This window comes from Barbus barbus (genome assembly GCF_936440315.1).
Source record: "Barbus barbus genome assembly, chromosome: 1".
Classification (NCBI taxonomy): Eukaryota; Metazoa; Chordata; class Actinopteri; order Cypriniformes; family Cyprinidae; genus Barbus; species Barbus barbus.
Window position 1 is genome coordinate 14226961 of NC_136729.1, and position 144179 is coordinate 14371139.

A 144179-nucleotide genomic window follows, 5' to 3' on the forward strand; every position below is an offset into this window, starting at 1 on the left:
CAAATAAGTGATCAAATAAATTTTTTTCTTGAATTTTTAAGAAATACAACTACCATAACATGATTTGATCACAAATCTTAATTTAGATTAATTATTTTGTAATTCTATTTATTATTATTATTATTATTATTAAAAGCTTTAATTTATGTTTTTCTTGAGGAGTTTCTATCCATATTTTATACCCTGTTTGTGGAAAGTGTCTTCCAGTCAAGTGTTATACAAAAGTCTTTATGTTTTTTTGAAGGAAATGTGTTTTTCAGATTAATGAACATCTAGAGACCGGCAGTCGCAGACGGGACGTGATTGGGGTTGATTTTTGTTGTGCACGCAGTGGTACAGACAGTATGTCACAGTCTTTAAAAGATGCTGGCTGGGACAGAGGAAGGTATCTAGACAGGCACATGGTGGCACATACAGACCGGCCCTGTGTCCTGATGACGACGTCACAGGAAGCAACGTCTGGCCCGGCACACAGTGGTACAGTCGCCAGACAGCTGTGACTCATGAGTGAAAGAGACATAGAGATATAGGATAACAGGATGGTGGATGAAAACTATTTGTGACTATTTGTGAAGTCGCTGGGGTATATTTGTAGCAGTAGCCAAAAATGTATTGCATGGGTCAAAATGATTGATTTTTCTTTAATGCCAAAAATCATTAGGATATTAAGTAAAGGTCATGTTCCATGAAGATATTTTGTAAATGTCCGACGATTTTGTCCTATCCTAACATCAATGGAAAGCTTATTTATTCAGCTATCAGATTATGTATAAATCTCAGTTTAGAGAAATTGACCCTTATGACTGGTTTTGTGCTCCAGGCTCACATTTGTCATGTTAACTGTTGATTTATTGTGATCCTCAGTGGGGAAAGACAGGAAGTTCCAGCCGACTAGCCTTTTTAGTGAGTGTGATTAGTCCCTGCAGGGTATCAACCACCTGTTTCAGTCCAGGTTTAAGCCCCTTTAAGGCCTTTGTCTCCTCCTCTGTCCCAACATCCGTTCATTGAGCAGGATGAGGATGTAGCCTCATATCAGCGGGAGTGAATTTATGTAATCCGGCCCTATCGCTCGCTTTCTTCTTCTACTTCCCTTTTTCTAGCTTTATCTGTTCTCACTTTCAGTTCATGTTCTTTATTTGTGTAAAAAATAATCATACATTTGTATTGGTGAGGCTGCTTAGTTACGTGCATACACAGAAAATAATGTAAAAAAAATATATATATTTCAAAACTATTTACTTAAAGATAGAGTATACAGATATATATATATATATATTTAAAAAAAGTTAGAAATAAAGCTATGAATTATAATTTTGTAAATAAATTTGTAAAAAAAATACAAATGAATAAAGGACACTGCTGTTAAAAAGTATTGTATTTTAATAAAAATTAACATTTTTATTTAGCAGGGATGCATTGATTTGATCAAAAGTGACAGACAAAGACATTAATAATGTTAAAAAAATATTTTTATTTTAAATAAATGCTTTCTTTCTAACTTTATATTCATCAAACAATCCTGAAAATGAAATATATTACATTTCCACAAAAATACAAAGCAGCACAACTGTTTTCAACATTGATAATAATCAGAAATGTTTCTTGAACACCAAATCATCATATTATAATGATTTCTGAAGGATCATGTGACACTGAAGAGTGGAGTATTGATGCTGAAAATTCAGCTTTGCATCACAGAAATAAATTACATTTTAAAATATATTCACAATGAAAACAGTATAATTGAATAATATATAAATATTATAAATATAAATAAATAATATTTCACAGCTCTACAGTTTTACTGTATTTTTTATCAATAAATGCAGCCTTCGTGAACAGAAGAGACTTCTTAAAAAAACATGAAAAACTTGAGATTAAATATGAGACATTAATGCATGAAACAAACAAAACAAAGTAAACTTATGGTAAATATCTATGAACAGAATATTTTTAATTTCAATAAACCGTCTTTGATGTTCATAATATAGTTATATCGTTTTAGTATTTTCTTTGTACACATGCAAATGTAATTTTGTTAAATTATGCATACAATTACGAAAAAAAAGTGAAAATATTTCATTGTGAATGTTTATGGTTTATTAAATTCTAGCTCTGAAATTAGCCTTAGCAAGTAAAAAGAGTGACCCCCCCCCAAAAAAAACAAACAAAATTGTTAAAATGGTTGCCATGTGTGATAGTGATTTCACCCCCATTACTCACTTCTAATTGGTTAAACTGACAATGCAACACTCCCCACTTTTATTGCAGAGGAGCAGTAGTAATGCTGCACATGCTTTCTCTCTCTTTCTCTCTGTTGGGACTCTCTCAAACCTACATTAGATCTGACATGCAGGACCACTGATTCCGTAAAGGTCAGGACTCCTCGCAGCAGGTCTTGGCAGGTGAGGCAGTGTGGCATAATCACATTTAGTGCGGCATAATCACACATCTGCGTGCGAGAGTCCAGTGCTGCCCACTGAGTTCCTCTTCCTCTCCTCTGCCGCTCTGCGACACGTCAACACCCAACAAATCACTGACCGGCTCTCAGATGTGCAGCACTACCGCTGACTGGACTGACAGCTCTTTGTGCGCATTCTGTTTTTGTTTTGTATTATTGTTAAATTTAATAGCAATTTCTGAGTGCATTTTTTTACAGTGTGACTGGTGTTTTTCTGCATAAAACTCATTGCCAGAATGCTGAGGTGTTACTGTCAGGCTGGTTCCATGTGGTTGCTAAGGGGTTTGGGGTGGTTGCTAGGGTGTTCTAGGTGATTGGTAGGGGGTTGCTAGGATGTACTGGTGGTTGCTAGTGTGTTCCCGGTGATTGCTGGTGGTTGCTAGATGTCTCTTCCCAACTTGCAATCTGAGTAGACTACTCCATGCAATATCCCTGTATGGCTTTATTTATTATATTTCAAAGATATGATATAATGTTTTCCTGAATATCAGTGCATGAGTGCAATCACAAATGTGATATTAATTTTATGCAACAGTTCATATTAAGTGTTAATATTGAGTGAGTTGCATTTTAGACACAATATTGTCTTTAGGGAAGTCGTGGCCTAATGGTTAGAGAGTCGGACTCGTAATCCAAAGGTTGTGCATTCGAGTCTCGGGCCGGCAGGGATTGTAGGTGGGGGGAGTGAATGTCCAGCACTCTCTCCACCCTCAATACCACGACTGAGGTGCCCTTGAGCAAGGCACCGAACCCCCATAAGCATAAATGGCTGCCCACTGCTCCTTTAAATCAACTCATCAAACCTTCATCTGCACATAGGACACATGCACATTCACAGTTCTGTCTATGGTCATGTCTCTTTTCTGTATATTTTTATTTTTATTACTATTGTTATTCTTAATTATTGTATATTGTCTTCATTAGTGTTCTTTATCACCTTAATTATATGTTGTCTGCACTATGTTTGTACTTTCTGTACTGGAAGCTCATAACACCAAGACAAATTCCTTGTGTGTGCAAACATACTTGGCAATAAAGCTCTTTCTGATTCTGATTCTGATTCTCTCTCATTAATCACTCATAGTGTGATTAGTATCATACTAATTTATTCATGTCAGGCCTAAATCAACCAAAGTACCAGCATAGAACACATTTAGCTAAATGTATTTTAATTACCATTATTTAAAAAAATCCCTAAAAATGTTGAGTTATCAGTTTTTTGTCAATAAAAAAGATTCACATCCCTAAATCTGAGCTATTATAATTTCTCTTGTTAAGTGTAGTTGAAGAAACCAGTGTGTAAATTTGGTTCATTATGTTTTTTTTATTATTAATGAATTAATAATATAAATATTTACTGTGTAGTAAGATAATCTGTTAAATTCAAGTGAATGGCAATGTTAATGTAGTTTTATGAGTGTCTTTTAAATGAGCCGAAACAGTTTTATTAAAGCCTGACAAGAGACATGTTGTCTTGCTGAACAAGTTACTTAAGTGAATTTGGAGTGGATATGGACATGCCACACACACACACACACACACACACAGCCCCTTTTTCGTGTTTTTGCTGGCTGCCACTAGAGCCACCTGCATTTTTGTTACCACTGCCAAATTCTGATCATGTGACTAGTGTAATCTACCAATCAGTGCTCAATAAGAAGGGTTTCTTTCTTTCTCTTGAAAATTTCACAACACTTTTCCTTACTCGTCCTTCCTTTTTCCTCTAATAAAAGTAGTTAATTTTAAATACTTTTTATTTGAAACGGTAAGATTTTATTAGTCATAATGCAGTCAAAACATTTTTTTTTATTTACTGAATGATTTATTTATAGAAAATAAATCAAAAACAAAAAAAAAATGATTCAGATATTTTTCAATATAATTTTAAGATTAAATCATTTCAGTTTGCACAACACTTTTCCCTATTTATGCTTCCTTGTCCCTCTATTAAAAGCATTTACTTGTGTGTTTGTTTTTGACTGGCCATATTTATAATAATAAGCACTGTATCTCACCCTTCCACAACTTCCTGCAGCACTGAAGCACATCTTCCCCCTGCAGCTAGACAGCGACTCTCGGCTCTTAGTCCCTGCCAAAGTTCTTGCCTCTTTTTGTGGTTTGCACAAAGGGGGCCGTTGCCCTCTCGCAGGCTACGTTACAGTCTGTCACATGAGGTGGACACTCTAGTCCTGCCGCGCTTTATTTGCTGTGGCACTGCAGATTATTTCCACAGTCTCTGTCTGCGCTGCACATCCAATTCAATTAGGACCTATTAGTGTTTCCTCCACCTCACCGTACGGCCCCCTCTCGCTACATCCGTTCATATACCACGCCTGAAGAGCACATCGCTAAGCTGAAAATGTGTTACTTAAATACGCATTGAAATACACTCAGATGTTGAGTGATCTCTTCCACACACTTACAGAATCTTATTGCACTAGTTGTATTGCTGGCTTAGAATTTGGCCAGTTGCTTTTTCACCAGAAAGAACGATTACGTAGCTCAAATAAGTATGAAACAGAGATATATATATCATATGTTCAGATATTGGTTGTTGATTCTTGTGCGCATAGCAGCGATAGTCATGACACAGCAAAGTTTAAGGTGATTCGGCTCACTGATTGTTTTTTTTTTTTGGATCAGCAGGGTTATTATAGTTATAACTACAACTGAAACTAAAATGAAAAATATTCATAAATATTTTAAATAAAATGAAGATTAAACAAAATAAAATAAAATCCAAAACATGTAACTTAACAAAAAATGGTCTAGTTGCTAAAATTAATTTATTTTACCTTGATGTACTACAATAACTAAAACTGAAATAAAAATGAATAAAAACGGACAACACAACAGAATTACTAAGAGTTTAAAATTAAAAGAAAAAGAAAATATAAAAATATAAAAATTAAAACTGAATCAAAATATGAATAAAATTTATAATAGTATATCCCTAATAGTAAAATAACACTGCATGTCAGTGAGACATGTATTCATATTTTGAGTTAGTTTTTTTTGTTTTTGCCTATTATTTTTAGTCATGTTTTGTTTTTTAATTTGTCTGTATAAATTTTTTTAATTCATTTTTGGTTTTATTTAGAGACGCGGAGCGAGAAGAAACTGTCAATGTAAGACTGAAATGCCTGTGCAAAAGCAAAAACATAATGCGAGCATGCAGTGTTTTAAGATGATATCACTAGATTTTTACATTTAAATTCCATTAATTTTTTCCACCAAAGAAAAGTCAGTTCACTTAGTACAAGCACTCAAAATTGCACAAATTATGTTGAGCAAGTTATGCACCAAAGTTAATTTTATTTGTTGTATTCACACGTTTAAGTAACGATGAAAAAATTTTGGCTCCGGCCCATTCCATCCCCCAAACTCGGCCTAAGGATGCGCATCACTGCTCCCTGGCATGATTTTCGGACTCCATTGTGTGGCTTTCATTGTCCTCCCTCCCTCAAGCCCAAAAATTCTCGCAATCTTTCCTCTAGTTCACTGCACGCCCCCTCCGCCCAGCCTCTGCACACCTGGTCCTGGCAAATTAGTGCGAAAGAGTGGGGGCTGCATGGGTCTTTAAGCATTCCGACGGAGCAAAAAGTTAATGATGGGCGCTTCAGTGCAGCTGACAGTGGGGGAAAAAAAAGTTTGAGAAACAGCAAATCGCTGGCAAGCGACAACAAAAGAAGCATCATACATTCTTAAAAAAGGTTCTTTACGGGCTTCCACAGTTTCATGAAAACCTTTAACATCCTTAGAACCTTTCCATTCCACAAAAGGTTATTTTTTGCTTTTTGAATGTTCTTCGCACTAAGAGAAAAGGTGATTCTTTGAAGAACTGCTCACTGAAATGTTCTTTGGGAAACCAAAAATGGTTCTTCAGTGGCATCACTGCGAAATGTCTCTGAATGTTCTTTTTGCTTAGTTTGACACTGAACGTTTCTATGCATAGCTATTTGGTATTCAGTTATGCAGAATTATGCCTAAAACAAGTGGTAGAATTAATGCACGACAAGCTAAATCAAAAACTCTTTTTTAGTTTTAGTCATTCTAAGACTAAATAAGTGAAATTTGCACAACACTTTTCTCTACTTGTCCTGCTTCTTTCCCTCTAATAAAAGCAGTTCATATGCCCGCCTTCTCTAATCTGGCCTGACAGCTTCCTCTCGTAATTGGTGCTAACACCCAGATGGACGGGGCTCTAATTTGCCGTTCCCAATAAAGAGAGGTGGCTGAGGGGGTGGCGGAGAGGGGGGAAGCCTTGATTTGTTGGTTATAGATACAGAAGCCGTAAACACCCCAGGCCTCTGCTTTGAGCAAGTTTTTTTCACACGTTTGTTCAAAAGAAGCGCTCTTCCCAACCTCCCCTCTCCTACCGCTGTCTCTCTCTTGCTCACACACACATACAGTCTATTCCCTCGGTTTCATTCAGCCGCTCCTCTGTGCAGACCTATAGCCAGTAATGTAGTGGTGATGTGCAAGAGTGTGTGTGAGTCGTTGTGAGTGTGTGGATGGGTGGCCATGACCTGAACGTTTTTCAGGGCAACTGCTTGACCTCTCGTTATTAATGAGGCCACAGGCAATGAGCTCTGGGTCAATGTTCAGGTAGAGAGAAGATATGAGGTGTTTCTCTGACAGCAGACATATAATTAAGCTGCCGTCACACTCTCATCTATCTATCTATCTATCTATCTATCTATCTATCTATCTATCTATCTATCTATCTATCTATCTATCTATCTATCTATCTATCTATCTATCTATCTATCTAGAAGTAAAACTGAAGCTAAAATGAAAACTATTCAAAATATTTAAAATAAAATGAAGATTAACCAAAATAAAATAAAATCTTGCTGGGCAACTTTGGGCAATGTTGCTATCAACGGGCAACCAGGTGAGACACAGAGCCCACGACAGATATAAAGTATCCAGGTAGAAATTTGTTACCCATTCTCAATGAGAAAGTGCCCAAGCAACATTGCTCAAAAAAAAGTTGCCTGGCAAAATTGCTCAAAAAGTTGCCCCATGTATCTCCAGCCTAAAGGTCATTGAAGGTCATTGCGCACTAAGTCCAAAATTTTTGCACGTTAAAAAATAAATACACCTCACATTGTGTCAATCATGTTTACACACTGCCTCCGAAACGTTCGTCCGTCATAAAAACAATTACGATCAGGTTCGATTTTCTGCATTTTCACACCTGCAGCAAGCATTTTGAAAGGAAAGGATGGGGAATACGAAAAATTAAAAAACGCATACGAAAATTTCGGACTCAGTGTGCAAGGAACTTAAGACTGAAATTAATAACACTTTAACTAAAATTAAAAGAAAAAAGAAAATATAAAAATGAAAACTGATTTAAAATATGAATAAAATCTATAATAGTATATCTCTATAGGAAAATAACACTGCATGTCAGTGAGATAATACTGTATCTAATCTATATATCTATCTATCTATTTTCAAAAAGGCTTTCTCAAATCAACATTCAAAGTTTGTCTTGAATTAGTCAATACTTTTTTTGAATTACTTTTTTTTTATTCTCAATGGTGCACAACCCTGTTGAAACAAACTGCACGATCAAACTTACATTCATTAAGTTAACTTTCATGCACAGACGCCAGAAAATTTAACTGAAATAGATGTTATAAAAATGGATGGGTGGGAGAAAGACTTTCAAAGTGTTCTTTCAGTGGTCATCTCTAACAGAAAACTGTTTGATCTACTTGTAATGATTCATATCAGTTCATAGTACCATTGATCACAGGGAACTGTTTGAAAACAGAGTTATTATGGAGTAAAGCTAGGACTGCACGAAATCGCTGCCCAGCTTTTGAAGTAATGTTGTGTGAGGGCCGTGGTTCAGTAGTGCATCACACTGCACTGTGCAAAAGAAGCTGGAAATAATACAGGGATGCAAGGTTTAATTGATTTTGAACAAATGTTAAAGGACACAAAGCAAATTCATGGTCTCTGGAGGAGTCTTGATCGCACAGATGGAGAAAACACGTCCTTGGATTTCATAGTAGGACTTCATGTGAAAATTGGGGTCATTGGGTCTAAAAAATGGGTGGATTTAGGTGAGGAATTGACTTGTTCTCAAAGAAAAGGTGACAATCAACGTTTTATACAGCACACTGATGTTAGCGTTTGCAGAAAGCCAAGAACACAACCTTTTTTATTCTAAAAATTAACAAGTCATTGCAGTATTGTGGGCTAAATGTGAGAAAAGGCATAGGCTTATATAAAACAGCATAATAAATATGAAAGGTTAAAGATGAAAAGATATATTATCCGCAATAAATAGTATATGAATGTACCAAAAATGTATTTATTCCCACCTTATTAAGGGATTTTTTTACATATTTGTCCTAGGGAGTTTTAGACAAAATTCAGTAAACAGTTATGAAACAATCATATTGCATGTATATATTTCAGTGTCATTTGAACATTTGCTTCACACTGCTCAACAGAGCTTTTATTGTACCTAGTTAAAGACGCCAAAAATGTTTTCTTTGTCTCCACTGAGCCATCAATATGAGAAACTGCTTTAGTTTCTCTAGTATTACTGAACAAACAATGACGCTCCCGTTCTTTTCAGCAGGTGCACCTCGTTTTAATGCCGCCATTCTCTCTTCGGCTCTCAGGAAATATCTGTGTTGTTGAAAGAGCAGCTGTGTGTTCTCAAAACCAAACTTTGTTTCTCATTCTGGCTTTCTGTGAAAGGACTTCAGGTTTGGAGTGGTGCTCATCTCACCGTGGACCAAACCTTTCAACTCAATCCAGACCAAACAAATACACACATCTCCTGTGTCTTAATTAGCCATAAAAAGAGTTTAAAAGAAAAGGAGGAAACAAGAACACAATACTCTGCTCAATGGGCCTTATTCATGAAACACGAGCAGAATTAATTTGTGTAAATTGTTCATAAAGCCATTCTGAATGTTAGTTTGTACGAAAGAAATGTAAACCTGCTCCGTTCCACGTGTAAATGGTGCGTAAAACGTTCTGTGTTCTTTTTGGAAAACTGATGACACTGAATTTTGATGCACTGCCATAATAATTACAAGTTCATTTGCCCTTGCCCTCCTTTTTTTCATAACTGTAAAACTCGTCACTGTCCCTATTTACCCAGCCGTCCAATCAATGGAGGAGGAGCGGGACAAATACCAACCAACCATCTTACTTGCACAACGACTGCCTACAACAATGGAGAAGTCAATTATTGGTTACTGCTTTTTTATATTTAGTATAATTCTTAAAAATTAGATACTAGTAATATGTTGCCGCCGTGGATATTCCAAATATCCACTGCGTTTAAGAAGAGCGTCTGACATTTTTTCAGCTGCCTAAAACTATTTGGTGGACACATGTTATTAAACATTTATTGTTAGGCATATGGCCTATTAGTCTTTTTTGCATTTATGCAATATACTTGAGTCAAAAATTAGAAAGTAGAGTAGAATATTCCACTGAGTTCCTGGACACGCAATTTGCGTAGCTGTAATTCATAGGTGGGGATTATGCTAATTGTGAATGAGCGTGCACGAGCGCCCTATTTACAAATGATTGGAGTTCATTAACATACACATGTTTAACTATAAAATCGGAAATTTACGAAGCATTTGTGAATCCGGAGGACAGTTTTAGGGAAGGTCTCTTTTACATGCGATTTATTCAGAATTTACTTATATATTTATACAAGTATCAGTATCTTGATATATTTATCAAGAAAATATCAGTGATGTTTAAAGGGATCGTTCACCCAAAAATGAAATTTATCCTAAAATTTACTCACCCTCTAGCCATGATAGGTGTGTTTGACTCCGATGGGACATTGCCAGCCCAAGGAAGAGTACGCTAGTGTGATAGCGTCTAGTATCCACCTAGAAAGTCTTTGGGACTGGATGCCCCTTGGTGCGGTTAGTGAAGCTAACAAAGAGTTGTTCCGACCATCTGAATGGGGGGAACGCTCAATGTAAATCTTTAGAGCTCTGACGGGGCAGAGCAAAGATAAATCTCAGTCCTCTTCAGAGGGAGGGAGCGCAGAAAGCGCGATAACCTGCACTCTGAATGGAGTGGAGAACATCTAGTGTATGTAACCATGTCTTGGTTTCAAGATAGAGTCGTTAGGCCTGAATTCCAGGCAGGTAGGGCTAATGGAAAGCACCTGCAGGTCCCCTATCCGCTTTACCGATGTTAGCTGTTAGTCCTAGGGTGCTTTCAGACCTGTAGATCGTTTGCTTTGTTCTGAAACAGGGATTCATTTGTTACATTGTTGCATTTTCTTCTTGTTTCGGTTCGCTTTCACACGGCAACATTGCAAAGCCTACCAAAATGTGTTTATGCAAGTCACATGTGAGTAAAGCTGTCCTCTTATTGGTCAGAGTTCACTTGTTTACGTTCCTCTGCGTCATTCATCAAGATGGATTGACAAATTTGCTCCGTGGGCTTATTGCGGCTTTATAGCTGTCCTGCCCATTCCTCTCTAATATATATATATATCTATATATAATTATATTTTCACAATATATATATATACACTCACCTAAAGGATTATTAGGAACACCATACTAATACTGTGTTTGACCCCCTTTCGCCTTCAGAACTGCCTTAATTCTACGTGGCATTGATTCAACAAGGTGCTGAAAGCATTCTTTAGAAATGTTGGCCCATATTGATAGGATAGCATCTTGCAGTTGATGGAGATTTGTGGGATGCACATCCAGGGCACGAAGCTCCCGTTCCACCACATCCCAAAGATGCTCTATTGGGTTGAGATCTGGTGACTGTGGGGGCCATTTTAGTACAGTGAACTCATTGTCATGTTCAAGAAACCAATTTGAAATGATTCAAGCTTTGTGACATGGTGCATTATCCTGCTGGAAGTAACCATCAGAGGATGGGTACATGGTGGTCATAAAGGGATGGACATGGTCAGAAACAATGCTCAGGTAGGCCGTGGCATTTAAACAATGCCCAATTGGCACTAAGGGGCCTAAAGTGTGCCAAGAAAACATCCCCCACACCATTACACCACCACCACCAGCCTGCACAGTGGTAACAAGGCATGATGGATCCATGTTCTCATTCTGTTTACGCCAAATTCTGACTCTACCATCTGAATGTCTCAACAGAAATCGAGACTCATCAGACCAGGCAACATTTTTCCAGTCTTCAACCGTCCAATTTTGGTGAGCTCGTGCAAATTGTAGCCTCTTTTTCCTATTTGTAGTGGAGATGAGTGGTACCCGGTGGGGTCTTCTGCTGTTGTAGCCCATCCGCCTCAAGGTTGTGCGTGTTGTGGCTTCACAAATGCTTTGCTGCATACCTCGGTTGTAACGAGTGGTTATTTCAGTCAAAGTTGCTCTTCTATCAGCTTGAATCAGTCGGCCCATTCTCCTCTGACCTCTAGCATCAACAAGGCATTTTCGCCCACAGGACTGCCGCATACTGGATGTTTTCCCTTTTCACACCATTCTTTGTAAACCCTAGAAATGGTTGTGTGTGAAAATCCCAGTAACTGAGCAGATTGTGAAATACTCAGACCGACCCGTCTGGCACCAACAACCATGCCACGCTCAAAATTGCTTAAATCACCTTTCTTTCCCATTCTGACATTCAGTTTGGAGTTCAGGAGATTGTCTTGACCAGGACCACACCCCTAAATGCATTGAAGCAACTGCCATGTGATTGGTTGATTAGATAATTGCATTAATGAGAAATTGAACAGGTGTTCCTAATAATCCTTTAGGTGAGTGTATATAGTGAAAATATAATTATACATACATGCATATATATATATATATATATATATATATATATATATATACAGTGGGTACTGAAAGTATTCAGACCCCCTTACATTTTTCACTCTTTGTTATATTGCAGCCATTTGCTAAAATCATTTGTTCATTTTTTTTTTCCTCATTAATGTACACACAGCACCCCATATTGACAGAAAAACACAGAATTGTTGACATTTTTGGAGATTTATTAAAAAAGGAAAATTGAAATATCACATGGTCCTAAGTATTCAGACCCTTTGCTCAGTATTTATTAGAAGCACCCTTTGGATCTAATACAGCCATGAGTCTTTTTGGGAAAGATGCAACAAGTTTTTCACACCTGGATTTGGGGATCCTCTGCCATTCCTCCTTGCAGATCCTCTCCAGTTTTGTCAGGTTGGATGGTAAACGTTGGTGGACAGCCATTTTTAGGTCTCTCCGGAGATGCTCAATTGGGTCAGGGCTCTGGCTGGGCCATTCAAGTTGTTGTGAAGCCACTCCTTTGTTATTTTAGCTGTGTGCTTAGGGTCATTGTCTTGTTGGAAGGTAAACCTTCGGCCCAGTCTGAGGTCCTGAGCACTCTGGAGACGGTTTTCGTCCGGGATATCCCTGTACTTGGCCGCATTCATCTTTCCTTCGATTGCAACCAGTCGTCCTGTCCCTGCAGCTGAAAAACACCCCCACAGCATGATGCTGCCACCACCATGCTTCACTGTTGGGACTGTATTGGACAGGTGATGAGCAGTGCCTGGTTTTCTCCACACATACCGCTTAGAATTAAGGCCAAAAAGTTATATATTGGTCTCATCAGGCCAGAGAATCTTATTTCTCACCATCTTGTTGTTACGGTTTGCGTTGTAGTAAGTAAAGAGCCCGACGAGGAGTAAACGAAAAGAAGGTTTTTAATCAGCATCAACACAAATCACCATTTTACAACATTAATCCAAGACAAAAACAGAGGGAGAACTGAGGACTTATAAAGGGACAGAGAACAAAGGACTAAACGAGATAATTAATTAAACACAGGTGACGAGAATGACTGATTAACTAAACTGGGACAGGAAATACTAAAAAAGGGCAAAACCGAACTGAAAGTAGAACCAGACCGTGACACTTGTGGTCCTTCAGGTGTTTTTTTGTGTCTTGCACTGAGGAGAGGCTTCCGTCGGGCCACTCTGCCATAAAGCCCCGACTGGTGGAGGGCTGCAGTGATGGTTGACTTTCTACAACTTTCTCCCATCTCCCGACTGCATCTCTGGAGGTCAGCCACAGTGATCTTTGGGTTCTTCTTTACCTCTCTCACCAAGGCTCTTCTCCCCCGATAGCTCAGCTCTAAGAAGGGTTCTGGTCATCCCAAACGTCATCCATTTAAGGATTATGGATGCCACTGTGCTCTTAGAAACCTTAAGTACAGCAGAAATGTGTGCCTTGCCACAATTCTGTCTCTGAGCTCTTCAGGCAGTTCCTTTGACCTCATGATTCTCATTTGCTCTGACATGCACTGTGAGCTGTAAGGTCTTATATAGACAGGTGTGTGGCTTTCCTAATCAAGTCCAGTCAGTATAATCAAACACAGCTGGACTCAAATGAAGGTGTAGAACCATCTCAAGGATGATCCGAAGAAATGGACAGCACCTGAGTTAAATATATGAGTGTCACAGCCCTAAGGGTCTGAATACTTAGGACCATGTGATATTTCAGTTTTTCTTTTTTAATAAATCTTCAAAAATGTCAACAATTCTGTGTTTTTCTGTCAATATGGGGTGCTGTGCGTACATTAATGAGGAAAAAAATTAACTTAAATGATTTTAGCAAATGGCTGCAATATAACAAAGAGTGAAAAATTGAAGGGGGTCTGAATACCTTCCGTACCCACTGTATATAAAATGCAGTTAGAGCCAGAGGGAATCGAGGCTTCGTCAGGACAGCATTCTTGTAATGCGCGGAGAAGAGTAATTAATTACACAACATTTTAATATGAAGAGGTGCTCTTTTGTTTTCAACTGCAATAACAAATACTCTCACTAACAAAATCAAAGTTTCTCTCAAATTCTCACTTGCATTCACAAAATAATAATTTGTTACATTTATATAGTGCTTTTCTGGGTACTCAAAGCGCTTGACTGCTAGACACAAAAGACACTGCCTGCTGCTTTTTATATAACATATTTCCCGTTATGGAATTATGATACCGCTTGGTTCGTTGGTCCGTTGGGTCGGATTGCTTTCTCACCACAAATGAACCGCTCCAGGGTTCGTTTGAAAGCGTGCCGAGACCACCTCTTCAGGAGAGGTGAAACTTCGCTTGTTTGGTCCGCTTTTGGTGCGCACCCGAGTGCGATTGCTGCTTGAACCGCACCAAGAGGGAAAACGAACTCTAGTGCGATTCAACCGAACTAAATGAGGCAGGTGAGAAAGCACCCCTAGAAGCAGAGCATTCTTTAGCGACAGTTACCAGAAGGTTGGTAGATTGATCCCATGAAGGGACAGTGAGGGGGCGCCCTTGAAGAAGCGGACAACTGCACTGCTCCTGCCCACCGATTGGCCCGCTATAGGGGCATGAGAGGACGCTATAGCTGCTATATAAACTGAGTGTGGATGAGGAGCATCCCTTATCCAGCAGCTCTTGCAGGAAGGATAAGTGAAACCACTGATAAGTCAGAGGTAAATAGGTTACCGGTTTAGGCATCAAGCGGAAAAAAATAGATAACTTAAGGCCCGGGTATACTTCACTTTCCGCGGTCCATTCCGTCTTGCGCACATGAGCTCGACACATGCGCAGTATCACCCACTTAACTTGCGCTCCGTATACATTCACCTCGTGCATGCGCTGTTGTACACGCACTGTCCGAGCGGCCTCAAAAAATTGCCTGGGGTGCACGGCTGTTCGCGAACACTCCTGATGACAAAAATGACGCAATGCGGACACGGACGGCCGAAGTATACTTTGGCCTTTAAGGGCATAGACGTGTCTTGTAGACGGGGCTCTAGACTCTGAAATAGTGTTTAACACTCGCTCCGAGAGGCTTGCAGGCTCCCGTCAAGTGGCCAAAGGGCAGAGCCCACAGCCCTGTCCGAGAGTGCCATATTGTCCCGTTCGCTTGAGAGAGGAGATCCCGTCTCAGCCATCAAGAGAACTTTGTGTCTCTGTTCCCTTAATCGCCTGATTACCTGTGGAATCTGGACGCTCGGAGGAAATGCGTAAAGGAGGATGTTGGGCCAGTCGTGGGCCAACACGTCCCTAACTTTTGAATAATAATTTGGGCAGTGAGAGTTGTCTTCTGAGGCGAAGATGTCTACCTCGGCCTCGCCAAAGATCTCCTGACCGTCAGCAGATGGAGCATCCACTCCTCTGAGCGGACGTTGCTCCGTGATAACATGTCCGCTCCTCGATTCAATATGCCCTCAGTGAGCACAGGTTGCATTGAGCCCATTCCAGAAGGCAAGTGAAGTGAAGAGGCGCTTAGTCATCCTGAACGACCTCTTCATGAGGGTGCGATTCAGGAGTCTGAGATTGAGGATGGGCCGGAGGCCACCATCCTTGTTGGGGACGAGGATGTAGCGGCTGTAGAAGCCTGACTCGCTCTGAGCTGGAGGAACAGTTTCTACGGCTCCTTTTGCCAGCAGATTCATCACCTCTGAGCGCAGGATGTGAGCGTTCTTGCTTTGCACTAAGGTGGGGACCACGCCGCTGAAACACGGAGCTCTTTGAGCAAATTGGAGTGAATATCATTATCCTCATAACCCATTCTGACACTCCGAGGATGGCCTGCCAGGCCTCGGCTCGCGTGGCAAGGGGTTGGATTAGCTCTAGTGACTGACTGCATGGGAGCAGGGCACTCGTGAGAAATGGAAGAGGAAATTTGCTCTCTTTCTGAAAATGTTTGTTTTATTTGTCCCACTATAACAGCGGTTGGTTGCTCAGGTGCTCGAACGGGCCCAGAATTCACAACAAACACATTTCCCTCTGCCCCCAGGGTTGAACGGGGTGATAGGAGGCTTAAGAGAGGCCGCTTGGGAGGTGGTCCGGCTGTAGCGAGACTTGTTCCTTCTCGCAGATCAGGAAGATGCCTGAGGCGCTGGGTCCAATGCTATCTTGGGTCGGGGGCCCTGGTGCTTAGGAAAGGGCTAGCGTCTGGCCGAGCAGGAACGCCCTCGTGTCTGCTGAGTCTTTAAGGGTGGCAGGTGCTGGCTTTGAGGTCTGCTGAGTCGGCGTAGGCTTAGGACGATTAGGAGCAGCTGACGAGCTGGAGCGCTTTGGCAGGAAGTGTCACATGGCCTGGGATGACTTCTGTGCCTCCGTGAAGCACTCGGCGAACCCTTCGACCGCCGGACTGAAAAGGTCATTGGGTAAGAACAGGGCATCAAGGAAGGGGACCTTACCCTTATCTCCGTTAGCGTCAGCCATAAGTGGCGCTTGAGCACTACAAGGCTGGCCATCAACCTCCCAATCGCCTGAGCAGTGATCTTGGTGGTGCGCAGAGCCAGGTCAGCCTCAGCTCCCTGAGAGTCGCAGGGTCCAGGCCAGACTTGTCCGTGGAGGCGAGGATCTTGGCCTGAAAGACCTGGATGACCGTCATTGAATGGAGTACAGAAGCCGTCTGTCCAGCAGAAGAGTAGGTGTGTCCAGCGAGTGCTGAAGTGGTCCTACATGGCTTCGACGGGTGGGCGGCCTTTGCCTTCCAGCTAATAGACGTTGGCGGGCAGAGGTGCGCACTTACGCTAAAGCCCCGTTCACACCCCCAGCAACGCACAGCGACAGATCCATTCATTTTCAATGGAGAGCTGGCGACGGAATGTGGGCGTGCGACAAAAGTTAAGGATTGCTTAACTTTATGCAAATGAACAGCGTATTTCACGAGCGACAACCAATAGGAGTGAAGAATCTATCAGCGGCGCTCACACGTCACCATCTCGAGTGCACGCATCTTAGTTTTACCGGCGATATATTATATATAGTTTGTGATTGCATTTTCTAGAGATATGTCAAGATGTGCAGTCTACCAATAACATTAGCGTGACAGCAGTAGGAACGCCCACAAGTGTCTTCCCAGTACAGAGTCTAGCAACATACAGCGAATAAATCTCTGGTGGTGTGAACGGGGCTTAAGCCTACGTCCTACATAATCTGCTGGAATGCCACTTGATTTCTATCATTTTGCTTCAGAAGGCCTTTATTAATCCCCCAGAGCTATGTGGAGCACTGTTTATGATGGATGGATCCATTTTATTTTGCTTCTAAATCTCAGCCACTATTCCCTGTCATTATAAAGCTTGGATATTTTTAAATATAAAGTCAGATTGTATTCGTCTGAAAGAGGAAAGTCCTATGGCTTGATGGTAGGGGTGGGAGGTATGGAAAAAACTATAATTTCACGATTTTATCACGATTCTTTGTCATGTTGGTTTTACTATTACAGCCAAACTAATTTCCCTATTATAAAGACAAAGAATTTCAAGGTAAGAAAATTAAAAAAATGGCTTATATTTAGGCCAAAGTGGGCGAAGATAAAAATCTTATTTATTGAGTAAATCTTAGTCATTATTTTATCTTTGTTATTAAAAAATAAGAACAAAGATACACATTACAACTACACATAATATACAAATAAATAAAACAGTGTTTTATTTTCAGGTACAAAAATTAAATGAACAATTATAAAAAATAAAACACTATATAGACTGATATATAAAGCAACTGTATAAAGTTCTTCAGTCAAGAATAGTGAGTGATTTTTTTGTTATTTTATTAACGCAAAAGGAATAGTTCACCCAAAAATAAAAATCTGTCATCTGTCTATCAATTTTGTCATAGTGTTTTATTTTTATACCACCATTTACTCAAAATTAGTTTTAAACCTGAATGAGTTTCTTTTTTCTGCTGAACATAAATGCTATTTTGAGGAACGTGGAAAACCAAACAGTTGCTTGTCCACACAGTGACTTCAATAGTATTTTTTTTTTCCTGTTATCAAATTCAATGTGGACCAGCAACTGTTTGGTTACCCACTTTCTTCAAAATATCTTCTCTCGTGTTCAGCACAAGACAGAAATTAATACAGGTTTGGGACAACATGTGAGTGAGTAAATGATAAAAGAAATGAGATTTTAGGGTGAACTATCACTTTAATGACAGTGGGCAGCATGTTTAGTACTGTCTAGGGTTGCAAAGGGGTGGAAAATATCTGGTAAATTTCCGGAAACTTTCCAAAAATCCCAGGAAGATTCCAAGAAATTTACCGGACATTTTCCAACTTTTTGCCACACTAGTACTGTCCCTTAAAGATCTGTACGCATCTAATATTTTTCTCTCAACCGTTTACTTTCATTTTAGCCTAATGTGAAAACACACAGACTCAGTTGGTTATCAGTGCAAAAGATAACTTAGTTCAGTGATCAGACGCTGTTTGACAAGCTTTTAAGTGTACTGGCTCAGAAAAAGCACACATCAGACCAGCGCACAAATGAAACATTTAACCGGCAAAGCTTTAAAGCACATGCAAATAATGTACTTTTGTGATTGTGAATAAGTGCAGTGTCCTGTGAGAGTAACTCTACCGCTGAGTTAACACTGATGTGAATGTATGTGGCGTTGTACAGTATCTTGAGATGGAGGCGCCAGAACTGCAGCTGATAGAATGTGTGCTGTATCCCGATACTACGATATTCCTTCAAAAGCAGATCGTGGAGACATTTCTATCGTCCACAATCAAAAACCATCATATCGCACACCCCTACTTGAGGGTGAGTAAATCATGGGGTAAATTTCATTTTTGGGTGAATTATCCCTTTAAGTAAAACTCACTGCCACAGTGCTAGGGCAATGTTGGCATTTGAGGTGTTTGAATGGTTGCTAGGGTGATGGAATGCAGTTGTTAAGGTTTCAGAGTTATCTTTATCACATCACTATACAGTTGCTAAGGTGTTTTAAGCACTTACTTGTTCTAGTTTCTACACGTGGTATGTCTCATACTGCCCTTTTTATTATGCATCATGTGAACACCATAAGTCAGATTGCTTAGAAATCCAACTGCAATCCTTTTCTCAACCAAACACGATTTGAGATTTCTTTCACATAGCTCAAACGAAGCAGGACAAGTCACATCCTCAAGTTTAATACTTTGGGTTAGGGGTTTGTTGCAGGGATCGTCTGATCATTCTCTCCTTCATTGCATGCCTTCCTCCTCCTCTCGTTTTGTGGAATGCGCTAGCATTCTTTCATGGCAGGGTCGACCACTTGCGCGAAGTCTGTCAAAACAAGCAGCCTTCATCTTTCCTGAGCTGAAAAAATCGGCTCATGCTAGGAGGCTCTGCTGAGTCGGCTGGGCCCCGAGGTCCTCCTGTAATTAACCCTTATAGCGCTCCCTCCTCTCGCTAATCCAGAACCTTCACAGCTGATCCATGCCCCCCTCCCCATGACCTCCGACCCCACGCACCTCTCCATGTGTCACATGACTGTTGCAGGTGTGGAGAGGACCCCGGCCCTGTTGCCCCCCAATTAGCGACCCTAATTAGTGATGAAACCTCCTGCAGGGTCACTGAACAGGGTCTAGGGAGCGCAGACGGGCAGAGAGGGCGGGAGGGAGGGAGCAAGAGAGAAAAGAATCGCACAGGAAGAGGCAGGGTGGTGGCGGTAGAGCGATGCATGGTTAAAGGCGTGAAGGCCAAAACTGCTTTTACACTGAAAAGGAAAATATTGCAGTTGCTGATGGGCAGGGTTGCTTTAATGGGGCTCTTTTTTTGTCAAGGTGGCGTTTGAATTGTTGCCAAGCTGTACTATTGAGTGCAGATAAATACAACGTTTTTATGTTCTCTTTTATTTCCCTTTGAAATGTTCTGGGTTTAAAAGTCCTGCAGTATTATGCCATTTTCTTAAATAGGTAGTTCAGCCAAAGAAATTAGGATTCTGCCGTTATTGACTCACCTTCATGTCATTTCAAAGCTGTTTGCTATTGAAAAATGCTGTCATGAATGGACATAGCTTGCTGGTTTGAATATGTAAAATGGAAAATGAGATTTGAGTGCTGAAGCAACAGTTTTTTGAGGAATGATTTCAGCTTGAAATAGTTTGTGCTGCCACAAAGCAGTAAAAATATATATTTTTTAATTTGCTGCAAATTACATTAACAGTTATATTTTTTTTTTATACCTTATTACCTTACAATTTACTGCAAAAACTTTCAACTACACAATTTGTATACAATAAATAATTTATATATTGTAGTAAATGTAATGTCACATATGTATTATGTAATTTTTATTATTATGTAAATTATTATAACTAGTGTATATTTACACTACTGTCATTCAAAATTTGGGTCAGTATTGTTTTCAATGTTTTTAAAGATGTTTCGGTTACAATTTATTTTAAGGTGTCCTTGTTACAATGTAATTATAGATTTACGTACGGTGTAAAATTAATTAACCACATGTACTTACTATATGGTTTGTGTTACGGTTTGGCTTAGGGTTACTTAATTATGCAAAATTAATTGTTATTATAATAGTAAGTACATGTAACGTGTAACAAGGACACGTAACCTTAATAAAGTGTTACCAAAGATTCTCATTCATCAAAGCAGCATTAATTTGATCAAAGATACAGAAAAAAATAGTAATATTCTGAAATATCATTAGATTCCATTTAAAATATCGGCTTTCTATTTGTTTCCTATGTACTTTAATAAATGTAATTTATTCCTGTGATCAGAGCTAAATTTTCAGCATCATTACTCCAGTCTCCAGAGTCACATGACCCTTCAGAAATAATTATAATATGCTGATTTATTATCAATGTTGGAAACAGTTGTGGTTCTTATTTTTTTCAGAACTTGTGATACTTTTCCTGGATTCTTTGATGAATAAAACTTTAAAAAGAACAGCATTTATTTAAAATGGAAATCTTTTGGAACAACATATACTGCCATTTAAAAGACTGGGGTCAGTCTTTTTTTAAAGAAATTAATACTTTTATTCAGCAAGGATATGATAAATTGATTAAAAAAAAATAGATTTAAAATATTTTTTATTTTAAATAAAATAATGCTGTACATTTTAACTTTTTATTCATATTTTTATTCATGCATATTTGGCAAATAGACTTGAAAATAGGAGAAAATGCCCAAATCTGAATATTGTATATTAATTTCATGGGCTGGTTAATCACACTTCTGATATTTTTGGTTCGTTTTTATATTGAAGTTGCCATGTTTGATTTTAAAGACATTTTTTGTTTACTTGTGTTACTTCAGTTTTGTTACTGTGTCGGGTCACCACTTGATGTTTTATATTGATCCCAATATAAAAATCTAAATCCTGAAACCAAACCAGTTGAGAATGACCGTCTTAAGGAACGCTGTTCCTATCACTTGAATTCCTCACCCAATAAAATATTTTTTCTTTTTACATACACTCAAACCACCAGGCCACCCATCCAGTCCCGGTTCCCTCCATCCGTCCACTCCCATGAAGAAAAGACGCCAATCATTTTAATTGGCACCCTGGAGTTGATTGTCCAGGCCAGACTCTGAGAGGGAGAGCAGTGCAGGGAGGAGATCGAGGGGACTAAACATGTGGTTAAACATATTGTGTACGCTTGTCCACCATTTCCTGAAAAATAACCGTGCCGCCCCCTCATCTGGAGAAAAGAGCTGGAGGTTTTAAGAAAGAAGGGCTAGAAGAACTACTTAATACCTGATCAGCATAAACTGATACAATAAATATTCAGAACAGTATAAATACCAGCATAAAGCTTTTTTGAAAGCTGAAAAGCATTTTTTAATTTTATATTTTATTTAAAAATCTAATTTAATTTGTTTCCTGAATAACTAAATATATAGATAGATAGAGAGAGAGATAGAGAGATACAGTAGATAGATAAAGAGATAGATTTATTTAGCAACGACTGAGGGAGTCAGAAAATCACACACAAGTAGGCAAATTACATAGACATATATTTATATGCATATGAATAAAAACACATGTACATATTGTACAATATCTTGGATTTTTAGCCAAACCATGAGAAAGACTCTTTTGCCACAGAACACAAACTTTTTTAAATAAGTGCAAATAGTTAATGAGACAAAGAATTGTAAAGCATTTATATTTTTTTCATTCATTTTTTTCTGTAAGATCACATAATACAACATGAAAATACTGTGCAAAGACTCATATATTTACATACTATTTAAGTGTTTTCTTATTTGTGAGAAGCTGGTGCCATTATGGCTTACTTACACATAATCTTTGTGCCAGAACAAGAGCACTGACCCTTTAACAATGGAAGAAAATATGGAAGTGAGATAAAATAAAAAATGAAATCTTTCCACACAATCACAGTAAACTCAAACCATATTTTACAATCGCATCTGTGGCAATGTTATTTATACTGTCTTTGCTTGTTCAACATACTGTGAGAACGTTTCAGGCATATGGTTCATAATTAAAGGGGTAAATAAGATTTTACAATTTTGTAGTGATGTTAAAGTACTTAATGCTGTTTACAAAGCTTAATTTCTTGATCTACAACTCTTTTTCAGATTCACAGGTCTGTGAGATCCTCCATTAGTTTTTTCTGCTCAGTAATCATATTAACAAAATAATCAGCAAATCATTCTTTTAGGAAACAGTTTGAGAGATGTCACCGAAAACCAGAAGAAAATGTGTGACGTGGATGAGTGTGCTTTTGTCTCGTAAGCCTTGACTGCATGCGCTAATGTTATGAGCCAGTGTCTGTCTCAGCGCTTCAGGCTAAATGATGCTGCAGTGAATTATACATGAATCTTATAGAAAATAACTGTGTTCGACTACAACACCACCACTGCGATGAGAATTTTTATGCACAAGTTACAGTCCAATCAAATACTAGATGTATAAGAAGCTAAAAGCACGTTTTGTGTCTTTCTCAGAGAGCAACTCAACAGGCTAAAGTCACTTACAGCTTGACTTAAAGGAGTAGTTCATCCAAAAATTTACATTTCAGTCATCATTCACTCACCATCATACTGTTTCAAAGACATACTTGCTCTTTCCATGCAAGCACAATGAACAAGGAATGGAGCTTTCAAGCTTTAAATAGCAACTTACTGTTGCTGTTAGGTTGATACTTACCCAAAATTATCATATGACTTTCGGATGACTTGAAAATATAGTATACATCAGTCATTGGTCAATGTTTTTCTTTTGTGTTCCATAGAAGGTTCGGCATTCTGTGAAAGTCAGTACAGGTTTGGAACGACACAAGTGTGAGTGAATGACAACATTTTTATTTGGGGTTTAGCTATTTCTTCAACTGTCTAGCCTAGAATACTGTCAGAGGATAGAAATAGAGAAATAATGAAAGTACAGTGTTGTAGCTATGGAAGCTTGTTTTTATCACAGAATGAAAATATAAAAAAGATAACTGCGACCTCTCATTCAAACTTTTCAAATTCTCATCTCACACTTTTTTCTCACAATTGCCCATTTATATCTCACAATTTAGACACTTGTTCCATTACACCAATTCTGAGTTCACATCTCATAATTATCTCAAAATTGAGAGATATGAAAATGAGTCCGAAAAAAGTTTGAATTGCGAGTTTATAACTGAAAATTATAATATAAACTCACATTTCTGAAAAAAGTCAGAATTATGAGATATAAACTACAATTGAGAGAAAAAAAAGTCTAAAATGTGAAATAATTCACTTTTATGCAATCAAATTTTTTATATATTTTTTTATTCCGTGGCAGAAATAAGCTTCCATATGTAGCCGATTGACTTGGAGGCCACTGAAAACGCCTATTCACATTAAAGGGCGTTCAGACTGACAGTGATATTAAATGACAGGAAGTCATTAACTTTTTGTTTTTAGGGGTGAGAGCAGCTGTTGAGCAACAAAGTTAGAGTTGAACTTTAAGCAAAACAACAAACTTAAAAATTGTGAGCAAAGATACTCAGCAACTTCAAGCGTCTGAAATCTCTGTGAACGCTCCTTGACAGCTAAACAAACAAGTGCAAAAGTCTGTTTACTCTGGAGCAAAGCAAAATAGCACTTCACATGCTTTAATTCAAAATACAACTCAGTCACTTAATGCAAAACAAAACATCAGACAAAACAGATTTCAACTCAGCCAGACAGCAACGATTTCACTCGGCACGGATACATCTATGTTGTGACCCCAAATCGAATTTTGGTTGGTGGTTTTTTTGCCACTCACAGGAAAAAATTATTGACTTACAACACTCAAAACAAGTTTTCTGCCACATTTAATCTCAGTGTGAATAGGATTGCCTTGATTTTGACTTTAATAATCTTTTAAATATGAAAATATTGCAAGAGTCTTCATGTGCTAGCCTAGCTTTGGTGCATTTAATCAGTTCAGAAGTTGGGAAGTAGTTGAAATAAATGTGTTTGGCTGTCTTTCAACAAACAAAAAATGGGAATATTTGGGGAATTTTAAAAAACCGATGCATGCTGATATGCATGGTAGGTTTTGAGTGAAGAAGACTAAGAATATCCATTAACGTAAAGTGCATCTGATTCGAGGTATTGAAAAAAATGATTAACTGTGGGTTGTAATTCTGAAATCATAAAAATCACGTGCAAGAGCACCAAACTGGCCTAACGGTTCTGACAAGAGCTAATACTGACTAATACTGACAGGGGAGGACAAAGGTCATATATTGGGTAGGTGAAAAAAAAAGTTTATAAATTCCTTTAAAGGGCACTTATTATGCCCCTTTTTACAAGATGTTATATTGGCCTTGGATGTCCCCAGAATGTGTCTGTGAAGTTTCAGCCCAAAATACCCAACAGATAATTTATTATAACAGCTGGAAAATGTCATTTTTGGAGTGAGTCTCAAAAAAGCTGTTTTGGAATGTATCGCTTTAAATGCAAATGAGCTGCATATTCCCGTCGCGTATAGGTCTCTCTGCATTGCATATCTACAGCAATAAACAGCTGGTAGAAGCAACATAACTGAGAGCGAAAGAACTGGTGTTTAGCCGTACATATGGGAAGCCAAATGCTCTGAAAGTGGGAAGAAACAGCGTGATGTTTAGAGCTCTGCACGGGCCTCAAATTTAGGCCCTAGCCCGGCCCTGGTCCGAGACGCTCAGGCCCTAGCCTGGCCCAGGTCCGACAGCTTATCAGAATTACTGACCCGAGCCCGTCTTTTTTTCCCCCCTTCTCCTAAAACCGTTTGTACTACCGTTTCGGCTATTAAAATAGTTCAGTTTTGTGTGTAATGGCAAAATTATTATATTTCGTTTATTTTTGTTTTTTTAAGTTAATTTAGAAAAACATTTTTGTTTGTTAAATAGCCTATAAGTTTTAGTTTTGTTAAAGTAATGACCAAGCGGCCAGCTGCATGAGCTGATCATAGCCTATGTTTGATCAATTTAGCCTTCTAATATCATCACGACTTGCCTAAAATAAAATCTATAGATATACTAAAACAGTTCAAGTATATAACAATGTTTAAACGTTAAACCTGCGCTATAATAATAATGTGCGCTAGCCTATATCTGAGTTTGTGCGGAGAGTGGAAGCTAAAGCGCGCTCTGCAGGACATGGAGGCACCAGCAAACACTTGCATTTTTTCAGTGGAAACAAATTAAAATAGCCTACGCCGTCATTTTGTTTTTGATAAAGGTAAGAGTAATACATCATTCGGACCTGTAAAGGGTCTACTTGTATTTGTGTGCACTCACAATACCAACAACAGGTAGTTCTTTTATAAAACAAAGAAAACAAACATGATGCGCTTTCTGCCGTCTTGAACAGGAGCGCTTCACAAAAATGAACCGAAGCTGAGCGAATACATGCCTCACAGACATGAGAAATATATCTATAGAACGTTTTAAATTATCACTTAACGAAATAAAAAAAATTAAAACAAAAACTCTTTTATTATAATCTTAATCATAATCAATAAAGATGCATTTCTCTCTAAAGGCGCGTCTAATGAGGAGACGGCGAGTCAGGATCAGCAACTTCATCCTTGCAACACAGACTCAGAAAACATTAGTTTATTAGTAAATAATTCAAATATCTCCTTACTGTTTCCTGCAGACACATTCATGGTTATGTTTGCTGGGGTTTTGCAGCAAGCTTTAGTCTATTGCGTGCATTTGAACACAGAACTATTCAGTTGCGCTGAAGTCACTTGAACACCTGCTGCTGCAGGACACTAAACACCATCGAGCTGCTCTCAGTCACGGAATGGTCTCGTGTTGTTTCTACCAGCACTGCAATTTTTTTTCATCACTAATCGATAGATGTCTACAATATAAAAATAAGGAGAAACCCAAAACAGGGCCCGCGTCTTAACTATGACGTGGAAATTGGCCGGCCCTAGAGGCCTAAAAAAGTCGGGGCTCATCGGGCCCGGGCCGAAATGCAGGGCTCTAGCGATGTTACAGAGTTCGTGCTGTGCTGACCAGTCATCGGCACGGATCAATTGACCGAGCCGCGCATGGTTGCTCACAAGCGTGTTGATCAGTTAAAAATACTTAATGTACGCACACAAATACGGTTACAACGCTAAGCACTATAATGACATGACATTCACAAAGGAGTCTGGAGTGATAAACGTATTTAGGTAGATTTTGAGGAGCATTACCTTGAAAAATTAAAATAATCCACAGCGTCCTCAGCAGCTCAGATGTTGGGAGAAAGTAAAGACTCTTATTTTCAGTCTTACATCCAAACACAGGGCACTGGGATTGCTTGCGAGACATTGTTGACGTTACAGAGCTCAAGCAAGGAGAAAAAAAAACTAAAGCAATGCAGGGCTGTCAATCAACCCCCGTGGCCCAGCCCTATGCAATGTGATGTCACACTGCATGAGAATCAAAACGGCAGGCCTAGTGAGACTGACTTGGTTTAAAGGGGATTCAAAAATGAGGAGTGGGTAGATTGTTATCATTGGTGGGTGGTGGTGTTCATACAATGCCAACACACATTTATGTCCAAACACCATGTAAAAGTGGATTTTGCATAATAGGTGCCCTTTAAAGCAATCCTTATTTCAAAGTACTTTTTTGTAAGTGTGTATTTTGGTTTTGATTCAATCTCCAAACCTGTAGTACTGCAATGCAAGCATTAGTGCATGTAAACTGCAGTTGGTGTCTGAATGATGTGCACATACTGATGCTATGATCTTATCCTACAACCGATCCTATGCATACTCAATCAGTAATTAAGCATTGTTTAAGATCTCAAAGAATGAAACCAGGTGCTCAATAACTCAATAAATAATAATAAAGGTTGTTCATCTTGGAAGTCAAGAATTAGCCCTTTGCATCAATTTGGAAGCAACTCTCAGACATGAGGATGCATGTTAATTAGGGGCAGTGGACCGCTTTCACATTTCTGGGGTTCTCAGCTGTGGAAGTCACCGTAGTTGGGTGAATTTCTATAGTCGTGAATGGAAGCTACAAGAAATATTATTTTTGTGTTCTCATTTGCTCCAATAGTGAAAATATACCCTAGTGTTTCTATGACTTTTGAAAAGAGGAAAATTATAGAGAGATTGATTATGTTTGTCAGAAGAGAGAAAGATGTCAAATTTGCTGTCACACCCTCAGCCGTTGCATTAGAAACACTCACACAGCAGCTTTAACCAGTTTTATGAAATGTAAAGTTAATGAAAACCTTGATAGATTTGCGATGCTAATAACTGGAAACATGTCATCACAGTCTGTGAAAAGGGTCCTTATATTGTTGTTGAGCCTATGAGGGCATCGCTTTCCATTAAGAAATTGATTTGTTACCAAAGAAAGGGACATTCTCAAAGAGATGTGCATTGTGACAACACATGAGAAACACATGTGATGAGCACCTTTAGATGCTATTATTTAGCATTTTTCTAAAGAGCTGTGTAATTTTCGACATGCTCAGATTTAATATTGCATCACTGCTATATGAATCATTCTGTCCGTTGAACTCTCATTAGTACCAAGGTCCAGTGCAGAATAAATGCCACAAAAGTTGTCAGTGCCTTGTAACAGTTACTGTACGTGTTCACTCATTCTCTAAATCTCTCATTCTTATACTCTCACACAGACTCACATTTACATTGACACGAAGCTCCCCAAAGTCAATTAATTTAGAGCAACATAAAAACGCACCACAATATTGATCATTTTTTCGTAATTGTTCTCGTTTTTTTAAACACTACACTTGCGAAATGATTTAGCCTTTTACAATTACAGTTACATTTACAGCGTTTCCATCGTTCACAAAGAATAAGTTCCTCACCACACAAGTAATGCAAAAATGGAAGGAAACCTGTGGACTATGAAATTCACTGAACACAGCGATGCTTAATTACAGGCTTCGTCCCAAACGCTCACCTCCACTGGAACGATGGAATACGACTGACCTCGGTTTGGTTGTAGGCACTAGCGCAAGAGAGGCTGTCTTTCAATCTCTTTTTGTTAGTTTGCGAACCTTCCAGTTGTTCACGGCACAGGTGAGACCCCTGAGACAGGTAGAAGGGACCAGTCGGTTGGGAACGTTTTTAGGAAACCGTCTTCTTCCCATTTAACTCTCCGTCCTTCTTCTCTATCCTCATGTAGGGCTCAAACGCTGAGGATCCGCACCCGTATCCCGATGGCAGATCGTGATGGGTGCTGCCCAGGAGAGGCATGGTAAAGCATAGGGAGGGCGGTGGGACGCCGAGGCGCGGCGAGGTGCCGCCTAAAGAAGACAGCGACAGTCCGAACGTCCCACCCGCCGCTGCCCCGGGAGGCGTGGTGCTGCTACTCACCCCAGAGGAAGTGGATACGGACGGGCTGCCCAGGAGCGAGCCATTGCCCGTGTGCGAGTGAGCCAGCAGCGGGTTGGGTGGAGGTGCAGGCACAGACAGAAGACGCCCCTGTTCAAGCAGCCGCAGGATGTTGCATGTGGCGAGCGATTCGGAAGTGGATGATGACCGTTTGTCAGTGTCCTTGGTCTGGTCCTTCTTCTGTTTGGTGCGGCGGTTTTGAAACCACACTTTCACCTGCCAAACGAGAGCAAAAGTTGTAAGAGAAATTAATAGACAAATGCATCTCTTGGTTATAACTAGAAGAATAACAACGTGCAGTAAATGGTAAAATGATAATACATTTGAACAATATGATAACAAATACCAGTTTGCAACATTGAGTGCCAAAATGCACTGTTTTGTACAGGTAATATAACTGGAAACAAATGGCACCAGAAGCCTCATGCATTCATGGTAAAAAAAAATGGTCATGTCTGCTTTTAAGTTAAAAACTACTAAGGTGGATACAGTGACTTTGGGTCCAAAAATGTATTTGGTCACTTAGGACACAAAAATGAGTCAAAAATGACTCAAAGCAGCTTGGGAAATCTTTGGAATAGGAAAATAACTGTTAACATTGCAAAAGTAAGCAATTATGAAACATGTCTACAGCACGTATTGTATGAATGAAGTGTCACTGTATGTGTCAAGTTTAATTTTTAGGTTAGGTGTTTGGACAAACATGCCTTAGCAAGCACCACTGATTACCACAAAAATAGAGTTTGTCTGTTCAGCAACATTGACACATGGGAGGCTTCTCCTTATGGCTTCCTGATAAGGAAAGATCAATGAAGCATTATTCAAAAGTGCGCTGAACTCTGCATGTCCTTGTCCTGCATGTTTAATTGATACAGTGCTGCTTTATTGCAGAGGGTATTCTGGAGTCGACGACGGGTCGAGATCAAGCTCTACTTGTAAACATAGAGAAAATCAGGCCTATGAAAAATGCATTTCATCCTGACCGGGTTTTTGCCCGTCACATGCTGCTTTGTCCCACCCTGGGGACCATAAAGGAGGAGACGGCACCATTTTCGACTGAACATATGCACAGACGCATCAACACATAAGCTCTCAGAAATGCACATTCACACTCATTTTCTCACTCTTAATGTTTAGGGCTCTAGAACATGGGATGATTGAAGTTTCGATCCCATTGAGCAGAGCTCAATGTCTGCTCTATGAGACACTTTTGACGATTTTCTCCGTCCACAAGAAAAAAGGACTTTAGTTCCCTTCCAGGAACTTCGAGCTGCGTCGAAACGCATATGGGAACGCCTTCAGCGTGACCAGGCTCTGAATATGATGTGTAATCAGTCAAACAAGGGCGAGGCGTCACGGGCGGGGTGACGTCACGACCAGGAAGCATATAAGCACGTGCGGCGGAGCCGGCTTCAGCTTTTTGTCAATCAGCGAAGCGCTCTGTGTGTGTCAGTCTTATTTACTGTTGTTTGTCCTAGTTTTAAGTGGAAAGCATTCAGTATCATGCCAAAGCCAAGGGCAAGCTCAGGGGTGAAGCTTTCAGACCACGTTTTGAGTCGTGTGTGCATCCTTGCCCTCGCTATATCACGAGCGAGGACACACACGATTTTTGCGTGGTCTGCCTGGGTGCGGAGCACGCAGAATCGGTCTCCGCACCCGGAGGGCTCTCTTCGAGAAGGGAGCCTTCGCGAGCTCCCCACGCGGTGCCGGTCCCGCTGCTGCCGAGGCAGAGCGGCGGTGCACTCGTGGGGCTCGCAGGCTGATCTGGCTGGCGAGTGTGAGACGGGCATGTCCTTATCTCCTCCGGTATCCGCCAGATCTAGCGCCCCGTCTCTCGGTGTGGAAGCTGTCTCTTCCCCCGAGACGAGGGCTCAATGCTTCGCCTCTCTTCCTCTGAGGAGGTTGATGTTCACGAGGTTTCGCCGCCTCTGTCACCCCAATATGATATAACTATGAGCTTTGTAAGCTGCAGTGTTTGCACAAGCATAAAATGAATAAAGCCGGTCCCGCTTCTGCCTTTAAATCAGAGAGAAAAAAAGGCAGAGTGGCGGCTGCGCTCGCGGGGCTTGCAGAGAGAAAAAAAAGAGAAAAAGGCTGATCTGGCTGGCGAGAGTCAGACGGGCATGTCCCTATCTCCTCCCGCGCCTGATCTGGCGCCCCGTCTCTCAGTTCGGAAGCGGTCTCTTCTCTTCCCCCGAGACGAGGGCTTGACGCTGCGTCCTCCGAGGAGGTTGATGTGACGAGCGTTGACGAGGTTTCGCCGCCTCTCTCGCCCCAGAGAGCTACTTCTACACAGGAGCCTTCCGTTTTCCCCGATCTCCTCACCGAGGTGTCGAGATCGCGGGTGAAATCTTTTCGTCCCGGCCATTCGTTCCCGCGGGAACTGAAAGAGCACGGGTATGCGGCGATGCCGCGGGTTGAACAGACGCTTGCGAGCTATCTGTCTCCCTCTACGGCATCGCCTTTGAAGGCTCCTGCTCTGCTTACAACATCTTTGGTGGGCAGAGGGTATGCGCGCTCTCTAAACTCAAGTGGCTGCTGGGCGGGCGCAGCCTCCTCTGCATACCAGCTCCTCGCGCAAAAGGTCCTGACAGGCGAGCCCCAGGACCGCGGAGGGCGACCCCTACTGGGGTGGAGTGGCTTGCACCGCGGCACTCGGTGACCACTTCACCTCGGTGCCCTCCAGGGACTTGTCTGCTGACCCTGCCGCTGTTCCAGGGCACAGCCGGTCCCAGCGAGTATATTTCTCAGGTTTGTCCGCCCGGTAGCGCGGAGCCGAGAAACTCGCCTCAGCCGCCAGATTACGTGTCTCATTCCGGTGCGCCGCATCGAGACAGCGGTCTGGCCGCTTCTCTGAACCCAGAGGTCAGTCTCGAGAGACTGATTCCCTTAGAAGATCATTGAGCAGCGAGCTGCCGAATGTGTCTCTTTGGGTCCTGCCTTGCAGGGTCTGGTTCGTTCAGAGGTCCTGACGGGTGAGCCCCAGGACTACGGAGGACGACCCCTACTGGGGTAAAGCGGCTTACACCGCGACACACAGTGACCGTCTCCCCTCGGTGCCCTCCAGGGACTTGTCTGCTGACCCTGCCGCTGTTCCAGGGCACAGCCGGTCCCAGCGAGTATATTTCTCAGGAATGTGTCTCCTTGGGTCCTGCAGACCGTAGCGAGAGGCTATCGTATTCAGTTCGGCGGGCCACCCCCGCCGTTCTGCGGGGTTGTTATGACTGCGGTCCGCCCTGGGCAGGCTCTGGTTTTGGAACAGGAAGTTGGTACTCTGCTGAGGAAGGAAGCCATCGAGTTGGTTCCTCCTCACGAGACCCAGTCCGGTTTCTACAGCCGGTACTTCATTGTTCCGAAGAAGGATGGAGGGCTGAGGCCCATACTGGATCTTCGTCTACTGAACCGCTCAGTCAGAAAGCTGAAGTTCAGGATGCTTACTATCAAGCAGGTCGTGACTCAAATCAGGTCCGAGGACTGGTTTGTCACGATAGATCTCAAAGACGCATATTTCCATGTTTCCATCCTTCCTTCTCACAGGAAGTTCCTGAGGTTCGCCTTTGGGGGCAAAGCGTACCAATATCGGGTTCTTCCCTTCGGCGAGAAGGCCAGTCACTCACTGTCAAGCAGTTTCAGAGACTGCTGGGGCTCATGGCAGCTGCGTCCAGCGTGATACCTTCTGGCCTGCTGTACAGGAGACCCCTACAGTGGTGGCTCAAGACCAAGGGGGTCTCCCTGAGGGGAAACTCACTCCGCGCTGTCAAAGTGTCATGCCGTTGTGTCCGTGCCTTCGACATGTGGAGGAATCCTTGGTTCTTGTCCCAGGGCCCGGTGTTGGGAGCTCCTTGTCGCCGTGTCTCGCTAGCGACGGACGCTTCCCTCACCGGTTGGGGCGCGGTCATGAGTGGCCACCCTGCCCGCGGTCTGTGGAGAAGTTGCCACCTGACGTGGCATATCAATCGGCTAGAGATGTTAGCGGTGTTCCGTGCACTCAAGCACTTCCTCCCAGACCTGAGAGATCACGTGCTGGTGCGCACCGACAGCACGGCAGTGGTCTCTTACATCAACCACCAAGGAGGTCTGCGGTCGCGCCCCTTGTACAAGCTGGCACACCAGATCCTTGTGTGGTCCTAGGGCAAGCTCTTATCTCTGAGAGCTATGCACATACCTGGGCATCTCAATGTGGGAGCAGACATCCTGTCGAGGCAGGAGCTGAGGCCCGGGGAATGGAGGCTTCACCCCGAGGTGGTGAAGCAGATTTGGGGTATTTTCGGCCAGGCCCAGGTGGACCTCTTTGCGACTCAAGAGTCAGCATAATGTCTTCTCTGGTTCTCGCTGACCCCTCCAGCTCCTCTGGGACTGGACGCTATGGTACAAACGTGGCCGAGGCTCCGTCTGTACGCCTTCCCCCCGATCGCTCTGCTCCCTGGAGTTCTGGCGAGATTGCGCCGGGACGAGGTCAGTCTACTGTTAGTAGCACCGTTCTGGCCGGGCCGAGTATGGTTCTCGGACCTGATATCTCTCCTCGACGGCACTCCGTGGGAAGTGCCCGTCAGGAGGGAGCTCCTCTCACAGGCCGGGGGCACCGAGGTGCACCCTCGCCCGGAGTGATGGAAGCTGTTGGTGTGACCCCCGAGGGGGCACAGCTCATAGCTTCCGGTCTGTCAACCGAGGTTGTCGAGACCATCCTCCAATCCAGAGCTCCCTCTACGAGGAAACTGTACGCCTTGAAGTGGAGGCTCTTCACTTCTTGGTGCGGGGACCGCCAGCTCGACCCAGTCAACTGCCCCGTTGGTGCAGTACTGGAGTTCCTGCAGGCCCGTTTCTCCGCAGGGGTAACCCATTACACTGTTAAGGTCTACGTGGCAGCATACCACGCCCTTACCGGTGGCCAGTCAGTGGGTAGACACCCCCTGGTTACACGTTTCCTCCGCGGTGCGTTGAGGCTGAGGCCTCCGGTACGATCTCGTCCCTACGTGGGATCTGGCTGTGGTTCTGGAGGCTCTGTGCAATGCACCTTTCGAGCCCATTCAGGAGATAACTGAGAGACTCCTCACTATCAAGACCGTTTTCTTATTAGCTATCACCTCTCTGAGGAGGGTGAGTGACCTTCAGGCCCTGACTACGGCCTCTATTCACTTTGCGCCCGGTTCGGCGAAAGTATTCCTCTACCCCCACGTGGGGTATGTTCCGAAGGTCCCATCGGTCGTTCCACAGCCGGTCGTACTGCAGGCCTTCTGTCCTCCTCCCTTCGGGGAGCCAGACCAGGAGAAGCACAACCGTATGTGTCCAGTGCGAGCACTAGACGCATACATCCACAGGTCCTCCCTGTGGAGAAAATCGGACCAGCTGCCCGTGTGCTATGGTCCGCCTAAGAGGGGTCTTCCTGCTACGAAGCCCTCCTCTTTGTAGGTGGATTGTGGGTGCCATGGCTTTGGCATACGAGGCCTCTGAGCTCCCCCCGCCGGTGGGAGTCAGAGCACACTCAACCCGAGGTGTGGCGGCCTCCAAGGCCTTCTGGGCAGGTGTTCCATGCAGGACATCTGCAACGCAGCTGGGTGGTCCACGCCCCTGACTTTCGTTAGGTTCTATGACCTCGACATCCGAGCCACTCCCGGCTCCTCTGTCCTTTCGTCCTGACACCAGGCAGGGACTTGTCTGTCTGGCGGCGTTGGTATCTCGTTCCCATATGCGTTTCGACGCAGCTCGAAGTTCCTGGAAGGGAACGTCTCAGGTTACGTATGTAACCATGGTTCCCTGAAGGGAACGAGACGCTGCGTCGCGTTGCCACACTTCCGGCATCCCTGCCAGCGCTTGCTTCATGACTTGAAGCTGAAGCCGGCTCCGCCGCACGTGCTTATATGCTTCCTGGTCGTGACGTCACCCCGCCCGTGACGCCTCGCCCTTGTTTGACTGATTACACATCATATTCAGAGCCTGGTCACGCTGAAGGCGTTCCCATATGCATTTCGACGCAGCGTCTCGTTCCCTTCAGGGAACCATGGTTACATAGGTAACCTGAGATGTTTTGCTGCAAGTGTTTTAGACAAAACTAGTGTCATCTGTGCCATACTTGATGCTTGAGGCAATGTAAAACCTGTTTTACTTCTGTTATGTATTTTACAGTGAAATATGTGTGAGGAGATTCACCAAGAAAACCCTAAGATGTGACTTCACTTCACTATACATTAGGGCTTAAATGGATTTTAAAAAGGGGTTGAAGCACAACTAGCAACCATTAGTTGAAACTAAAGAGGCCTTGGTGACATTACATTTAGTAGTGTTAGAGCAATAGCAAGCAGCAGAATGATTTCTGACACTGAACTGAATGATATTGTGACACTGAAGACTGGAGTAATGATGTTTAAAATTCAGCTTTGTGTCACAGGAATAAATTACATTTCAAAATATATTCAAAAAGTTATTTTAGATTTCAATACTTCAAATTTGACAAAAGGACTAAAAATATAAAAAAAACCTCAGCTTTACTGAAAATAAATAAATTATATATATATATATATATATATATATATATATATATATATATATATATATATATATATATATATATATATGAAGAGTTCATTTGCAAAAGCAGATGAAAAATGAAAAATCATGGTTTTTCATTATGCATTCCAGTTAATCTCAATCAAACTGTAGTTGCAGTTGCAGTTTTGATTAAATTAAAAAATAACTAAAAAATACAGCTAACTAGCACAATAAAAACATGATAACATAATAAAAAATACATGATTTTTGAAAATTAAAAAAAAAAACCTGGAGTTATCTGTTTTTGCAAATACACTCTTTTATATATATATGTGTATATATATAGTTAAACTCTACTCATAAACATAAGAAGGTTGTTTCACTGTTTCAAGGATATTTAAAGTCCATCACACAGTTTCAGTCCCTCTCATGGGTACAAACTGATATCTATCCATGATAGATGGATGGAAAGGGATAGCTTGATGATAAGATGGTGGATAGATAGATAGATAGATAGATAGATAGATAGATAGATAGATAGATAGATAGATAGATAGATAGATAGATAGATAGATAGATAGATAGATAGATAGATAGATAGATAGATAGATAGATAGATAGATAGATAGATAGATATTTGTCAATTCTGAATTTTGCACAACCCTAAACACATTGAAAATCCAAAGAAATGAACTAATTCTAGGATATAAAAAGAGTGAGATGCTCGAGCACCTGACTGTCTGCTGATCTTTTTGACACCTTTATTGACCCCCTCCAGAAGTTACATGGCCCGCTAGCTGCCCTCTTGATCCCACACATGTGATAACGCTGTTCAGCGCAATAAGGCATTCTGGTTATTCGGTGACCCCTCTGTGACCTCTCTTCTTTAAAGAGCTTGTAGGTCAATAATCTCGTGCATCTTTCCTGAGGGATATTTGATTTAGCCGAGGCCTGAGTTGGTGTCTTTAGAAACTCTCTTGGTGCACATGCCACAACATATGGTTTGATATGAACACACTTGTGCTGTTATGTCCGGTCAGATGTTGTACACACATTCTGTAACATGCAGCTCACCTGTATTGCGGAAGGGAAAAGCAGGGGAAAAAAGACCAGTGTTGCATGCATGCATATGCAAATATAAAATTATTTCTTCCTATTCTTATTGCCTGATGATCATCCTACCCAATTACACCTGCTTACCCAATTTTCCTCACTCTTGTTCCTAGTTTTACCGAAGCACATGTTTGCACAGGTTCAGCCAGCGGTCAACCCTGTCTTACCGATGACTGGTAGATAGAGCTCTATAATCCTCCTTACAGCAAAAACATTTGGACTATTATTAGTTCCCTTCCCCCAGGGCTACTGGATGACGCAGCCCATGTGCATATTGATTGGGCAATTAGGCTTACAGTGTGTGGGCAGATACCAAGAAATGGTGTCCTCCCATTGGATTAAAAGGCATCCCTGCTGATCCACAGCGCCTCTAGTGGTCGACATTCAACAGCACAGTCTCATAGAGATCTCCACTTTGATGATGCATTTCCACCTTCAGTATTTTTTTATATATTTAAATGATTTTAAATTATTTAATGTACATTTATATATTAATATAACAATATTGCTATTTGTTTTTGTTATTAATTTATATAAAATGCATCTAAAACTATGCCTTGTTATATTAACATAATATTGTTATTCATTTATATTTTAAATATTTAATTTATATTTAAACACTATACACTGTTTAATTAATATAATAATATTGTTATTCATATATATCTTAATTTTAAAATTTCTTGCATATTTAAAACACTATACATTGTTATTTGGATATAATATTGTTATATTAATAAAAGGAAAAGAAAAAAATCAACTTCTTGATTTCTAATACAGATGCTGAAGGAGTGACTGTAAATATCTTTTTTTCCCGCAGTCATAATTCATCTCTGTTTTGTACCTCGTTTTAGTCAGTGTTCAGATCTGGGACCCTTAAAGCAGAGTTAAGTGTAGTAGTTTTCTGTTCTCTCTGATCCTATCAGATAATTGTATTACAATCTGGCTGAAGAATGACAAACTGCAGATTTAGATGCAAACACCACCCTTCAATCTCATCAACTTTTGACCAGTGCATGCTGGTTAAAGTTAGGGATGTGCGCTACGACTAATTTGACTGTCGTTTAAACGGAAGTTTTGTATCTGACTAGTCGACTAGTCTAAAAACTAGAAACACCCAAAAAATGGCAAAAGAAAAAAAATGCAGTGTGTCTATATAACAGGCTACACTTGAAATACTTAAATCTTTGAATCACACAGTCAAATCCCTCAATTAATTCTGCTAAAAATAGGTCATGATTATGCCATATGCTTGCCTCGCGTTATCATAATTTAATATTAGGCGGTCGATAAACAGAAAAAAAGAAAGAGCATACACTCAACATAAACCGGTGCATAGCTTATTTATTCAGATCGGCTGGAGCAATGCAGAAATGGAAAATCAATCAATAGACTGACAGAATTCTTCATTTTCATATAAAGTTAGCCAACATATTAAAACAACAGTAAAAAAAAAATAGGAACGTTTATCAAGGAATAGCATTAAAATGGCTTTTAAAAATGTACTTCATGTTGGCTATATTGTCTAAAAACAAAAGAATGCTAGTTTTACTTACTCGGAGCATGCGTATTTGTTCAGTGAATTTAACACCTTAACGTGGTCTGGCGAAAGACTGGACTAGACTATTCTGCACTTGAAAAAAAAAAGTTGCTCGGCAGGAACTGAAGTCACTGGCATGCAGAGAGATAACTAAAAAGCAAGCAGACAGTTTCTAAAAGAGCCTGGAAATCCCGCAGCACCACCGAAGTGGGTCTTCCTTTAGAAGAATAGATCGCGCGGATGGGATCACGGACCGCAGTGATGTATGAAAGATTGACATTTGCAGGCTTTGGCATGTGTGCCTGTATTGAATAAGATTACGCATCGATCCAGTAGAGTTATTGTAAGGCAATTTGACATTACATAGTTTACACAACTTTTCCATCTCCTTCTAATTAAAAAAAATCCCACACCTTGCTGGTCTTTCGCTTGGTTGAGCTCGCCGCAACTGACATGAAGAAAACGCATGAGAGGTCTGAGGTAAAAATGTAGTTTCTGCCCAGATACGCTTTTAAAAATATTTATATATTTAAATATTTTGATATGTATTCTTTTTCAAAAGTTTTATTTTAACTTATTTAAAATGTTTTAAATGTAACGTTAAAATAATGGTAATTTGAATTATAAAATCATCATGTTTTTGTTTTTGTTTTTTTTCTCTCGTGTAATCGACTATTGTTTTCAGTGTGGACTAGAGCTGTACCGTTTAGTCGACTAGACCCGCACATCCCTAGTTAAAGTCCTGACTCATACTTTCTGCTCCTAAAGTTGTTTTCTCACATACGGCTGTCAGCAAAGCAAACTATAAGCTGCAAAATGAAAATGAAATTGACCTAATAACATTGTCCATTCTAAATGCTCAGATTGTCTAAACTGGTGCCTTTCTTTCTTTTCCTCCTCTAGATCTCGTTTCTTCTTTTTGTGCCAGACGTTACATTACTTTACATGCTGTCTGGGTGTAGAAGAGAACAAATTAATGAACAATGAAAGCGTTTGCTAGGTCACCAGATCAGTGGCGGATGTACAGCAAGACATGATTATCTGTGAGTAAAAAGCAGCCAGAAGTTCTGTCTGTCTGTCTATATTTCACAGATATAAGGATGTTATAGGTTTTTCCTTCTAAAACCCTTGCTTCAATCACTTCCTATTTATTCATAGCTTACACAATCTTTCATCCATTAAATCCATGGCTTTCTCAAACATGAATCGAAAGCAATGAAAGAATGGTACAATGTGTTAAGCAAAGCCCAGAGATCTTGGGAATAAAGACCACACAGCGGAGCCACCAGTCGTTACATTTAAGTGCATAATATTCAGACAAATAAAAGCCACATTCAGTTCGTAAACGTTCATCTATACGTTCTTAGGTGTTTTAATGATATCAAACACAAATACATCAAATGCATTCTCTGAATTGGCTACACAGTTAAAGTAATTACTCATTGGTCGTTCTCCTGTGTAAATAGAAAATAAAAAGTTTTCACATTGTCACATATATATAAAAAATAGAAAAATGGTATTTTTATATCATAAGCTTTGTGTGTGGGTTTGAGTATGTCTGCTCATTGTGCTTTGCAACAACATGCTAAATAATTTCATATGTGGCACGTAAGTGTCTTTCTGTCCTTGACAGAGATAGTGTCACGAGTCCGGGCCCTGCGCTTCTCCCTGTCGCCACCAGAGGTCACCATCTCCCTTCCTCCCGGACTCACCTCACCTAGTCACATACACCTGCTTAACCACACACACCTGTACACTTCACACTCCCACCTGCTTAACCACACACACCTGTACACTTCACACTCCCAGCTGTTCTCCATTTTGCACAGACTATATAGTCTCCCCTCTCCCACCACTCTGCCTGGGTTCGTTAATTGTTATTTGTCATTGTAATGTTTCTAGTGTTTGCTCTGGGCTGGGATACACGCACCTCATTGCCGTTTTTGTATCCCAGTCCTTTTCTGTTTTGTTTTGTGCCGTGTTGGCCTTTTTGTTTTGATTAAAGAGCCTTACCTGCACTTGGACCCTGACCTCATCTTTCCACGGTGCTTTTCACAGCGTCCCGTGACAGAACGAACCCAGCAAAGATGGGTCCAGCAGGGAGGTTCCTCCACATCCGCCAGGGAGACCGGAGCATGGAGGATTATGCCAGGGACTTTATTAGAGGAGCTCGTCAGTCGGCGACGGAGAAGACCTGCCTCATGGTCTTCTTCTGGGGAGGCCTGGCTGAGCCCTTCAAGTCCCTGGTACCATACTGGGACCCCGGGGAGTCGCTGGAGGACTACATTAGCCTGGCTCTGTAGGTGAGCGGCTCAGCCTTCAGGTTGGAGTTAGCTGCGGAGCCCGTTCACAGTTCTCCCGAGGCGGCAATCCGGGGGACGGCGGCGGCCGCGCCCAGTGCCTCGCGCCCGCTTCCTGAGCGTCCTGTTCTGATGAGCAGCGTGCGGGAACCCTCGCTGATGTCAGTGCGAGCGGCGTTGGCCGCTCACGTTCCTCCCGAGACAGCTGTGCTCGCTCACGTTCCTCCCGAGGCGATGGTGTTCGCTCACGAAGCCCTCGAGAGAGCGGTGTTCGCTCACGAGGCTCCCGAGACAGCGGTGCCCGCCCACGTTCCTCCCGAGAGAGCGGTGTTCGCTCACGAAGCCCCCGAGAGAGCGGTGTTCGCTCACGAGGCTCTCGAGACAGCTGTGCTTGCTCACGTTCCTCCCGAGACAGCTGTGCTCGCTCACGAAGCTCCCGAGGCGATGGTGACCGCTCACATTCCTCCCGAGAGAGCGGTGTTCGCTCACGTTCCTCCCGAGACAGCTGTGCTCCCTCACGAAGCCCCGAGAGAGCGGTGTTCGCTCACGAGGCTCCCGAGACAGCTGTGCTCGCTCCCGTTCCTCCGGAGACAGCTGTGTTCCCTCACAAAGCCCCTGAGAGAGCGGTGTTCGCTCACGAAGCCCCCGAGAGAGCGGTGTTCGCTCACGAAGCCCCCGAGAGAGCGGTGTTCGCTCCCGAGGCCGTGGAGCTCACTTCATGCCTTCTCGAAGCGGCGGTGTCCGCTCACAGTTCCCTTGAGGCGGAGGGGTCCGCTGATGTTCCCCACCCTGATGTGCCCCCCGAAGCGGTGGAGCCCACCATTGCCCACTCCAGGGTGGCAGCTCCACAGACACCGCTGTGGTGGCCGCTGGTTCTGCCCTGGGTCTCCATCCCGCCGGCGCTGCCTCAAAGCCTAGGTTCCCTTCCACTACACGGGCCTGGCCCGCCATCCCTCCCCCTGTTCCACCTCCCTCTGGACTTTTGGGGGGTTCTGTGGAACGTCTGGAAGCCGTTCCTTGAAGGAGGGGTCATGTCACGAGTCCGGGCCCTGCGCTTCTCCCTGTCGCCACCAGAGGTCACCATCTCCCTTCCTCCCGGACTCACCTCACCTAGTCACATACACCTGCTTAACCACACACACCTGTACACTTCACACTCCCACCTGCTTACCCACACACACCTGTACACTTCACACTCCCAGCTGTTCTCCATTTGGCACAGACTATATAGTCTCCCCTCTCCCACCACTCTGCCTGGGTTCGTTAATTGTTATTTGTCATTGTAATGTTTCTAGTGTTTGCTCTGGGCTGGGATACACGCACCTCATTGCCGTTTTTGTATCCCAGTCCTTTTCTGTTTTGTTTTGTGCCGTGTTGGCCTTTTTGTTTTGATTAAAGAGCCTTACCTGCACTTGGACCCTGACCTCATCTTTCCACGGTGCTTTTCACAGCGTCCCGTGACAGATAGTTGTTTAGAAAGACAAAGAATCAAAAGATTGCAAGGCTTTTGCTTGTTTGACACAAAACCAGTAAAGAAGGTATGGCCAGTGTTGAAGTCAATATCATCAACCCACTTTAAATAAATTAACATATTTCTAAATGAAACAGGAAGTTGGATATTTTGGGACCAATCGACCCAAAACATTACTGTAAACCCGAATTTATTGGCATATTCTTAAAAATAAAGCTTCCATTAGGGGGTTTCACAGCAATGCATTAGAAGAACCATTTTCGTTTGAAAAACATTCTAGAAATCTGTAGAACCTTTTGTGGAATGGAAAGATTCCATGTATGTTAAAGGGTCTTCAAAGAACCATAGACACCAATAAACAACCTTTATTTTAAAGAGTGTAAAGACAAACACAAAAAAGTGAAACGGGATGTTTCTTCACCTAAAATATAACTGTAAACTCCAATTTCAAGGTAAAGAGAAACACAAAAGGCTCAAGAGTGAAAGATCAACTAACAAAATAAAAATGACAAAAATGGTGTTCTTGTAACTTTGTGTGTATGAGTTCCCGTCTGTGTGTAGTGCTTTGTGGCAACATGCTACTGGCTGTATTGATAAAAAGCACACACTGACTCGCTCAAGGCTTTCAGAACTGCCAATTTAATTCTATTAAGGCTTATCACCGCGAGGACCTGTGAATTCAGGAACATTCAGATTTAATGTTTGCCAGTTTTGCCACATCAACCTCACCCCAAAACCCAAATATTTATTCCATCAAACATATTTGCCGCCTGAAACTTGCTGCGAGAACCTTATAAATCATAATCTGACTGTTGCCTTTCATCAAAGGGTCCAGGTTGAAGTCAAACCCTGCGTTCTGCTTATGTACATTAAGGTCACACTCAGAAGAGACTCATTGTGCTCAAATAGAGAAACGCTGAGGTGAACTGTCACTCACTCGGCTAATAAAAAGCTCTCACTTCAATAAACACAAGGAAACAAAGTGCTGCACAAATCCTGTTTATTTCCTTATGCTTTAAGCAATCAGGTCAGGATACCACAGTTCAAGCTGTTCTTGTTCTTCAATTTATTTTTCCACGAGCCTCTATTTTGTGGTCTCTCATTCAGTGATGCCAAGCCATCAAAGCACAATTTAAATAAGGTTAACTGTTGAACTAAACCTAAAATCTATCTATCTATCTATCTATCTATCTATCTATCTATCTATCTATCTATCTATCTATCTATCTATCTATCTATCTATCTATCTATCTATCTATCTATCTATCTATCTGTCTGTCTGTCTGTCATCTGACTATCTATCTATCTATCTATCTATCTATCTATCTATCTATCTATCTATCTATCTATCTATCTATCTATCTATCTGTCTGTCTGTCTGTCTGTCTGTCTGTCTGTCTGTCTGTCTGTCTGTCTGTCTGTCTATCATCTGACTCTATCTATCTATCTATCTATCTATCTATCTATCTATCTGTCTGTCTGTCTGTCTGTCTGTCTGTCTGTCTATCATCTGACTCTATCTATCTATCTATCTATCTATCTATCTATCTATCTATCTATCTATCTATCTATCTATCTATCTATCTATCTATCTATCTATCTATCTATCTATCTGTCTGTCTGTCTGTCTATCATCTGACTCTATCTATCTATCTATCTATCTATCTATCTATCTATCTATCTATCTATCTATCTATCTATCTATCTATGTATCTATCTATCTATCTGTCTATCTATCTGTCTGTCTGTCTGTCTGTCTGTCTAATGAATTATTGTGAGAAAAATATGTCTTACTATGGCTACTTCTCATTAATGTTATATTTATTTCTTTGAAATAAATTGCTCAATCTCATGCCTTATCGTTAAATTCGATCACATTTGAAGATAAGTTAAAGCTCTATTCACTACTTTCACAAGACTGACCACCTTCTTAATTCTCATTAAATCTTCATGAGAGAACGAAATCAATTCTGCGTTGTATGATAGAGGTTGGACTTAATTATTCCTTTCTAATTAAAACCTGACTAGTCTTTCATCACTAGTATCAGCTATACAAAACAAGTCCAAAACTCGGGAGCGCGCGACAACATATTTATCAGCACAATAATAAATAATTAGTAGGCTACTGTTATTAGTAGGTATGTTGAGCTAAATGGATTTCGATAATAATATTGGAATAAATTATTGAATAGTGTAAAGTCTTTCAATAATATATTTTACCCGCGTAGAAACATAGAAAAACCTACAGATGCCATAAAAAATTGCGCATTAATTAAAATAATAATAATAATAATAATTTCTATAGACACGTGATTATCCAAAGGCTTAAACCACTGCGTGTGCATAACTGTAGACTCATTGGGTTAGGTTAGGTGAGGTTAGCTCAATCATGTGTTATTTTGCTTTCATGCATTATATTGCATCAATAGATAGATAGCCTATATATTTACATAAATATTGCAGTGGAATAAACTGAAATGGACATATTTTTCCAATCGCATTTTGCACATGTCGAAATGGAAGCTGCTGCACCAAGAACATTTGTATGAGCATAAATGAATATGAATAAGTATAAGCACTCGATCTGTGTTATATATGTAAATTTTAAAAGCCATTTCATTCAAGTGAAAATCTCTTTCTTTCTTTTTGTATTGAACATGATTTATTGTCTCCAAAGCCATAATTTTTCTTTTCACTTTGGTGACCAGCTGGTTCACAGTTTTATAGATACAACGGATATGATTGCAGAAAAAATATATAAGCTGTTTATATTTTTATTTAAGCTGTTTACTTTTTGAAGTTCAATTAAAACTTAATTAAAGCAGAATATACAGATTTTTTTTTTCTAATAATGAATTCTTATACTGCGTCTTTTTATTCATAAATTGGATTCTTCACATTTAAATGAAGATTGCGCCTTAAAACATTTGACACGATTTAAAGACCGTGAGTTCTTCAGACCAGCACACGTGATTTTCAGGAAATTTATTTTAGTTTTAATTTCAGTGCAGAAAAATATAGCTGAATATTAGTGCTCACAAGAAGTCTAAGGATTATACGATTATTTCTTTCTGTAGCCTACTTTTTCGAGAGCCAGTAAAATGCACTGTCCAAAGCTGACTGAAGTTCTTGATTAATTTCATTAATTGCATTCAGTTTTTATTTGACGTATATCGTATTCATTTTTATTATTAATATTATTATTATTATTCATCAAGATTAGGCTAATGCTTATCTAATTATTTATATTGCGTTTTTCACTATTTTAATTACCTAGTTAATTTTGAATGGTCCTGCAGTGTGGGGGAAAAATATGATTTAAATACAAATATTTCACGTAATGGAATCTTAATTAATATGAGCTTAAAAAACCCTGACAGGGCTGGACAGTGCGAGCATTTCACTCGCATTTGCGACTAAAAATAGATGTTTGCGAACTGGAAAATGTATTTAGGAGCATAAGTGCGAATACAAAACAAAATACAAAACAGCCTAACTTATACAGTAGCCTATAACAAACGTATTAATTTATTCTGTTTATTTATGGAAAAATTGCGATGCAGCCTCGTATGATTACTTTAGAACTTTAAAAAGGCAACGGTTTCATTTAAATGAGCACAGATGAGAAGAAAAGCGGAGCGAGTTAAAGTGAAGACGCGCTGAATGACGCACATTCGCCACTAGAGGGCGCTGCCGTTACCCCGGTAACCCAGTAAACAAATCAGCTGCGCTACTTTCCTAAAACTGTGTAAATAATGTTTCACACTCACAGTCATTTAGATATTTATATTCGCTTTAGTCTTCACAATAGCATCAAATAATTCTTACTTAAAGACTTAAATTAATGAGCTATTTATTTTCAAACATTTTTTCTAACCTAAAACATGGCCCATCCACTGATCTATAATAGAGAACAGTGGGCCTATCTATATATCAACGACTGATTCGTTATTATTGTTCAGTAACACAAGTTCCATTAGTTAACATGAAAAAAACAATGACTGCATTTATTAATAATGCTATCTTAATTTCAACTTTTAATAATACATTATAAAATCAAAAGTTGTCTTAATATAATTCAATGGAGCTAACATTAACTAACATAGTTGTATTTTTCATTAATCAACATTAACAAAGAATATTAACTACTGCAACAATTAGCTATTGCACATTTTTAGTTAATGTTAACCTGCTTTAACTAATGTTAACAAATGCGACCTTACTTACCTATTGTTCTTTCGTTCATTTGAACAATCTTTTGCACTCTAATCTTGAAACACTTGTTTACTTGATATTTTTATGTATTTTTTATAAAAGTCTTTTAGTAAATTGTCTTTAATAAAGTTATTTAACCTGTTAGGAGGACAACACTTTTTTTCACTTAGAAATTATATATTGTGATTTAAAAACAAAAACATATACCGTGACAAAAGCTTCGATGATTATTGTGAAAATTTTATACGACACAGTTTAATAGGATTATAACTAATTACATAATTAGCCTATTAAATAGTGTCTGAAGTAAAATTATTAAAAAACCTTGTGTACTTTCTGTATTCTGATAAATTAAATAATTGTGCTTGTAAATGTCTCTTTGTATCCCCTTATTAAGCTAAAACACCTAATTTGAAAAATTTGCATTGCGCCCCTAAATGTTTTTAATGCGCTCCTAAATTTTTTGACTTAGGAGCACATGTGCTCCTTGGGGAAAAAGTAAGCGTCAAGCCCTGCCTGAATGTTTAGTTTTAGATGCTCTAGCAAGTCTCACAGTCTTCAGACATAGGCTATTTCAAGTCAAATACCATTGTGTACTCGTCCAAAACTCAGAGAGCACTCCTATTTGTTGTAAGCGTAATTCTATGTGTGTATGGAAATATAGCATAATTTTTTACAATTTACACTTATAATTGCAGCTGACATCAGTACAGCGCCCCTAGCGTTGCAACCAAACTACATTTAAACTAATAAGATAATTTACATTGATGTTTTTTTTTTTTTAGGAAAACAGATTTAAGTGGACAGTATGCCGCTATGCAGAGCTACAAGAATCTGAAACAGGTGTATTATTAATTTATTAATTCGTTTTATTTATTCCTGAATTTCTAATTGGGTAACAGTGTTTTATTTGGATCAGATTAAAGCAAAATATAAGAGACGAGTAAGAGGCAAGGTTTGAAAACATGACTGCAAACATTAAATATGGCTCCATTAACCTTTTAAAATTGGTTTGTTTTAATAAACCCTTGCAGGTGCCAGAAATGTGATGAAACCATTGTTTGAATCAAACAACTGCGTATTTACATTGCATTGAATCATCTTTTTCAAATGCAACTTTATGGCGATCTAAGACCCGTGGACTGTGCAGATAATATGCTAAAATTGCTTTGAAATTACTACATCATTGTCTGCTATTTATAAAAAATACAGCATTAAACCAAAATTGAGTGTTTTGAAAATTGAGCTCTGAAGCAATCATGTCCACATAATACCGTGCCTCTGAACACGATTCGGTGTGATTTATGGGATATTCTCTGTGTCTATTTTGAAAACACGAGTCTGGTAAAGTTAGCCCCACCAATAGTAACGGATTTGTCCATTAATCGGATGAATTTTATAGTTGTTATTCGTTTTTTTTAATCACTTGGATGATACCTAAATCAAACTTCTAAGGAAACAAAATATTTTAAATTCCGACAACTTTAAAAAGACAATAAATCTGAAGATGCAGTGCATGAATAAGGACTGGACAACTGGGGCCCCCGTTTTTTTCTTCTCCTTCTTCAAGTCTGAATAAAGAAATGCTCCTCCCACTAACGCCCACTGTGCGAATACTAATTATGAGTATTGTGTTTATAACAATGGAGGCTGACATGCAGCATTTGCAGACAGGAGATTGGCAACTCTAGCGCTCCATTTGACGTCTACACGTTACATTTTTGCCAGTTTGCTATACCATCTGACCAACCATTGACTGCTTTGACAAAACAGTTATTTATTTATCCATCCGTCCGTCCATTCGTTCTTTAATTGTTTTATTTATTTACTTATTTCAGATCGATAAATTCACATTTTCCTATTCAAAGACATGGTAAACGAAAACATGTCGTTTTTATATTAGGTTTGTTGGGATATGAATAACTAACTATTATTTTTTTTAATTTATTTATTACAAATCTTTGTGTTAAAACGTTAAATTTGCATTTAATGGGCTATTTAGTTGGCTATTTATTGTATTTGTATTATCAGTGAGGATATTAGAAACGATTTATTTAGTTTTATAACCTAGTAAATATGTCTTGTTGTAAATACACTTAAAAATCATTGAACAATATAGGCAGTCACTAAATGAAATGTTTAGGTATTTTGCTGGACTAAAAAAAAATATGCATATCTGAGGTAGGCTAAATACTTATTTTTGACACTGCACTACAGTTAATCTGATCGATCTAATCTCCTTTACCGCGCTATACAACACAGTACAATAAAAATCAAACACTTGAAAAATCGAAGAAATAACTTCGACGTCATCAGAACATATCACATGAAGAGGAATTCTGGAGAATTTACAGACACAATCAAATTGCAAACAGAAATGTAATCAATATGATCTTAAAAATAGCCTAATAATAATAATAATAATAAGTACCAACCATGCAACAAAAATATTTTATAGTCAATTAAAATATATATTTAGCCTATTGCATTGAAAAGCAGCATCTCATTCATTATCATGTCTAACAAGCATGAATGCGTTTGGTACCTGAGTTTCTGACAGATTGAGCTGTCTGGCGAGCTCCGTGCGCTCGCGTCCGACCACATACTGGCATCGCTGGAACTCGAGCTCCAGCCGGTAGAGCTGCTCTGCCGTGAACGAGGTCCGCGCGCGCTTCGGCCGGTCGAGATCCAGGCCTTTTGGCAGAACAATCTCCCGAATAGTGCCCTTGGCGTCTGTTTAGCACACAAATGCATTACACGATTTACCATTTGTTTTGAAATAAGCTCATTCTATTACATTATTAGGAGTAGGAAAAAAACCTGATTGATTAGATTGAGATATGACAATAAGAGTGTGTACATGTACTTTAGATCATTTTGCATCAGTAAAAAAAACAAAAAAACAATGTGTACATATTGTCAGTTAAACAGACTATGAATTTAGCTCAATATAAAGATGCGTATTGTTTACGATTTCTAAAGACGTTTGATTATTGATAGTGCGAGCTAGGAATTATTAGTTTAGTGGCCTAATTGTTGAAAATTTGGCCACTGAGTAGTTTAATCGAGATTTGATTTTGTTTCACCATTACAGTATGCGAAATCTATATAGTACACAACACAAGTTTCAAAATAAGTTGCCAAAGAGGAGCTTTAAACTCCAGTATCCTGTCATTTTCCTTAACTGAGATCTGCTTAAGTTGTGTTTAGTAGAAAACTCTCCAGAGGGGAGCACGCTTTTGGTCGAATTACAACATTTGTGTTCCTGTTCATCCAGGTAGACCAAAGCAGCATAACAAGAATGTACATGTTGTAGTTTTCAGTCACTTGAAGATTATTTTTTGTCAACATGAAATATAATTATCAACACAGTAAAACATCATTTTATTGATATCACGAATGACATTATGTTAAACACCATTATACAATATCTGTAACCAAGATATGTATTGGCTAATACATTTTAATGCATTAATGAATTTAATGTATTAACATTAATCAAATGTAATAAATGGTTTGTTGTAAAAATGCAAATTTTTTATTGAGCATTATATTTTTGATCTAAACAATTAATTTTCCTGTCACTTTCAAAATAAATATACAAGCAGTTTTGAGTCTTTGTGCTCAGTGAACAGGTCAAAAGTATTGATTAATTTCAATGTATAGTTATTGAATTATGTACACAATTCTTCCCAGCATTGGCAGTTCTTATTCCACATTTTCCCAGAAACCAAACATAAATATATTATTGACAGATAATAAACAGAAATTAATATATTTAACTCATTTTAAACTAGCCTTTGAAACTGAATATTACAAATACACTGCAATTTTAATATAGTGACAAAAGACAAGATGGTGCCGCTGATGGCAGCTATTGTGCAGTGCTCTTCAGTGTTTGCACTGTTTTTGTTTGTTATTCCTGTTTTTTGTTTTTCAAATACGATCAGTTTTACCAGGGATGACCTGCTGAACATTCAGCAGAACACACCACAAAATCTTTTACCGTATTTTGATTTTTCGGACGTTTTGCTGGACATTGTAGTTGGCGGTGCCCTAGCTCTGGTCAAACACTACAGGAGGCGCAGAAGGGGCTAGCTTCCATCTGGCGAATCTCCGCTCTCTACCCAACAAAACGGACAAACTCCTTCTGCTCTCCCGGACAAATAAGGATTTTTCTAACTTGTGCAAAGTCCCCTCATGCTTCAAACGCTCCACCATCATCCCCGTCCTAAAGAAACCCAAAATTACTGGACTTAATGACTACAGACCTGTGGCCCTAACGTCTGTAGCCATGAAGTCATTTGAAAAACTGGTTTTGGCTTATCTGAAGGACATCACCGGACCCTTACTGGACCCCCTGCAGTTTGCCTACAGAGCAAACAGGTCTGTGGATGATGCAGTCAACATGGGACTGCACTTCATCCTGCAGCATCTGGACAGACCAGGGACTTATGTGAGGATCCTGTTTGTGGACTTCAGCTCCGCTTTTAACACCATCATCACGGACACCCTTCAAAATAAACTAACTCAACTCTCCATCCCCACCTCCGTCTGTCAGTGGATCAACAGCTTCCTGACAGACAGACAGCAGTTAGTAAAGCTTGGTAAATTCACATCCAGCACTCGAACCATCAGCACTGGAGCTCCTCAGGGCTGCGTACTCTCCCCACTGCTCTTCTCCCTCTACACCAACGACTGCACATCTAAAGACCTCTCTGTCAAGCTCCTGAAGTTTGCAGATGACACCACACTGATCGGCCTCATCCAGGACCGTGACGAGTCTGCTTACAGACAGGAGGTTAAGGAGCTGGCTGTCTGGTGCAGTCTCAACAACCTGGAGCTCAACACGCTCAAAACTGTGGAGATGATAGTGGACTTCAGGAGAAACCCCCCTGCCCCCCCAATCACCATCATGAACAGCACTGTGACTGCAGTGGAGTCATTCAGATTCCTGGGCACTACAGTTTCTCAGGACCTGAAGTGGGATATTCACATTGACTCCATTGTCAGGAAGGCCCAGCAGAGGTTGTACTTTCTTCGCCAGCTGAGGAAGTTCAACCTGCCACAGCAGCTGCTGAAACAGTTCTACTCTGCCATCATTGAATCCATCCTCTGCACTTCAATAACTGTCTGGTTCAGCTCAGCTACCAAATCTGACCTCAGAAGACTTCGGAGGGTAGTCCGGACTGTTGAGCGAATCATTGGTACAACCCTCCCCACTCTCCAAGAACTGTACTCATCCAGAGTGAGAAAAAGGGCAGGTAAAATCACTCTGGACCCCTCACACCCAGCACACCCCCTCTTTGAACTGTTATCGTCTGGTCGACGCTACAGAGCTCTGAGCACCAGAACGACCAGACACAGGAACAGTTTCTTCCCTCAGGCAATCCACCTCATGAACCCTCAACAATAAACGTGGAACACACAACTAATACATACATTCACCACACTCACTTATTTTATTTTTATTTTCTCATTTCTAATTTGCACATACTTGACCTGTACATACATAGTTGTCTATATTATATATTGTGTTTTTGCTGCTTCGTACATTGCCTTTTTGGATATTTATATATTATTATTTTATTATCTGTGTCCTGTGATGTTACTGTCTTTCTATTGCACTGTGGAGCTTCTGTCACTACAACAAATTCCTTGTATGATATTAGAAAACATTTATTAGTAGATAAAAGTAAAGAAATACTAAGCTTGTGTCTCAAACAAAATGTGCACTATTTGGGGGGGGGGTGCTTTGGGGAAATAAAGTCATATTGCAGTGAGTCATATCTGTCAGGTTGTGACTACAAGAATATACTATTGTAGCTTTGCTGATTTTTTTCAGAACTTCAAAAATGGTAACCGTTAAATCATATTAATGTAATATGTTATTAGAACGGGTTTAATTAGCTCTATGTGTTAAAATGATGTGGTAAAGTATTAATATTTAACAAGACGTTATGTACACCTATAGCTCCCCTGATGTCTGCCTGGCAACCAAGCTCAGTGTGTTATAATCACACTTGGTTGAACTGTAATATCACAATACGATAATGGTATTTGCTGATATGAAGAGGTAAAATGTTAATGGCTAACCCTTCTTTAATTGCTTTTTCCTCTTGGTTTCAAATCAACGCAAGCCTTTGGGTCTATGACACAGATCTGCTGACCTTTCAGTGACCCCGGTTCTCTCAAGGACTCAATCGTCAGCTTTAACAACAAATAGTGGCACAGGGGATTGTGGACTAACTGCACTAAAACCACTCAGATCGCCTACAGCTCGTCCAATCATACCCCAAATACTAGCTCGGCTATTCACTGCCACTATTGCAGGAGTGCTCGGACAGTTTGTGTGCATTGAATTTCATAAACCATTAAAGCGCATTTAAATGAAAAGCCTGGGTATTTTAGAGCATGTGAAATATTATAATTAAGCAAGCATTTTCCTGTTGTATATATTACAACAAAATAAAACTCTCAAAATAGTTATATTGAAAATATATAAATGCTTTGTATAGTATCATAAGCATTGCTATGCAAATACTAATTCGGCCAAAAGTTGTCATTTTAAAATGTAACATTCGTTACCAGTTAAATGGTGCAAACAATTCAGATGCTAGTCAAATATTTAGTGCATTGATATCTGTATTATTATAGAAATATTAATGTCGTTTTTATTTTCAATTTTTGGCTAAATTTTGGCTCGTGTTTTCCTCTTGTTTTGAAGAACTGAACTGGGAACGCGGAAAATATGCATATAAATGAACTGTAATTTAAATTTTGATATATCACGAGGTGAATGGCTTACACCTCCTGATCGTAAATACCCTGTAATATCACAAGAAATTATTTTTTAACCACGCATTCCCTAAATTATGACTTTAAAAAATGGTATTTGCAGGGACCTTATTTTTTACTTTTTGTTCTAACAGTTATTCCCTTTTCTCAATTTTATAATGTGTTTACAAAGACTTTACTTCTGTAAATAAAGAGCGTTCTGCTAAAGAAGTAATATGGATTGTGTTTTTTTTTGTTTGTTTTTTTAAAATAACCTACATTTAGAAGTGGGCTACGTTTTTAGATATTTTTTTCGATTCGATTATGCGTAATGTTTGCATGTTTATGTTGTTGTTTTAACTTTCTTAAACACTAACATTTAATGACACACACAAAATAAGCTCAACACTCATTTTTGATGGTTGTAATTTGTATGACATGAAATACAGAATCCCTTTCATAAATTGCAAATAATATTAAAAAGACACGTCTCGAAAACACTTATTTATATATTTATTCAGATATTGTTTATAAATTGCAACTATGCTATTTTAAAAATGTGTAAAGTGTCATATATTGATGATTTTTGTTAAATGTGTTTAATGAGCATCATTTTACGATTTTGGAGCATCTACAATTTTATGCATACATAGTGTTTGTCATAAAATATCGTGAAATACTCTCAGATATTTGTGGTGTGCATATTATAATCACGACCACTAGTTACAAGAACAAACTACACTAAACGAAGCAGAACATTTCGTGTAAAATGAAAGGGAGTCTGTTTGAGAAATTAGTAAATTATTTTTGTTTTTTATTGAATTTTTAAATCAAATAGTTAATGATTCATTATTACTAAGAGTTGATTTTTAGCTCCAGCACATATACGATATTCGCTCGCTCACCTCTGACCAGAATCCTTCGGCAATAGTCCGGATCGACTCCTAAAAGTTTATCGTGTCCATCCTCGCTAGATGAAGTCGGTGTGGATGCAGAAGTCCCCGGTGTGTCGGTAGAACTCTGCACAGGTGACCGGTTTCCCACTTCCGTCCGGCTTTGGGAGTCTCTGCCGCGGTCACGGCACAACGGATTGGATCCACAGTGGTTTCGGTCCTCGGCGAGTCCATCGCCCATACTCGTGGCTTGATCAAACATCTAATAATTTAACTGTTTTGTGCGTTCACTTAGGTATCTTGAGCTGTTTCTGAGCTTGAATAAATAGTCAGCGTACGTTTTTTCCCCCTGTCAGAAATAGGGAGATTATTCCCAGCAAAACATCAAACACCAGCCACAGACTCCAGCGACGGAACCGTGTTTGTGCCCAAATATTTTCAAATTGCATGTTCCGGCATCGGGCGTCCATGCAGGAGGAGATCTCTAAAGAAGGGAAGGCGGGTTGAGGTGGAGGGGGCCCTGTGGGCAAGTGGAAGGGCCCTCTTCAGCTATAGGATCGCGCTCAACCCAAAATGCCTTCAGCATATATGCGCTGGGTTTCAAGACCGAGGCACTGGGAGGCGCTTCACTGCTTAACCACGGAGAAGTAATTCCACACAACAAACATGGATCCGAGCAGCACAAACTTCCCCTTTTATGACTTAGGATAGTGGATTTACTCGTTGTCTGCACTGGGTGTGTTTTACAGAAGCTCTGGAGAAAGAGTCAGCGGATTTCTTCGGGAGGAGGGGGACCAATTCAGGAGTATCCTGAGTATTAAAATACAAATGTGTGTGCATAATGTGGGTGTGATTGGAATATCTTGAACACAATCTGAAGGCTGCGGCCGTCATATTAACATATAATTTCCAGAGTATAGTATGCATTTGTTACGTTGGCTGACAGAAGCGACGTCACTTCCGGACTGTAATCCATCAATCTATTGGTAAACAAACGAGTAAAAGCACGAGGTAGTTTAAACGCCTTTTGGCGTTCAGCGAAATAAACAATCCCCGTTGTCTTTAGACTTTGTATTTGTTTCGCTCGGTAAGTGTAATTAATTACAATTAAGATAGAGGTCACCTTTTCATATCCGTTTAGTTTATTAAATTGCGCTTTCGTAATAACGTCGAATGTGAACGGATGCGTGTGATTAAACAGTAAAACTATTAAAACACGAAACGATTATTTTATCGTTTTAAAAGTCTTTTTAACTAAATCTAAAAGTAGAAGAAACAATTAGTGTGTTTATTAATTAAGCGTAGATGAATAAACTATTCAATAATCGCTTTCGAACTAAACAAATTAAGAAAAAGTTTTGTAATAGCATAACGTTTGCCCATTTTCTCATTGCTTTGACACTGTTGTTTAATTATTTACGTTTTTAGACTCGGTATTGATAAATGCTCAGCCAGCTTCAGCACAACCTTTGAATTTGCATCACAAGGGTTATAATTGATAGATGGTTAAGGGGTTCGGGTTGTAAGATAGGCTATTGTACACATTCTGTAGGTTATTGTGTAAATATGAAGGAGAGGTTTATTTGTGTTTACCTCACGGTGCACGAACCACAGGTGTTCATCTCATCATTGAACCGCTGCCATAATACACAACACCAACATTACAATCTTTTATCTGAGCTCGCAATCCCATTACAGAGGCCGCAACGGCATAATTGCAGTTTTGCCACTTTCAGCAGTGTTTATCATTCAGTGCCGAAATGGCTCATTATTGAATTCAGCTGCTCAGCACAGATTAAACCGTGAACGGGATGAATGGAGCTGTCTGTCAGTCACTTCCTCAAACCAACAGTACAGTCAAGAGAGGTTTAATTGCCTCCAGTGCTCTCTCTGGCCCCACAGTCTCACACAAGGGCCCTTTCCTCCAGCACACAAATATAGCAAAACAGCAGATAAACCATAAACACAGATAAATACACAAACAGACCCTTCCACCTCGGTTTTTAGCCGACTAATCCCAAAACATCACGTCAATCAAAAAATAAATTCAGATTTAATTTGAACAAATGTTCAGTCACACAAATAGCCTATGTTTTTACTGTAGCCGATAACTGTAATGAAGACAGATTGCAGTTTTATTCATTTTTTCTTTCACACAAAAAATGTTATAGCCTAAGTGTTAAGTCTTAACAACAAAATTAACCAAATTGTTGAACTTAGTTCTTGAGTGTACAGCTAAAATTGATTAATTTGTTTATTAATGTATTTATTAACAGTCAATGCTTTAAGGTTTGTGTCTACAGAAATGGACTTTCAAAAATAAAATCACCAGTGTAAAAAGTCTCCCGCAGCTTCTAATAACATTTCTGAAAAGTTAGTTGAATATTTTAACACACAAGTTTTGTCAAGTAAAATCAAATGAGGCTTAATATGATTCAAGACATAAATATCGTTTAATGTTACTCAACCTGCATTTAATTTATTTTTTAGGGTGAAATCAAGACGTAACAGTAATTCTTATAAGAACTAGTTCTTCATTCTGATAAACTGCAAAGAAATATTCAATGTTAATATTATTCAATTACATTTTCCTTATTATTCTTATTAGCTGATTAGACAGAAGCAACCATGAACGATAGGATATTTAAAAATGTGATCTTCCAAGTGAACAATAATACAACTACAAAAACGTTTAAACCGGAACGACAAATCAAATAGAAATCTTTACATTAAAACACGCAACAATTTAAGACGTCGTGAAAACCAGGCTATGTGAACAGTCTCCGTATCAAAAACAGAAATGAACGTATTTTATCGAAATAATAGGCTTCGTAAAAAGTAAACTAATAGTAGGCCTAACTCAGTATTTCACAATCACATGTACAAACACACAGCCTATTCATTTACAACTCAAACAGTTATAATAAAATAATAAAAACAATAGGCCCGAAATGGTTTTTGCGATCTTATTTTCGCAAACACATTTAAGTAACCAAGAATAGCAAGTTAATTAATGTAATGGACAGTTATTTGCTGTTTTTTATCTCATTTTTTTCCCCGCACCATTTATTAATGGAAACTTGTGTAACAGTGTTTAAAAGTTTTTATTGTGGTTTGTATCAATAAAAGTGCTGTCACCATCTGTGAAGATCTGGCATTGTCATGAGGAAGCTGCCACATCTTCATAAAATTATAGGAGTGTTCATTTGGCTTTGAGCAGAGTTTTCTGCTTCAGTCCATCAGTGTCAGATGTCGCAGTGATACACAAAGGTAGTGACACTCAGGCATAGAGACAATACTCTGCCCGGAGGAGGAGATCCTGACAATGAATGACTGACACACTAAACACAAACCGTGACGTGCTAGAAAATATGGAGCGCACTTTATCATTAAAGTGGAATTGAGTTAGAACACGAGACAGAAGACAATACAATCTTTATGCAGATACACCACGTTCATTTTCCTTGAATATTAGGGTGTCAGATTTGCATAGCATGATAAAAAAAAAAAAGACCACAACCCCCTCTAAGGCAGTAACCTTAAATAAATTTTGTGTTGATTACAGAAAAATCAAACTACCCGCAAGATATGAAGAATGCATGATGCATTTACGTTTCATTTCATATAAATGCATGATGCTACATTTCAGAATGATTTGAAAGATCGAAATGAAGTTATAGTTTCTTTAGAACTATCGTAAGATTTTGAACTATCTTTTATAATCAAATGAAATCTCACCTGTCAGATCACAATCACAATATATATTTCTCTATATTTCACCTCTTCTCTTTAGAATTGAATCTTGTGCAGACACCTGTATTTTCTGTAGGAAAATGCACGAGTGGACCGTACTACATTATTATATTCACAATTTACTTGATTATCACGCATGATCAAATTCGTGGTTTTATTGTACATTCATCAATTACCAATACAGCAACCAGAAATCCATCCCTTTGTTCCTGAAACTGTAAATAGGTTCATTATTTTAGAGTACACTGACCACTAGTGGCTGTTCAATGCAATTTTTCACAATTGCCTTATGACACACAAATTATTATAAAAGCATTTTGAATCAACAAGTGAATTTTATTTGCTTGAAAGTAAAAAATTTACAGTAAGAGACAGAAACAAACCGTCAACAGAGAAAACCGTCAACATTATTTGCTCTGGGAGAAATCATCTTGAATTTCCATTTGAAAAGACATGAAATTTTAAAGCAATCCAGAAACCTCATAAAAGCCGTTATATAGAGTTAAGAACAGACATACAATACTATGCTGGAATAAGGCTGCCAACATCCAACATGTAATGGCTCGATTTACATGCTGGCATCAATCAAATAAACTAACAATGTACATGATTTCAGGCACTTTGGCTCAACAAAACAGACCAATGTTACACACAAAAGATGACTGAACAGCCCTTAAAGTGATGATCTCGTTAAAAAAATCTACCAGGGCAGACAAAATCTCCAACATTTGCTGGATCTAAAATGATTTTGAGTAAATTACTAATCAAATTCATTTCAGTAGATGAATCAAAACATTCAAACTTTAAAGCCAAGATGCCAACAAAGTTCATGGTGAAACATGTAAGACTGATTTTGTGGTCAGCAGTGCCTCATACTGGTACAAATAAGAGGCTGATTCACAGTGAGCACAAGCATCACTCATAGAATTAGTTTAAAGACCTTAGAATCACATCAGATTGGAGCAAGAAAGTTCAGAAACACAGACATAGGAGCATATTATATTTGTTTTTATCTAAAAGAAACATTCAACACTGGAATTCAGTTAGAGCAAACACACACTATTTGATTGTTGTTTTTTTATCCAAACCTGAAAAACGACGAATCACAGAGAGCTACAGTAAACGACAGATCATTCCTGCATTCCATTGCAACAGTACAAACAAGCTAGTGACCACAGTTTGTTTCCAGAGACATTGACAACAGAATTCCAGAATCTGGAATATTCTGTCGCTGCCGACACGAGATATGTGACACTGATTGGGAAGTCTGTGAGGTTCAGGCGCTTAGTCGAAGCCTTGCCAGTCGCTTTGCTCGGAGTCGTACTCGAGTTCTGCTCCTATGCAGCGCACGCCTTCCAGCAGCATGGGAGTCCCGTGATGACGGTCTGACAGAGGAGAAGAGTCATTTACAGGACTCTACAAGTTAAACTCTATATGGACTGGACAGCACAGCATCATCAGTACACAAAACACGCCGTTTTAAAAGAATGCTTTACCCAAAAATTAACATTTGCTAAAAATGCACTCTCCCTCAAACCATCCAAGATCAGTTTGTTTCTTAGCGGGAACAGATTTGGAGAAATGTAGCATACATCACTTGTTGACCAATGGATCCTCTGCAGTGAATGGATCCACACCACTCCAGTCCATTAGTCAACATCTTATGAATCGAAAAGCTGTGTTTGTGTAAGAAACAAATCCATCAAGGTGTTTTTAACTGTAAACCATCGCCTCTGGCCAAAATATGAGTCCATAATCCATAACGATGCTTTCCCCAGTAAAAAAAAAAAAAGTGTTCATCTCCGCCGAAATATTTGTTTAGAACAGTTTTCATATGTAAATGGTGCTTGATCTGTGAATATTTATCTCCTGATTCAGACAAGATAACTCACTGTAGAAAGCAATATTATACACAGAAGACTCATATTTATAAGCAATTGTTTAAAGTTAAAAAGATCTTAATGATGGATTTTGTTCTTACAAAAATGCAAATTTTCACTTCACAAGACATTAATTGATGTACTGGAGTGGTGAGGATTATTGTGATGTTTTTATCAGCTATTTGGACTCTCATTCTGACGGCGCCCATTCACTGCAGAGGATACATTGGTGATGTAGTGTAATGCTACACTTCTCCAAATCGGACATAGAACTCATCTACATCTTGGATGGCCTGACGGGGAGTACATTTTTAGCACATTTTCATGTTTGGGTGAACTATTCTTTTAACTTTTAAAATGCCATGATCGGTACAAGATAAGTTGAGAGCATCTAATGTTTATTACCACAAAATATTGTCTCTTTTCTTCCTTTTCTTTTAAAATTGCAAAAATCTGGGTTACAGTGAGATACTTATACAGTGGGACTGAAAAGAAACAAGGGACAAGTTGAAGTTATTTTTTGCAGGGAATGAACATTATGCCACGTGCTGCAGATGAGCTTACCTGAAATATTACTTTAATCAGTTTTTACATAAGAACACCAGTGGAGGGCAGCACATAATCTCCTTAATTCAGCATATTATTTAAGAGTGTGCCTTAAATATTGCCCCCAAAATGTCTCAAGAACTCGTAACTCTCAGAAACTGCCAGGATAATGATAAACATGCTGTCACTTACCCATGACACGAGCATGAACTTTAACCTTTACACTTGCATCCTCTTTGCTCTCACTAAGAATCTGCACCTCCTCGCACAACACTCCCTCCTGATGGGCCATATATTCACATGTCACCCTCAGACCTCCTGAAGACAGATACAGAGTCAACAACAAAATGTATTTTATACCATCATCTACAGATTCATCTACAGCCATTATGCAAAAAGAAGTCTTTATCTAACAGACTGAACGTTTGTTTAGGAATGGACTCACACTGGTGAGTTTATTGGGCTTGTTTTTGCGGCCGTTCACAAAGAACACTTTCTGTATTCTACTGCGCTGCTTTCCTTTCTATTTCAATGTAAATGTGGGGTGATATGATCAGAAACGGCAACGTAACTAATTATCATGCAATAAAGCAGGTGAGAAGCTGTTTTAAAGGGAGCAGATTAGAAGGATGGTATGTGAAGCGGAACAGAATGTTTGCGCTGAAAGGATGTTGTGATTAAGTAGCAGCATGCACATTAAATTAGGCGAAACTGTGAAGCTGAACTTGCGGTAGGTGAACTGGTTTCCACTCTTGATTGTTTGAGAGATGAAATGTAATGGGTGTTTCTTTTGTTACGGTTTTTTGACGACACAGAAGCGGGGCAGATGACTGTTACGTTCATAAGGGTCTGGCTGCAGACTTGCACTTGCATCTCTCAACATTTTACAACAGTAGCCAGGTGGTGAAGACAAGAAAAAAGAAACTAAATTGCAATGTCACTTGCAATCGCCGCTATCTGCGACGTCACTTGCGTTGCCAATGGAGACGAGACGCTGTGGTGCTTAAACGATTAAAACTAATTTAGTACAATAACGAACAGGGTCCTGCAAGTCATCTCTAGGAGAAAAAGAAAAGACTCGCAAATCCGTGGCTACAGAACAGCAGAATATGAACGCAATGCGCAAAGTTTCTCGTTAAGTGTTTTACTCCATAGAAAACCATAAACACTTAATATGGCTTAATATGGCGATTGCAAGTGACATTGTAATTTAGTTTCTTTTTTCTTGTCTTCACCACCTGGCTACTGTTGTAAAATGTAGAGAGACTCAAACAAAAAATGATCAATAAATGGAACAAAAAAAAAAAAAAAAAAAAGACTGCAAGTGACGTCACCCGCGGAAGTGCAAAGTGTCTGAGAGTGCAAGTGACGTGGAAACTGCACATTATGTTATTTTTATAATGGAGTTGAACGTTCCTGTAAACTGTGCAATTATTGAATAAAGTATCTTTAAAAAAAAAAAAAAGTGCAAGTGACGCCACCCGCGGAAGTGCAAGTGCAAGTCTGCAGCCAGACCCTTCTCGTTACGTTGGATAGCACGAGCAACTAGATAAGGTAGTTGTTTAGCGGGTTAATATATGCGTGTGTTTTTATTAGAGAGACTAATGTGTGTTTTTTTTTTTTTTTTTTTTTTTTTTTGTATTGTAGGACGGGGCTAGAATGTACATTTCCTGAAGAAAATGTGAGTGGGTGCTTGGCGTGGCAAAACTCGCCACTCGGTTGCTAGGGCGGTTGCTAGGGTACCCAGGATGGTTGCTAGGGCCGTTGCTAGGGTACCCAGGGTGGTTGCTAAGGTGTTGCTATGTGGTTGCTAGGGTGTTGCTATGCGGTTGATAGGGTACCCAGGATGGTTGCTAGGGCCGTTGCTAGGGTACCCAGGATGGTTGCTAGGGTACCTAGGATGGTTGCTAGGGCGGTTGCTAGGGTATCCTGGGTGGTTGCTAAGGTGTTGCTATGTGGTTGCTAGGGTACTTGGGTGGTTGCTAGGGTGTTGCTATGCGGTTGCTAGGGTACCCAGGATGGTTGCTATGGAGTTGCATGATGAAACTTCAAAGGCTTCTTGTCACTATGAATGATATAAACCAACTCCCATGCCTCTGTGACATTCAGAATGGAAGATATCCCTCTTTGGATTTTGGTTGCTAGGGTACTCTGTTTGGTTGCTATGGAGTTGCATGATGAAACTGCAAAGGCTTCTTGTCACTATGAATGATATAAACCAACTCCCGTGCCTCTGTGACATTCCGAATGGAAGATATCCCTATTTGGATTTTGGTTGCTAAGGTACTCTGTTTGGTTGCTATGGAGTTGCATGATGAAACTGCAAAGGCTTCTTGTCACTATGAATGATATAAACCAACTCCCATGCCTCTGTGACATTCAGAATGGAAGATATCCCTCTTTGGATTTTGGTTGCTAGGGTACTCTGTTTGGTTGCTATGGAGTTGCATGATGAAACTGCAAAGGCTTCTTGTCACTATGAATGATATAAACCAACCCCCATGCCTCTGTGACATTCAGAATGAAAGATATACCTCTTTGGATTTTGGTTGCTAAGGTCCTCTGTTTGGTTGCTATGTAGTTGCTTGGAGCTGCCAATGATGAAACTGCAAAGGCTTCTTGTCACTATGAATGATATAAACCAACTCCCATGCCTCTGTGACATTCAGAATGGAAGATATCCCTCTTTGGATTTTGGTTGCTAAGGTGCTCGACAATGGTTGCTAGGGAGGGGCTAGGAGCTGCCAATGATGAAACTGCAAAGGCTTCTTGTCACTATGAATGATATAAACCAACTCCCATGTCTCTGCGACATTCAGAATGGAAGATATCCCTCTTTGGATTTTGGTTGTTAAGGTGCTCGAAAATGGTTGCTAGGGAGGGGCTAGGAAGTGTTGAGGTGATTCATGATTGGCTGTTTGCTGCCCCGAGTCAAATGAGACCACCCTCATGTTTCAATGACAATTCAGTCCGGAGATATCCCTTTGATCTCTTTCAATGAATGTCTATGGAACTTGTTGCTACGGTGGTCTAAATGGTTGCTAGGGCGTGGCTTGATAGCTTCACAATGATCCTGAGAGATTGATTGGTCGTCTGAGTAAAATGAGCCCGCCCCCTTGTCTCTATGACACTGTGATCCAGAGCTATGTTCAATACAAAATCCCTATGCAATTTGCCATAGTAGGTTAAACGCATGCATTTCATGGGCCGTCCTGCTCCATAGTAAGTCAATGGGGCAACTTTGGGGGCCTCTTCTGCCCCAGGGGTAAAACTTTTACCCCATTGTGAGGTATGTTCTTACAGAGCCTCCCAGCCTCTTCAAATGTGGCAAATCACAAGTTTCTGCGAAATCCTCGCTCTGAGCTATGATTCGTCAAAGTTTGTCGCAATGTTAAGTCAATGCGATTTTTGGGCCGCTTTTTTGCCCCTGGGGCAAATACCGTACCCCCGATCGCTTATAAAAGTCATAGCACACCATTCCCGAATAATCCGCACGATTTGACGCCTCATTCATGGGGAAAGCTGCGGCTTGACTCTGAATGTAGAGAAGTGCCAGTTTAACATGGACAAATTGGTGTTTATGGGCATGCTGCTGTCAGTGAAAGGTATAGGACCGACGGCAGAGAGGGTGAGAGCAGTTGTGAAGGCAAGAGAGCCTGAAAACTTTCCGAGGTGAGAAGTTTCCTCGGTTTAGCTGGCTATAGTAGCCGTTTCATACCTCAGTTTGCGAGCATCTCAGAACCTCTGCGCAGACTGACAAAGAGAGACACCAAATTTCATTTCGGAACTGACCAGAAGAAGGCTTTCAAAACTCTCAAAGATAGGTTGGCCGAGGCAACAACACTGGCTTACTTCGACAAGGACGCACCAACAAAAGTCATTGCTGATGCTGGACCAAAAGGTGTTGGAGCAGTACTGGTTCAGGAACAACGTGAAGGAATGGTTCCTGTCTGCTATATGAGCAGGAGCTTGACAGAGTGCGAACAAAGGTATTCACAAACTGAGCGCGAAGCACTTACTCTGGTGTAGGCATGTGAACGATTGCACCCTTATGTTTATGGTCGGAAGTTTGATCTCGTCACAGACCACAAAGCATTGGAAGCAATTTATAGCCCTCGCTCAAAACCATGCGCACAAATCGAAAGGTGGGTCTTGAGATTACAGCCTTATGACTTCCGGGTGATTCACATACCTGGAACACACAACATTGCAGATCCTCTGTCACGGCTGCTGGGCCCATCAGCCAGAGGTGAGATGCACACACATAAAGCAGAGGAATATGTGCGGTTTATAGCAGTTTGTGCCACACCCAGCGCCCTCACCACCAAAGAAGTTGAGCAGATCTCAGCAAATGATGTGGAATTACAGAGACTGAGAACTGCTATTCAAACAGGTTGTTTTGGTGACTGTCCTGCATACAGACATATTGCAGGTGAGCTATGTGTCATTGGCCAAATAATACTCGGGAACAAGAATTGTTTTGCCACAGTCGCTGCGAGGAAGAGCATTACAGTTGGCACATGAGGGTCATCTTGGTGTGGTAGGAACAAAACAACACCTGAGAACAAAGGTTTGGTGGCCCGGAATGGACAGGGCTGCAGAAAGACTTGTGAGGACATGTCACGGTTGTCAGTTGGTAGCAAAACCAGATGTTGCTGAACCACTGTCGCCCACAGTGATGCCTGAAGGGCCATGGCAAAACTTAGCCACAGATTTACTTGGTCCTTTACCGGATGGACATTCGATTCTGGTTGTCGTCGACTATTACAGCAGGTACTATGAATATCAAGTTCAAGTTGAGCTTTATTGTCATTCCGCTACATGTGGGGACATGCAGTGGAACGAAATGTCGTGTCTCGCAGGACCACGGTGCTACATATATGTGCGGATTTGCATGAATATGCAATCCTCAAGTCAACAACGGCGGAAAAAGTGATCGACCGTTTGGAAGATATTTTCAGTCGGCACGGACTTCCTTTAACAATCAGGTCGGATTGTGGCCCACAATTCAAGTCCAGTCTATTTCAGGCTTTTTGTCAGGAGAACGGAATACACCATATCAAAACAACTCCAAAATGGGCGCAAGCAAATGGAGCAGTGGAAAGACAAAATGCATCACTGATGAAACGAGTACGGATTGCCCAAGCTGAGGGCCAGGATTGGAAAAAAGAGCTACGCAAATATGTGACTGTCTACAGGTCCATACAACATGCCACAACGGGCAAAAGCCCAGCAGAGCTTCTTTTTCAGAAGAAGATCAGAGGAAAGTTACCAGACATTACAACTCCACACAGTGACCTTGAAGCTCGAGACAAAGACGTAGAGCAGAAAGGAAAAGCCAAGATATACACAGACCACAGACGAGGCGCTAAGACATCAGACATAGAGGTTGGAGATCAAGTGCTTGTGAGACAGGATAAAACAGACAAATTCACAACAACATTTCATAGCACTCCTCACAAGGTTGTACGCAGAGAAGGTAACAGCGTTGTCGTTCAGTCACCCACTGGAGCAAAGTATGCACGGAATACGACATTTGTCAAGAAATTTCTGTCTGCGGAAACACCAACATTGGATGGTGAAATGATATGTGCTCTAGAGCCGAGTTGTGATAAAGAGCAAAAGGAAAGTTCAGAGGAATGCAAAGAGAACTGAGAAACATTTCAGAGAGAGGAGCAGATTCCTAAACCTTTCAAACCCCAGAGACTAATCGGATTGCCTGAAAGGTTTAGAGACTATGTTGTTGAGTGACTGATAAAGGCTAGATTATGTAAGAAGGAAAACAAGTAAAAATCAAATTAAGAGTTTTAGATTAAGATTATGTTGTGGTGTGGTGCACCTGTTCAGAAAGCAGTGCTGATGTTCTATTAAGATGTACAGTGTTACATGTACTTTGAATGTTCTGAACTGTCTTAAGTTGTAAGAAAATGTGAACGATAACTTTAGTTGGCGTAAGTTCATATTCAAGTAGAGGGGGGATGTTGTGTATTGATGTGACGTCATCAACGTTAAAGGATGGAAAAAGAAGTTAAATCTGGTGTCTGTGTGGTTCGATCCGAAATAACCAGAAAGCTTACAACACGGCCGTTCACAAAGAACGCTTTTCTCATTCTACTGCGGTGCTCTTCCATTGTTTTTCGACGTGAATATGCGCTCGATTAAACCTTTCGAGAATCTTGAGAATCCATTGCCATGCTTCTCGCGTTTTTAAACCACTGATCTATATATCTAGGCTATATAACCTATAATGTTCTCTATTATAGATCGGTGTTTTAAACGCACAAGCGCGTTCTCTGTACTTCGAGAACGGTACAAATTATGCACTTAACCTTTAAATTCACTAGATGTCTCACAGAACACATAAGCTACTTAGCTGCGCGTTAAATAAACCATAAATCCTCTGTTATTTTAATGCCTCTAATTAAATACCATAGCCTATGTATCTATTTGTAATATTTGCTTTACTTAATAGGCCGCTGCCACCACCTTTAATTCTTTAAGCCGGTGTGGTCTGGCACCAGAAGACAACACACCACCACAACTTCAATCACAAATGATTTTAATAAGTGAGGGGACTGCAGGACAGGGTAAACACAACCTAAGAAGCCTTAGGACAGTGTGCTACATAAGTTCACTCACTTCATTGGTGACATTCCAGAAGATGACAAACAATGACACTTCAAATTCATATAAAACCTCATGCATGTGCAAATTAATACCTGCTCCCCTAAACCTTCCCAGTCTTTCCCACCCTCACTGTCACCCTCTATTTTTACTAGAAACAGAACTTTATTAAATACATCATTTTAACTCTTAACTCTCCCCACGGCGACTTTACCCCTCCCGAGGGGGTGGGGGTTTCGAAGGAGCTTGGTGCAGACCGTAGAACACCGCGTGTTGCACCCAGATCCGTAAGGAGAAATACAAGCTGCGTGTCTTCGGTTCAAGGCTCAAAGATTTCTGCACATGACAGTCTCAACCACAGAATAGAAGGACAGCAATAATAGCTTGTTCAAAATGGGCACAGTCCATACGCTGGCATGCTCTGACCGTTCAGCAATTAGATGACTCACACAATAAGGAACGACGGCACTCCTAAAGTCCCCGTCCCAGCTATCTTTATCGCCGACGGCCCTAAACGACAGCGAAAGACACTCCCCTCCCAATAATATCTGAGTACCGCCGTCCTATTTCAACTTGTAAAAAAGCCAACAGCCAGCCCACATCCATTCTCATTTACACTCCTTTTTAATTCTTCTCACCCCAGACTCTGAATACACAGATCCTATCCCAGTGTTTCTCATTCCCCAATCAGCCTCATTAATTAATTGTCAGTACGGTGTTCAGTCTCATTAATTAGTTGTTAACACGACACTCCAAACACAACGCACATCACATATTTGTTTAATTGATCACGCCAATACTCTAAAATGAGCATCAGTTTTAGAGTAAAGAGTATTTTTCGTCTGCGGAGCCACAGCATTCAAAACGTTCAGTGATTTGCGTATTCAGTAGCACTATGCGCTGATTCGTGCACATTGAAGAAGCTTTTGTAAACCGGTAATACAGCACGCGTTCATTTTTGTCCACATTAAATAAACTCATAGACATAACTGGTGGAAACCGGTTGTGGGGGCCATTCACTGGAATATGCTGTAGGAGTTTTATTCTTAAGAGCACGTGAGGCTCGGCCATATTTGCGATCTGTATGTGCGAATGCCATTGTAAAAGTCTCTTATAAAGAAAGTTTTCAAAAAGGGGTTTTTCGCAACGACACCATAGAAGAACCATTTTCCGTTCCACAAAGAAACCTATCAGTCAAAACAATTTTTGTCTTAGTGTGAAGAACATTTAAATCATCTAAAGAATTTTATTACCATTATAAACCTTTTTGTGGAATGGAAAGTGGCCATGGATGTTCATGGAACCATCAATACCAATAATAAACCTTAATTTTTAAGACTGCATCACAGCTAGAATAAACATCAACTAATTTCTACAATAGTATGCTATAGCAGCTAATATAAGGTTTCAATATGCCTAAAGGATTTGAACAGTCAAGGCAAACTTAAAAATGGGAAAGGAAATATTGTAGGTCAAAGGTGTTTGGCTGACAAAAAACGTTTGGGAATCACTGCAATAAGTCACACAACAGAGGGCTGAACCTCCAGCGATGGGACGTACCGTCTGAGGACGGCGTTATGTTAGTGATACGGAGGTGTGGATTGGGGATGGGGGCTGGACACACGTCTTTCCCGAGCTCTGGCATCCCCGGGAGTGTGAACACGATCTCATATCGGTGCCGTGTTTTCAGGAAGCCCACCTGAGGAGATGGAGAGAAGCAGAGAGGTTATGGTTGGGTGTCAGCGGGTCTGATGATGATCTGAGATTTATGAGACAGTCAATCTGTCTATCCAGAGGCCCAAACTGAGCAAAAAATATGCAATGCGGTGCAAATGCTAATATAAGATGAAACCCTGATAGCTTGTAATTTAAATCAATGAGAATTTTAGGAGCATGAAAGACATGTTCTATAATCCATTATATGATGTAACTGGATGAAACTGCTTCACAGCCCTAAAAAAATCTGTCAGATATAATCTTACTAACCACAGAAAGGAAATCAGGGTGATATTTTGAAATAAAAACAATGGGAATTGGAAAAGTGACCAAAACAGTGACAGAACTCATGCCAGGAAACTGTCAAAACTGCATCTGGGTCTCAGTGAAGGATGCCCGAATCAAATAACATCTTATCTGACCAGAGGCCTCATCAAAAACGCAATCATCAAACAGAACAGACACAGTCCAGAGGTACAGGTGTTTATATACTGCTCGACGCCGCTGCAGCTGGTCTCCATAGCAACACGGGGCAGTAACAGGGGAGTTTGAGAGAGACATCTGCAAGATGTCAAGATGTCTACAAGAGTCAGAGAATATGACACCCGCTGCAGAGTGAACGCAAGCATGATTGTGTATCTTGTTTCTTAGATATTTGCGAGTAAGAGGATCGCAATTTAGTCTCTGTGTGATCAAATATGTTCAAAAAGTCACTGTTCTCACAACAACAAACAAGCAACTTGTGAGAGTTGAGCTTCAGTAAACTATTAAAAATGTTACGAATTGACATGATATCAAAATAGGCCCTGTTTACTTTCATAATACACATTCCTTTTTTAATGAAAAACATAAAAAACACTGCTACAAACAATAACATTTAAGCAAATCAGAAAATACAAAATTTTAAAAAAGAAAAATAACTAAATACATAGTACATAAATTGAACTTTAAATGACTTATAAGATTTATATTTGGAAGCTTAAAGCATAATGCTTAGATTATGCAATGCACACTAATTTTTTTTAATGAAGTATTATTTTTAAATAATTTTTCCCCCTATCGATCTATGCATGCATCTATCGGTTTTATGGTTTATGTTGTTGATTTAATTTCTTTTACTATTTTTTGTATGACTGTCATCTTTTATTGTATTATTGAAGCACCTTGGTCAGTTGTTTTAGGGTGCTATATGTGACCCTGGAACACAAAACCAGTCACAAGTAGCACAGTTATATTTGTAGCAATAGCCAAAAATACATTTTATGAGTCAAAATTATCCATTTTTCTTTTATGGCAAAAATCATTAGGATATTAAGTAAAGATTATGTTCCATGAAGATATTTTGTACATTTCCTACCGTAAATATATCAAAACTTCATTTTTGATCAGTAATATGCATTGCTGGCTTCATTTGGACAACTTTAAAGGCAATTTTCTCAATATTTTGATTGTTTTGCACCCTCAAATTCCAGAATTTTAAATAATTGAATCTCAGCCAAATATTGTCCTATCCTAACAAACCATACATCAATGGAAAACATATTTATTCAGCTTTCAGATGATGTATAAATCTCAATTCCAAAAAATGTACCCTTATGACTGGTTTTGTGGTCCAGGTTCACATATAATAAAAATGACCTTGACCTACCATTCTATCAATCATCCATCATTTTATCCATACATCAATCCATCCATTCATTCTTCATTTTAGTCATCATTCTATCCATCCATCTGTCCATCCATCCATCCAACATACTTTCCATCATCCATTGTTCATTCCATCGAACGTTCCATCCATCCTTTGTTGTATCATTCTGTATTTCATTCTATATCATTATTTATATATATATATATATATATATATATATATATCATCATTCTTCCATCCATCCATCATTCTATCCTTTCATTTTGTTCTATCCATCATATCCATCCTTCGTTCTATCATCCATCATTCTATCCATCCATCCAACTATCCACCAGTCATGTTCATCACATCCATCCACCGTTCGTTCCATCCATCGTTTGAACCATCCATCCAACATTCTTTCCATCAATCCATTGCTCGTTCCATTCATCCATTGTTCTACACAGTAAAAAATGGGGTGTTAATATTTCAGAGTAAAGTTATTTTAACCCAAATAGAGTATTTTCAACATTTGGGAGAGTAAAGTTGCTCTATCAGTGGAGTTAAAAGTGAGTGTAAAAATCTGCAGAAACGCATGACAATTTCAACTCTACAGCAGTGATGAATACCCGCCACTCTGTTGTGCTGAAGATTGGCACGTTTGTCGGTGGAGAAAGATCGCTCTGGAGTAACGTTAGGCCACTGATATTGCTAGGTAAGTAGTAATCCCTGTGTTGTCAACACACAAACGGTATTTTTTAACTTTACATAATTTTAGAGTTGTGCTGATATAAGTTGAGGTCATAATACAACTAACCAGCTAATCCGTATCGGTAACTGTGTTTCTTACTTGCAATATTTTCACGAATGAATTTGGTCAGAATGATTTATGCGTAAAATAACGTTAGCTCGGTCGATATAACAACAAAATATTTAATATCTATTTTTTTATCTTCCCATTCAACGTTAATCTGGGTTTTTTATACTGGTAATGTTAGCATGATTCTAATGTTGGTCTAGCTCTAGATCACTGATTGCATGACGTGTTTGTTTAACATGGCTTAACCATTTTAACGGGTTACTGTTTGAACTAAAATAGCTAATGAGCTAGCTAACTTTGGCACAGTTATTTGGTAGCTAGTGGGACGCGGTGCCTCTAAACTTTAACTAGCCTAAGTTAACGTTAACCCATTTGCTGCAGAAAATAGCCTAACGTTATATTCAACCAGCATAACTTTGTCTTCTTCAGCCACTCTTTGTAATTGCAGTGTAACATCTAAGTAATGCATAGTGCATTGCCACTACTGAGAGAAATGGATAGATAATTCTTAGTTGAACCAGCCCTAAATTATGATTTTGAATATATATATTTTTTTGTTAACAGGGGCAAAATGCTGTTGCGTGTTCAATTCGGGGAAGAGCAGAAATATGTCAAGCTGTCTGAGCTGACATTCGATGCTTTCTTGAAAGAAGGTGGGTCATTAGGTTAAAGCAATATCACCCAATGATACAGCACCTATTATGTTATGATATCTAGCTAGGTCAATAATCATTTCTGCTGTGCTTTATATTTTCAGTTACATAAAATCGGGTGCAGATACTTGTCTTTCATCATTTTGTGAATACATGAGGCAAACTTAAATATGACCTTTGATTCTTGTGAGGGAATGCATGTTTTTTTATTTTATTTTTTTTAAACAGCGTGTCTAAAATTCAACATACCAGAAAGCAGGCAGCCAGACATTAAGGTGTATGACCAGTCAGACACAGAAGTTGACACAGAGGTTTTTGAAGAAATAGTGAAGGAGTCACCTGGAACTTTCAGAATCATGCTGGGCAATGGAGGACTTGGTATTCATTCAGACAATTCACAAATTAGTTTGTTTAGTTCAAAGGCCGGAATGAGAACATTTATTGTTTTAAAAATAACTGTTTCTTGTAATATGTTTCTATGTTTTGTACAAATTTCATAATGAACAGGTGCCTCTCAATCATCATCATGCTCGGGTACATCTGATGACACCGTCATCCTGAATTTCACGATGTGTGACCCTGTTGAAGAAGTAGCTGCTGCCGAAGGAAGCCAGCCTAAAAGGCCATGTCACATAAACTATGAGGCAAAAGCGGTAAGTGGTGGAAATTGCTGTTAAGTCCAATCTGAATGTTGTTTCACCATGGGAAGTGTTCTTTAGATAGCTTTTTTTTTCAGCATTACATATGGTTTTACAATAACGGAAAGCACATTTTATTCCACCTATAGTTGATTGAAAAAATCCTAACATCAAAGCCTGGTGGTGAACGCATTATGCAAGAGTATGGAAAAACCAAATCTCTGACAGATGCCACCAGAAGACAGATGATTAACATACTTGCTGCTGAGATGACAGAAACACACGGGTAAGCATTAAGCATATAGATGGGCTGTAAAGAAACATTGTTATTGTTGTACAGTTATTAATTATGTAAATTGTGTTGTGCAATGTCAGTTGAGTGTGATGTTAAATTTGAATTCATATGCTAGGACATCCCCCCCCAAAAGTGTCAGAGTGATGTATGCACAGGGGATAGTAGCTTTGTTTCCCTATCTAGAAGACCCATACTCACAGCATGGATATGTAAGTAAATGGGTTATTGCAACATTATGCACATATTCACTCTTTGAAATGTTAATAGTACTCATTTATAATTTATTTATAATCACATGGGAACATTACTACGATCCGGAGAGTGGTTCGGGATACCTTGCATGGCGATTGAAGACCATACAAAGAAATACAGCAGAGGAGAGAGGTGCCTCAGTCAGCAAATCTCCTAAAGGTATGTTTACTGATCAGTGATGTGATTATAGTGGTGACCTGTGAATTGTACAGAAATCAGTTCTTAACATTGTATTTTTTCTTAAGTTGGTGGGCCAGGCCGTGGTCGTCAGCCCGTCAGCCCTTCCGCCATCTGATGAGGATGTGGAAGCAGCTATTTCTGTTTTGAGACACTCTGCTGATGAAAAGACTGTCCGCGAGAAGATGGAAATTACCTTCATATATCGGCAAGCAATGGTCAACGATGAAGCCAAATCATCAGATGTCTTCTTGGTCTTCCCACGATTTCTGATCAGATCAAAGCAGGATTTGGTTTTTTTTCATGTCGACAACCTGCATTACCCTAGGCCTTTTGACATACAAATGTCATATGGAGGGACTGACACAACTCTCCTTGTCGTGCCATATTCCTTTCTCTAGTAAGAGAAAAATGTTTGTAAAAAAACATTGTTATATAATATGTCTCTGTCAGATACAAGGCATTGTAAATTCAATGTTCAACTCAATTCAACATTGAAATGCTTTTTCACAATAAATTGTGAGTTCTGTGATCTAGTGTTATTGTGCTTGTTTTTATTTGGATAGTATTTATAGTTCTATATAATTCAGTAACAATGCATCTTATGATTTATATATATTTTAAAACACTGTAGAGAAATAAAGTAAACATTACACTTAAAGTGTCATTTTTTTAAGTAAAATTGTAGATAAATTAACTCTATACTGTGTAATCATATTACTCTTAACAGTGTGATTAAACTACAGTGTTAAATACTTTTACACAATTCATTGTTATTTTTTACTCAATATTGAGTAGAATTAACTCTAAAAACTTGACACTGACCAAAGAGTAAATTTTACACTGATTTCGAGTGGGACCAAATGTTATCTGAAACAGAGTCAAATTCAACTCTTTAGGAGTTAAATTAACACTTTACTGTGTATGTATCGTTCCATCCATCATTCTATTCATTGTTCCATCCATCCATCAATTGTTTGTTCATCACATCCATCCATCTTTCATTCATTCATTCCATCCATCGATCTGTCTTTTATTCATTCCATCCATCATAGGGATGTGCGGGTCTAGTCGACTAAACGGTACAGCTCCTACTAGTCGACACTGAAAACAATCGATTACACGAGAGAAAAAAAACATGATTTTATCATTCAAATTACAATCATTTTAACGTTACATTTAAAACATTTTAAATAAGTTAAAATAAAACTTTTGAAAAAGAATACATATCAAAATATTTAAATATATAAATATTTTTAAAAGCGTATCTGGTCAGAAACTACATTTTTACCTCAGACCTCTCATGCGTTTTCTTCATGTCAGTTGAGGCGAGCTAAAAATTACAACGCGAAAGACCAGCAAGGTGTGGGATTTTTTTTAATTAGAAGGAGATGGAAAAGTTGTGTAAACTGTGTAATGTCAAATTGCCTTACAATCAGTCCCGGCGCCATGGGCGGGCAATGGGGGGCCTGGCCCGCCCTGTGAGTCTCTAGTGCCCGCCCTAGACGAGCCTGCTGAGTAAAGAAAACGCTGTACTATTCAAACATTAGTTATTATTTATTTACCCTTGCATTGCGAAAACGCGGAGATCTGTTTCCTCCAGGCTGTGCGCGGGCAGCGCGGCGCGTCAATCTGAAAGGAGGCGGGGTGGAGTTACGAAGTTTTACTGACAAACTCTTTTGAATAATTGGCATTGGTTAAACATTTTAAAACCCTCTGATTTAAAATAATAATGACGAATTATAATACATATATAAAGTATGGATAATTTTTCATGGCACACCTGACTGGGCTAAGGCAGGGCCGACGCCAAGGGGGGGCATTCGCGGGCCGTGACCCCCCAAACGTGTTACTGTGCTCCCACTTTACATCCTCTCCCCACCTTGCTGAACTTGATCGATTTCAAAAGCGAAAGTGAAACCAATAAAACAGCGCACATAAGAAAGCGACTGCATGCTTTAGCGATCACAGATTGCACAAGATTTTTTTTTTTTCAAGTGCAGAATAGTCTAGTCCAGTCTTTCACCAGACCACGTTAAGGTGTTAAATTCACTGAACAAATGCGCATGCTCCGAGTAAGTAAAACTAGCATTCTTTTGTTTTTAGACAATATAGCCAACATGAAGTACATTTTTAAAAGCGATTTTAATGCTATTCCTTGATAAACGTTCCTATTTTTTTACTGTTGTTTTAATATGTTGGCTAACTTTATATGAAAATGAAGAATTCTGTCAGTCTATTGATTGATTTTCCATTTCTGCATTGCTCCAGCCGATCTGAATAAATAAGCTATGCACCGGTTTATGTTGAGTGTATGCTCTCTTTTTTTCTGTTTATCGACCGCCTAATATTAAATGATGATAACGCGAGGCAAGCATATGGCATAATCATGACCTATTTTTAGCAGAATTCATTGACGGATTTGACAGTGTGATTCAAAGATGAGTGAAGTGACATTCAGCCAAGTATGGTGACCCATACTCGGAATTCGTGCTCTGCATTTAACCCATCCAACGTGCACACACACAGCAGTGAACACACACACACCGTGAACACACACCCGGAGCAGTGGGCAGCCATTTATGCTGCAGCGCCCGGGGAGCAGTTGGGGATTCGGTGCCTTGCTCAAGGGCACCTCAGTCGTGGTATTGAGGGTGGAGAGAGCGCTGGACATTCACTCCCACCTACAATCCCTGCCGGCCGGAGACTCGAACCCACAACCTTTGGATTACAAGTCCGACTCTCTAACCATTAGGCCACGACTTCCCCAATAAGATTTAAGTATTTCAAATGTAGCCTGTTATATAGACACACACTACATTTTTTTTCTTTTGCCATTTTTTGGGGGTTTCTAGCTTTTAGACTAGTCGGATACAAAACTTCCGTTTAAAGGACAGTCAAATTAGTCGTAGCGCACATCCTTATTTTCTATCCATCCATTCATCCAGCCATCATTCTATCCATCCATCCATCCTTAATTCTATCCATTGTTCCATCCATCCATCTATTGTTTGTTCGTCACATCCATCGATCAGTCTTTTGTTCATTCCATCCATCAATTGTTTGCTCTATCCATCCATCCTTCATTCCACCCATCCATCCTTCCATCCATCCATCCAACTATTAATCAATCGTTTGTTCGTCACATCCATCCATCCACCTTTCATTCATTCCATCCATGCATCATTTGTTCCATCCACTCTTCCATCTGGTGTTCTTAAAAATTTAAGCCTGATCAATTGACCTATAGGTAAGCCCCTCCCCTCGAACTCAGACTAGCCAATGGCAGTTGAGTATCAGTAGCACGGGGAGCGGAACTCGGACATCTTTATGTTTCAGCGCCATAGTGAAACACTGGAAGATCCGAAGCTCGCATCGGTTTTATGGGGTTTATGCTTCAAAAATGGAAAAACAATGTGCCTGGGGTGCTTGTAACACTGATTCCAGGTATCCAAAGAGGATGGGCAATATAATTTATTTTGTTATATTTCCTGAATCCAAACAAAACAGCGCAAAATGTCCCCAAGTATTCAACCCCAATACAAATGAAGACAAAAACTTTGTTTTCTGGTTGTCATACACATTAAAGTTACTATTTTCATCTGCTCAAGCAGAACGTTAATGTCATCTTGTGCTTTAGCAAGGTATCTCTGGCTAAAACTAGCTAATGTTAAAGTTAGTGAGTCCATGCGAATATACAAACCTAAATGGCGGACTGTTCTCGCGTCTTGTGCAGTGTAGGTCGAAAACACAAACGAAGGTCTACATTTCAGTGTCTCTCCATATTAAACTGGTTAAATGTACATTAATTTAATCGTACCCTGCGATACATGAACAGTGTTGATCCGTACAGTCAACCGTAATATGAGACTTTTCCCGCTTATTTATTTTTAAATATTTTATAAATCCCTGCATGGAATATTTAATTCCCGTTTGGTGGCCTTCTGTGTCCAAAATTGAGCAAAAACATTGTGGGACAAGGTTTTCACACTGCAGCTGTCATTGTAAGACAGTGAGCAACTCCCGTTTGTTTGTCCGAGGGACCAACAATAACTAAGGGGGGTGGGCTTACCGATAGGTCAATTGGAAAAGTAACACTGCACCTCTCGAGCAAGCTGCATGTTTCGAGATATCATTTAGCGTGCCACATTACAAAAGGAGTTGCACTGCAGTTTAATACTTAAAATTAGGGGGAAATTGTTCAAATAGCTTGCCTTAGTGAGACCCAATAATAAAAAGCATGATGGCAATGCACTGCATCAAAAATTAGGGAACAATTAATCAGAGTTGGAAATGGTCTCGTTAAAGCTGTGGTCTGGCGGGCAGCACATATGCTCTGACATATTGACCTGTGCTGTTCATATGTAGGCGATGCAGTTCAAATCTGGCTTGTGTCATTTCCTGATCCCGTTTTTCCTCTTCAAATCCCAGATACAGCTGGAACGGCTCCTGGCATTAGTTCTGTCACTGTCTTTTCACATAATAACAAAGCTAGAAGTCGAGTAGAACATGCTGACCAAAGGAAAGAAGCTGAAGCCTTGATGTGATCTGAGAAATAAAATCAGTGTTCTTCCTGTAATATGGACTCATATTCATGATTGAAAACCTTCAAATGAAGCTAATGAATGACCCCAGCTATTTAATTAGCTCTTACCTTAACCAGGAAGTTCCTGTTTGATTCGGGTATCACCATGACGATGGAGTCATGCAGTTTCTCATCAAAATGCACATGAGAGTGAGCGACGGCCGCAGCAGGTTCCTCAGCGAAGCGAACGCCCCCCGTCTTAGACGCTGCTGCAGGAGGAACAAAAGCAAAGCGCTTACAGCTGCGCTAATTATACACCGACCGCAGGTTTACAGACAACCAGATTGTGAGTCGCTGAATGATAATGTTCTGCAAGAAGCTTTTTAAATTGAAATTATTCAGATCAATCTTGCCATCTGACGCCTGAAAACTCTGAAAGACCTCCAGTCCCATATATCTATTAATTTCTTCAGTAAAAGAAAGTTATAGCAAAATTGGGCTTACATTAGTCAGGTTGTGCATTGAATTTCCCAGCGTCAATTTAAAAGGTATACACTGCATTTAAGTCAATGAATATAAAACCAGAGCAGTTTAAAACACTTGGATCAGTAGGAATAAAATTGATGTGTACAATAACCCCAATGTCTTCAAGGTCTTACATGCTTTAAAAAAATTTTTTTTAATTTAAAGGAATAGTTCAACCAAAAATGAAAATTTGCTAAAAATGTATTGACCCTCAGTCCATCCAAGATGAGTTTGTTTCTTCATCAGAACAGATTTGGAGAAATGTAGCATTGCATCACTTGCTCACCAACGGATCCTCTGCAGTGAATGGGTGCCGTCAGAATGAGAGTCCATCAGTTAACATCATGTGAAGTGAAAAGATGAGGGTTTGTTAGAATTAAATCCATCATTAAGGTGTTTTTAATTTCAATCTGTTGTTTCCCGCTAAAATACTCTATCCATAATATTGCTTCCTCCAGTGAAAAATGGATCTCATCTGAATCAGTAGAGAAATCTGCACAGATCAAGCACCATTTTTAAGCCAAAACATACTGTGGCGGGCTGAAGAATCACACGACAGGTTGCAGTGAAAGTTAAAGCCCCGGAGGGTGTGTTTATTTATAAACAGAAGGAACCGTGAAGGTGCTAGAGGTGTCTGGTGTTCGTCCTCGGTGCTGCGTGAACCTGTTCGCCGGCCGGCTGAGTGCAAGGGGATTTGGTGTCCGGTGCTCGGGTGGCGGGCTGGTCGGTCAGTCGCTTTCTGGAGGGACAAGAGACACAACATTAGCGGCCTGTCGTCTGGAGATCTTTCTCCCCCGTGTATTCTCGGGTGCAGCTTTTGTAGTCCTCTCCTCATCCGCTTCAGCTGGGACCGATCAGCCCTTGGTGATTGCGTGCAGGTGGATCTCCTTCGTTGCCAGGGCGACGCTGATAGGTGCCCGGGACACGGCTCACACTCCCCCCCCCTAAGCGTCGTCCTGGTCCCCTGGGCGAGGGGGGAGGCGGGGGCTGGGGGAGGAACAACACCTGACAGACCTGCGAAAGCTGTCCACAGGCGGGAGAGTCCATCCGCATTGGCGTTGGCGGTTCCAGCTCGATGTCGCACGTCAAAGTGGAAGTCCTGGAGCGCTAGGAACCACCGTGTCACCCGGGCATTGGTATCTTTGGCCCGGGCCATCCATTGTAACGGGGCATGATCGGTGACGAGGGTGAATTTCCGTCCCAGTAGATAGTATTTCAGCTCCAGGACTGCCCACTTGACGGCCAGCGCCTCCTTCTCGACCGCCGCGTACCGTTGTTCCGTTGTGGACAGCTTTCGGCTGATGTAGACCACCGGGTGTTCCTCACCGTCTTGTACCTGGGATAGCACGGCTCCCAACCCGGTGTCGGATGCGTCCGTCTGTAATAAGAAGGGACAGTTAAAGTCGGGAGCGCGCAATACTGGCTCAGACGTGAGCGCCGCTTTTACCCTTTTGAACGCTTCTTCTTCCTGGGTTCCCCACCTCACCTTCTCTGGCTGTCCCTTCTTGGTGAGGTCTGTCAGGGCTGTCGCTAAGGAGGAGAAGTTAGGTATAAAGCATCTGTAGTAACCGGCCAACCCCAAAAAGGCCCGTACCTGTTTTTTGGAGGTGGGCCTCGGGGCCGAGAGAATGGCTGCCACTTTCCCCTCCTGCGGACGGATCAGGCCCCGGCCCACCCGAAAACCGAGGTATTTTGCTTCAGGTAGGGCAAGGTGGCATTTCTTGGGGTTGGCGGTGAGCCCCGCCCGCCGCAGTTCGAGAAGCACCCTCCGGAGCCGCTCCAGGTGGTCCTCCCAGGTCTCCGAGTGGATGACGACATCATCGATGTAGGCTGCTGCATAAGTCTGATGGGGTCTCAGCACGATGTCCATCATCCGTTGGAAGGTAGCCGGAGCCCCGTGCAGCCCGAAGGGGAGAACCCGGTACTGCCAGTGGCCACTGGGGGTGGAGAAGGCGGTCTTCGGTTTGGTGGATTCCGTTAACGGCACCTGCCAGTAGCCTTTGGTGAGGTCGAGCGTGGATATGAACCGGGCTCTCCCCAGCCGCTCCAGCAGCTCGTCGACACGGGGCATCGGGTATCCATCGAACTCGGAGACCTCGTTTAGGCGGCGAAAGTCGTTACAGAACCGGAGGGTGCCGTCCGGTTTTGGGACCATGACTATGGGACTGGACCAGGGACTGCGGGAGGGCTCGATGATTCCTAACTTCAGCATCTCCCGAACCTCCCCTTCAACTGCGTGTCGCCGGGCCTCCGGGATTCGGTAGGGCCTCTGTCGCACAATGGTCCCTGGAGGTGTGCGTACGTCATGCTGAAGTATGCGGGTCCGCCCGGGACGTGGGGAGAACACATCAGAGAATTGACCGACCAGATGTTGGAGCTCCGTCTTCTGGGCGGCCGACAGGTGGGGGCTGATGTCAACAACCACGGGAGAGGTGGTGGCTAGGGCAGCAACCTGAGTCCTCGTTCCCTCCCAGCGCTTCAGGAGATTGACGTGGTACAGTTGACTTTCCTTCCTACGTCCAGGCTGGCGTACTCTGTAAGTCACGGGCCCCACTTTCTCCGTGATGATATACGGGCCTTGCCACTTGGCGAGAAATTTACATGCTGCTGTTGGAACGAGGACTAAGACGTAATCACCTGGCTGGAATTCCCGTGGCTGGGCCGCCCGGTCGTACCGACGACGTTGTGCTTCTTGGGCTGCAGCCAGGTGTTCCCGGACGAGTGGCATGACGCGGTCGATCCTTTCCCTCATCTCTCTCACGTGCTCGATCGTGGTCCGATGGGTGGTCGGCTGCTGCTCCCAGGCCTCTTTGGCGACATCGAGCAGGCCACGGGGCTGCCGCCCGAACAGAAGTTCGAAAGGTGTAAATCCTGTGGAGGCCTGGGGGACTTCCCGGATGCCGAAGAGGACGTACGGCAGCATTTGGTCCCAATCCCGTCGGTCGTCCGCAGCCACGCGACGGAGCATTCGCTTCAACGTCTGATTGAATCTTTCGACCAACCCATCGGTCTGAGGGTGGTAGACGGTGGTACGAAGCTGCTTTACCTTGAGGAGGCGGCAGAGGTCAGCCATCGTCCGGGACATGAAGGGGGTGCCCTGGTCGGTCAATATCTCTCGGGGTATGCCGACCCGGCTGCACAGCAGGAAGAGTTCCTGGGCGATGGCCTTGGACGTGGCTTTGCGCAATGGAATGGCTTCGGGGTACCGGGTCGCATAATCCACGATGACTAATATGTGTTCGTGTCCCCGGGCGGATTTTGGCAGCGGCCCTACTAAATCCATTCCTATCCGCTCAAAGGGCACCTCGATGATGGGCAGCGGAATTAGCGGAGCTGGGGGAGGGGTTTGTGGTGACGTCCGTTGGCAGTCCGGGCAAGCCTGACAAAACCGCTTGATCTCCGCCTCCATCCCGGGCCAATGGAACCTGTCTCGGATCCGTTGTGTAGTGTTTTGCGCCCTTAGGTGGCCAGCCATAGGATGGGAATGGGCGAGCTCGATGATCGTCTGTGTTCTCGTACGTGGGACGACCAGCAGTTTTACCTCCTCCCCTCTCCGCTGTGCGACACAGTACAGCAGGCCATTCTGGACAACGAAGTGTGGGGATGGGTGTGGTGGTGGTTGGACCTCTTTTCCCTCAACCACCCTTACTTGCTTCCAGCAGTGCTTCAGCCGATCGTCCCCGAGCTGCTCCTTTACAAAATTTCCCCCACCCCTAACCTGCTGGAACACATCATAAAAAAGGTTAGAACTTTGGGGGGGGGGCTCACCATCTCTGGCGCTGTCCGATGCTAGGAGGGCAGGGCGCCGTCGGGGACCTCGGCTGAGCTTCTTCCTCTTCTGGCGGTTCCCGGCAGGGCTGGCAGGCTGGGTGACTTTGGCGAGCAGTTGTTCAAAGCCTGGCCAGTCTCTCCCCAGCAGTACGGGTACGGGCAAATCTTTGACCACGCCTACTTCCAGAGGCCATGTGCCTGTCCTCGCGGAGATGGTCACCTGTCGGGTAGGTACGCTCTGGGTGTCACCGTGGACACATGTGATGGATAGGCGGGCTTTGGTTCCCAACCTCGGGGGAAACATAGAAGACTGGACCAGGCTTACCGCGCTACCAGAGTCCAACAGAGCTGTATACGGATGGCCATTGATGAAAACCTCGGTCTGGGGTGCGTCTCGCGGCGGCTCCAGATGGACGGCACAGCCTGCCAGCCAGGCGCGACTGGGCGAAGGTGGTGGTTCGGTGGGCATCGGCTCATCTTGCGTGCCGGGAACCGCTGACCTGCTGGCTGTGCGCTGGGTGCCCTCTGGCGTGCGTCGCTCCTGGTACACCCTCCGGGGAAACGGCGGTGCTCGCTCCCCAGCCTCTCGTCGCAGCGTCGTCTCTGCTAGCTCAACGGCCTCGACGAGATCTCCCACGGTCTGCGGGTTCCGCATTCCGGCCGCCTGCCGAAGGGGCCGTGGCAGGGCATGCAAATACCGGTCCACGACGACGCGTTCGGCCACTTGGGCAGCGCTGGGGTTCCCGGCGAGCAACCAGTGATGGGCGAGGCGGTTGAGTTCGGCGGCTTGGGCGCGGGCTGGCAACCGACTGTTGTACTCCCATGATCGAAATAATTGGGCCGCGGCGATGGGAGACAGGCCTACGCGGGCCAGGATTTCCTTACGTAGCTCGTCGTATGATTCTTTTTGGCCCGCTGACATGGAAAAATAGGCCTGCTGGGGTTCCCCGGTCAGCAACGGTGCCAGTATCCGCGCCCAATCTTCGCGGGGCCAGTCCTCTCGAGTGGCTATGGACTCGAACATGCTCAAATAATGTTCCACGTCGTCGTGGACGGTCATTTTCGGCAGGAGCTGGGTGGCTTGAGTGCGGGGGTCCGGTAGCGGAACCCGCTGGGCAGCCGCGAAGCGGAGAGCGGCGACTTCGCGCTCCGTCTCTCCTTGCCGAGTGGCCATATGCTCGACAATTTGCTGCTGCCGAATGCTTATCTCCGTCAGGTGTTTTAGGAGTTCTTCCATGGCTGGGGAAGGAGTCACCGCCTGACGAAAAAACAGAGGGGGAAAAAAGCACAAAAAAAAACAAGTTGGTGATTTAGTATGGTCGTGGGCGTCTGTGATTCTTCAGCAATCTGCCCGCATTCTCCACCAGTGTGGCGGGCTGAAGAATCACACGACAGGTTGCAGTGAAAGTTAAAGCCCCGGAGGGTGTGTTTATTTATAAACAGAAGGAACCGTGAAGGTGCTAGAGGTGTCTGGTGTTCGTCCTCGGTGCTGCGTGAACCTGTTCGCCGGCCGGCTGAGTGCAAGGGGATTTGGTGTCCGGTGCTCGGGTGGCGGGCTGGTCGGTCAGTCGCTTTCTGGAGGGACAAGAGACACAACATTAGCGGCCTGTCGTCTGGAGATCTTTCTCCCCCGTGTATTCTCGGGTGCAGCTTTTGTAGTCCTCTCCTCATCCGCTTCAGCTGGGACCGATCAGCCCTTGGTGATTGCGTGCAGGTGGATCTCCTTCGTTGCCAGGGCGACGCTGATAGGTGCCCGGGACACGGCTCACAATACCAAAATATCTCTAAACAAATATGTGGGTGCATTTTGATGTGAAAGACAGCAGATGATTTTCTTTTTCACTGGAGGAAGCATAATTATGGATTATAGACTCATATTTTAGCCGAAACTGGTGGTTTGAAGTTAAAAATGTCTTGATGTATTTAGTTCTTACAAATTCACAAAACACTAATTGATGGACTGTTGTGGTGTGGATTACTGTGAGGTTTTTATCAGCTGTTTGGACTTCTGACGGCACCCATTCACTGCAGACCATCCATTGCTGAGCAAGTGATGTAATGAGAAATGTAAACATTTCTCCAAATCTGTTCTGATGACAAAACAAACTCATCTTGGGTGGCCTGAGGGTCAGTACATTTTCATTTTTAAATTCCTTTAAGCTTTGGATCAAAATGCATCTAAAAAAGAATAAAAAAACTATGCAGACAGCAGGATATGACCTTATGACTCAAGTATGCAGATACGAATGCTTGGCTAATGCAGAGCATGTTTTGGGCCTAACAAAACTGACATGGCTGTTTTTATTTTTATAGTTTAAGTTTGTCTCGGTCTTTCTCTCCCACAGGATTTATAAGGGACTGAAAAACTTGTATCAGGTTCACTTGATGTGGATTTAGGGAACGTTTATGTAAGATGTATTCAAAAACAGCTAAATAGAGCGCAACAAAATGGAACCGGAATATAGGAGCCTTTTAGAATTATTGATTAAAAGATTGTACAGCTTTTACTGTGCAAGCTGTCTTAACACCTACAACACATTCAAAGTGCTAATTAAAACACCGGCACTAAAAAATATAAAAACTAAAAGAAAAAAGAAAATCTCTTGCAATGTTCTTCCAGGCTCTTCTCTTTAACAGTCAGATTTAATAAAGCAAGTAATCAAGCCCTCAGGGGTACATTTCTCAGACACAGATCAAACCCCGTCTTGAACTAAAGTGCACAATCAATGCTAATTCTTCATTTAAAATCCATTTTTGGTGCAGGATCAGGGTACGTCTATGTTAGAGAAACCACATATTAAGAGAGAACAGCTCTCAGTTTTCACGCACACACACTATACCCTTCAAAATCAAGGGTATAGGGTGCAGGGTGATATGGCTGTGGTATATCAATTACCACAGCCATATCACCCTGCATCCCAAGACAGGTTGCCCACTGAAGCTAAGCAGGGTTGAGCCTGGTCAGTACCTGGATAGGAGACCTCCTGGGAAAACTAGGTTGCTTTTGGAAGAGGTGTTAGTGAGGCCAGCAGGGGGTGCTCACCCTGTGGTCTGTGTGGGTCCTAACACCCCAGTATAGTGACGGGGACACTATACTGTAAAAAGCACCGTCTTTCAGATGAGACGTTAAACCGAGGTCCTGATTCTCTGTGGTCACTAAAAATCCCATGGCACATCTCGTAAAGAGTAGGGGTGTAACCCCGGTGTCCTGGCCAAATTCCCTCCACTGGCCCTTATCAATCATGGCCTCCTAGTAATCCCCATCCACTTGATTGGCTCTATCACTCTCTCCTCTCCACTTGCAGCTGGTGTGTGGTGAGCGCACTGGCGCCGTTGTACTGTGGCTGCCGTCGCATCATCCAAGTGGATGCTGCACACTGGTGGTGGTTGAGGAGAGACCTCCCCACATGATTGTAAAGCGCTTTGGGTGTACGGCAATACACAATAAATGTGCTATATAAATGCATCGTTCATTCATTCATTCATTCATTCATTCATTCATTCATTCATTCATTCAAAAGTTTGGGGATGTTTTTGAAATAAGTATCTTCTGCTCCCCAAGGCTGCACTTATTTGATGCAAAATACAATAAAAACAGTAATATTGCAAAATATTATTACAATGTCAAATAACTGTTTTCTGTGTGAATTTACTATAAATTTAAATTTATTTCTGTGATCAAAAGCTGAATTTTCAGAATCATTACTCCAGTTTTCAGCGTCACATGATCCTTCAGAAATAATTCTAATATACTGATTTGCTGCTCAAGAAAAATTTCTCATTATTACCAATGCTGAAAAACAGTTGTGCTGCTTCATGTTTGTGAAAACCTTGATACTTTTTTAACAAATACAAAGTTCAAACAGTTCGAACAGGATTTATTTGAAATAGAAATCTTTTGTAACACGTCCTTGCGGTTACATTTAATCAATTTAATGCATTTTTGCCGAATCTTACAGACCCCAAACATTTGAACAGTACCGAAACGCTCACATCTGGACCAACTGAGCCCTGAGTCCACCGTAACAAACATCAGGTGTGGTGATGTCTAAAATCCTCTATGTCTGATCAAAGCCTCTGCAAAAAAGCCTCTTGCATTTTGGAGATAAGATGTCGCAATTAATTTCCCTTTTTGTGTGAACTTTTTCTTCTACTTTAAATCTAAATTAAATGCGCACAAAGATTTTACAATTTCTGAAGAAAATGTTCATGCTGATTGCTCACGCTTTGTTAATACAAGTGGAGGGCATTTGAGCTCCAGGTTTTTCACCCTTCAAAGTCAAAAACTCATTTCTATGATATTCTAATATCTGGATATCTCAAAACTAGCTTCAATAAACATTGCATTTATTCATTTAGCAGATGCTTTCATCTAAAGCGTCCTACAAATGAAGAGCATTGCATTATAAAAGCCAACTATTTTGTAAGTGTAAATCATAAACTAGATTAGCACATGCAATTTTAGGAATAGATTTTACAAATAATATGAGAATGATATGAGTCTGGATGGTCAGTGGTGACCCTGTTTGCCTGCAGCTCTAAGTCATGTGGCACAGAGATAAAATTACACATAACGTAACGTAAGATGGACGGGACGGCATTTGTAGCAGGAGTGTCTACATTATTGGCCTCATCACAGAGGTTATGGGACTCCAACTGTTCGGCCAATTTAGAGCACTATAAACACTCTCACGCGTGACAGATAGACCTGCCAACCAGAGTCTCATGATCCGGATGACCAACACAGAGACATCTGTACACTGTTAAAATACTCTCTGTCCTGGAGCGGAGATCTAGAATTAAGCTGGATACACATGTAGTCTACATTTTATGACCTATGAGTACAACATTGAACATTATTTATCACCACACCAGCAGGGCCTGAAGAGTTTATGTATTTTTGTTCATGACTTTTTGTTTTTTTATGACACTCGCCTGAGCCCCAAATGCATAAAACGCAAAAACAGCATATATAAACATACATATCAAAATATTATCAAATAAAAGCTATCTTGAAAAGAATAAAAGATTAATATAAGATTTTAATTTAAGATCTATTTTTTGAGAATCTGTGTTTCTCTAACATCAGAATGATCCATGAAGTTTTGGAGTAAATGGAGTCATTAATATTTTCAATAAGTGACTAGGATCTCCCCACCTCTTTGAGCTGAATCACATCTGAACTCAAAGCTGTTCTTTGTATCGTTGTTCTTTGAAACCAATCAGAAATGCTGCAGTCTGGCTGGGACCAGAGATGGACGGGCTCTCTATTAAACGAATGCCCGGCGGTGCTATAGATGAGGTTCATTTTAACTTCACACAGTCACCATGGCAACAACGAGAAATCTGGCCCCGGAGAACCGGCCTATGGAAAGGAGCATTTCCAAAAAGCTGTTCTCGGGTCATTTTCATGATTTAATATTCAACGACAAAGCCAGTGATGGGAAGATGCTTTGTGAATGTTGCACAGCTGTCTGAGCTGAAGAAACCGTAGATGTTCTGCAACAATACGTAGCATGACAACAGACCCTCTGCCTTAATCCAAAATGAAACTTTATCGCATTCATAAACAAAAACAAAATGGAGGCCATCTTTGTGCCTCCAGACAATAACTAGAGTCACGAGAGACAGATTGATTACCACAATAAATAGTGGAATGAAAGAAGACGGACTTTATCTTTTGGGAGTTTTTCCGACGGCTCTGGAAAGGCTTTTCAGACAGATGTGAAAACAGACACAAGCTTTTGCACATTTCCTGATAATAAGAAACAGCCCACTTGTTTTGCAACTGCTGAGTCACCACCGACTGAGCAAGAATTCATTATTGTTTAATCACTCGAAGTCTCATTCCTGAGAATGAAAAAGCAGCAGGTTGTCAAAACTCATGATAAGCAGATTAATGTTCAATGTCAGGGTGGTGGGATTATTATTATTTTTCAAACAACTCTTTATGTTTAGGGTTGGTACGATTTTCTTGTCTCTTCTGCTCACCGATGGTGCATTTATTTGTTTAAAAATACAGTAAAAACAGTAACATTGAACATATACAAAATCATTCTAACATGCTGATCTGATGCTCAGAAAAATATCTGATTATTATCAATGTTGAAAACAGTTGTGCTGCTTCATATTTTTGTGGAAACACTATAAATGTCTTTACTGTCACTTTTGATCAATTTAATGCATCCTTTCTGAATAAAAACAATCATTTCCATCAAAAAAATCTTACTGATTTTACTGAAAATCCTATTTCTTTTGGGGAAATAGATAAATAATATAATATACAATAAATAAATATATATATATATATATGAATGAATGATATTCTGCAAGGTCAGTAGAACAATAGTAGTAAGAGTGATGTTTGCCATATAACCACTAATTATTAATGATAATGTCTATTATTCTGCAATAGTACAGTATATATTGTATGTGACATAAAGGAAGCATGTTTCTTTACACAAAAAAGAAAAAGGAAACACTCACAGTTCATATTTTGACAATTATGCATCCAAAACCCCTGCAAAATTTTAAACTTTTGTTGTGACGAGTGGAAAAGAGAGAGACGTACCTTTCTTAGCAGTGGCCATTCTGGCAACAATCAGGACCAAACTCAAGAAAAACTTCAATTACGGCCTCATCGTAGATATCATCTGACCTCAAAACAACCCTGAGAAACAGAAAGAGAACCACAAAAAGGAATCAATAAACAGAAGCTGATAGTGTGAGAAATACAGAGAGTGCGGATATAGAAGGAAAACAAAAATTATGTAGAGAGGGAGAATATCATACTCTTTTAACACAGTTATGAGGGTTTTTGTTAAACCTGCTGCATGGTGCCATGAAACAGTGAACAGAGCCTGCTGTACTGGCCATAATGCAACAGGACAGACAGAGACACACCATAGAGCAGAGAATTATGAAGAAAAAAACACTCTGAAAGAGAGCTGGATTAAAGCATCGCTGAGTTCTTCATCCATTTCAAAGTAACTCCTTTCATCAAAGCTGAAGTCAAGATGAGACCTTCCCAGACCAATGCAAAACCCAGGTTAGACCACTTGAGGCACAAGCAAAATAAGCTTTAAAAGTGAATTATGAGTGCAACTTTCAAATTAAAGATATTTTGTCTTACCCAAATGGTCAAAAATGTAACCTTTTGCAATATGTCCCCTCAAAATAAATAAATAAATGAATCCTATCTTGTTCTCTTTCTCTCTATGCGTACAAATGCAATAACATTTGTGTTATTCCAGATAAAAAAAAATAAAACAAAACATTGTGTGCGCACAATGCAATTTTAGTACAATGAATAATATTTTTTGTGCACCAAATGCATTAACCCATTTTTTGTGCACCAAATAACTACTTTTGTTCATCAAATGCAATATCAATTTTTTGTGCATTAAATGCAATAGCTATTTTTCATACATCAAATGCAATAACTACTTGTTTATGCACCAAATAACTATGTTTGTGTACCAAAAGCAATAATTATTTTTGTGAATGAAAAGCAATAATTAATTTTTGTGCACCAAATGTTAAAATGTATTTTCTTTTGCTTCAGATGTTAAAACAAATTTTTAGAACAAGCCTTGAGGTTTTATACACAATACAGGGAGATTCCTGCTAATTTTCTGTAATGCTGAAGATAACATGCATGCAAGTGTTTGAGGTCATTATCAGCTTTAGTACACTGGAAATAGTGTCATAGACTATAACATAAAAGCAAAATATTCTCATTGCTATTCTGATTTCAACAGAACACTCAATCGTAGCCATTTGAGAACGATAGTCCCTGTTTATCCTTACAGTGAAAGATAAGGAAAGTGCAGAATATATGCTGTACAACAGTCAAAAGTGGTGCTTTCTAAAAGAGCATCAGTATTTCTTTTGCTCATGCTAGGGTTAAGCATCAAGTCATGTGTATTACTTTTCTTAGCAGTCAGACTTGCATACAGAAAGACAAAACCATCATGGAGACTTGTGGAAGGGCTCTTTTAATTTGGCACAGCAAGTAACCACCTAGCAACCACTCAGAATACCCTAGCAACACCCTGGCTCTATAGCAGTGGGTTCTGCACAACCAAACACAATCACATTTTCTTCTGAACGTATACAAATTCTGTTATTGCATTGGTGCACACCCATTTTTGTGCACCAAATGCAATAACTTTATCTTTCATGCACTAATTGCCTAACTAACCAATAACCAATTTGCCCACTAAATGATATTACTATTTTTGTGTGCCAAATGCACCAACAATGTTTTGTGCGCTAAATGCATTTTTGTGCGCTAAATGCATTTTTGTGCACTAAATGCAACTGGTGTGCACTACTAACTTTTTTTGCTGCACTAATTTTGTGCACAATGCTATAACTAATATTTTGTGCATTAAATGTGGTTGCAAATTCCAAGCTGCACAAATACATGCAGTCCATTTTCTTTAATATTATACACTACAGCAGGAGCAACTGAAACTTAAGATGTGAAGACTCAGGGTGGGTAGGACGGTTGTAAAAAAAAAATCCTGTTCATTTTACAGTTAAAAACCTTGCAGCTGTGGTTGGGTGTGCCCTGAAAAACCCACACTTTCATTCTCTTTCTCAGTTCTGTTTAATTGCGTCAGAGTGAGACGGGCAGAAATAATGCACAGTCTCTCATGTAATAAATAATCCCTTCATTTCTTCACTACATCATTACCAGAAATCTAATCTCGGTCAAACCACACAGATTCCCCTCCATCTCTACATCACACACTTTGGCTGAAGTGACAACCGAAGTGGCGCAACAGATACGAACCAGTTCCAGTCTGTATTAACATGGCACAGACGGAGATAAAACTGGGTCAATGTCTCAAATGGATTGATATAACAAGGACATATGTGTTAATGTCAAAAATCTTTAGAACCGAAATATATTCAACATGCATCTTAATCCTGAAAACCATGCAACCTGGAGAAAAAACACAGAGCCCCCAGAAAAATCTGCTGTGGCTGTTGTCTTGCATTCTTCACTAATTGTACACTGTGATTTTCCTGAGGCAAGTGACTTGGAGAGGCATGAGCCTTAACCTGGATTGACAGATATTTCCCATGCAAGTGTTCTCATTTTAAATGCATCCTGTAAAGCTCTTTTCAGCTCCTTTACAGTCAATGCCATTCAGTCTGTTGCATTACAAAAGAGCTAGATGAAGCCTTCAAATCCTGCCTGGTGTTGAGAAAGCAATACTGCAGACTGTTCTATAGGATTTTAGACTTGAGGGACTGTAGATCTATATTCCACAGACATTAAAACAAAGAAAATCCGACTTCTAACGCGTTTAAAACAGAGCCGGTGAAAAGAGAGACAGAATGACACAATGCATGGAGTCCTCTTCTAATAGTCGTGCACAAACTTATGTAACATCGATCATTTTCAAAAGCAATGGCTTGAAATACTCACCTATTCTCACTGATAATGAGCCTGTTGTAGATTTCAGTCTAGAATCGCGCGTCGATCCTCCCAAGATGCTACAGAAATGACCCAGACCCAAACCCAAACCTCCAGCTCTAGAACAAGCCAGACGCTGCTCTGCGGGAGACTGCTCCACTTCACATTCACTTAAGGACTACAACTTCCGCGTTAACCACGTGGTTTCTGTCGCTGCATGTTTACATTGCCTGCGAGGGACTTTTGAATCATCCCAGTAACTCGAGTCATTTGAGTCAGTTCACCAAAATGATTCGTTCAATGGTCTTTTCTGCAGGTTACACTTACACCAGTGAATCATGAATAAGTCGCATCCTATTTTATTTTGCATGAATATAAATCTAATACGAGTAAGCAGACGCGTTTTCCAGATAAATTACAGCAAATCCGTTTTGTTTGATTCTGAGAACGACATAAAAGGTATTAAAAATAGCAATAACAGCCTAAATAAAATGGTTATCAGTCATTTTTACACATTCACATTCACATCTCTCCTTGATCTCACATGATGACATCCTAAACAAACAACATGCCCTCTAGTTAGTCTAGTTAGTGTCCATCTGTTTAACCAATTAAATGCCCTCGAGCGCTATTGGCTTGTGGAAACTAAATTCCAACTAATTTCATAATTTTTTAACAAATTCACTCACTTCAATCTATATAGGCTAAATTCACTCATACTATGTATTTTCCACTGCATAGTGTATACTGTGGTTTATTGAGATGCCAGTGTTAGCCCTTTACACTAATATAATATTAAAATGCCTTTGTTTACATTTTCAAACATTTTGGGCTGGGGAAAGTCATAAATCAATATCTGTTCTCAGTCATAAAGTGTCCCAATATAAGTAAAAATACTGCGTCTGAATTAGATTGTCATGGCAGCTCAATACAATCAATTCAATTCAAGTTTATTTGTATAGTGCTTTTCACGATACAAATCGTAGCAAAGCAGCTTTACAGGAAATCAATACAATCAAATGAATACATGTGACTACAATACCCTTTAACAACCCAGTTCTGTCAGGTCTGAAGGACCCATAAACTGTAAAAAAAAAAACAGGAAGGAACTCATATATGTGAGTCAGTGTTGCTCTTGAGTGAAGTCAGTTTTATTTTATATAGTTTTTTATTACAGCGGTAACAGTTACTAGTTACATGTGACATAATTGCGTAATTTAATTACAAAATAAAAGTAACTGTAATTAGTTACAGTTACTAAGAAAAAATGGGTAATTAAATTACAGTTACTTATGAAAATGTTAAAGATTACAAAGGGGGTTACATCAAATTTTTTTCACACACACTCCCACATACAGATTTAATTGATTTCTGTAGTGACTGCTCTAATATATGAAACACCAATGTTTCAGAAGTTTATAACATGCTTATTCTATAACTGTGTATTTTGAAGAAAGTTTGTAACCAGGCTGTTTTGGGGCACCATTGACTTCCATAGTAGGAAAAAAAAAATACTATGGAAGTCAATGGTACCCCAGAACTGCTCTGTTTCCCACATTCTTCAGAATATCTTCCTTTGTGTTCAGCAGAACAAAGGCATTCATACAGGTTTGGAACTACTTGAGGGTGAGTAAATGATGACAGAGTTTTCATTTTTGGGTGAACTATCCCTTTAAGTGTCTCCAAACATTTGACTGTGTATGAATAAAACAACCACTAAACATAATGAGCTATAAGTGGATGAACTGGCTAAGCTGCATGTTTACCTTTTATTTGAGCTCTCTGATGGCTCTATATGATCATCTTTGGTATCTCCTTTGAAGGTGCTACAGAATTTAGTTGCACATAATCCCAATTGTAGTAGCGTTCATTACACATTCCCACAACTTGTGCATGCAACCTGTATTTATTTTTCCTTATTATATTGTAATTGCTGTGAGTTTGAAGATGTTTAAATATATCATTGTCATTTTCAGTACTATTCACTATTAACTAGTGCTTATAGCATATTGGCTGTTTATTAGTACTTATAAAGCACATATTAATGCCTTATTCTGCATGACCATATTTGACAACTACCTTATTAATAAGTTTATTGAGGGAAACTCTTAGTTAGGCTAATAGTTAATGTGTTCCCTAATCTAAAGTGTTATGACTTTTGTTCCTTCAATATAGGTGTTATCACTTTAAGTTTGTTTTATTTTGTAAGTAAAAGGTAAAATGTTGTCAGTGCCTATAGCAGACCTTTCCCTATTCCACCCCTCTCTCTCGCACTTCGCTTCCTGTCCTCTCTACACTGTTCTATCAAATTAAAGGCCCAAAATAAATCTGGAAATAAAAAGGTCAAATGTTAACATTTTTAGCTAATCTGATAATGCTTTTAGCTATACCACTACATACTCTCAGAGCTGTTGTACACATTTTGCCATGGTTAAATTCAGTACAAAAAATACTGCAAATTTTCAAGATTCAATCGGAGTAACTTACCAGAGCAGTGAAAAAGCTGGATATAATGTCCATGTCTTGTCAGTAGTTTGCACACTTGGCTTTCAATGCTCACTGCTTTACATCTGCTGATACACACTGCAGCTTACTTTTGCTTTCTTTCTCTGCACTTTCTCTTATAGCAGCCAGCCACCCACAGGCTTTCCCTTAAATACCCAAGTATTTTGCACTAAGAAAAACCCATTTAGTGAAGCAACACTAAATCCCTAAACAAACATATTGCACATATGTCCTAAAGAAAAGTCACTTACTTGTATTTGTTGTTAGTTGTATTCATGCACATTACACATAAATGTCTTAAAGGAGTAGTTTGTCCGATATGATTTTATAGGTTTCAAACCTACTGTCTGTATTCAGTCTATAGGTTTGGAAAGCAGCTTTTACTAATAACTTGTATGCTTCACCTCCAGATATGCAGCAGCCATTTCCATTTCAATACATCACAGCCTGTTGCTTTTGTACCATAATCTTGATCTTTTTTATTTTGTTATTTTAATCTTTAATGTTTGTTAAATATTAATTGACAGCTTTAGGTGTCACGCTGCACTGGGAGCAAGGAGACACGGAGATTTCCAATCGCAACGTTTATTCAAAATCAACACACGGGACGAGGAGCTTGGGGAAAGACGAACAATACAGGACATGGGAGACAGGGAGACACAGGGCTTAAGAACACAGGGAAATCAACGAGGAAGAACAGAAACAGGTGCGGAGTAATTAAACACAGGGCTAGGGACTAATGAACTAATGATTACAGGGAACGAGGACAGGAACAGGAAGGCCAAATATGGACACGAGAGGCGGGGAAACACGAGACACAGTCTGACATTAGGTGGTTGACTTGCATTTACTTTAAGTATATACAACATAAAGTATATATTTACCTTAAAAAAACAGTCATTCTCTTTGCCTTTCCTTTCCTTTGACATGCTTCCTGTAGCAAAGTGTTGATTCTTTCCAATGTGAATATGTCGGCCTCCATAATTTGTAGTTTCTAATAGTATTTTTGTCATAGATTATCATTATATACATTTGTTATTTTTCATTAAAATGAAGTTATCTGTAGTAGATTGTGTTTAACACAAAAATGAGTGATGATCAGGTCAACACAGAGAAGTATAGAAAATCTACATTGATTTAAAAAAAACTGCGCTGGTATCGGATTGGATCGGTATCGGCAGATACTCCGAATTTTCAGTATTGGATCGGATCGGTTCTGAAAAAATGGTATAGTTGCATCCCTAATCAGAACAGGGTGTTCAACACACCACCGTTTCCGTTTAATAAACGTTTTGCACCGTTTTGTCGGCTGAATGCAGCTCTGGTGTGCTTGCTCATCACCAATAATATCCTCAGCTCACGATTTGATTGGTGGAGATAAAGTCAATGCAGTACGACTAGCATTTATAGTGGAAATTATGTTCGAGTTAAAAATGACTGTAAGCTCTTTATGTGCTTAATTAGCTGTGAAATGGGAGTCGATTAAGTCGATGCATCTTCTCTGCTGCCGTAGCGGTTTTAAAACGAGATGTAAAAACATTTTGCACCTGCACAAATACGGTGTTTTTCATAATTTTAATACATACGAGGTTTATATCTTTGCAGTAATTTAAATTTGTAGAAATGCGCCTGTTCAAACCTGTTTTTTTTGTTGTTTTTTTACAGTCTTCATACCTACAAAGGAAGGACTGTAGGTGTTGTCACATCGGTTTTCAACAGTCTTTGCAGTAAACAGCAGTCGACTGACATGTGGATTAAAAAGAGCTCCCCTTTACTAGGATGTTTTTCACTGTCAGGACGGATAACTTTTCTTTTTAGAACCGCTTTAAACCGATATAAGCTCAGTTCTCTTTGTATGTCTGGGTCTCAGGTATTTTAAGCAGAAGGAAACGTGTAATTGCCAACAATAAGGTACTTTACTTACTTTACTTACTTTTGTCATTTAGCAGACGCTTTTGTCCAAAGCGACTTACAAATAAGAAAAAGTAACTAAAACTAAAAAGTTACAACTCTATAAATACTATATACCCACATATTTAAGAAATTAAATAAAATTGACACATGCATATAACAACATTTCAATACTAAACATATAAATGAAAAAAATTAATAAAAAGCGATACTACTATCCCTTGCCGGTGTCCCTGCCCGGTGGAGTCGCACGGTAGAGTCGATGGTCTTTACACTCTTTGGTCTTCACACTAAGGTAAATATGAATTTGGATGTTATATGAGATGTTAGAGTAACTTAACAACGTATGTGAGTCAAGCCCGGCTAGCTCAGTCGGTAGAGCATGAGACTCTTAATCTCAGGGTCGTGGGTTCGAGCCCCACGTTGGGCGCAAAGTTTTTCTCTTCTTAATGCTGGAGCTGCAACATAAACCATAAAAGTCTATGACGTCATGACGCAGCACAACTTCGTCTCTGTGGCGCAATCGGCTGTTAACCGAAAGGTTGGTGATTCGAGCCCACCCAGGGACGCATGTCTTTATGCTTTATACCACTGCCACCTAGTGGCCTAATAAATGGACTACAACAAAAATTCCAGATATCCTCGTCTGTCTCCCGGCCGTCTCCTCGTCCAATCATCGACCGTTCTCTCCATTGCGAGAATGGACGAGAGCCAATCGCGTTGCAGAACGAGAATGGACGCAGCCACTCAGCGTGCTTCATTCAGAGTCAGAAAAAAAAATCAGCCCAGCAGAATAACGGATAACTGAGCAAAGTAAGTAATAAATGTTTTTTTCCTCTCTGTTTTCTGTGTTCTGAACTGGTAATTCGTTACGTTTTTGTCCGTCATTCATCAGTGTTTTGCATTTATAAACTGCGACTTGATAACGATTTATAACGACTTGCCCATAATAAACACCATTTGCCTTTAGTCGTACTTATTAAACTCCTTTTAGTCGTTTTGAATGGGGAAAAAAGTGTTACATCTGTAGATGTAACTTAGTCATTCCTTATGAAATTCACCATGGTTTTACTATAGTGAAGTGTAGTAACGTTAACCATGTTGTGTTTTCGGCAGATCGATTACAACGGTGTAAACACAGTCTATCTACAAATAAAAGTCTGAATGAAAAAAACAACAACAACAAATTTATACTTGTAGATATAGTCGTTTACTTTGGTTTTACTATAGTGAAAGTGTAACAACGGTTTTTTTTTGTCATATCAGTTTTGAACTGTATAAACACAGTTTTGATATAAATAAAAATATGAATGAAAAAAACAACAACGTGATGCATGTAGATATAATCATTTACCATGATTTTACTATAGTGAAAGTGTAGTAACCATCTTTTAGTGAAAGTGTAGTAACCATGTTTTGTTTTCATGACTTACAATCTCACATATCAAACACCATTTGCCTGTGATTTTTCATATTAAACACCATTTAGTCTTTTTGGAGTTCACTTTGGATGAAAGACAATGTAAAGTTGTAGACATACTAATTTCTTATGAAAATATCATGTTTTGTGTTTGCAGATCGATTACTATTTGTATAAACACAGATACAAGTCCTACAAATAATAATTTCAATGAAAAAGCAATGTAAAAACAATGTAATAGTTGTTGATATAGACATCCCTTTCAAAAAATAACCATGGTTTTACTATACAGAAGTGTAGTTATTGTGTTGTTTTTTTTCCAGATTGATTATCATGTTTAACCACAGTTTTTACCTAAATTAAAAATGCATTTCATTTTTTGGGGGAAGATAACACTTTATTTTACATTGTCATTATTACACGCTATATGTAGTTACTATAGAAATAACAGTAAATTATGCATAATTGGATGCAACTAACCATAAACCAAAGCAAACACTAATCTTACCCCTACAGTAAGTGCATGTAGTAATTTAATATTCAAATACCTACATGTATAATTGAAGTGCAACAATAAAGTGTAACCTTGTTTTGTTTTATTTGTAGTAAAATAATATTTAATTGTTGTAATGGGTGCTATTATTTAGTTACCTTGAATATATATAATTGTATCATTAAAAATATCTGTGAAGTTGGCCAGTACTGGCAAAAATGAACATTATTTCCATATTATGTTCAGATGAGCACCAAGCCAAAGAGCCACAAGGCCAGGTTGAGGGCTTTTGCCAGCTCTGGGGTTTGGCCTTCTGGAGGAGGTAATAGACCAGCACCACGGCAGCGGAAGTGGTACGACCTCTACCAGAAGGTAAAGTTACCAGAATCTCATTATATAATATGTAGTATGCAGGTCACAATGATGCAGACCATTTCAGTAAACAGTAAAATTCTTATTTTTCAGATTGAGAAATGCCCCCTGCAGGCTCATGGGCAGACCACCCTCTTTGGTGGCTCCACAGCTTGCAGTTGTGGATTCCACACCACCAAGGTGATCTATTTAAAAATGACATAATATTGCATCACATATCACAATGCTGTTGTGCTGTTTCTGGCTGCCAGGTGAATTAGGCAAGACCATCCCTGTGCAGGACCAGGGGTGGATTGCCAACACCTTATTTCACTCTGGCAAGCTGCGACCAGATTTGAAGCTGTGGTATGAGCCTCCCGTCCCGGCCCTTATTTACCACCAGACACCAACACCTGACCGGTTCTTCACCCATCGGCTGATGGTGTGGATGCCCTACCACCTGTGGAAGGTGAAGGTTTTCTGTCCTTGTGGCAAGAACCTGACGGGTTATGGTGTCCACAAGAGGGCCAGGAAGGTCCTGGACATCGACAGGTACTACCTGATTGTAACAGAGACACTCAGGTGCACTGTGTGTTCTCTGAACTATCTGTCAACAAGCCAGACTGTCCGGGACCAGCTTGACCTGCCGCACCAGAAAATGTTCTGGCTGATCCTGACCCGCAAGTGAGTAAAGTAGTCTAAAGATGGTTATTGTGAAGACTTAAACCACTGAAATGTCCCCCCTAATGAACATGTAAATAATCACAGCAACAATGTGCTTTTCAGGTATGCCTGTGACATTCGTGTTATTAGGCTGCTTCGGGACCGGACACTGGGCAACAGTCCAGCTCGATTGGTGCGGCAGTTGAAAGAGAACCATGGGGAGGAATGGCTGAATCGGTTGGCACACTATCTTGGGGAGTGTGCTGACTTTGTCAATCGACCCAGCCTCAATACGGTGGTCTGCCAGGAGCCTCCAGAGCCAATCGACATCCCCACCAGTCGTTGGCTGCTGTCAGTATACGGCAGGGATATCCTCTCCAGAATTGGACATATAAAGGCCAGCATCACATCCATCTTTGGCAATATCTTAAAGATGGATTCCACAAAAAAGGTAAAAAATTATTTGACTCTGTTACTCTCTGTAATGTTCAAAAATACCATCAGATAGACATTAATATTATTGTCATTGCAAACGTTGCATGACAAATGTTTACAAATATTACATTTGTAAATTCCAGATCACAAAGAAGCTGGTTGGCCATGGACGGGGGACAGCACTCTGGGTAACCTCCATTGGAAATGAGGTTGGCCAGATAGTGACCAGTGTGCTGTCAGTGCAAGAGGGGCCGGGACTGGACAGGATGGTGGCCGGTGTAATGGAGCGGTACTGCAAGGCTGCCATTCCACCCCCAGTGCTGCTTTATGTTGACTGTGGCTGCTGCGTGAGTGAGGGAGCAACAAGCAAGCTGCAGACCAGGTTCGGGGAGTGGCCAGACCTTCACATAAGACTGGACATCTGGCACTTTATGAGGAGGATGGCCGTGGGCTGCACCACCGATGCCATCCCCTCTACCCCACTTTCATGGGATGCTTGTCTGCCTGCATCTTTGAGTGGGATGCTGGAGACCTCTGCCTGTTGCGGCAGGCAAAGAGGAAACAGCTGATGCAGGAGGGTGTGCCAGCTCTTACTGACATCCTGGTGGACAGGAGCATCAGTAAAAAGGAGCTGAGCCTTTACTGCCGCAGGAGGACACGAGGTGAGGAGGCCACCATACGCCTCATTGAAAGGCTGTTGCAGGAGCTGAGAGGGGCAAATGGGAGCGACCTTATGGGTGTGCCTCTGCTGGATGAGGTGCGAATGGAGCACATCTGGCGTGTGCAGAAACGCCACGTCAGGTGTATCCAGGACGTGCCGGGTGTGCCTCTCTACACTGAGGTAGGCACCACCACAAAGGCAGGGGTCACCCTGACCAGGTACCGCTGTGCCAGAGGCTCCACATCCCTGGAGTCTTTCCACTGCCACCTAAACAGGTTCATTCCAGGTTGGTGTCTCACATGTATGATGTTTTAAATAATTTCAATTTATGTTATTCAGATTGAAAGGCTTGTCATTTTTATTGGTATATATACACATATTTTTCTTCTTCTAGGAACCAGTGCAAATGCACTGAACTTTCAGCTGTACCTGCTGGAAGGTTTGAATAGGTGGAATCAAGATCGGGCAGCTGCATCAGTGACCAGCAAGCCAGCGTCCCTTCTCACCTACTCCGGGGATATGGCCCACTGCGTCAACACCAACAGCCTGAAGGTGTTTGGCCGGCCTTTTGTGCCAACTTTCAGGCCACCAGGCAGATACACTGGTATGTCATCTCCTTATCTGGTTACATAATACTTTTGGTTTGTGGGTTCTGAGTCTTTCCTTTTATCATTCTCATCACCAAACCCAACCATGGAAGTCTGATTAAAGTTGCATTCTATCTGTATGGAATGCTTGAATTAGAATTAGTCATGTGTGTACAGTATTTGTCACACGTTTGAACACATGACTGTTTTTAATGTTTTTGAAAGAAGTGTCTTATGCTCATTAAGGCTTATTTAATAAAAAATACAGAAAAAAACAGAAATATAATTTGTGCTGCTTAATCTATCTATCTATCTATCTATCTATCTATCTATCTATCTATCTATCTATCTATCTCTCTCTCATATATATATATATATATATATATATATATTTGATTTTTGTTTTTAAACTATGATACGTTTTTTCAGGATTCATTGATGAATAAAAAGTTAAGAACAGCATTTATCTAACATCCTTGCTGAATAACAGTATTAATTTCTTTAAAAAAAAAAAAAAAGAAAAGAAAGAAAAAACTGACTAACCTTTGAAAAGTAATGCAGGCCTATATTGTTATGGAAGATTTTCTATTTGATAGCTAATGCTGTTCTTTATTTAACTTTTTATTCATCAATAAATCCTGAAAAAAGTATCACATATTATATAAAAACAGAAATTAAGCAGCACAACTGTTTCCAACTTTGGTAGTAAATCAGCAAATTAGAATGATTTTTGAAGGATCATGTGACACTGAGGACTGGAGTAATGATGCTGAAAATTCAGCATTGATCACAGAATTAATTCCATTTTAATGTATATTAACATAGAAAAGTGATTTTAAACTATAATAACATTTCTCAATATTTCTGTTGTTTTCTGTATGTTTTTATCAAATAAATGCAGGATTGATGAGCGTAAGAATGTGTCCAAATTTTTGACTGGTCCTGTATATGTGTGTGTGTGTCCTTTTATTTATTTTTTCATAGGAGAGCTGCTTGGTGTTGACTACCTGCTGAGTCAGACTGGGCAGCCCCTGGTAGTGGACCCCGACTCAGAAGAGACAGAGAACATGCTGGAGGATGTGGATGAGGGCGAGGATGAAGAAGACGAGGGCTTCGGGGAAGACCAAACACATGATATTACTGTGTCAAGTCTTACCGATGACCCAAGCTTCTCTGCCTCATCCATCCAGCCTGCTGCCCCCTCCGCCCAGCCTGCTGCCTCCTCCACCCAGCCTGTTGCGTCCTCCATCCAGCCTGCTGCCACCTCCATCCAGCCTGCTCCCTCCTCCACCCAGCCTGTTGCCTCCTCCATCCAGCATGCTGCCTCCTCCATAGAGCCTGCTGCCTCCTCCATCCAACCTGCTGCCACCTCCATCCAGCCTGCTGCCTCCTCCATCCAGCCTGCTGCCTCCTCCACCTTGGCTGCTGCCTCCACCACCCAGCCTGTTGCCTCCTCCACATTGGCTGCTGCTTCCTCCAACCAGCCTGCTTCCTCATTCACCTTGGCTGCTAGCTCCTCCACGCCAGGTGCATCAGCATCTCCTGACGAGTCTGTGGTATGTAATTACCTTGTTGTATATCTGAAGTTGACGCTTGTCAATAAAAAGACATCTAGAAATATGTATATATGTTTTTTGTGTCACTTAACCGTCCTCATAATTTTGCTCATTTCTCTTTTTTTTTCAGGCTTTGGATAGTGCTGGTGTGCCAGGCATGGACAGAGTCGACAGCCTGGCAGAGTATCTGGTGGAGCTAAGGAATCAGCCCTCTCTGGCCCTCACCAACCAGCAGGTCAGGAACATTCAAGTTTCTCTACTTTCCCTCCTTGACCTGTCATATGTTAACACTTGCACATGTTTTGTTTTCTCATTTGCCATGTATTAAATGCTCTCTCTGCTTAGGTGAGCAATATAGTTGCTCTTTGGCAGAACCTGCTGGACTATGATAAGCAGAGGGTGGTGTTTGCTGCCAGACACCAGAGCAGACTGGACACAGGGAGGTTCAGATCCCCCAAGAAGAGGCAGGAGTTCACTCCAGGGGTGGAGAGTGTGAAGAGGCATGCACTTACCACCACTGTCCCACTTGCCCAGTGGCCAGATTGTTGTCGCCTGATAGAGACCATTTTTGTCAAGCTCTGTGCCATCCATAGGAGTCCTAAGAAGAAGGGGATTGGCACAGTGTCCAAATGGGACCTCATCTTGGAGGACTACAGGAAAATCAGGCGGCGCATTCAGGCCAATGCTGCTGTTATGCAGCAGACCACCCTGCAGCTGGTGGATGTGAGCCACACCACACTGGTTCAGTGGCACAACAGGACAGTGAAAAGGCAGGACAGTGCGGTACTGATGCAAGGCCTGCAACTGCCTAGCCGCTTGTCTGTGGCAGCTGACCCTCTACTCCCTGCCAATGTGCGCCCCCCCATCTAAACCCCCCCAACCAGGCCCAGCTCACCAGTACCACCTGCCCAGTAGCACCGTGGGCCAGGCACAGCTGAAAAGGAAGAGGAACATTGCTTCAGCCCCAGTGGTTTTGTCACCGCCAGCTGAGAAACCTCAAACCCAGCGGCAACTCCTCCCTGCTCCACCCCCAGGTGCTCAACTGGTGATGTTGACACCAACGGCCTCACAGGGACTAACAGGGCCTGTCCTAGTTGCTGCTCCACAGGCTCTCAGTGTCAGCCTCTCCTCTGCCCCTTCTGCCCCTCCTGCTCCTGTTGCTGCACCGGTTCGAAAACTGACTCGCAAAGTACAACACAACACGTGTAAAAAATGCGGGCAGTTCAGGACAGCAGAGATTGGGCATAGCCAATACAAGGGCATTATATACTGTCCCTCTGTAGAGACAGTACCAAAGGAGCAGTGGTTGGAGGATATAAAAAAAACGAGATAAAAAAAAAAACTGATATTTGATCTGAAGTTTTATTTATGTGCATAGTTTTTTTTTTTTAATTATTATTATTTTATTTTTATTTATTTTTTTGCACAAGAGAAATGGGATTTATGTTTATTTATGTTTAAAGAATGCACACGAGCCATGGACATTGGAAAGTTTTATTTATGTGTATAGTTTTGTTTTCTGTTCTTTTGCACTTGCAAAGAATGCACAAGAGTCATGAATATTTTAAATAAATAGTAAATAGTATTGTTCTGTGCTTTCTGTTCTTTTGCACTTGTAATGAATGCACAAGAGCCATGGACAACGGAAAGGAGTATTTATGTGTATTTTTCTTTTTCTGTTCTGTTGCATATGCAACATAATAACTAAAAGAATAAAAATGTGAATGAGTCAAGGAATTAATGAATAATTGGCCATGACTGATTGAAAAAATAAAAGTTTTGTCATGATTAAAATAACTCTCTTTTTTGTATGTTTTAATTTTCTACAGTATCATTCAAAGGTTATAGGCACTATAAAATTGAAATTGTTTAGAAATTTGAGGATTCTTTCAGAAATAAATGGACTATTTTTACTATAATTTTTATGAAATAATTGCAGCAGAAATATATTTAAACTAAAAGTGCAAGTGTGAATAAGATATCAACTATCAGTAATATAGAATTAATAAAATGTTCATTTGTCATTTCAGAAATAATTTAATTAATGTGGGCATCATTTATGTGATTTTTACTGATGAAAAACAGTGAATTACAGCATTAAGTAACAACGTTAATTTCTGGCAACAGTGGGATTCGAACCGGCAACCTTGTGATCAACCTTTTTCCCATATAAATGTATAGGAAAACATTTTTAAAAAGTTATTAAAATAATTTATTGTAAACATACACTTCCAAAAGCATGGCTTTGGAGCACAAAGGGATTAAAGTCCCTTTCTTCACTTCTCTCCTCGTTTTTTTCCCTTTTTTCTCTCTTTTTTCCCTTCTTTTCTCTCCCTTCTTCCCCCTCCCTTCCATTTCTTCCCCTCCCTTAAAAGACTATTGTTCCCCAGCGCGTTCGGCTGTTAACCGAAAGGTTGGTGGTTCGAGCCCACCCAGGGACGAAAGTTATTTTTTCAAAGAAATGATCAATATTCCTGAAAATTGCGACAAAGTCAGAAAAAAGCCTGGCGGTGGCCATTACCTGGTGTGTTACAATTTTATGATTTACATTAAACTATTGAGTCTATTCTCATTATTTTATTTTAAAATATTTGTTTAAAATGTTAAATAGTACCGTTATTTTTATAGCAATGTTGAAGTCAAATAATGCTCTATATCTGATAGAAGTAATTTCTTGCCGTTACATGACCGCCACCTAGTGGGAGATATTAAAATATTTCCTTAAAGGGAGAGTTCACCCAAAAATAGAACTTAATGTCTTTAATTTAAAACATTATTGGGCTGCCAGTTGCTAGTCGATGTTTTCAAATCCGTGCTCTTTGTCAGATGAGTTCACAGTAATTAGTAAATTCTGGAGGAAAGCCATTTGAAAAGGATAATTTTTTATTGTTTGCAGAATTTTCCTAGAAATAAGTGGGAGTGTTCTTATTTAACACCATGTGTGGCTGAGAGGATTTGCTTGTTACTACACATCAGTTGTTTTCTGCATATTAGTCTTCCTTTCCAGATTCCCCTATGACTAATTTCAGCGTCTCATTAAACACTCCACATGAGTTCTGTGTTGACACTGGACAAGCTACAACAGGCCAATTACACACACACACACACACACACACACACACACACACACACACACACACACACACACACACACACACACACACACGTTTCAGTCCTTGCTGGACTATCTTCAGTGCTAAAAGGAATCCTCCTAATAAGAATAGTGCTAATAAACTACTCCTAAATACAATGTAGAAACTTAATATTTTCCGTAAAGCTGCTTTGCAACAAATGACATCGTGAAAAGCACTATACAAATAAACATGAACTTAAAAAAAACAAACAAACGTGAACTGAATATAAATATAATTATAATAAATAATATACAATTATATTATTATATTAATATTATGAATATATTATTATATCAATATTAATATTAATAAATAAAATACAATTATAAAAAGGGAAAAATAAAATTATTGGGTACATATTTAATGTTTTGGACATTTTTATGTCCTGAATTATGCCACGTTTAATAACTATTACTATCCAACGGTGGTGTGTTTGGTACATGAAGCACAAGATGTCGCTGTCGTGCAATGCAGGGTTTGTGTTTTGAGTTGATATTACGCAGAGGTTGTAATTAGCGTGAAAACGTAGCGTCATATATATTCAGTCATTACCTGACTGAACACATTTTCCCTCATTAAATAGCCTGAATTTAATTATCTTTTTAAATTGTGACAGGTATGAAAAGTTCATAATTGTATAATAAAAAGGGACTTTTAAAATGAAACCATATGTATTCATTAAAGTATTACAGATAAATACAATGTTGTTTCGTCCACTCTAAAACATGTTTTGCCATAATGAATCGTTCAACAGTAATACCGGAAGTAGAAGCTCCAGTATTTTCCTCTCGCGCTCTGGGCGCTGTGTTTGTTCTCTAGAGCGCGTCGCGAGGATATGGAAGATGGCGAGCGCCGAGACAGCGGCAGAGCACGAGCGAATCCTTCGCGAACTTGAGAGCACAGACACTAACTGCATCGGGCCAACACTCCGGTAAGTCTTCATTAACCGTACTGGAGGCTACCGGGCTCGGGGTGCGATGTGACATTTTGGTTCCAAGGTTCCCGGAGAGGCTGTTCTCCTTGTTCCCTCAACTTCTCACCCAGAGACTTGCCAGGAAATCTTCCATTCAAGTTGTCTGGCTGGTAAAGTAGGTGCTCAGTAGCGGTTTAGAGAAAGTTTTAATTTAGTTAGTATTCCTCTCACATGTCCCCCTGCATGGCTCCCGGAGAGCTGGCGGATATTTGAGTATAACGCTCTTTATTTGAAAACAAACCAAAAGAGACGTGAACACTGTGTTGTGTTGTTGCTGTCCATTGTATTTAGGGAAGTAATCTAGGTTTTTAACCTCAAAACAGTTGGCATTTTGCTTTTTACTAACATGTATTTCTGCGTCAGAGCTTGATGAAACATTTGTTTTGATTGGACATGAGTAGTTAGGGGACAAATACGTTTAAATTTGCTTATGAAAACCTAAATCAGTTGTCACCAAATTAGCATAGTTAAGTTACTTCTTGTGGAGTTTCAAATTTTTAACCAGATTGAGTTACATTTGCAAACCACAGGTTAAATGAAATGTCAGAAAGTCTGTCAGAAATGGTTGACATTTTAAAAAGGATTTTATGAGAGGAAACCAACAAGCCAGTAGTATTTTCGGTTAGTTGGTTCAGCTTTAGTTTATCTTTCATGGCCTATATTTATTCTCATTCAGTTATTTTTTATTTATCATTCACTTCTCAGGATGTCAATGCATCATGACTCAACTAAAGCTGTTTACAGTGGAGATCTGCAGTGAATTTGATCTGTAATGATTAGATTCACAATATCTTGAACAAGTACACAGTACTTAGAGAGTATAATGTGTCATTCTTCAGCACAGTAAATATAAGTGTACCTTTTCCACAAACTTTCCACATAGCTGACCTGCATCTGTCAACTATGTTGTTTGGATGCTACTACCAATCACTAATTTAATCCAGCCTTTACGTGATTACGAGTTTGTTTTACATGTTGATCAGATAGTGGGACTGTGTGATGCTAATTTTGGTGCTAGCAGGGTGTGTGGGGGGGCATTGATAGCAGTTTCATAATCTCACACTTTCTGATGGGAGACTTTGCAGAATGACATTCTGAGCACAGCCTGGCTTCCTAGCCTTACTAATGTTTGCATGTTTAGTAATTGTTTGTGATTTGGTTATTTTACACCAGTCCCATAAGACTGTTTCACCTAAAAACACAAGGTGAGGTTTCCTTTATTATGTATGGAATGTGCATAACAAGACAGTGGAGCTAATGCTTGCTGACCAACTAAATAAAAATGGGGGGAAATTTAGCGTTTGTGTTTTTCTTTTTCTTTTTTGTGGTTAAAAAATACAACCCGAATTCCGGAAATGTTGAGACGATTTTTAAATAGGAATAAAATGAAAACTAAAAGAATTTCAAATCACATGAGCCAATATTTTATTCACAATAGAACATTGATAACATAACAAATGTTTAAACTGAGAAATGTTTTGAATTTTATACACAAAATGAGCTCATTTTAAATTTGATGCCTGCTACAGGTCTCAAAATAGTTGGGACAGGGGCATGTTTACCATGGTGTAGCATCTCCTCTTCTTTTCAAAAGAGTTTGAAGATGTCTGGGCATCGAGGTTGCCTGATTTAGGTTTCAAGCTGCTGAAGAGTTTGTGGTCGTCTTTGACGTATTTTTTGTTTAATGATGTGCCAAATGTTCCCTATAGGTGAAAGATCTTGACTGCAGGCAATTCAGCACCCCGACTCTTCTACTACAAACCATGCTGTTTTATTGTATTAGCTGCAGTATGTGGTTTTGCATTGTCCTGCTGAAATACACAAGGCCTTCTCTGAAATAAACGTCGTCTGGAGGGGAGCAGCATATGTTGGTCTAAAACCTTTATATACCTTTCAGCATTCATAGTGCCTTCCAAAACATGCAAGCTGCCCATACCGTATGCACATATGCACCCCCATACCATCAGAGATGCTGGCTTTTGAACTGAATGCTGATGACACACTGGAAGGTCACCCTACTTTTTAAACCGGAGGACACGGCATCCATGATTTCCAACAAGAATGTCAAATTTGGACTCGTCTGACCATAGAAGACGTTTCCACTTTAATTTTTTTCCTCTCCATTTTAAATGAGCCTTGGCCCAGGACACGACGGCGCTTCCATGTTCACATATGGCTTCTGCAGATGGCACGGCAGATTGTGTTTACCAACAGTGGTTTCTGGAAGTATTCCTGGGCCCATTTAGTAATGTCAATGACAGAATCATGCCGATGAGTGATGCAGTGTCGTCTGAGGATGCGAAGACCACGAGCATCCAACAAAGGTCTTCGGCCTTGTCCTTTACGTACACAGAGATTTCTCCAGTTTCTCTGAATCTTTTGATGATGTTATGCACTGTAGATTAGGAGTGTCCCCGACTTAGTATTTTCATAGTCGAATCGGAATTTTCGAATCTTGCCGATAGTCGACTGATAGTCGAATCATATGTTTGGGGGGGGGGGCTACATTACCAAGAGTCACCGACACTCATAATTACTGACGTTAACACACAGGGAAAATGTGTAACGGACACCTCGCAGATACAAAAATAATGTTTTATGTTTGGATTAAAAGATAGCATTAAACGTCAGCGAAACCCTAAGAATTCACTTTTTTTTTACAATAGTGTTCTCATTATAACGTTATGTATATGACAAAGTTATTAATGTTCTGCATTTCTGTTTTGAGCTGCGTGTGCTGAAGATGACCAGTAGAATGAAGCATTTGATAGCAGATTTTAATCAATGGGATTTTACTCATTATTTATCTCATATAGAATACGCTTCATTATTTATACAACATAATGTTATATTAAGACTTATAGGCTATCTGCACAAAATGCACATGCATGAACATGTCTGCGCGGCTCTGAATGAACACTTTTTGTGGACACATTCTTCACCACGCAACAATTTGTTTTAAGAAAATTAAGGGCCATTAATGTCAATTAAGCCTAAAATGTAATGTAAACCAATCTAATTTAATCCAAATCTAATTCTAATCCAAACTAATTTAAAAATAGATTTAAAAAAATACAACTTTTTTTAATCCAATATAAAAATGCAGTGTCGCAGTAACAAGAATCTAATAACCAACGTTGTGAATAATGGAAAGTAAATATGAACCTCAATATAATGTTTTACATCTATGTATATAGCAGTGAAATGTTTGAGGGTAAATTTGTATTTCTTTCCTAAAAATGTGACCTAGATATCTTTTACATTGATCCAGAAGCACATATAGTAAGACCTGTATCCTTTCAAACTATTTTTTTTTGTTTTGTTTGTTTTTGTTTACCAGAAGTAAATGTGTGCAGCATAAACAGCTCATATCTCTGAACTAATTACCATCACTGCACATTGGAAGGACCTCAAGTAATGCAGAGACTTCCCATGTAAAGCAAGGGTACATCACTTTTGTTTGCTAATTGGCTGTGTGGAGCTGATGGGCTGTGTGTTCTCTCTGTGTTTCCAAAGGACAGTGTAGGGCCTCTCGCATTCTGATTTGCTTTTAGATGCCTTGTAATGGATGGTACAACAAATTGCCAGACGAGGCTTAATAAACCATAAACAAGCTAATCGATAACTGAAACAGCCTTCCCCCTCTGGCTCCTGATCATCATTTCCTCTGTCATTTTTTTGGGGCTTTTTTTGTTGCCATTTTGAAATGCCTCTCATTTTAAGATCAGATGCATTTGATAGTGGTTTACGTTTAATCTGTTGATATAAACAGGTTTAACATCCCCATATCTCTATTTTAGTGCTTCTTTCTAAAGGTTGAACTTTTCTGCTTTTTGTAGCACAGCTGTCAGCGAATGTGACCTGTTTTTCACAAAAAACAGTGTGTTTTGTTAGTAGAAATGGCGTAAATTGGTAACAGCATTTGTACCATGGACTGTCTGTGTTATATTGTGTCCATGCGATTCACTGTAAAAAAACAAAAAAACAAATTGAGCCAACTTAAAATTTTCAGCAGATTTTTGAGTTCTCTCAACTTATTTTTGTAGGAGATTCTCAACTTTTTGTTGTATATAAACAAGTAGTTGATGTCTCATGCAACATGTTTTTTGTGCACAGGCTTGTAATCACATAGTATTTAAATGAAACTCCTAAGTGTATGAGAACTATGTTTGGCCTCATACGAAGACAGCTCTTACAAGACTTCTGGGGCTGTAGGTATGAAATGTGTGTATATATCAGAGAGAATGCTGAGAAAGCCTGGGCTGGTCTGCCTTAGTGAATCAGTTTCCCCAGACTTTGCTGACTCCACTCCTGCTCAGCCTAGATTATTTGATTATTTTGGTCATTTCATATAAATGGACTGGCTATGGCTAGTATTAGAAATTGCTTTTTGCACTCTAGTGTACAAGTAGTTTTTATCGCTCTATAGAAGTGATTGGCTTTCATAATGTGCACAATTTCATAATGTGCACACACGTCAGGACTTGTGATTACATTCCTATGGTTAAGCCCTGTAGCATAATGCGCGCACAGAAAAATCAGTCTGCCATTCCTTGGTCCACTCATCCTTCCCAAGATATCTGGTTGTTCTAAAATTGTCATGAAATATAAATTCACCTTATCTATTGTCTAAATGCACTTTTTTTTTTATCTAATTGTGAACAAATCATTCATGCATTTTTTTTTTTAATCATAATTTTTAATCAAAATGTCCTAAATTGATTTTCCGGTGTTGAAAAGTCAGACTTGTTGTTGGTGACATATGTCAAACCCACCCCTTATAATCGACTGTTAGCTCGAATTCAGACCTGTCTCCATCCAATTAACAACTGGTGGATAGAAGTCCCACCTTTTTAAAAATCATCGACTTCATTTTGCTCTTGTGGACTAACCAGCCAACCGGAAGTGGCGCATTTCACGGACGAGAATCCATAAAACACATTATTAGACTAGTTTCCAAGGCTGCATGAATAATTGTGAATTCACAAATGCTATGATTGAATTAAATAATTATATGCGATGCAGTTCTAACACACTATGCGCTTTAATTATTTACATGCGTGTAGGTTAAGTACGTGCATCTCACAGCGGCTCCGTTCACAGTAGTAACACAGAAACTTATCATTTAACGTGTGTCTCAAACTCCATCTCTGCATGTTGTTGTGAGTTTGGGTTTATTATAACGTTCATTTGGGAACGCGTCGTGCGCCATTTCATCAGATTTGTAAGGTAAATCATTTATAAATCTACGCAAACACAGGAGAATACATCGCGGTTTCAAAATGAAAGCTCAAACCCTCACTCTGAGTTTACGCGTTTTGATCCACATATTCATTTAATTACAGCGACTATAGCATTTCTGTCCTAAAGAAATGGCCAAATATTAAAGATTAAGTGTACGTTTGAATTAAATGGTGCTTGGTCAATATTAATCAAGGATTAGATCACACAGTAATGTGTAAAAACAATCATCAGGGCGTTGGTGCCTCCTGCAGGCTTTTGTTGTAATGCGTAATCTACATTAGCTCTATTGTTTATAATACATTGTGTATTTTAGCAGTTTTGTTCAATAAAACCATATGATTTCTTGCTTTTGATACTTTATTTGAACTAATTATTATTGCATCATTGCTATTATATATGTATTTTAAGTCATTTTAAAAGCTATTGTTCACGTACATCTATTTGTATTACCACTAAAAAATCTATTATAATTATAGGGCCCTATGAAATCCATTTTATTTCCAAATTCAGTTTTTTACATTTTCATTTTTCCATACACTGTTTTAATGGTTGAATTAAAATTTTATTAATCAAAAAGCCTGTCTAATTAAATGAGTTTTACAGTTTTATCTTTACCAAATTCTGTTTTCCATTATTTTCTGGATTCCATTTTAATGGTTCCATTTAAATTTTAATAATCAAAAGCATCTCCAATTAATTGATTTGTATATAAAAAAGTCTTTTTTTAATTTCCCTTTTTTTTTCAGAAATACTGCACGTTTACATTTTTCACCTAAATAAATTCTGGTAAAATGTCTGGTAAATACTCCTTTAAAAAGTGTTTTTTGATTATGATTTTATTATTATTAGACTAGAACACGTGGATATGTTGTCATTCTTACACTATAATACTGAACTTTGATTTCAGTGATTTGGACTCTGAGATGGACACTTGCTTCTTGCAGTCTGTTGCACTTTACGTTTGCTTTAAAAAAGGATTTCATTACTACAAAATAATTGTGATTTTTAATCAATGTTGGAAACAGTTGTACTGTTTTTTTTTTTTTAATACTGTATTTTTTTGGGACCTGTGATATTAAGAAATTAAAATAAAAAGTTAAAGAACAGTGTTTAGTCAAAATAGAGATTTTGTGTTACAATATAAACTATTGAAAAGTTTGGGGTCAGAAATAAAAAAAAAAGATATTTTAAAAAAAGTTTAAAGAAAGTTAAAAACTTTATTCAGCAAGGATGTGATAAATGAATAAAATTGATAGTAAAGACTTCTATTGTTAGAAAATATTTCTATTTTGAATAAATGCTGTTCTTTTAAACTTTTTATTAATCAAAGAAAAAAGAAACACTGGTTCCAAATAAATATTAAGCAGCACAACTGTTTCAACACTCATAATAAATCAGGATATTAGAAAGATTTCTGAAGGATCATGGGACACTGAAGACTGGAGTAATGATGCTGAAAATTCAGCTTTGATCACAGGAATAAATGCTGTTTTATAGTATAGGTATTAAAATATGAAACCAATATTAGAAATTGCAATAATATTTCACTATATCACATTGGCTCTCGTGTTGAGTGCACCGCAACTATTGAAGTATTCAGTTTCTACAGCCACTCATTTGGTGCACATCGTTCTCTTTCTATGAAACCGGTTCTATTTCTGTCGTGACATAAGCTCTACAGCGGTTTGCCCGAGCATTGCTATTCTTTCCCTTTTACTGGCGGCATTCAATCAAATGGCTTCCCAACTCCTTTTTGTGTACGCGAGGCACATTATTTCTTCTGCGCGGCCGCGGTGAAAGAAGAGCACGGTCGTGCGCACACTCAGCTTAGAGGGAACATTGCATGGGAGCCCTGTATTTAAGGTAGCCCGTCAGGCAGGGCAGTGATACATTTTGGTAGCCCGACTGGAAGACACAATAGCCCCAGGAAGTCGGGCTAGCGATTTTGTGAGCCCTGCATTTTAGTTCATATGTAGCTATCTTTTAGCATCTTGTTTTTTTAATCCATACTATATGTGCATCTCTTAATTTAAATAGAACAATTAAATGATAAAAATAATTATTACAACTACATTAACCAAAGAAAAAATACAATTCTTAGTAAAAAAATTTTAAAGGAATATTCACACAAATTTTATACCATGTATTAATTTTAACAGTAAACCTTTTGTTTGTTTGCCAAAAAATAAAAAGGTTTCATTTTCATTTGATTATCAGAAAAAATAAAACGCAAGAATTTCTGGAAGTAAAAAAAAAAAAAATTTTAGGGCCCTATTGTTCAAAATGTTGAAATTGAGAGTTTTGGACTTATTTTTTCACTGAAATAAATGTTTTTGTTATTACACAGAGTAAAATACCGAAAAACGTAAACGGTACCCAACCCTAGTTCTACATATACGTCTCAGCAGTCACAAACTCTCTCTAATTTTTCTTGTTTCTGTTTAAAAGATTTAAAGTTCTGTGTATCTTCAATGCCCTTGATTTCCTGGACTTTGTGTAGGCAGTTGTTTTCTTGACCCCCGTAGGGTGATTAACCACTTCAAAAAGGAAGAGAGGACTGAAGTTTTGGAAACACGGTTCTTCGTTCCAATTATGTCAAGAGGAATGTTGTAAATATTTTGGACTCTCTCCTGCATCCACCTGAGGAATTTCGAACAAACACTTCACAGCACTTTAGCAATAATCATGTTGAAACATTTCTCAAGGGCTGCTTATTTAAAGAACAGAGGCAGAGAACTTAATGTTTCATAGGATTTCCATGGCTTTCATTAAAAGAAAATATTGTAAAAATATTCAGTAAAATATTTGGTTATATATAAAACAATGTGATGATTTTCATATTTTATTCATTGGTAGGCTTTTTTCAAGTCAATGTCTGCATGATATTCTCGTCCCTAGATGTGTCTTGGGATTTAGAACTAACCACTAACCCTATTTAAGTAGTAGTAATAGTGATGAGGCAACTAAAGTTATACATTTTAACCAAACTGGAAGCACAAAAGCACGCACACAAGATGTTCACAGTTGGAAGTTGCCATTCATTCCACAAGCCACCAATCGGTTGCATCGCCTCTTCTCCATTTCGTTCCATTTTCTTGCTGAACAGTGGGGAATCTTCAGACTGGCAACCTATGACCTTTACAACAGAGTTGCAATCTTACAAAGTTAACCTGCAAACAATACCCTCGATGATGAAGGAAATCACTTACGGATCTCCACCTTCAGGGCGCCAAGACTGGAACAGAGGTCTGCAGCTAGTTGCAAGAAACCCCTAGTTATAAAAACCCTTTATGACAATGCGCTTTCTTTAGTTTCTGTTATATAACTTTTTTTTTTCTTGTATTCTTTTTTTACTATCCCACTTTTCTTAACTTTTATACATTTCTTGCAATTGTGCCCTGAGCTGTAAGCAACATTTCTTCATTGTAATTCAACATTAAATGTTTTGATTTATTCTGTTCAGGTTTAATGACAGCAGCAACAATCAGGTACAGCTAAGCAGAGCAGATATTTTGGCTAAGGTTTCCTATGTGTAATGTGTTTGTAGCCACAAACCTCAGCAGAGAAGCAGAGACCAATTTACCACAAAGGTACAGTCAGGTCCACACCCAGCTGAGTCATTGCAAAAACACACACACGAGATTATTTACAGGCCCTGCTGTAAAACTCTGAGATGATTTCTAGTAATCACATGTTAGCACTAGGGATGCAACGATACCATTTTTTCAAGTATTGGCCAATTCCGATCCGATCCGATACCAGTGCAGTTTTTTTATTTTTTTAAATCAATGTAGAATTTCTATACTTCTGTGTCACTCTTTTGTGTGTTAAACACAATCTAATAGACAACTTCATTATAATGAAAAATAACATGAAAAAATATATAGGGGCTGTTTACACCTGGTCATTTCATGTGTTTTCATGGGTCATTTCGTTGACATGAACTTCGTTACATTTAAATATAGCGCAGGAATTGAAGATCGGATTTATGTCCGTTTTGCGACTTCGTGGTCATGTGTAAATTGAAACGTTTTAACAAATCACATAGATATCCGATCAGCGAAAACGCATGAAATGACCAGGTGTAAACAGGCCTATTCATAATCTATGACAAAAAATATTATTATAAATTAGGTTAGTGGATAATTTAGGTAGGTCGCTGATCGACTTTGTGGTCGTTTCATCTGACCTGCGGCCGTATGTCTTGGACACTCGGGTAAAGAGAGGGGCGGAGCTGTCAACTGATCACCACCTGGTGGTGAGTTGGATCCGATGGCGGGGGAGGAAGCTGGACAGACTCGGCAGACCCAAGCGTACTGTGAGGGTCTGCTGGGAACGTTTGGCCGAGTCTCCTGTCAGAGAGATCTTCAACTCCCACCTCCGGCGGAGCTTCGACCGGATCCCGAGGGAGGCTGGAGATATTGAGTCCGAGTGGACCATGTTCTCCACCTCCATTGTCGAAGCGGCCGCTCGGAGCTGTGGCCGTAAGGTCTCCGGTGCCTGTCGAGGCGGCAATCCCCGAACCAGGTGGTGGACACCGGAAGTAAGGGATGCCGTCAAGCTGAAGAAGGAGTCCTATCGGGCCTGGCTGGCTTGTGGGACTCCTGAGGCAGCTGACGGGTACCGACAGGCCAAGCGAACTGCAGCCCGGGTGGTTGTGGAGGCAAAAACTCGGGCCTGGGAGGAGTTCGGTGAGGCCATGGAGAAGGACTATTGGCTGGCCTCGAAGAGATTCTGGCAAACCGTCCGGCGCCTCAGGAGAGGGAATCAGTGCCCTACCAACGCTGTTTACAGTAGAGGTGGGGAGCTGCTGACCTCGACTGGGGATATCGTTGGGCGGTGGAAGGAATACTTCGAGGATCTCCTCAATCCCGCCGTCACGTCTTCCATTGAGGAAGCAGAGGCTGGGGGCTCAGAGGTGGACTCGTCCATCACCCAAGCTGAAGTCACCGAGGTAGTCAAGAAACTCCTCGGTGGCAGGGCACCGGGGGTGGATGAGATCCGCCCTGAGTACCTCAAGTCTCTGGATGTTGTGGGGCTGTCTTGGCTGACACGCCTCTGCAGCATCGCGTGGCAGTCGGGGACAGTGCCTCTGGGGTGGCAGACCGGGGTGGTGGTCCCTCTTTTTAAGAAGGGGGACCGGAGGGTGTGTTCCAACTACAGGGGGATCACACTTCTCAGCCTCCCTGGGAACGTCTATGCCAGGGTACTGGAGAGGAGAATACGGCCGATAGTAGAACCTCGGATTCAGGAGGAACAGTGTGGTTTTCGTCCGGGCCGTGGAACACTGGACCAGCTCTATACCCTCTACAGGGTGCTGGAGGGTTCATGGGAGTTTGCCCAACCAGTCCACATGTGTTTTGTGGATTTGGAGAAGGCATTCGACTGTGTCCCTCGCGGCGGCCTGTGGAGGGTGCTCCGGGAGTATGGGGTCCGGGGTCCTTTACTAAGGGCTGTCCGGTCCCTGTATGACTGAAGCAGGAGCTTGGTTCGCATTGCCGGCAGTAAGTCAGACTTGTTCCCGGTGCATGTTGGACTCGGCAGGGCTGCCCTTTGTCGCCAGTTCTGTTCATAAGTTTTATGGACAGAATTTCTAGGCGCAGCCAGGGGCCGGAGGGTGTCAGGTTTGGTGACCACACAATTTCGTCTCTGCTTTTTGCAGATGACGTTGTCGTGTTGGCTTCATCAAGCCAGGACCTTCAGCAGGCATTGGGACGGTTTGCAGCCGAGTGTGAAGTGGCTGGGATGAGAATCAGCACCTCCAAATCCGAGGCCATGGTCCTCAGTCGGAAAAGGGGGGTTTGCCCACTTCAGGTTGGTGGAGAGTTCCTGCCTCAAGTGGAGGAGTTTAAGTATCTTGGGGTTTTGTTCACGAGTGAGGGAAGGATGGAACGGGAGATTGACAGACGGATCGGTGCATCTTCTGCAGTAATGCGGTCGATGTACCGGTCTGTCGTGGTGAAGAAAGAGCTGAGCCGCAAATCGAAGCTCTCGATTTACCGGTCAATCTACGTTCCTACTCTCACCTATGGTCATGAGTTTGGGTCATGACCGAAAGGACAAGATCCCGGATACAGGCGGCTGAAATGAGCTTTCACCGCAGGGTGGCTGGGCGATCCCTTAGAGATAGGGTGAGAAGCTCGGTCACTCGGGAGGAGCTCAGAGTAGAGCCGCTGCTCCTTCACATTGAGAGGGGTCAGCTGAGGTGGCTCGGGCATCTGTTCCGGATGCCTCCTGGACGCCTTCCTGGGAAGGTGTTCCGGGCGCGTCCCACTGGGAGGAGACCCCGGGGAAGACCTAGGACACGCTGGAGAGACTATGTCTCCCGGCTGGCCTGGGAACGCCTCGGTGTCCCCCCGGAAGAGCTGGAGGAAGTGTCTAGGGAGAGGGAAGTCTGGGCATCTCTGCTTAGACTGCTGCCCCCGCGACCCGGCCCCGGATAAGCGGAAGAAGATGGATGGATGGATGGATGGATGGATGGATGGATAATTTAGCAGCAAAATTTATTCTAGAAAAATCATGAGTGCACAATTTTATAAAATCTAAACATTTAGTGATAACATTATTTAGTGGGGAACAAATAAAAGTGAATACGCGAAGGACTATATCTGGTAAAATGTTGCACATTGCTCTTTATATTGTTGTAAAATACATGAATGAAAACAAGTAAATATATTTATTTATAAATATAAACTACAAAATTAAAAGACATTTCTTTTAAATGTATAGCACAATGAAGGCAGTGACATATGATAGAGCAGTCCCATCTATCATATATATCATATATGTTGCCGCCGCCATTACTGTGCTATACAGATTAGATTATTAATAGCCTTGATAGGACAGAACAAGAAACGCTATAAATAATCTTTCATTGTGCAAAACAATTGAACAACACAACAGTGTTAGTGTGCTAGAAATGATCATGCTAGAATTGTGTTAGTAGGTGCTTTGTTGATTAACTTTATACAAAAATAAATCCCAAAGTTTAATTAAGTGAAAGGTAAGGTTATTTGAGTACTTGAGATGAGACGGTGATTGAGAGTCATGAACTGCAGTGACTGTACTCCTCCCTCTGTTAGACAGTGATCAGATTTCAGTGTTTAGCCAGTGTACTGCGTACGACTATTTCCTCTTTTAGAGCGTCTAACGTTACCTCATTACCTCCAGATGGAGTTCTGCCCTCGCCATCAGAGAAGGATCTAGTCCAGGGTCAATAAATCAGAACCTGAGGGCCAAACTTTGTTCAGGACAGTGTTCGCTTTCACTGCCTGTTATGTATGAGAATGCAGAGACCTCATGAAAAATAATTAATCTCTAAAGCAATTATAAAAAGCAATTGTTGTGCTGCAGTATGTCCATGTTTAAAGTGATTTTCACAAACTATACATTCATTTCCTATATTCCTATAGTTTTGTTATTGATTATGAATTCTATTAATTAGTTGTTGCAGCCATAGTTAGGGAATGAGGGGACAGCCCTCTATAGGGCCTTAATTTTCTGCCAAATTGATTTGACTGACATTCAGATAATTCAAGCAATTCAGCATTTGCTCCTATTTCTTTTTCTTTTTTTTTTTTTTTTTTTTTGATATCTGCATTTTTGGCCCAGAGATCTTTACTAAGATCATATTACAATATGGCCTAGTGTTGTTGAATCTGTCATATAATAAACTCGTAGACATTTTTGATTGTCATTTCTTCTGTGGTTAGTGTAGTCACTGTCCCAAAATGTCAGTGGTCAGTACCAGTACTAGTAAAATTCCACTGCTCTTTGTACCAGATGTGGTACCATAGCAAAAACTACTGTAACAGTTGTATTTCAGTGTTTTTTTTGGCTCTCATACAGATAGCTCTCAGTTGCAGCCATCTGTATTAGCTTTAATCTATATTTAATTCATACAGTGAAGACTGGGCAGTGTTTTTTTTTTTTTTGTAAATTTTTTTTTTTTTTTTATCTGTTGAACTACCTGGTACAGTAAGTTTGATAGGATAAAAGTACAGATCAGTAGGTATGCTATTACATAGACAAAAGTGCACTGCTATTGTTGGTGTGAGGTGCTGACGTGTGTTTGTTGGGATTCCAAGTTAAGATCCTCTGCTCTATTTCCGATCCATTCTGTCTCCCAGCTGCCATTGAGCTATCTCTAGATTTCAGTCAGCCAACAGGATATGACATAATAGCGCACACAAGCATAGTGTGGCGGGAGGAGCCAACGACAGACACAGTGGGCGTGGCGTCAAGCCTCGGAGAGGTTTTTATTAAACAAAATATTAAAATAAAGTGTCCAAAGGGGGAAAAGTGTCCAAAATAAACAGGGATCTGGTGTCCTCGTTGTGCTGCGGGCTTGTGAAGGAGGGCAGTGTTCAGGAGGGAAGGGTCCAGGTAAGGGGCGGAGTCCGGCGGCCGCACGCGCTCCCGTCTGGAGGTCCCGGGGCGCGGGTGATGGCGGCTTCTGTGGCGGCTTCGTCCAACTCCTTAATCCCCGGGTGCTCGACGGGATTTCACGGCCCGGCGTCCTGGCCCGACGGCCGTATCACGGGTGCGGTACCGACCGGACTGCGGGTCCGGCGGCTCGCGTCTCTGGCGGCGGCGGGTAGTTCCCTCTACGCTCCCTTTCCTGGACCCACGAGGACACCAGCGTGCATGCACGGGGAAGAGACCGGTCTCCCGAGGAGAGGCGCGCTCGGTGTTTAAACAGCGGCGGTGATGAGGCTCACACGCCGCCAGCCCTGGCTGTTTCAGCGCCCCTCCTCTCTCACACACCCACTCCCGTTGGGAGCCTGGTGAAGGGCGGCGAATAAGGGACAGGGTGGTGATGATGGACAGGGGGGAGGCAGCCGACTCGTCACAATAGGTTTTCCTGAAGTTAGTCGTGGGTGACGACAGTTTGCAGAGGAAATGCTGTGAATAGGAATGCTGTGTAACAGGTCAACACACACACACACGCACGTTTGTTTTTGTGAAAAGTGGGGACATCCCATAGGCGTAATGGTTTTTATAATGTACAAACTGTATGTGCTATTGCCCTACACCTAAACTTAGCCCTCACAGGAACATTTTTTACTTTCTCAAAAAAAAAAAAAAAAAATCACTCTGTATGATTTATAAGCATTTTGAAAAGTGGGGACATGGGGCAATGTCCTAATAAGTCACCTTCTCCTTGTAGTACCTACAGTCATGGCCAAAAATATTGGAACCCTTGCAATTCTGTCAGACAATTGTTCCAATTGCAAATGTTTTGGTATTCACATGCTTATTGTTTTTGCGTATTGCTTTTCAAGCATGTGATGCTCCTGTAATTTGTATTTAGACAGGTGTGGGCAATATAGTAATCACACTTGCAACTAGTTAAAAAGGAGAAAGGTTGACTCAACCTTTGTTGTGTGTCACAGTGAGCATGGAGAAAAGAAAGAAATGTAAAGAGTTGTCTGTGGATTTGAGAGAAAAAATTGTGGAAAAACATGGACAATCTCAAGTCCATCTCCAGAGATCTTAATGTCCCTGTGTCCACTGTGCACAATATCATCAAGAGGTTTACAGCCCATGGCACTGTAGCTAACCTCCCTGGACGAGGACGGAAGAGCAAAATTAATGAAAAATTACAACGAAGGATTGTTCGAATGGTGGATAAAGAACCCCGATTAACTTCCAAACAAATTCAAGCTGATCTGCAGACACAGGGTACAACAGTGTTAGCTCGCACTATCCGTCGCCATCTGAATGAAAAGGGATTCTATGGTAGGAGACCCAGGAGGACACCACTGCTGAAACAAAGGCATAAAAAAAACTGAAGTTTGCCAAAACTTATGTGATAAAAACCACAACGTACTGTGGACAGATGAGACAAAAGTAGAGCTTTTTGGTAAAGGACATCATGGCACTGTTTACAGAAAAAGAAATGAGGCCTTCAAAGAAAAGAAAACAGTCCCTACAGTCAAACACAGTGGAGGTTCAAAGATGTTTTGGGGTTGTTTTGCTGCTTCTGGCACTGGATGTCTTGACTGCATGAACGGTATCATGAAATCTGATGATTACCAAAGAGTTTTGGGGCGCAACGTAGTGGCCATTGTCAGAAAGCTGCGTCTCCACCAGAGGTCATGGGTCTTCCAGTAGGACAATGACCCGAAACGCACTTCAAAAAGCACTCCGAAATGGTTACAAACAAAGCACTGGAGAGTTCTGAAATGGCCAGCAATGACTCCAGATCTGAATTCCATAGAACACCTGTGGAAAGATCTCAAAACAGCAGTTGGGAGAAGGTATCCTTAAAATCTGAATGACCTGGAGCAGTTTGCAAAAGAAGAGTGGTCCAAAAATTCCAGTAGAGAGGTGTAAGAAACTCATTCATGGTTACAGAAAGCGATTTATTTCAGTTATTTTTTTCCAAAGGAGGTGCTACCAAATATTAAGTTAAGGGTGCCAATAATTTTGTCCAGTGCATTTTTTTGGGTTCTGTGTGGAATTGTATCAGATTTGACTTTTCTTCTGTTTTTTTGTCTTCCAATGCAAGTACCAAAACATTTGCAACTGCAACAATTTTCTAAGAGAAGGGTTGCATTTTCTGACAGAATTGCAAGGGTGCCGATATTTTTGGCCATGATTGTATGTCATACCCATGTCATACAAATTTATGTCCTCATTTGTCACAAAAACACACACGCACAGAGCAATGTTGTCATTCCTAGACCAAATGAATTGATGAAAGGCTTTTTGTGCAAACGGATCCAATATAATCTAACAGTAATATTGAAATGTTAAATTTTATATAACTGTTTTTCTATTTTAAAATATTTTAAGCTGTAGTTTATGCATGTAATGGGAAAGCTGAACTTACAGCTATGTTTTTGTAGGAATGGAGACAGATGGCCTTTAGTTGTTCATTTTATGACACCCTTGGTGTTCATATCAGCAGAAAAGCAGAGTAATTGCAAAGCAACGGCTCATTGATTTGCTACAACACATACCTTGACATTATGGCTTTTCAGTTAAGTGACAGGCATGATTTTGTGTTCTCATATGCAAATAAAAAATGACATTTTTGAAATGTTAAGAGAGTGTGTGTGACATGTTTAAGTGGAAACGGCTTCTTTTTCTACTTCGTCGTCTTCTCTCTCTCTTTCCCTCTCTCTCATATATCCATTATTTCTCTACCAGGGAGTGTTGGGAAATTGTCAGGCTCCAGTTTTTCTCAAGGAGGGTATCGCATTTCAGTTTTGGGAACGTCACCCTGTTTCCCAATAGTACTTGTAACAATGGGAGCCAGAAGTGATGGCCAATCCAGTAAGGTTGATTCATGGTTTACATGCTGTGAAACGGGTAAAATCACTACATTCATGCAGTCAGGGAGATATTAATGCAAAGAAATGTTGTTTTGACTTTTTAAATTTGATTATCTGTAAGGAAGAGTCTGGGTAGTGATGCCTGATGCCTATTATTTTTTATATATATGTATATGTGTGTGTGTGTGTGTGTGTGTGTGTGTGTGTATGCATGTCTGTTTTTTTGTTTTGTTTGTTTTTTTCTTCAAATAACTGGACTGGTGTTCTTGAGCTAGATGCGGTACAGTCTCACACAGCTGGACCACTCTAGCTGGGCTATTTAAATTTTTTTCAGCTTTTTGTTCTGTTGTGTTTGATATACCGAATTAAAGGGCTAAAATCTACCATACTCATAAATGGATCATTATCAATATCAACAGATATATAATCACCTTTCGGCTGAGTTGATATTGGCAGAAGTCTTCTGTCCTTTCCCCTCAGTGTCCGTCCTGGCTCAGTCAAGTTCGGGCCTCTTGGATTTTATTCAGGTTCTGATAGATAGTTATTATTTATTAATCACTCAGAGACTTGTTTAAAAAGGGTTAACGAATCACCAATACAATAGTTTCATTTTATTAAAAACAACTCATAAGCAAATAACAAAAATAAAAGCGAGTAAAATCTTCACCACGAATGTCGGCCTGGTACATTCATTGTTTCAGCATTTTATAGCCTTGCATATCATTTGCATTAATCACATAACAAAACCTCCCATCACTTTCCCCTCTTCTCCCCCTGCCTGTGTTTTGCCTCCTCTGCTCGTGCAGGCAGGAAACATAACCTTCGCTTCAGAAGCCGCACAAGGCAGGGTCGGAAGTTCAACAGAAAAAAAGTTATAACATCTTCAAACAGCAAGCATGCATATCGCTATTTTAAACTAAGGAAAGTGGCAACACCTCAGAAAACATATGTGAATCTTGTACTTGTCTAAACCACTATATCACACCTGTGGCAGGTGCGAGTAACACCTTAATGTCAAGCAAGTTGCAAAATGCATCTCCTAGTTTCGACCACTCTCTTACAAAACAAGCAAACTAATCACATAACAATTGTAAACACAAAGCAATCAATACTCGTGCTCTTAAATATACAGCACATAGTTCCTTGGTACAGCATCTAGCATTTATATGTCTATGATAGGAGTTTGAAGTTCTGTTGTCTCCAATTCATTTGTTACCATTTGCAATTCAGCTGAAAAATCATACCACTTAAGTATTTCCCTCATTAACTTCATTATTCTTTTATTCACCAATTCTTGTTTCCTCATTAACTTCAGGATGGCTCTCATTTTTAAGAAGATCTTTTGGTCCTCCAGTTCCCTTTTTGGTCCGCCTCTTTCGTTCCTTCTTCCTCTGTTTCTTGACCACCTTATCCTGGAGACGTTGAAGTCCCTGTGCTAAAAGATCATTAAAATCGATTTCTATTTTATCTGGCCGCTTTTTACTGCTCCCGGCTGGGGATTGATCAGGAGATCGCATATCGGTTATGGCAGGAAATGCTTCAGTTCCCATCCCTTTACTTGTTTTTGTAACTCTTGCTAAGGGAGTTGTGCAACACAGATTATTGAAGTTGACCCTTACTTAAAAAATGTTTAGTGGTTATATTTTCTTTTCTTTTTATTAGTTAATTTTTATTTTAAAAATATTTTTTAATTAACATTATTCATTAAGTCTTTTTTTTGGCTTTCATAGAACAGTGTCTGAGGAGACAGGAAGCAGTAGAAGGAAAGAATCGGAAAAAGGACTTTGAGCCAAGATTATTACAATTGATTTATCAATGCATATTATAATTTTTCTAATTCAAAAATGTGCCCTCATAAATATCTCCTCATTGATGATGTACATCATTGTGAGGGCTGGCCAATCCAACATTTCTCAATTGGAAAAAAAAATTAAGTCATGCCAGATTTATCTTGAGAACGTAGTTTGTTTTATAACGACTTTTTTTTTGGTTTTTTTTGTTTCCTGTACAGTGCTCACATTTCCTTCCAGCATCTTCCTATAGATAAAAATGCTAAATTCAGGTTGGGAAGTGCTTTCACCTTGCAGCCCTGGATTTGTGGTGTGTTTACTGTGTGTGAGTGTTTGTGGAGGAAGCCATCAGTGACGTCAAGACTGTGCTAATGGACAACATTTCCTGAGCCACAGGAAGGCTGTGCTCAGGTGAAGCCGCATGGTGTGTTTGTGTCCTGAATTTCTTTATTTTACTGAAAAGGACATAGCATGCTTCCCTGACAGTCATTATGACATTGTCTGTTAGGTTCATTGTCATTTGATAATATCCTCTATAATGATATAATATCAGGAGAGTGAGATATGCAAGTCAATCAAAGAGGGATGGACTTCCCCTGCTAAGTGCCAATTCACCTTGAACCTACTTCCCTTACTATTGTTTGCTTATTTTTTTGACCATTGTCACTAGTGGCTTGCTCACTGGAGGTATTAAGACAATGCTCCCGGCATTGTCTGTATTGAGAAGAACATCTTAGAACCAAACCGAATTGAATCAGATCTAAACTAATTGTGTTCTATTGTCACTTGTACTGGAAACTTGTTGTTATGGACCTCTGTCAGGTGTGTGAAATTAAATAAGGAATCTACAAGAAAACATGCTGTGTGGTATATTTTTTTGTGTTGGCAGAGCTAAAGATATATGCAGGGTAAAACTGCATATATATTTTTCAAAATAACCCTTGCTATTTGCTGTGTTTGGGCTGATTTCAAATGAAAAAGAAAAATATGTGCACTTACAAATTGTTGGATTCATCTGAAGTTCCAAGCTTCTTGAGGAGTGTTTATTTCGCATCTTCTACTGCCATCTAGTGGTAAACACCTAGTGTCATCGACACTCATTAATAAAGCTGTTGATTATATTACATCATTTCAAAACAGTTAAACAGCAACAAGGCACTTCATATGTTATATGATATATGATAATCTTCATATGATACTCTTTTCAGGTGTCCATTTATGTGTGTAAATAAATAATCAGTACTAGTATAATATGTTGTATGTGGCATTGATCTAATGTAGACTACATGTATTTTTATATGTATAGTAATTTTGACACTTTTATTTTTTCCTTTTTTTTTCTGCAAGGTCTGTTTATGATGGACAGGAACATGGACTCTTCATGGATAAACTGGAAGGGCGGATCCGCAACCACGACCGCGAAATTGAGAAGATGTGCAACCATCACTTCCAGGGCTTTGTGGACTCCATTACTGAGCTGCTCAAAGTGCGCGGAGAAGCCCAGAAACTCAAGGTGCAGAAACAGGAAATGAGGGTTTGAGGAAATCCTATGAAACCAGACAGAAGAAAAAGAGAACCTTTAAAGACCTGAACTAAAATAGATTTCAACCTCTGTAATATGTGTAATATGTCAGGAAAAATCCAGACATATATAGTTTCTGTTTCTGTTTTGATCACGCCCGGATAATTGGTTGCTTTGTCTTCCTCAGTGTCAGGTGACCGAGACCAATCAGAAGCTCCAAAATGACGGCAAGGAGGTCTGTGTGCTGCTTGCTTAGTTTAGTCTTTGATTCAGATCTTGTTGCATTAAAAGCAAATATATTAATAACATTAAGCATTGTTAAAACCAGTGGTTACCTCTTCTGTAGCTCCTGACATCAATGGATGAGCTGAGGCAGTGCCGTCTGCAGCAGAGGAATATCGCCACCACCATTGACAAACTCACACACTGCTTACCAGGTACAAACATCAGGCCCATTACCGCAGGAAGTAGGGGTGCTGAGGGTGCTGTAGTGTAGCCCACAAACAAATGGGGGTGCGGTGTTAATAAATGAATGAACAATTTGTAACAATAAATAAATAAAATTCATTTTGTATATTCAATAAAATTCATTGAAAAAAGTAGCCTACAATGACAAGAGGCAACGGTTAGACATGAGGTAAGCTGATTCAAACTGACTGTGAAAGTAGTTTCAACTTATTAAACTGACTTAAATCATTTGTTGCCATGGTTTTTTAATTATATTATTACCTGTAACATGTCTGTACAGTACCCAAATTAAGGATTAATGACCATTTCTACAGACACAGCAGAGAAAGAGCGAGAGCATTTACCTCAGCAGCAACAAATATCGCATTCTCACATCTGTAGCGCTTATTTTGATCTTTAACGTTAGATTATTCCTATTCTTGGAAAAAAAAATGCTTAAGGCTGATTCCATATTACTCTTAATGGGAAAAAAACCCCCCCACAGCATCAGCAATGCTACAACGACAAAGTCGCTTATATTAAGTATGAAACTTTTATGAACAGAACGAATTAGACTGATGTACCCACGTTGTAACACAAATAAATTAAATGTTTTTTCCCCTTACTTTAAATGAATGGATATTGATCATTATTATTAATGAAAAAAACATACGCTATACAATAAAATAGTACAATGACATATTCACCTATATTAAACTTTTATTAACAAAATAAATAAGGATATGTTTTACTCTCGTTTAATATAAATAAATATCGATTTCCCCTTAGGCTACCTTAAAAGATCGTAGGCTAGTTTGTGGTTTATTATCTTATTAATTAAAACATCAGCTGTTGTACAATGGCAAATTCGCATATATTAAACATTTAATTTTTATTAACAAAATGAATAAGATGGATATAGCCTTGCATTGTCACCCAAATAAATAAAGTCTTTTCCCTTATTTAAAACAAATTCTTAGTTTGTGGTTCATTATTTTTTTTTAAGCAACAATAAAGACACTCACTTAGGCTATATTAAACGAAAAAATGAAAGTTTTAACAAAAGTAGCGCTTTTGGATCCGCCATCATGCTCTTGTCACGTGACCCAAAACATCCTATCCCCCTCAAACTTTTGAACTGCAGTGTATATTTTTTTTTTTGTAAATACTTGAAAGCGCACATGCTGTTCTTTTGACTATTTTTCCATAATTCCACTTTTTCTTGCAGTGTTGGAGATGTACAGCAAACTGCAGGAGCAGATGAGGGCCAAAAGGTATGACATCTGCGCACATGCCTTTTTTGTGTAAGCTGTAGATGAGAACTAGGTGGCACTAGAGATAAACTTATCAAGCTTGAACTTAAATACACATGTGCAGTTCAGTGCCCAAAATATTTTAACACCTTTACTTAAAAAAAGCTAATTTGAGAACAGGACATTCCCAGCTGGGAAAGAGAGAGCGAGGTGTTGATGATTTAAACAGAGCACTGGACTACTGGAGTATCTCATCCAGTCTGATGTGACTGTAGCAGTGACCAGACAGACACAGAGAGAGGGAGTTTTTCAGATGTCTGAGATTTCCAAAGCAGCATTTGGCAGCTGTCAGCAGTCAGAAAGACAGAGGACACATTTGGATTTTCTTAGCTTTAGCAGCTGCATACATTGAATTGTCCCAGCATAATCAGGCATCCTTCTTATTTATGTTTTTATAGTCTAGAATTGTAGACATCTGATAGAAAGGTGGAGGGAGTGAAAGGGAGAACCAGGTGGAGATGATACAGGATTTTAACCTGCATCCTCATGAGCACTCAGCTCTTATATACAAGCATGTTGGGACCATCTGTGAAAAAAAGTGAAATGTGAATTTTTTTTTTACACAATATAAAACGACTGTTAAAGTTAACTGTAAAAAAAATATAGTTGTCATATGTGTCAAAATTGTAAAAACCCCTTAAAAAGCTAGTCCACCTAAATTGTGTTTGAAAGTGCCACTCAAAAAAGTTTTTGAAGCATTGGTTTTGGTGTCTTTTTGTGTCCTCCGTGTGACCTGAGCATCGGCATGGGCCTGCAACTTTTCCATCCATTTTGGTTTTTATTTATCTCTGCTCTCTATGTTTCTCCATCTCTCTCGTGTGCTTGGTTTTGCCATTAGCCTGGAGGTAGCAGCAGGGTCGGCCAAGAGAGACTCTCCCCGGCGTCGGGTCTGCTGTGTAATGTTGCGTGACTGTGATGCTTTATTGAGTGTGTGTGCGCACGTGTGTGCGATGAGCATAGCTCATCTCTGAGATCATCTTGATTGGGTTAAATTGTTATCATGCTGAGATCTAAGTCTTTAACCAAAGGTTAAAAACATGTACTGCATGTGCAAGGCTCAACAGTAAAGATGGCCTGGGGAGAGTTTTGAGAGTTTTACATGACTGTCATTTGTCCTTCAGTGCAATCTTCAGTCAGTCATGTACAATATGTGTGTTTTTCTGCTTAGCAAACTTAAAGGATTGGTTTATTGCAATGTAATGAACTTTTTTTCTTGTGGATTTTGATGATTTAAATGTCACCAAGGTAAAATTCTCTATAAATGGCTAATAGAGAAATTGTAGAAATTCTATTTAAAATCATAAATGGAAGGTAGAACAAATACAATTTTCAAATATTTAATATATAGTTAAATATATAAAAATTAGTGCTGTCAAATGATTAATCGTGATTAATCGCATTCAAAATAAGTTTTTGTTTACGTAATATATGCGTGTACTGTGTATATTTATTGTGTATATATAAATACACACACATACTGTATATTTATATTATTATATTTTATGATATATAAATATATTTAACATATAAACATAACATATTTTTCTTAAATATATACATGTTTGTATTTATATATACATAATAAATATACACAGTACACACTCATATATTATGTAAACAAACTTTTATTTTGGATGCGATTAATCGTTTGACAGCACTAATAAAAATATTAAAAAGTCAAAATAATATGTGCATTTTTTAAAGTATAAACGATCTGAAAAAAAGTATAAACAAATTAATATAACATTAAAGTAATACAAAATATTAAATATATATATATACATATGAAAATGCATCAGTAAATATGATGTTTGTACTAATTGTTGATTTCTTCATATAAAATATTTTTTCACATAAAAAAAAAAGTTGCTTTGTCGCTGTTGAAAAACCTTATTGTTGAGCCCTGCATGTGAGGCCATTAATAGTGGGAAAGTTTTTGAAGTAACAGATATGTGCAATCATTTCTGACCCTGCCGTATTTTCCCCCCAGATACTACCCAGCACTACGAACCCTGGAACTGTTGGAGGAGAATTGTTTGCCTCAAGCTGGATCATATCGTTTCTGTGGCATCATGTCAGAGAATATCTCACGCCTGCGGACGCACATCAGAGACGTCTCCATGTCTGACCTCAAAGACTTCCTGGAGAGCATCCGCAAGCATTCGGATAAGATTGGAGAGACTGCCATGAAACAGGTGAGCGCTCATGTCTGAGTAATGCCTGGAGGTGTATCAGAACTATTCTTTGACAGCTGCCTCATGTGCTTGCATCTGACCTGACAGTCACAGCTGGGTTTCAACTGACGTATCTGAGGGAAGGACAGAGTCCTTGTTCTTCGGTAGTTTAACATGCTTTTTTCCCATTTTTCCTTTCATCTTATCTCTGACCATCTAGTCTGGAGTAAAAAGAGCCACCAATCTGTTCCAAATCAAATATCGTTTCAGGTCGCTTTTGTTTATGCCAGAGGAATCATGGAACACTGTGTATGGACACTACTTCAAGGACAGTGCACGGAGACACAGAGAAGACCCAGGGAACACATATGAGAGAAATTTGAGTGGATTTTTTGTTGGAATGCAGAAAAGTCCTCTGCTTTCTTTTAAAGTTATTAGACCAAGATGGGGTGAGGAGTGCATTAGAATATGAAACGCCAAATAGACATTAAGATCTCCCAAGCACTATAAAAATCTGGCCTCGCTTTTTTCTACTCTCTTTAATATATCTTTCTTTACTTTCTTCATTTTCCTTCTTCACTGAGGAATAAAACTAGCCATGAAAGATGTTATTGTGTGAAAGCTCCGTTGGTGGTGGTTTCTGAGGCAGGCATTACTGTTGCAAAAGTTATTTCACATGAATGATACTTCAAATCTTGTGGCTCACTGAGAGGAGGTGAACTAATAATTTTCTAAGCAATCAGACTTTATATTTTTGTTTTGAAGGTGGTTAAAATGGGCAAAAACACTTTTTTTTTTTTACATTGTTACATGTCTTGGTACCAAAATATCATAGAGAAGTTGGCCTCAGAACAATTCCAACAGGGGCCTCGCAATAACTTAAAATGATTTAAAATAAGAATCAAGTTATACAAATCAAGTTATTTTTTATTTCAATTCACTTATTTAATTTTTCTTTTTCTATGAAGATCCATGAGTCTCACTGTCTGGAAAAACCTGATTTCTAGACCTCAAAGTCAATCATTTTTTTTTTTACTTCATGGGCATTTTTATACATTTTATAAATATAAATTTTTCTAATTAGGTCAAGTTCTATTTTATTGGGTAGAAATTTTAAGTAAAATATATTTACAAATTCTAAATCACAAACAAAAAGTTATGGAGATATTGAAGTCAAAGAGATTGAGTACCGCTACCACTTGGTTAAAACCACTCAGAGACACCTTGGCATCATCAATGCTAATTTTACACAAACAGTCGCCACTCTCACATTTTCTTCAGAAAGATCTCCGCTCTTCTAATCACTAGCAGTTACTCTCAATATGGATCGGTTGCTGATCCTAATTATGAAACCGTGGGGAGTAAAAGTAGCCAAAAAGATGTCACAGAGGAGTTCAAATATTCCTCACTGAAAAAGACCAAAGCCAGGCATGTGTGTGTGCGCATGTGATGCTGTGCTATAACACGTGTTCACTTTATTTGTGTGAACCTTTTGTTAGTTACATCAAGAACACAAAAGCATTGATACTTCTAACTGACATTTTTCAGTAGTTGAAGTTGGTTCAGCTTTTTTTCAGAATAGTGTAGCTTTTCCAGGTGTAATGCAACACTACATGGCTGGTTTTTATTTCACGTTTTATTGTGCATGCAGCTTTACAGCCAAGTGACCTGAGGAGCTCTACTAAACGGTCTTCTGTCTTATATGAAGCGTTGGAAATTCAACCCATTCTCCTGTTTGTTCAGACGGTTTGTTTAAATGAAATGATTCAAGAAATGATTCCCACATTTAAGTCCCTGTGCAGAAGTGTGGCATAATGTTCTTTTGAATAAAATATTTAGTTAAATTCTGCTGATGTTTCCATCTAAATCCTATATGTTAGGATGCACTGTATTTAGTGTTTTTTTATTTTTTTAAGATTTTTTTTGCCTTTTATTTTGCTTGGACAGTACGTTTTTGAAAGAAGGGAAGTGGGAGAAAGAAGGGGAACGGGACTGGTAAAGGTCCAGAAGCTGGGACTCAAACTTGGGACACCCGAAGCGCAGCGGCACTGTACAGTTTGTCGGCACAGTGCCCATGAGGCTGTCGGCGCCAACAGTCTTTTTAATACTCATTATTTGTGTGACAAGTGTATATACTGCTTTTCTGAATTATATAATCATGTAGTTTTAAATTTAACAACAGATATTATCTTAGCAGCTTTTTATGTTGTAATGTAGTTGGCTGCTTTTTGTTTCTGGGTCTAGTTTTTTAACTTTTTGTCAATAGAAGCTTTACTGTACTTTAATCACTTCAAATTATGAGTAGCATGTAGCTTGGAAAGCTAGAGTTTCAAAGTAGCTTCCCCAACACTGGTTTCTGGAAAGTTAATTTTGTCTCTGATGATGTTGAAGAAGAGGGCAAGTTGTAGAATAAAACAGTAAGTGTATTCATCCAGGTAGGCAGGACTGAGGTACAGTAGATGCGCGTTCTACCAGCAGGCTTTAATGCATTCACGTTCTGACATGAGCAAATGCATGTGGATATTGTAATCAGAGATACCCGTTTGTTCTGTTGCTGGTGTGCTTCCAGTCGCCCCGGCCCAGCCTTTCGTTCCACTTTGTCCCTTTTTCCTCTCTCCTCATCAGCCTGTGCCCTGGTCCATAGTTTGAGGAAACTGTTGGCTCCTGAAGCTCTGGTACTTGGTGAGTTTCCACCGGTCCAATCTGGATGGTGGGGACTGTTTGGTTTGAACTCTCTGATGGTCTACTCTCTGAGTCTGATCATCTGCTTTGTTTTTCAAAGGGAATTCACGTCTGCTAGTTTGTGTTAGTGCCATGTGGTATCATTCTTTGGAGTTTTTTAAATTCACACGATAAGAGGTTTTATATTTGCATATGAAAGTTTATCTTTAAATTTAAAGCTGACACTTTTTTCCATTTAGTTTTTGTAAGGATTATTGCAGTAGCTGAATATATGTCAGTTCAGCATGCCTTATTACAGACCTAAAACAGGAATATAATTGAATTTGTAACCTTTATGAAGACCGTATTCATCAAAATTAATGTTAGTTTCCCACATCACTCTCTTCTTCACTAATTTGCTCCTACATTAAATCTCCTGTATAGTGAATACAAGAGAATACAGTAAAATAACTGTTTTCTATATTAAGATGTTTTAAAGATCTGTTTATTCATGTGGTGCATTCCTTCCAGCAAAGCGGAATTTCAGCATGCATTACCCAGGTCTTCAGTGTCACATGATTCTTCAGAAATCATTTTGATATGCTGATTCGGTGTTCAACACACGTGTCTTACTGTGGAAAAAGAAATACTTTGTAACAGTGTAAAAGTATTTACTGTTACTTCTCATCAAGTTGAGGTTTGAATAGTAAAAATGTAAAATTTGCTACTTGTATTTGTTGCAATTTTTCAGCCTGCCCACCACATGTGCCTCTAGGAGATTGGTGTTTGAGACCTCTTGGTGTATTGGGTCATCTGTGTTCAGTATTGGGATTTATTGAAGCGATTAAGGGAGTAGAAAAGAAAGGAATCACGTAACACGGTGAAGGGTAGATTGCACAAGATTGAATCAAATTGGGAACAATCGGTCAATATATCCCACTTTTTTTTCCATAAATTTCTACTGACCGTAACAATACCCCACAGAGAGCCATGCAGATGCGCAAATACGTTCTTGTGCCATTTTAAACCATTTGCATAAGCTGTAAGGATTAATCCCCGAGTGTAGTATTGGTTGGATGCAAGGTGGACGAGATTGCCAAACAGATAATGAAACACACTGGTCCATGTGATTTTGGTTATGTATTTTCTTGGGTGCCTGTCCTACCCTTCCAATGGCCTCTGGCGTAGAGCAGCTAATTGTACTGAACGGTGTTCAAACTCTTGAACCACATGCTTTGCAGCATGTACAACCACACAGGCAAATGCACGCACATACTTGTCAACATCACCACTTGGTGTCTTAAACATGTGCGGCTGTTCGGGTTCAAAACGTGCTTAACTGCTCTTCCTCCCACCCTAGCGTCTTTCACCATTTCCCATCACGGACTTCCATTTGACCCAAATTCTGCTGACGCTGATGCGATCCATGCTTGACCCGGTCTTGGCCGCAAACTTCAGCTACTGCTCGAGTCTCTGAGATAAGCCTTGATCCAGGGTACGGCTGGAGCTGATCTTCAGCGACTCCCTTTTGGGAACATACTGTTTGAATGAATCGTTCTCCATTGGACCCTGACTTCATATCCCCAGGTTTATCTACAAATAAAAGAGAGAAGGGAAGTGTGTTTTGGTGGAAACTGCAACGGGACCTCAAGTATCTGCTTTAGCTGAGAACTTCCAGGTTCAGTCTACATGTCGATTGGCACCTATTAGGTAACTTAATTTAGCGCTGGTTATAAATTTCTGATCATACCCAAAAATTAAATTAGGTGGTTGTTTCCACCGGTTAGTAAAAAGTTGGTAAGAATTTTTGATGTTTTTGAAAAAAGTCTCTTATGCCCACCAAGGCTGCATTTATTAGATGAAAAATACAGTAAAAACAGTAAAAAATAATATAACAATTTTACATAATACTTTTCTAATTTAATATAGAAATTAAGCTGAATTACAACAGCCATTACTCCAGTCATCAGTGTCACATAATCTGTCAGAAATCATTCTAATTTAATATTTTTGTGGAAAACATGATTTCAGGTTTCTTTGAAGAATTGAAAGTTCCAAAGAAGAGTATTTATTTAAATTTATTTTAGGTATAGTCTGTTTTGAGCAATAGGTAACCTGCCCAAAACACTATAACAACTGCATAGCAAATTAGCAATGTGCTAAAACATCTCAGACCTAACAAACACATACCAGCACCCTGGCATTGTGTTTAACATCACTTACTTTTTTCTTCAGAAAATTTCAAAAATGTTCCTATTTATTTCTTAGCTTGTAAACCAGCAGAACACCCTTTATTTGGTCTCAATTTACCTTTTTTCCACCAGCCAAGGCTCTCCATCTTGTAGTTCCACTTACATCCAGTAAGTGGCAGCAGAGGTCATTCCAGACTCTGCCTGTCTCTGCTGCTCTGTAATATCTCCCGCAGAAGTGGAATGTTGGTGTAGAGTTAAACCAAAATTCTAACTCCAGTAACCTTTGAACAAAGTGGCCATCCAGCCGGCACTTGCCAAAGCCTCACATTCCTCCTATTAAAGTTTGTTTTCTTGCATGTCTTTGAGTCCTGTAAGATTTGTCTTGTTGGCACGCGTTCACGTGCATGTGTGTTTTGGCTGTAACCCGGCACGTGCTGATTAGGGCAAAGCGATGGAGTTGTACCTCAAAAGTAAACCAAGTGAACGATAAATCAAGCTCTAATGTCACCTTGCACAAGCTTTCTGTTAACTTGCAGAATCAATCTGTAACACTCTCTTAGGCTTGACGCTGGCTCCTGGTTCTGACTTGCGACTTCTCCTCGCAAACAGATGTGACTGCTCTGCTTACATGTTGGCGCTCATTGTGGCCTTTTTGCAGCTTCAGTAGTGGTTTCTGCTGTTAAATACAGGAGGGTGCCGTCGCTCTTTCTCCTTTTTTGTGGGTTTCTGCTCCAGTGGTTTTGTGGTGGAGTGACGTTGGAGACGTTCTGACTGTAGAAGCTAGAGAAGAATGGATCGGTTTCTGTTTGCTGACTGATGAAGAACAGAGCGCCTTTTACTCCCATCATTTATGTTTCTCTTCTGTTCAGGGGTTTCACTTTTTACTTTTTTGACTCTGTATTTGCCCACTTCTTAGTCATTTTTGCCCATCCATCACTGCATGTTATGGTCACATTGTTAGTGTAGTGTGGAGAAATACTTGTGAAGTTTCCACGTTCTTAAGGCTGATGTCACAAGACAGATGGCATCGCTACTACCACCAAATACCTTTGGGCAATAAATCGGTTATTTCAGGGCAAGACCCTCAACCTCAAGTGGATCCACTTCCCTTTCCACAGCAGAGATGGCTTCTCTTGAGCTTTGGATGGCTCTCCTTCCCTCCTCCCTGCTCCACTCTTCCATCCTCAACTCCAGAGGAGCGAGTAAGCGCGCGAGCGAACCACTAATAACAGAAGGCTATTTGTCTAGGGGCTCTGTGATCCAGACTTGCAGACTGGTTCCTATTCCACTGGAAATTAGGCCCAGTTTCTGAGCCCGTGATTGTTTTAATTCCACTAACAAATGATCTGAAAATAAATATATTGGGAGATCCAGTGCTGTAATAATGGCTCCATTGTAAGCTGTGGAGCACAGAGAGTCTGTGTATGTGTGTGGAGTACTGTATATAGAAGTGGTTAGTCAAAGATTATGTTATAGACCTCAAGTTTGAATTTGAATCTTCCTTTTCTTTTGAATCTTTTTCCCCCCACCATCCCTTTTGTTCTTTCAGTCACTTTCAGCCCATTTCTATTCCAGTTTTGTTTTATTTAACTCTGTTTGTATATGTCGTCTGTAGGAACACATCTGAACATTTAAATGACAAATGTTTCCACTAGCTTCAGAACGACTGCGAAAATACTTACTTTGTCTCTTCTGCTTTGTGTTGGTTAGAGGTTGGTTATATCTACTTATTTGGAAATTATCACCTTGTCAAGCAACATTGTTTTCCACAGGCAATCATATGAATATTCAAAACTGTGGACAGGACTATTAGTAAATCCATGCAAATGTTTGTGATTGAACATATAACAAAGCTTGAGTGTTCAGTGGGAAACCTGTTGAAAACTGGCCCACTTAGTTAGCAGTAGTTCACATTGTTTTTCTCTGAAGTGTTTTTTTTTTCTTTTTTTTTAAATCAAAGAGAACGTTTACTTGTTGTAGTTTATCCAGACTGTGTGCATAAAATTGACGATTACGCAGTCAAAAAGCACCATTAGAGAAGCGCTAATTAAACATTGTTTGGGACAGTTGTTACAGCCCTCCAAAACTATTTTGGCTGAAACTGAAAAGTGAAGTGTAGCACCATTTTGGATTATATCCGCTGGATGGAAACGGTGTACGCTCTTCTGTGTCAGCCACACAGCGCGGATACGTCTTTATGTATATTCACGCTTTGATTTGAACGTCAACAGCGCATCCGGTATGCAGCTAACACAGAAGAGCGTATGTAGTTTGCGTCCAGCAGATATTCTTCAAAATGGCGCTAGGGTGATGTGGCGGAGACGAATTTGAATAGTCGTTTTTTTTTTCCTTTTGCGCACAAAAAGTATTCTCGTAGCTTCGTAAAATTACGGTTGAACCCCTGATGACGCATGGATTATTTTACCGATCTCCTTGCTACGTTTTTGGACCTTGATCATGTAAGTACCCTTGCTGTCTATGGAGGGTCTGAGAGCTCTCAGATTTCATAAAAAAAAAAAAATCTTAATTTTGTTCCAAAGATGAACAGAAGTCTTATGGGTTTGGAACGACACGAGGGTGAGTAATTAATGACAGAATTTTCATTTTTGGGTGAACTATCCCTTTAAGGTTAACTGATGGATTGGTTAAACTTTTTTTTGCCACTAATTTGGAAATTTGTCTTTGCCTTTTCATATTTACACAGTATATAACAACAAAAAGTAATTGTAAAAATTACGGTTCATACAGTATAAAAATAATAACTACAAATATATAATTAGTTTGAGATTGTAGAGATTTCATTCATGTCTTTTGCAATGCTTCATGGAAGTTGGAGTTACAAATTACTAGTGCTGCCCCCTAATAGTAGACTAACCGTTAGCCGACCAGAAGAGGCTTGGTCGATCAATTTATTTGTCAGTCGCAAAAAAATTTATAAAAAATTTGGCGAAGTCACGCAGATCGTTAAGGGCTGGTCTATGTTGTAGTACGTCTGGCAGGACATCCAAATGCTCACCTATCGTTCATCGACCTCAAATATGGGTAGTAGCAGCAACTTTTCATGGCCGCTCAATCTAATGTTAACCTAGAGAAATGTGCGCTGTTCAAGTGTCTGTGCGGAGTGTGGAAGCTGAATAGTTGAGCTTACTGCAGGACAGATGGAGGCGCCGGTGTGTCACTTGCTCATAAAATACTCCCTCATGCGCTTTCTGCCGTCTCGGTCTATCTGAACTTGAGTGAGAAACTCCGAAACTATGTGTATGCTTGCCTTTAGACATAAAAAAATATCTATAGAGAACGAAATGTCTACTTTCAAATTATCCAATTCAAACGGAAAACAAATGTTCTCCAAGTATGTAATCCATATGAAACATGCATACAGGCGCATCCACTACACGGAGATGACGAGTCTGTGTCGCCGATTTCATCTCTTAAAATGAGATCCAAAAAGTGTTTATCAATACATTATTAAAATATTAATGCAGCCTCCTCACTGTTTTTCCCTGACACATTCATAATCATTATTTCTGCTGGTGCTTATTAGACAATGTAGGCAATTAAAGGCGCATTATTATGATTTAAATGATTTATTAATAAACGTGTGATTAGTCATAATGCTTAAGATGAACGACTACTAGTCGACCAGAAAAATCTTTAGTCGTGGGCAGCCCTACAAATTACAAATATTTCTGAAGGAAGTAAGTTCTGAACAGATCACATAACATCTTAATTGTGTTTTCTGGATGCACATTTAATTTTTCACAAGGAACAGTCTTCTCTCATTTGGAATTTTTCATCACTGCATTAAGTTACATTCTTATTTAAATCCTGAAATTACTACTGTGGATAACTAATATGTCTGTCTATTTTAAATTCAGAAGTTGGGGCTCTTCAGGGGCTGCTAAAAGGAAGGAATTTTTGCAGCGTTTGTTTCTTTTTGTTTGCCATCCTGTACCCCATCACTCTGACGCAAATGCCTCTACTTAAGATGAGGGGACCGAGCCTGACAAGTGGAACACAGCAGCCAATGAAGCACAATAGATAACACACCATTGTAACATACTGCTTTTATGGTTTTTATGTAGAATGTTGGGAAAATTATTATGCTCTTCTTTCGTGAGAAGATCAGGACCACCTCTGGGCACCACCATACAAACCAAAACATTGAGATATGTGATAAACATGAACAATAATGAACTTGAACGTTGGGTTGAAATGTTCACATCTCTTCCTTTAATGAAACCCTTTAATTCTCATGCTCTTAACGGGAAGGAATTCTTGAGTTGTAAAGATCTCTTCATGTGCCACCACCTGATACACCCTCGCTGTGACGCACATGCCTCTACTCGAGATTAAATGAGGACTAGAACTTCAGACATGTCTAAAGAAATAAATGGCGCACAATTCTAAGATGAATACAATGAAAACACACTATCTTTACGTAGTCCAATTAGTGCATTTAGACCGTTCTCGAGATGAATAATCAGAATAAACGGTGTGGTCTTCACTTTTTTTGTGGAACCGCCGAGCAGCTACAACATCCACCTTGCATCCTATTGTCACTGCTTGGTTTCTATTCTGTTGTCCTCATGGTGTTGACATTTCCTCTCCATTCACTTTTTTTATAAAGAGGCCCTTTTTTGCTTTAAGAGCCCTCCAACCCCGAATCTTCCTCCTCACCAAATAACTTGAGGGGTCTGTTATTTGGTGAGCGTTGATCGTAGTCATGACGTCAGATGGTGTTCATTAAAGAATAGTGTTCTATTGAACTCATTTGTACTCTCACATTTTGCATATGGGAAGTCCTTATTCACAGATGCCTTTCTGTTTGTTGGCAGTGATGGGAAAGACGTGCTTTGTCAGTGTGTAGCACAATATCGCTACTGACTTGGAATGTCATGGGGAAAATGATTGACATAAGCTCAGACTTTGTTCTTTCTTGAGTGCAAGTAGGACTCTGCAGTTAGTGAATACTAAAGTTTTTTTTTTTCTCTCCCCCCCCCCATGGTTTATTTGATTGATAATATATATTTCATTGTTATAGAATTAAGTGTTGTATGCACTTTAAAGTTGTTTGCAGAAATGAGTATTATCTTGAGAATTTAAAATACTTTTAAATTTTTACTTTTACTTGAGAATTTAAAATCAAATACTTATTTGCCCCACTGTATGTGTATATGTAAATATGTATTTGTGTGTACATGTATAGTTCTCCTCAGTCAAGATTTTTTACACACGTTCCCTTTTTTGTATTTGTTTGCCAGGCACAGGTGCAGATCGCTCGTGACAATGCCGTGACGTCACAGCAGCAGTCAGAGAGTGGACGGAGGATACGAAAGGAAACGTTCTCAGGCACAGAGGTGGACAGAACTGGAAGCAACCCCTTTTCAGAAAAGGGGTCTAGGATACTGGATGTGGAGGATGAAGAGGAAGATGAGGTGAGAGAGAAAAAGATTTATCTCAGGAGTCACAATAAAACCATTAACCATTTCAACTGATTTTAAGCCTTTGTCACTATGTTTGTGCCCAGGCAGTTTATGAAACCAGAAAAAGAAAATTCATATAAATGCGTCTTTTTGGGTATTATTATGTGTCTCATCTCTGTGTAACGTTCTGTTTATAGACTTCGTAATATTTCCCCACAAATTGGGGAAAAGATTGCAATGCATTTTGTCCGCAAGTCCAGAACAGAGATTGGCTGAAACAAAATTTAAAAAAAACCTAGCCAGTTGCTGATCATGTTTTTTGAGCAAAAACTGTCCAGTTCCAATTGGTGTCCGGATGACTGGTGTATCTCTAATACCAAAACCCATAGCATGTTTCTTTCACTACATGCTGTCAAATAAACAACTATCCTTCAGTACACAGTAATCGTTCCTGGTTAAAGTATTAATTCACTTTCAGAATGTCATCCAAGATGTCTTTCTTTCTTCACTCAAAAAGAAATTAAGGTTTTTGAGGAAAACATTTCAGGATTTTTCTCCATACAGTGGACTTCAACGGGGACCCATAGGATGAAGGTCCAAATTGCAGTTTCAATGCAGCTTCTAAAGGCTCTACTCAAGCCCAGCTGAGGAATAAGGGTCTTATATCTAGGGTCTAACCTCAAATGCTCATCTTGCAGTAGCTCTGCGATGCATTTCCATGACTTCAGGAATTACGTAGTCACGGTGGAAAGGTCACGTGTGACGTAGGCAGAAGTAGTTACCGAACTTCATCTGATTTTCTCCTCCAACTTCAAAATCGTCCGAAATCGTTGTTTTACCTTTTTTGTAAAGCGCGTTTGATTTAGTCTTTGCACATTCGCTTTTTAAACACTGGGTCAATACTGCCGCCTATGTCACGTGAGTTGTGGATGCGCATCGCAGAGCTAGTGCAAGACTAGCATTTGTGGTTAAAATGTATTAATTTTTATTCTGAAAGTGAACTAATCCTTTAAATTTGAGGTAAACGTGAATGAATCACTCAGCTAGTTAATCAGATTTATTCAGCTCTGACTGATTCATATCCAGAGTTTGGGTATAATGCGTTATTCAGTAACTGTAATCTAATTACTTTCCCTGATAACGCAGTAAAGCAGTTACATTTTAAATTTATGTAATTTGATTACAGTTACTTGTGTCAATAAAATTACGTTACTTAAGTTACAAATGCAGTGTTAAAAAAAAAAGAAGTAAAAATCATGTTTTGCGAGTCAGTATGCCCTTTAATAAATCACCGGAGAATGCGAGCTAAAATGAGAGTCTTACAACATTAAGATGCAATGAAAGGTTGCTATCATATTTCAAAATGTTGCACTCTACATATTTTAGTCTGGTATTATAGTTTTGGAAAAGTTCAACAAGTGAATGTGTACAAGTTTATGTCACAGTAACACTAATAAAGTAAAAAATAAATGACTCATCAGAATGAGATCAACCGCTGGATTAAACTGCGTCGGCATCACAATTCAAGGCTTATTCCTCACAGCGCGTCTTCTTCCAAAAACTAAAAGTAGCCGAGATGAACTTGAATCTTTCTACAGAGGTGGCGTGAGCGTTTACATGTTCACGCGTCTCAAGCTTGGTTTTGGCGTGGATGATTATCTTATAGTGCGCGATGTGCGTGGGCATGATCACATTATAGGTGGGCTCAGACGGGAAAGACTGTACCTCGCATTGGTTTCATACGGATTATTTTTTTTTCCGACATGATTTCATTTAATAATAGACACTTCAAGCTTTCTTAAGATGTACTGTATTTCTCATGTCATTTTCGTTCATTCTAGTGACTCGTTTCAGGAAGATATTCACTGAGACTGAGAATGCAGAGCGCGCACCCTATTTGTTTTCTTTACTTTACAAAACCCCCCCTAAAAAAGTTTTGTTGATATTGGGAGTGAATCAGGGTATACAAATATAGGCCTACTTATGTTTTTTTTTTTCAGTCAATATGAAATTAATGAAAGAACTAGGAGTTTCTCTTTGTAGTGTATTTTTTAGGTTTGATATCTTAAAGTAAACTTGAAAGTAACTTGAAAGTAAAGTAATTAGTAATCGGATTACTTTTTAAATGCAGTAATCAGTAATGGAATCACATTACAATTTTAAAGAAGTAATTAGTAATTGGTAGTGGATTACTTTTTTTTTTGTAACTTACCCAACACCGTTCATGACTTCTGAAGAATCGACTTAGATCTGCATAACTCTATCATAGTATTTTACTACAGTGTTCCATCCACGTTAGCCAAAAGTCATGAAAATCATTCCAATTTCTGTTTTATTTTTTTTTTAATTGGAACCATTTCTGAATATTGATGAATCCTAGTTCCTCTGTCTCTGTGTCTGTGCCTCTCTGTTAGTCCCTTTCTCCTGCTTTACTCTAATATCCCCATGGACTTGCTGTTGGGCTGCTTGCCCAGTCCAGGATCCCCTCCCTTTCTTAATAGAGCGTCTCTGCTCGGCAGTTGTTTAGTGTCATTAGGGCTGCCCTGCTCCTCTGAGGCGGCAATGTGAGACGTGTGGAACATGCAAGACGTGCTCCCCAGCTGTGGCTGCCGGCACCGGCACAGAGAGAAAGGATGATTCCCGGTCTCGCTTCGCTCCTGAGAGACAAATTAAAGTGACGCAGTCAAGACACTCTCAGTCGGTGTTCATTGTTTAGTTTACATTGTTTATTTGGACGTGCCCAGATAAGCATTGTTTGTGTTGTGTGACTTCTTCGCTTGTTTTGACATGGTGTTTTTACTTGGTCAAACCGAAGCAACATAAGATTGGCACTTGTTGTGTTTGTACCAAAGCACTGGTGATGGACTTTTGTTTTCTGTTTGCATTATGTTAAGTGGACAATTTTGTAGCTGAGAAAAAGCTGCTAAATAGATGTAATTTGTTGACTAAAGTTGCCATCTCTTACCCAATTGCATGATGTTGCAACATCGTTAAACCATTTTGAAATCTGTTTCACAAAAAAAGTGAAAAACTTACCTTTAAGTGACCCTGGTAAGGTTAATGCTTTTTGCCCTCTCGTTTGACCTTTCCCCCTTCCCTTCCCTCCAAGCTTCAATCAGCCTGTGCGTCATCATGTTTTCCTCTTCTGGCTCCTGCTTGTGCCAGCCTTTAATCTGCTCGAATCTCTGGGGCTTCCTGAGAAACGGGTTGTATCCAGAGATGCAGATCGTTGCCCGTTTAATGACCCCATGCCACCTGAACGATGTCCCCTTGCGCCCCTTTGTCCTGTCTGTAAACTGTTTCTAGGGGAGCATGTTAATGTGAACATGCCGTCCCTGAACCGGACAGACATTTCCAGCGCTGTCCCAGTGGTGCATCAAGACTGAATAGTTTTTTCCACATTCTCTCTGGGTTATTGTTGGTGGTGCCACAACATAGTTGGGTTTGTATGTCCCTGATTCCCATTTTGCGGGCACCAGATCAAAGCTGGCATTGTTTAGTTGTCCATTTGTTTGGCTTACTTTTAGAAAAGACTCTTTCCTTACCGTTAAGGTCAAGGGTGGCTCAGGTCAAAGGGATGTAAAGAGAAAGAAAACCTGAAAAGCTATTACACGGCATTAATTTTAATGACCTTTGAATTCAAAATAGATTCTAGTTAAAAATAACATTTTAAAATTCCTGCTTTAGTGCTGCTTATCCATATAGGTGACGTGTCTCTCATTGACTCGTACTGTATTGCAGATTCCTGGTGCACATGACCTGGTGGACTTCTCTCCTGTGTATCGCTGTTTACACATCTACACTGTATTGGTGAGTATGTCTTGTTTGTGATCTGTTTTATTTCAGGTTTGAGTCGTCTGAATTATTTTTCAGAATATGATCTCTGTGTTGGCCCTCACGCTTACACATATAACACATATAACCTGCACTTTGTTCCCTAAAGCCCCTTGTTGCAATGTGTGGTTCTCCGAGAGAAAATGTCTGGTGTGTTTTCAGAAAATGCGAGTTTGTGGGAACAAATGTGTATTTTTATTGTGTATGAGAAGTTTTAAAATGTGTGTTGTGTTAATGGGACTTTTACATTACCATTCAAGTTTGGGGTCAGTAATGTTTTAATACATAATACTTGAATTCAGCAAGGATGCATTAAATTGATCAAAAGTGACAGTAAAGACTTTATATTGTTAAAAAATATATTTCTATTGTTTGTTGCTCTTTTAAACTTTGTATTTATGAAATCATTCAAAATAAATGTAAGTTTTCCACAAAAATATTAAGCATTAATTAAATATTAATAAAAAAAGTATGTATGTGTATGTGTATATATATGTGTATGTATATATATATGTGTTTGTATATATATATATATATATATATA

At 40.1% G+C, this 144179-nt stretch overlaps 4 protein-coding genes across 5 annotated transcripts in view; 2 read left to right on the forward strand and 2 right to left on the reverse strand.

The window, feature by feature from the left end:
* Positions 1-28767: 28767 nt before the first annotated feature.
* LOC306846678 (ventral anterior homeobox 2-like) lies at positions 28768-54091 on the reverse strand (the record flags this gene model as incomplete). Its single annotated transcript, XM_079380224.1, has 3 exons — positions 28768-29250; positions 48705-48892; positions 53842-54091. The coding sequence occupies 3 exons, from the start codon at positions 54089-54091 to the stop codon at positions 28768-28770; spliced, it is 921 nt and encodes a 306-aa protein (XP_079236350.1).
* A 2824-nt stretch (positions 54092-56915) lies between these two features.
* LOC306875971 (adipose-secreted signaling protein-like) lies at positions 56916-91259 on the reverse strand. Its single transcript, XM_079426825.1, has 6 exons — positions 91074-91259; positions 88203-88301; positions 77465-77604; positions 68193-68331; positions 60201-60326; positions 56916-58967 (listed from the first exon to the last, which is right to left on the reverse strand). The coding sequence occupies exons 2-6, from the start codon at positions 88219-88221 to the stop codon at positions 58867-58869; spliced, it is 525 nt and encodes a 174-aa protein (XP_079282951.1). The 5' UTR covers positions 88222-88301; positions 91074-91259; the 3' UTR covers positions 56916-58866.
* A 7723-nt stretch (positions 91260-98982) lies between these two features.
* On the forward strand, positions 98983-103433 carry LOC306873066 (uncharacterized protein). The gene is made up of 5 exons (XM_079422076.1): positions 98983-99786; positions 99895-100104; positions 101072-101643; positions 101774-101878; positions 101989-103433. Exons 1-5 carry the CDS (start codon positions 99327-99329, stop codon positions 102511-102513), a joined length of 1872 nt encoding a protein of 623 aa, XP_079278202.1. The 5' UTR covers positions 98983-99326; the 3' UTR covers positions 102514-103433.
* Positions 103434-105279: 1846 nt separating this feature from the next.
* LOC306871985 (exocyst complex component 6B-like) overlaps positions 105280-144179 on the forward strand; it is a 114522-nt gene continuing 75622 nt past the window's right edge. For both annotated transcript variants that reach the window (XM_079420292.1, XM_079420291.1), the window contains exons 1-8: positions 105280-105708; positions 125414-125579; positions 125776-125823; positions 125935-126025; positions 127264-127309; positions 129339-129543; positions 139640-139813; positions 143543-143611. In XM_079420292.1, the coding sequence (XP_079276418.1) occupies positions 105503-105708; positions 125414-125579; positions 125776-125823; positions 125935-126025; positions 127264-127309; positions 129339-129543; positions 139640-139813; positions 143543-143611 (1005 nt within the window). In that variant the 5' untranslated portion in view covers positions 105280-105502. The remainder of the gene's footprint in view (positions 105709-125413; positions 125580-125775; positions 125824-125934; positions 126026-127263; positions 127310-129338; positions 129544-139639; positions 139814-143542; positions 143612-144179) is intronic.

What these genes read in the sequence shown, in the direction of transcription:
- LOC306875971 (XM_079426825.1), bottom strand. An exon ending in ACAGGAACTTCCTGGTTAAG is followed by an intron (nt 68,332 to 77,464) that starts GTAAGAGCTAAT and finishes CCATCTCCTCAG; the next exon opens with GTGGGCTTCCTGAAAACACG. An exon ending in CATAACGCCGTCCTCAGACG is followed by an intron (nt 60,327 to 68,192) that starts GTACGTCCCATC and finishes ATCTGTCTTCAG; the next exon opens with GAGGTCTGAGGGTGACATGT.
- LOC306873066 (XM_079422076.1), top strand. Translation starts at nt 99,327, where the DNA reads ATGGGATGCTTGTCTGCCTGCATCTTTGAGTGGGATGCTGGAGACCTC. An exon ending in CCTAAACAGGTTCATTCCAG is followed by an intron (nt 99,787 to 99,894) that starts GTTGGTGTCTCA and finishes TTCTTCTTCTAG; the next exon opens with GAACCAGTGCAAATGCACTG. An exon ending in CATCTCCTGACGAGTCTGTG is followed by an intron (nt 101,644 to 101,773) that starts GTATGTAATTAC and finishes TTTTTTTTTCAG; the next exon opens with GCTTTGGATAGTGCTGGTGT.